Source organism: Leptidea sinapis, chromosome 9, assembly GCF_905404315.1.
Source record: "Leptidea sinapis chromosome 9, ilLepSina1.1, whole genome shotgun sequence".
In the NCBI taxonomy this organism is placed as follows: Eukaryota; Metazoa; Arthropoda; class Insecta; order Lepidoptera; family Pieridae; genus Leptidea; species Leptidea sinapis.
In genome coordinates, this window is record NC_066273.1 from 625,884 (window position 1) to 741,802 (window position 115,919).

Sequence of the window (115,919 nt, forward strand, 5' to 3'; positions counted from 1 at the left end):
CCGACCTTGCTATTTCTTAATGGAGACGCAATTATCTCGGCCGAGCGACACAGCATATTTAACATACCCTGGATACAAAGTTGTTCGTTAGGGACGATATATTCTCGTCACCGTCTCAGCAATTTTTTCTATTCAAGTTTGTCTTCAAGTCCCATACTGGTTAAACAGAAACGGATTATCCCATGAGCTGCGTTCAAACGGCAATTGACGATGTGCTTGCACAGATTCCCTTCGCTGATAGCATAGTATTGGGTGACTTCAATGATTATTATGCCGAATGGCTTGGGTCAGGTACCACAGAATATAAATATTTCCCATTGACTGCAACATAATTATTTTGCAGATGATATCTATCTTAAATAACAATTTACTCAACATAAAATCCAATTATAAAATTGATATCAATTTAATTAATTAGATTAATCTCTATACTTGTTATCAGCTGGAAATGAAGTTTTCATTTATGCAATCATTCATGGTACAGTGAGTTTTTTATCTGCACTTCTTATACATGATTTAAATTTGTTAGCACTAATCTTTTATAACGATCCATAGACCTGAGAAACGTTAGACGGATACCATGGTTCAAATACTAGACATTTAATTGATCAATTTAAAACAGCGCATTTTATTTTTTTAGATAGTTACACCAACATCATTATACAATTAAAATTTTGGCAAGTACTTATGGGATGGTAAAATAAGCTATGTCTTTACAGGTGTAAACAACATTGGCATAGTGCGATAAACATAACAAAGTTGAACAATTTATACATTATTATTTTATTGTAGTTGTAAATGTATACTTATTGGATTTTCCTTAAAATAACATTATCTATCAAAATGAGAGTTGCATTTCATTATTAGGTTGGAGTGGGGGTTAGTCATTAACAATAACCCTTAATGATTTATAAATTAATACTATATACCTTTAACGAGACTGTTATTTCCTCATATAATTTTTTAGCCAATCTTTAGCTTTTTACTTTCAAGCCATATAAAATGGTACATACCCTGCTACAGCCGAACGAAGCCGAATCTTTATTGGCAGTTGTAGAGAGTTTGATTCTAGATTAGGGTGTCATTGTTTACATAAAACTATTTCATTAAAAATATTTGACTTTGATTCTGATTTTGATGGTATGCAATGCTCTATAAAGTTTTGATTTGATTCACAAATTAGATCAGATTAAATTACAAAAACATCCCTACAACTCAGAATATTGGGTAGCAAGGTATTCAATCAACGATCAACTAGTCAATTGAGGTTTTTGTTATGTTATGTTTATCAAGGCGTAATCTTCATTCAACTTATCTAAGAACAAGTACTTCTTCTAATCGTACAAAGAAATAATACCGAAAGCTAGTGTAGGTTCTCCTTCACTATCATCTCTTTCACCCGCCGAAACACTGTTTCTCTTACGCTCATAAGATTTCTTTTGCCTTTGTTCGTTATAAGTGAACCTTACACACAATGAACTGGCCACTATTTTTATCCAACAAGCATATATTTGTATGATTCTCCGTTTTTAGGGCATAAGCAATATAGAAAACTGTGTTCGAACTTCGTTTTATATAACATAAAAATAGGAGAAAAAACTGAAACAAGCTTAGAATATTATCGCATTATGGTAGCATCAACCATCATGGTAGAATTCACTGTTTATATAAATATATTGCTTTTTGTCATCATTACTTACTGCAAAAAATTAAAAATGCTTCAAAAACATAACTTTCAAAAAAGTCTCGCAATTCAGTTCTTCTACCGTAAAAATTTGTGAGATTCATGTAATACCAAGTCTGTCAATTTATTTGGTTCCTACTTAAGGGTCCTTCTGTCTTAACTTATTACATAATTAGCTGACCTAGCAACATTTTATAGTGACGATATCATAAGTACTACATATTTTAAATAAATTTATAATTAAATTGCTTAGTGCAATAGCTAAGTCCATCTTTTTATTTAAAACATAAAATATTTTAAATGAATCTCACAACGAAACTTAGACTAGTTATAATTCTCAAACTACTGGTTCAAATTGACTGAAATTTGAATTATATCGAGTTTATATTCAGTAAGTAATTTTCAGTAAGCAAGCGCTCGTACGCTCCGTCTGCGTTATTCCCAACTCCATTAGAAGCTCTGGCATTAAGTTGGAGGCTATATAAGCGCGTTTTCCACGGCCGTGTGCCGAGTATAGAATAAGGCCGGCGGTCGTTTCGCATCCTCTCGATACCCACAACCCGCACCTCGCAAGGTCAAGTGCGATCAAAGTCATTGCTCTTCTTGCGCATAGTTGTAACCTGCGCCTGCGCACCGTCTTCAACCTGAACGAGCTTTGGTAAGTACTTTGTGTTAATTACTTTTTTTTTTGAGTTTTACTGCGGTGAGTGATTAGTAGTTACAGATATATATTACAGCTTTATAGGTACTAAGGCGAGATATTGTGCAAAAAAAATCTGTTGAGGTTTGATTCAAGTATCAACAATAGTTTTTTTCCTATATTTATAACATATAGATTATATATTGTTTGAATTTCATTTCATCTTCTTAATTATTATATGCTACTCGCAATTTATTGTTTTGAGTAGGATTTTAATAGAATTTGCTTGATAACTGTGAACTGTTGTCAAATAAAAAATTGATTAGGTACATATTGGTAAAAAAATTATAATTGTACTCTAGTAAAGATTGCCTCTAGAAATATTTATGGCCATAATATGACTCTATTCACCTAAGAATAAAAAGTACAAACACAAAGTAATACCAATTATTGGTTTCAAACAAAGCTTTGACTATGGCAGCATGTCACTGCCATTGTATTTTCCATTAAAAAGGTAGAAGACTATAAAAAAGAAACTCAAACTTTCCTTGAGAATAAAAGTAAATTAAGTGATTTATTTAGGAGATAATATGCGCATTGTTTGCTAATAAAATGTACACAATATACATAAATATATATATATATATATAACTAGCTGACCCGACAGACGTTGTTCTGTTCATAATAAAAAAAAACTCTTGCGGATGGAATTCTGGAAAATCCGATCATCCGAAAATCTTAGCTGACCTCTACTCGGTGAAAAGAATATTCCTATCAAATTTCAAGCCTTTAGCTCTAATGGTTCCAGAGATATCGTGATGAGTGACTATATTCGTGGATATCTCTTATATATATAGATATACTCTCAGTTCCTACAAATTTAAAATCATACATAGATATTTATTGCCTATTTAAGCTAGAATAGCGTTATGTAAAGCAATATTACCAATTAATAAATATATCTATTTCCTTGTTTAAATAATATAAAATTGGTAGTTAAGTAAATATACATGAGTGATACTTATATTTATTTTTGTAACTGTTCATATGTAACTACTTGAATAGTATTTTATAGACACTCAAATAACACTGTATCTTAAGAGTCAAAGTAAACAATAAATTGTACATATAATTATAGTCTTTTGTTATGTAACGGGAAAATTTTACTGTTCAATACACAAATAAGACATTTAAGCTTTGTTTGGTGATGTTGACTCGTTGGTATAGTACATAGTACATTAACAGACGTTGCACTTCCTCCCGAGTGCTATGTGCTTTGTTCTTTGATACATCTACGAGGTAATAAAACGTTATTGCCAATATTAATTTTACAAAATTTTCCTAGAGATCTACTTTAATGAATTCATTTTGACATTAGATCATTAACATGTCTAGATAGACTATGTCAGCGGTGAAAACGTCTCTTCTACTTTTTCAGAGCGCCATCTGTCTCCGAAGTGGTAGTAGTAGCATATTAGAAATGACACCAAAAAGAATTCTAAAGGAGTTTTAAATTTTGAGAAAAAAAGTGCCTTTTATGCCTTTTAACGTTGAAAAAATATGAGTATACAGTTAACTTATATTTTGAGCAATGCACGCATACTCACACAAAGTGTCATTCAATTCGCTAGTGTAAGACTTAGCTTGTCATGACACCAGTTTTAAACCTGTCTGTCTGTTTTTATTGAGTGTCTTACAGCAAGAGACTCTATCTAAATGTATAAAATATCTAAGATTTTAACATAACAAAATTAAAATTACGAATAATTGTAACTGGCCAGTCATTTTGACGTATGTTAGTATATAATATCCGGACGACCGAGCCTTGCTCGGATTTTTAAGAATGTACAAAACTTGAACAAAAAAAAACTAATAGGACATCTGGATTCGAACCGGGGTCTTCTGCTTTCCGGATCACCCAATGTCCCATCTGAGCTATAATAGTCTTGTATATAGTGGCGAAATTTACCTTTGTATTCTAATGTTATTGTAGCTGTTTCTCATTCAAACATGGATATAACCATTTTTTTTAAATTGAAACCTAGCTAGATCGATTTATCACCCCCGAAATCCCCTGCATACTTAATTTTATGAAAATCGTTGGAGCCGTTTCCGAGATTCAGATTATTTATATATATACAGGGTGTCCCGTAATCAGTGGACCAACGGGATACCCGTGATAGGGGTGGTCATCATCTATCGAAAACACCAAATTTTTCTGTTCTAGGGCCAGTAGTTCAAAAGATATGATTTTTTAAGCATTATTTTGAAAATTCTACCCTTATCAACACAAAAGTTGAAAAAAAATATTTTTTATTTTTATTTTGCCCTGTTTCTTAACTTAAGGTGGCTGAGGAAACATGTGTCTTCACAATTAAATCCATTTTTGTGAATAAATATTGCCAAATTGAAAATTAAAAACCAAAACATGCGCAAATATCAAATAACTAAATTTGGAACGTGATGTTTGAAGCAAGCTAGTGCAAAAAAAATGTATGACAGCCTTGCGGACCATTATTTAAAAAACATCTGCAGTTCATACTGATTCCAAAAAGGTATAACAATATTACATTTTACAAAAAAAATAACTTAATAACCAATTTTAGACTCCAATTGCGAGAAACATTTAAGCGCTATCTATTCTGAGAATTATTTTGTTATCGAGAGAGAGATAACACAATATGCTATCTCTTTCTCGCTCAGGTACCTTTTTCGTTTACGGGGTCCTATTGGCCGACGCCTATGATCCCCACACCCTAATTTTTCAAATTATTCTTAGTTTCATCAGAGACTTGCTCATAGCTCGTAGCTGCACACGTGTTTTTTACTTCGCTACCATTACGACTCTTTTTTTTGGTGACTGACGCTTGAATTGGACCTTGTTTGTCTTTGTGATTTGGATACTGTTTGCCCGGATTTTATAAAATGCCTAATACCTATACTCCTCGTGAATATGCTGAGATGTATTTTATTTACGGTCTGTGTAATGCAAACGCTCGGCAAGCAGCCCGTACGTATCGTGAGCGCTATCCTAATCGCGACCGCTATCCGGATCATCGAATTTTTCTCCGTGTAAATAACGCGTATTTAGAAGGCAGAATTCCCGGAGCTGCAAACAACGTGGGAAGACCTAGAAGAGTCGATGAACTTCAAATACTGGCCGAAGTGACAGAAGAACCTTCTACGAGTGTTCGTCGTATTTCAAGACGTACTGGTATAGCAAAAACAACAGTACATCGCATTTTAAAAAGAAACAGTTTATACCCTTATCATATTCAACGAGTGCAGGCACTATTACCTGCTGATTATCAACGGAGGATAGATTTTTGTGCAGAGATGCTTCGCCGATGCCGACAAGATCCACTATTTTTCAATTCAATATTATGGAGCGATGAATCGTGTTTTAAAAGAGTTGGAGTGTTTAACATTCATAATTTACATGAATGGGCTGTTGTGAATCCACGTATTGTACGAGAAGATAGATTCCAGCACCAGTTTGGAGTCAATTTGTGGGCTGGAATCTTAGATGGTAAACTTATTGGTCCATTTGAGCTCCCACCGAGGCTTAATGGTGCTCGGTACTTGCAATTTTTAAGAAATGACTTAAGTAATTTATTAGCAAATGTACCACAGGAGGTATGTGAGAGGATGTGGTTACAGCATGATGGCGCACCCGCTCATTATTGCAGACAAGTGAGGGAATATTTAAACGAGTCTTACCCAAGTAGGTGGATTGGACGAGGAGGTACAATCCCATGGCCAGCTCGATCACCTGATCTTAATCCATTGGATTATTTTTTATGGGGATATTTTAAAGAATCCGTATATGAAACCGTTAACGATAACGAAAGACAGCTAAGACAAAAACTGAATGTGGTGAGTGAAAAAGTCAAAAATAATGAAAGGGCGTTAAAAAGTTTAAAAAGAAATTTTATAAGAAGATGCCGGCTATGCCTTAGAGTAAGAGGAAGACATTTCGAACATTTATTATAAGAAATAAATAAAAAAATTCTAACTATTTACTTTTGTTTTATTGTAAATTCCGCCAAGAAATTGCTATCTAATGTTGATTTAAAATAATTATTGTCTTTTATTGTTTCACAATAATGATTAATTATACCTTTTTGGAATCAGTATGAACTGCAGATGTTTTTTAAATAATGGTCCGCAAGGCTGTCATACATTTTTTTTGCACTAGCTTGCTTCAAACATCACGTTGCAAATTTAGTTATTTGATATTTGCGCATGTTTTGGTTTTTAATTTTTAATTTGGCAATATTTATTCACAAAAATGGATTTAATTGTGAAGACACATGTTTCCTCAGCCACCTTAAGTTAAGAAACAGGGCAAAATAAAAATAAAAAATATTTTTTTTCAACTTTTGTGTTGATAAGGGTAGAATTTTCAAAATAATGCTTAAAAAATCATATCTTTTGAACTACTGGCCCTAGAACAGTAAAATTTGGTGTTTTCGAGAGATGATGACCACCCCTATCACGGGTATCCCGTTGGTCCACTGATTACGGGACACCCTGTATATATACAAGAATTGCTCGTTTAAAGATATAAGATATATATTACTCTTTTCATACATGCTCGTTTGCGCACCGGTTGCGGGTGCTCCGGACCTTTCCTTTTCTCAAAACGTCCCCAATTTGTTCGACGAGGTCTCCCGAGACCGACTTGCCCACACACACTTGCCTTATATATTTGATGCGTCATTCTTTCTTCACTCATTCGCTTGTATTAAGAATGTAAGTCTTAATATTTTATTCAAGCCAAACAAAAAACAAATGAAGATCAAAAAAAAGTGGATTTGGAAAAGGTTGAGGCTTTAATGAGAAGAAGTGGCAAGAGATTCATTGCTAATCTTTTAAATGAACATTTACTGCTTCATCATTGTACAAATTAATGTTAAGTGATGTAACATAAATACTCAAACAGCGACTGTCTTACGAATTTGTTGTGCATGTGCATATTTTCTATGCGAGAATTTATTGACGCACGGATTGACAGTAGTGCTGTCAGGGAGGATATTTGACGAAATAATTCTTATGTTATGAAATATTGTTGACTCAGCAAACGATGTATTGCCAATTAAAGTAATAAAAAAAATTAATGATTAAATGGTCAACCTTATAATTTAGGGGTATGAAAAATAGATGTTACCCGATATGCCAGTTACCAGTGTTACCCGAGTTACCAGTGGGAGGCTCCTTTGCACCGGATGCCGGCTAGATTATGGGTACCACAACGGCGCCTATTTCTGCCGTGAAGCAGTAATGTGTAAGCATTACTGTGTTTCGGTCTGAAGGGCGCCGTAGCTAGTGAAATTACTGGGCAAATGAGACTTAACATCTTAGTCTCAAGGTGACGAGCGCAATTGTGGTGCCGCTCAGAATTTTTGAGTTTTTCAAGAAGCCTGAGCGGCACTGCATTGTAATGGGCAGGGCGTATCAACTACCATCAGCTGAACGTCCTGCTCGTCTCGTCCCTTATTATCATAAAAAAAAATGCACACAAAATTTCATACAAATCGGTTTAACCGTTTCGGAGGAGTTTGGAAATTTTGTTTGCATCAGGACACGAGAATTTTATATGTAAGATGTACAGAATAACGTCTCTCGAGTCAGCTAGTATAACATTATATAGGTGTTAAAACTGGCAAAGAGTTCCAAGAAAGCCCTTGTTGTTAATTCGCAGTCAGATACTACGTCGTCGTACGTCTTCATAGCCATTAATAACTTGTTTACTATTGTCTTTTTTTACGAAGTAGCATAAATAATAGAGTAGGTTACGTTGATGTTAACTAGTTTTGCGATCCCTTTGTACTTTCACCACCGTATTTATAATAAATAATACATTCTAGATGGAAACCATTAACTTTAAATATATCTATATAGATTACGTACGTATCTTGTGGTGGTACTATTTTTAGTCTTAGTTCCGATTCTGCAGGTTCGAGTACGTGTTTTTATGATGAAATTAATTTTAAATGAACGTTTTGGGAGTATGCAACATATAAGCAATAGGTTGCTTATAGAAAATTGGCCGGAAGTAGCTGTAATTAATAATAAAAATAATAAAATAATAATAATAATACTTAATTTTTATACTGATGACAAATGTCACAGGTAAGTTCATTCAGGATTCTTGAAAAACCCCAAAAACTCTGAGCGGCACTACAATTGCGCTCTTCACCTTGAGACATAAGATGTTAAGTCTCATTTTCCTAGTAATTTCACTAGCTACGGCGCCCTTCAGACCGAAACACAATAATCTTTACACATTATTGCTTCACGGCAGAATTAGACGCCGTTGTGGTACCCATAACGTAGCCGGCATCCTGTGCTATAAAGCCTCCCACTGGTGAGTAAAAGTACCCATAAAGCTATCACTGAACATTATTATTAAATATTTGTTTGCTTAAAAATTATAAGTTTTTTTTTCAACACAGTGCTTTCGTGTCTAGAAAATTAAATCCCACATCTTAGATTTAGGATTGGTCTCCGCTGCGATCCAACTAAATACCGCACTACCTAAGAAAAATATCTTTTTTATTACAGCAACTATTAGATTCTTGTGTGCGTGGTATCTTTACACTCAATAGCATCTTTAAAATTTTGTAACACACCTACGCTTCATGTTATTTTACATTGAAATTTATTTAAAGTTTGACAGAACATGACAGATTGACACGTCAACGTCACACATTGTTCGCCACGGGACCACTGGACCACGGGAGACTGGCTCGAGGACGCCTACGGGTGCAGTATAAGTTGCCTAACTTAACGACTATGCCTGTGGTATCTAGTTGGAGCGCAGCGGAGACCAATAATTAATCTAAGATCCACATACAGTGACGTAAATTTAATTCCATAATAATTATCCAGTAAAGAACAAGCTCGACATAAGAATTCAAAATACAATTACATTCAGAAATTTTTTTTTCACCATAATTTTCAATGTTTAGTTCAGAATTATTATGACGTAGTTTTGAAAAAAAAATATTCACATACTTCATAGAATAATTATCTAAATTATTTATAAAAATCACAAGAATACTTAGTTAGTCACAGTTAGCCAGACCATTAAGACTATCAGCGTGGGCAGATATTGATCAGTTATTCAAGAAAGATCTATAAATACCAAGAACCAGATAACAGATTAACATTTCGATCAAGACCTAGATTTAATAAAGCTGGTCGTCGTAAGTTATTAATATAAATATATCATGTCGGCTCTATTTGTTACCAATATGCAATTTATAGAACAACTTTCGTTAACGACCCGTCGAAGTGATCTTGGTCTCAATCGCAATTAATTTTAAGATATCCGCTCTATAAGTCATTAAATTAATTAATTTTCGTTTTTATTATGTTCCTAACATAAGGGTCAACAAGGATGTAGGCTTAGATAATTTATACTGCTAGATAGAGCCTATAGCTGCTAGACAGTTAATGAAAACAGGCCAGGTTTATTACTTTTGTGTGTGTGACGAGCTACGTCTGACATTCGCGATTTGTATGTCACTTTGTGTTAGTATGCGTGCATTACTCAGAATAAAGATTAACTGTCTGCCTTAATAATTTTCAACGTTTTCTTATGGACCAAAGAATAAAATTCACTCAGTAAGTATAAGCACAGTCGAATTTATCATTCAATGCTTTTATAATTAAATAGATCGTGTGTAGGTGCTTACAACAAGTACGTACAACCGTAAGAAGTTATACCTACTTCTTTGGCATCACAAAAGATTTGTAACATTGATATGGTCACTTTAAGATGTTATTACGATAGTTTATTACGTAGGGAAATAATAAATTGATCGACTTGTGAGACACATTATTTTAAAAAGAAGATAGATTTTGTTTCACCGCGATGGCCAGGACAATCTATTTATTTAAAACACTAGCTGACCCGGCAAACGTTATTTTGCCATATAATTTATTTTAAGGTTCGACGGTTTTTTCTCCGACGTATTTTACAAATATAACTACAATGAAAAAGTATTTTCATTTTTTGGATAATATATAATAGTATATACAATATAGGATACTCACAAAATTATTAATTTCTATTCGTAACAGAATATTCAAAATCGGCTTAGTAGATCCAGAGATAAAGGCCGGCAATGCTCTTGTCATTCCTCTGGTGTTGCAAGAGAACATTCTCTGGGCTGCGGTGATCACTTCACACCAGCTGGCCCGTACGCCCTTTAGTCCTCCTTGTCCATAAAAAAAAAATATCCTGTAAAAAATTGTGATAATGATTTTAAATGCAAGAAAGTATTATCTTTTTTCATCAATTTTTCGATGATTTTATATTATTCTGCGATTCGGGACGGAGGCAAATCCAACAAATTAATAATCATGAAAATAAGTTAGCCAATCTCCAGATATAAGTGTAATGTATATTAATTTGTAATTAGAATTTTTTTATGATGATTTCACCAATAGGTATTATAAATATATATACGCTATAGTTTGTAAGGATAAATAGGTCGGATGTATGTATGTATATGATGATTGATAGTAATGCAAAGTTAATGGTAGTTACTGCAATATATTCCTATGTTCTCCTAAATTATGTTAAATGTTTTATTTCAGTCAGAATAAACATGCAGATTTTGCGATTTAAAAACGCCTGCGCAAGTCATTGTATTGTAGTCATTGAAAATGCTAATTAATAGGAACTGGAGGCGTTTAAAATAAATAACCCCTCAACTCGCAGCCGTCCGGTCACCCGCAAGCACGTCCCACAATTGAATTAATTGTTAAGATTCAATAAAATACATTTAGAAATTTCGTGTGAAAGAGTAACAAACATTAATATGTATTTTATGTATGGAATAAAAAAATAAGTGTGTTGTTATCTTAATTAAGTAAAACTCTGTGCATGCTGTGATTTCATGTAAGTGATAAGACACTTAGCATTAATTTAATTGTATTGTTTTTTTTGTTGTATTAGTGTACTTGTTGTTGGAAATCCTAATAAATAAATAAAAAAAAACATACATCCAGACGTCCATACATTCTTACAAACTTTTGTATTTATAATATTAGTTGAAACTTCATTCGAAAGCCAGAAGGTAGGGCTGAGATTTTTACAGGTCCATACATCCAGACATGCATACATTCTTACATATTTTTTTATTTATAATATTAGTAGATACTTCTTTAGAAAGCCAGAAGGTAGGGCTGAGATTTTCACATGGTTGTAGGATTAAGTTAAGTATGTATCAATGTACCTATATATTATGTCTGACCTAAATGACCTGTCGTTCTCACTTTTTGCCTCTGGTGGAAATGATGTCCGTCACACACAATTGATTTAATATGAATGACGCTATGCTGGCCTATATTTGTGTAATCTTTTACTTTTTCGCGGAAACCCGTCACTTTTATGGGATTTTTAAATTTTATAATACTTACACATTGCTTTCCCGTCAATATAAGGTATCAACTTGAAATAAGTTGTTGTGTACTAAGTTATATAAGAAACTAAAGTATTTTATTTTTCCCACACGATAGTTTTCCAGGATGGTGCTTGGCAAAATAAGGTATCAAAATGCCCAATTTTATTAAATTATGTGCATAATTTATTGTTTACTAAGTAATATAAGTTACTTTACTAATTTTGTTATCCCACGGGAACTCTTTAATTTTCTGGGATGAAAGGTATCCTAGATGTTGACCGGCAATATAAGGTATGACCATGCCAAATTTTATTAAACTATGTGCATACGTTGTTGTGTACTACGCTACTTAAGTAAGTAGAGGTTTTTAACTGTCCCACGAGAACTCCTTAATTTTCCGGGATGAAAAGTATCTAAGATGTTGACCGGGGATGTAAAGTATTATCATGAAAAATTTCAATTAAATCGGTCCAATAGTTTCGGAGATTAGCCCTTATAAACAGCAAACAGACACACAGACAAATAGACAGACAGAGAAATTCCAAAAAAATCGGGACTTGTTCTATTTCTCTTCTTACATTTCCCCTTGACTCGCTTTTGATATTTTTTTTTCTTTGCACAGAAATTTGATCTCTACAGATTTATTATAAGTATAATAGACTTGTAATAATGATATGGTCAATTAAGATGTTGTTAGATTAGTTAATTACGTAGACAGAAGGACGCTTAAGTTGGAATTGAATAAATTTACAAACTTGGATCTCACAACTTTGTACGGTAGAAGAACTGAGTTACGAGACTTTGTTTTTTTTTCAACGCATGTCACGCATTAAGAAGTTTTACTTCAAAAAATAATAATATTTATTAAAATATAAATTTTCGTTATTAATTTATTACTTATAGATATTATTTAAAACTATTAAATTCTCTCTCATTTCATTTTCCATTTATTGTGAAAACAAAAATATACAATAAAAGTTATATAACTAAATACTACGAAAACCCCAAGTGGGTAAGTTGTCGCTCGCGATTTCAGTGATTAGGTACTCTCATACAATGATATTATAGTATTAAACTTACATAATGTTCATATTTATATCTACACTAAACTACAGATAAATAGGGTTCTTGTTCTAAAAATATTTTTTTTGGTAGGTGTTGTAGGTTACCTGTGTAGCAATTCGTACATTATAATATTATTAGGTATTAAGATTACTTAGCATTCTTGTACCTACTAGATGTTCTTGGTCAATTGATTTATCTAATAATAATGGACAACTCAATAAAATCTTTAAGGTACATAAATATTTGGGCGTGATTCTTCACAAATAAAAGAAGCCGTTTATTTGTCGTAAAAATTCAATGAAGAGCCGATGAGGTGTTCGTTGTTCCCGTTACAATAATAGTTGACAAACGGAACTGTTTACACAATCTTTTATCAAGTTTTTTGTGCTTAACTAAACCAACAATTTGTGTCGTTTGCTTTTTGTTGTTTTGTCATGATTGCGAGCAAAAATATTTTTTTTCTACTGGTTACTGGTCATAGTAGCTTAATCATATTATGTTGCGTACAGGCCTCGCTTCTTCGCTGGTCTTCTACCACGTCTGTCAGGAAGGCCAAAATAATATCATCCTCATCATTTAGATGCTCAGTGGGAGGCTCCTATGCACAGGATGCCGGCTAGATTATGAGAGAATCTGTAAACATAACAGTGTTTCGATCTGAAGGGCGCCGTAGCAAGTGAAATTACACGGCAAATGAGATTTTAGGTGACGAGCGCAATTGTAGTGACGCTCAGAATTTTAGGACTTTTCAAGAATCCTTAGCGGCACAGTATTGTAATAGGCAGGGCTTATCCATTTCCATCCGCTGAACGTACTGCTCGTCCAGTCCCGTATTTTCAAAAAAAAAGAAATTAGATTTGTGGGTCTTCCATGGAGCTATTTCCAAGGAACTGTATTCCAAGTACAGTAAAACTTTGACATTAACTTCTTTGGCCAGTGAACCTGCCTAAAAGAAGAGTATCTGTGAACATGATTCTTAACAGGATACAATAGGCAGCAGTGACCACTTACCCACAGCAGTGATGGATTAACGCATAGGCCCGCGAGGCCCGGGCCTAGGGCGGCACAATTTGAGGGGCGGCAAAATTTTCAGAACGTTAAAAATTTATTTTTCAATTGGCTCTGTTTTTTGCATGGACTATATAGTATATTAATTTTTTTATTGACTTTTCAATTTGAGGCTGCATTATTAATATTTTGATGGCTTCAATTATAGTCTAATTATCGAATAAGGTTATTAAAAAGAAACAATCAAAATTATAAGCTTCTTTTCGAATTACTAAACACTTCTTTAATGAGATTACTCTGCATTTGAAATTACTTATTGGTTTTTAATTTCCCGCTTTTTCTAACAAAAAATAGGGAAGTTATAGTTTTCCCTCAATTTTCAAAAATACAATTAATTCAAGCGAATAAAGACGCATTCAAAAGATATCGCAATTTAAAATTTTATAAAATAACGTTTTCTTCGAATAATCGCAAGTTTTTGAGCCCGAAGAGCTCAAAATTAACAATTATATTCCGAGCTCAAAGAGTTCGGAAAATAAATATTTTGTGCTCGAATTATGAAAAACGGAGAAATTCAACGTTGTGAATGGTTAATTTATTCCGAAACCAAAAAAATCTGTATTTTGTGTTCCATGTTTACTATTTGGTAAAAGTGGTGTAACGCTTTCACTGGTTTGAAGGGTTTCGCGATTGGAACAACTCAAAAGTTCGAAAAATTCTGATTTTCATAAAACTAAAGTTAGCAATTTAATAGCAGCAGCAGTCGTTCAAGGGTGTGTTCATGAACGTCTAATAATACAGCTCGATGAAGAAATTTTGTACTGGAAAAACATTTTATATCAAGTTAATGCGATTGTTACATCCCCTGCGAGAAGAGGGGTGCCATTTAAAGGATATTCTGAACAAATTGAAGATCCTCATAATGGATTTTATTTAGGTGCAATTGATCTTCTTGCTGAGTTTGACCCGTTCTTAGAGGGACATTTAAAATTGTATGCACACCCTGGCCGTGGAAATACCTCATACTTATCTAAAACAATATATGAGGAAATTATATTATTAATTCAAAATAAAGTATTGCAACAAATTTCTGTGGATTCTACGCCTGACATTGCATATTTTGATCAGCTCGATAATTATTAGATATGTACGTGATCCAATATCGGTGAAATTGGTGAGAGATTTTTAGAATTTTTACCAAATACTGGCCATAAGGCTAAAGATATTGAAGATGCTGTATTAAAATCTCTTGAAAACAATAGTTTGGACATAATGAACTGTTGTGGTCAATCTTATGATAACGCAAGAAATATTCAGGAGTGCAGTCAAGTGTAAAAGCGATTAGTCCACTAGCAGAATATGTTCCTTGTTCTACCCATTCGTTAAATTTAGTAGGAACTTGTGCTGAGTCTGTAACCGAATCAGTTGACTTTTTAATTTTTTCACTATATCGTGATATAAAACCGACTACACGATCTGATGCTACAGGATTACAGCGAAATTTACAGCATCTAGAAACGGCAATTATGGTAATAGTTTGGAATGTTATTTTAGATCGTTTTAATGCTGCAAGTAAGAAGCTTCAAGAATCTCATGCGGATTTATCATCTTTTTTTACAAATTTGTGGTTCTTGGCATTATTTCTTCAAGAAATGGGGGCCAAACAATACTCTGAATACGAATAAAAAGCAAAAGCACTGTCTGGAGTTCAAGTTAATTATCGTTATTATACAGGTCGCAAGAAAACCAGAAAAATTAAGGCAGATGAGTCACGGGTGAATGAAACAATACCTTCATCTGGTCACAAATTTTTTTTAGCACCAATGTGTATTACCAAATTTTAAATAATTTAAGCGTACAATTGGCCGGACGTAAAAGTGCTTATCAGAAACATTACGAAAATTTAATTTTTTTTTTGATAATTTATCTATTGCATTGAAAAATCTTGTGAATAAATTAGTCAAAGTATCCTAATGATTTAGAAGAGACATATTTAGGGAATGAATGTTATCAGCTCAAAGATTCCCACAAAGCAAGCAAATAGCAAATAGGGAAGATGTACGCTCCGCACAAGAAATATACAATGTATTGCATTCTCGGAATCTTCGAGATGTTTATCCGAATGTAGACATTGCCGCTACCAATTGTTGTGGAGAACGATCTTTTTCCACCTTGAAAAGGGTTAAATCTTTTTTACGCGCAAGTATGAGCCAAGATAGACTTTATGCTTTGGCATTACTGTCTATTAAAACTCATAGTTCAAGAAATTGATTACGGTGACATAAGACATAAGAAAAAGCCATGAAGAAGAGATTAAAGTTTAATAAAAAAAATTGTATTAGTTATTTAATAATTATATTTGAATAAAAAATAGAGTGCTCTCTAATGCTCCGCATGAGTCGTGTAAAAAATAAAAGCTATATTTTATTAACAATTGTGAACCAAAAATATACAGAATTTTTTTGATCAAAAGGGGCGGCATATCCTAGTCTGTTCCTAGGGCGGCAATAAGCATAATCCGCCACTGACCCACAGGTGCAATTAGAAAAGTGACAGTTCTGTTGGCAGTGATATCTTCCTTTCAGGAACAAAGGTTTGTTTCGAATGAATTACAAGTTGACTGTAAAATATTGTATATTTTTATTAAAAAGTGCGCAGAAATAATGCAGGGAGAGTTTCAGGCGCCGATTCTTCTCTCTCAGAGCGCCATTTGTTTCCGAAGCGGTAGAAGTATCTAGTAAGTCTATTAGAAATGATTTTTTTTTATGATAATAAGGGACGAGACGAGCAGGACGTTCAACTGATGGTAATTGATACGCAGTGCCGCTCAGGATTCTCAAAAAACCCAAAAATTCTGAGCGGCACTACAATTGCGCTCGTCACCTTGAGACATAAGATGTTAAGCCTCATTTGCCCAGTAATTTCACTAGCTACGGCGCCTTTCAGACCGAAATACAGTAATGCTTACACATTACTGCAACACGGCAGAAATTGGCGCAGTTGTGGTACCCATAATCTAGCCGGCTTCCTGTGCAAGGAGCCTCCCAAATACAAAAAACCCATCAAAAAGAATTCTAAAGGAATCAATTTTGAGAAAATAAATGCCTTTATGCCTGCCTTTAATGTCCGTACATACTATTAGGTACTTACCTCATTACTTATAATAAGGAGCAAAGGTTTTTTTCGTTCCTCGTCATAAATCGTAAACATAATAAATATTATGTTAAAGCTTGTGTCAATGAAGCCCTTTCATAACTAACCCACAGACCTGTATAAATACCACTGGACAGGCTGTTCCATATGTATGACAGCAAACATTTTGTGCCTATTTGAAGCGCCACTCGCGAGCGTCCAGAGAACTAATTTTGACGTTAATAAAAATGGCTGCTTAGGAACGTACAATACTCTGAAGTATTTTTGCATTTTGAATTTCGTTCGTTTTCCGTGTTATTTATACTTCAAGAATCAACGTAATAAAATTGTACATAGTTTCCCACCATCTATCGATGTTTGCTGAGATTGTCATCACTAGTTTTAATACCGCAGACTCTCGCTACATGGCCAACACCGCAAATACGGCGAATATCAAACAGGCACGTACTACAAAGCTGTCGAATTAGCTTCCTTGTGCGGTGTTTCCGAGACGATACGTCATGGGTACCTTCAAAAAAAGCGCGTACACCTTCCTTAAAGGCCGGCAACGCTCTTGTGATTCCTCTAGTGTTGCAAGAGTATGTGGGCGGCGGTGATCACTTAGCACCAGGTGAGCCGTACGCTCGTTTTTCCTCCTGTTCCATAAAAAAAGGCACAAAAGCACTTTGACAGCCGCTGGTCCAGTGGTATATAGTAGAAGGTCAGTGTAACTAACCCCACATGACACGGGTAACTCAATTCAAAATGACCGATTTCAAGACCGCTGTTCCTTGATTATAGTCCTTATGACCCTGTTTTTCATAATTTGAGTACAAATTTATAGTTTTTAGACTTTTCCCTACACTTGTTGTACAAGACGATGTTACTTGTTTACCAAGTTTCATAGTTCTAGCTCATCAGAAAAAACCGGCAGTTGCAGTATAACCGGCCGTATCTTTGTTTTACATCAACTTAGAAGTTTGACTATACCTTTGTTTATTTACGGTCTTTTGGTAACTGAAAACTATTGGTTAATAGGTTTTAAGATCATTTATTCTCATTTAAAACATATAAACTGTCACTTACATGAGAGCAATACCTATTTGAAAATAATAATCTATGAATCGTCCGTTTGAACTAGGCATACACTTATAGTTAGTTTTTTTATGGGAAGTGTCATCTGCAATACATTGTGCTAAACCGAGCTTAAATAAATTAAAAGTGCCTGCATTTTTGATATCTTAAGATAGTCCATTGTACAGTTTAGCACCTTCATAGGTAATTGTTTCTAACTTATAATTGGTCCTTGGCTTAAGTAGTATGAAGTGGTCATTATTGGGTCTATTTTGTGCTTGTTTTTTTCTGTTAATGTTAATTCTAAATGTATCTGTTTGTCTATATTTTTCCTAATTAGTATGCAAGTTGTGTATTTGTACAACTGTAGTATATGCAAGAATTACGATTCTTTATAAACTTTCTCTGTTGGTGTTGGAAACGGATAATGGAAAAGTGTTATAATTAATTTATTTTGTATTTTACCCGCGCTTGTCGGGGTCCGTCCGTACTCTTACTAACTGAGCCAGCTGTCCGAGTGACAAATCAACTGATATTTTCGTACATCTTGTACATCAACTCTCAGGTTGTGGCTTCATCTACAGGATCTACTTTAAAGTTAATAACCTGCTCAACCCCAATATTTGCATATTAGGAAATTTACTTAAGATGTTTGTTTGTCATTTTTAAGTGATATCCCTCACTACTGGGATTAAATAAACAACTTGATTAGACAACAGTTTGTTTTGTATTACTTGTAATTCTAAACATTTATCACATTGATATTTCGATCCAATTGCCTGAATGGTGGTCGGAGCGGAATTGCGGAGACGGCGAGATGTGTCAAGAAATCCACAAATCAAATATCGACATCAAATTAATAAAATAATGCCACAAGTTAAGATATCATCCCCACCATCTGGATGTGTGGCGGCCCTCCACAGTGCGGTTTTCAAAGAGCTTTCTTCCACGTGTTTCTTCTACAAAGCTTGATGAGCTTCCTTGTGCGGTGTTTCCGGGAAGATACGACATGGGTGTCTTAAAACATAGCGCGTACACCCTCCTTAACAGCCGGCAACGCTCCTGTGATTCCTCTGGTATTGCAAGAGAATGTGGGTGGCGGTCATCACTTAACACCAGGTGATCCGTATGCTCGTTTGTCCTCCTATTCCATAAAAAAATACACATCGTGAATATCCATCATAATAATTACATAAATACTTGTAATTCTTTTATCTTAAATTTAGCGGCGCTGCCCCATACTTCTATTAAATAAAATAAATGTGTTGACTAATGATGAGTTGATAATAATGATTAATACCAATAAGCCCGCAGGCAAGATGTCTGATAGGCTTTTCTCCATTACATATAGATATAATACTTTGATACCAGATAGTAGAATTTCTAACGGTTGTTAATTACTTTCATTTAAAGCTTAGACTAGGATCAATGTCCGAATGGAGATTATTCTTAAGCCCCCAGCTTGTCAGTAAATCAATAATTCAAAATCATTGACGTACAATAAACAACTGGACTCCCAATATCTAATCTTTTTATATATATATATTTCTTGTGTGCGTGTGTATGTCACTGAACTCCTCCTAGACGGCTGGACCGACTTTGGTGAAACTTTCTGCGTGTCTTCAGGTGGATTCGAGGATGGTTTAGATTCACAATTGAACCACCTACTAAACGGCTGAACCGATTTTGATGATTTTTTTGTATGTTCCAGTGAATTTGAGATTGGTTTAGTTTCTCAATTCCGTGCATATAATATAATTCTCCTGCTCATGTGTATGTTAGTGAACTCCTCCAAACGGCTGGACCGATTTTTCAAATTTAAGACGTGTGTACAGGACAACGTCTGTCGAGTCCACTAGTATATTATAATATATAAAATTCTCTGGTCTCGGTGTTTGTTACCAAATTCCTCCGAAAATGCTAAACCAATTTGTCTGCAAATTTTTGTGTATATCGGGTAGGTCCGAGAATCGGCCATCTCCCATCCACAGATCCGAAATAGGGTTGCAAGATGGCAATCGAATAAAAAAATTGTAGTACGATACATTTTCATGTATAGTTTATACAATTTAATTAATATGTCAGTATTTTAATGTGCATTAATTTATATGTATACTTTATATTAGGTCTCAGAATCAGCAATATTCTATTTTTTATACCCCAAAAATGTTAATTATTGATTTTTGTTAACTAATTTATATGGCAGTACAACATTTGCTGGGTCAGCTAGTATAATATAAAAGGTCGTGAAAAAATGTCCGAGCGGCGTTATATATACGTACACATTAACTTAAATAGATAACATCAAAACAAACTGTTTAGATTAAAACATTCATTCAAATCAACACCTTATTTCGTGGCAGTAATGTTCAAAGTCTATTGTATAAAACTCTGCCTATAAGAAGCGGAGGCAGAATTTTTTGAGCGTTATTATAAGTATAGTTGTTTATTTCACGTCAATACTCAAAACACATCAATTTCGTTCGTGCATTTCGATGACATTTCTTCGAGCATTCGGATATCTCCTTGAAGCCAAAGAGTGCAGAGTTCTGTCACTAGACATAGTTTTTTTAGGGTACTTACATATGTAATTAAATCATTGAAAAAACAACGAACCGTGGCGAGTCCAACTCGCACTAATCCAGTTTTTTTTAAATGATATATGCGACGTTTATTTTCCACTATGAGACTTTGTTGAGGTATGAGAATTGATTCGTATTACCGTCATTCGCATTGCACGCTATTGCTTTACAAGTAGGCACCTCAATATCCGGAGCGTTGCAAGCGTCATAATATATGTGTAGGTGGCAGTATGACACAAGAAACTAGAGCATTTCTATTACCTTCCTGTTTAGACTTCTATACCTGTAATCTACATAAATAAAAGCGGCCAAGTGCGAGTCGGACTCGTCTATGAAGGGTTCCGTAGCAGCAAGTAACAGAATATAAAAGTTCTTGTAGTTCGTTGTAACCTTGATCGATGTTTTAATAAAAGTGTATTTTTTTTTAAATTAAGTTATGTATGACGTATAAAAAAACTACTTACTAGATCTCGTTCAAACCAATTTTTGATGGGAGTTTGTATGGTAATGTACACCATATATATTTTTTAGTTTTATCATTCTCTTATTTTAGAAGTTACAGGGGACACACATTTTACCACTTTCGAAGTGTCTGTCGCGCAAACTATTCAGTTTAGAAAAAAATAATATTGAAACCTCAATAACATTTTTGAAGACCTATGCTTAGATACGTATGCGTTAAGTATGGGGAAACCCCAAATGTTATTGTTTTTCTTCCTATTTTTGTGTAAAAATCTTAATGCGGTTCACAGAATACATCTACTTTTTTTTTATTTTTTTTATAGAAAAGCAAGACACGAACGTACGGGTCACCTGGTGTTAAGTGATCACCGCCGCCCACATTCTCTTGCAACACCAGAGGATTCACTGGAGCGTTGCCTACTTACCAAGTTTCAACAGCATAGTTCTTATAGTTTCGGAAAAAGTGACTATGATATACGGACGAACGTGAACGAGAGATAGACATGACGAATCTATAAGGGTTTCATTTTAGCCATTTGGCTACGGACCCCTGATAACGATAGTGTTTATTTGTTCGCGCATCATGGAAAAACTACTGGATACATTTAAATTAAGTCTTCTAAGTTTTATTCCTCAGACACTTGGCCCTTATCAAAAAAATATTGCGATATCTTCATTAAATATAAAATTGTGAAAGTTTTAAGAAACAACGTTCTTTATCACACTAAGTGCTCAGTCATGTGTACACGGACGAAGTCGCGAGTATAAGCTAATATATAGCTAAAAATGCATACAAAGGTATAAAAGGCATTGATTTTCTCAAAATTGATTACTTTAAAATTTTCTTTAATGTATCTCTCAATGATAGAGAGATTCATTAAAAAGAATTCTAAAGGTTCAAAATGGCGCAAAAAGCTCTCCTAGGATTTTTTTACACTCTCTCTAATAAAGTGTACAAAAATATGGGGTTCTTAGGCTGAATGATTATGTTTGTTTGTATCAAGTTTATTGCCAATTTTTGTATATTGTGAACATGTTGAATTGTAACAATATTAAAATGTATTATTTATCAAATCTAAACCATAATTATGTACTAATCAAACATAATCAATAAGAAGTGTTTCTTTGATTTTTTATCAGAGGTAACATCCGGTGTTAGTAAGCTCAACGTCCAGTGGCCCCTCGGATATTAATATTCATATTTTACATCGGTAAAGTATGATAATTATTAATTACTATACTATAACTACATGTTCGTCTTGTGTGAGATAAATTATAATATAAGAGGTAAATTGTACTTTTTCAGCGCGCCGTGCACTTGAGAGCATATACTTACATTGAGATCTATAGAGCGTAGGTACTTAAACTTTGCTAAGACTTTACTTACGTACAACTTAGCTGAGTGTAAGGTTAGCACAATCTTTTATTTCTTTTTTATAGTCATTTGACAGCTGAAATTATGCTGAGCTTAAACCAAGAAAGTCTGAGTGCGATCTATAGATCTTAGCCTTAGACAAGACTTGCGTATAAACGATCCGACAAGCCATTTTTTTTGTAGAGGAGAAAAATACATTTACGTATTGAACCCTAACGACTAAAACCTTCTCTACGAAGGCTTTTACAGCGAAGCCGGGCAGGGCCTTGGAGGCCGAAAATGTAGCTCACAGGCACGGGGCGTCTCGGAAGGAGGCAATCTTGGAGGAGACTTGAACCTCGGACAACCCGATAAAGCGTGACCTATTTTGATTTGTACATAACAATAAAAATTATTGGAAATTGGACAGCAACACCTCGGCAGTTGCAGATCATGCCCTAAACTCCGACACGTCACATTATATTAGGTTAATTAAGCGGCTGGAAACCATAGAAATCGACCGTCGACACACCACACTCACCCTACTCCGAATTAAGTCCGTAACTAGTCGGTACTCACACCGATAAATTGTGAGTTATTACTATTAAATTATTATATTTTATTATTATATTATTAAGTATATCACTAAAAAAGTTAATCATGTCTCACGAAAGTTTTAATAATAATAAAACAATAGTTTTGTTTCGTATTATAATAATCGCCTTCATGCAGTTTTCACTTCCGTCGACAGTTGTCAATAAATTAGGTAGGAATGAAATCTCGGGAAATGACGTGTCTAGCTCAATGTAACCTAGTTATGCCTCGTTCACACATATATTATCACTTAGTAGATAAATAATATGTAAGTATTAAATCGCAGGTAAGTACAGACACTTCAATTACTGTTGTCAGTGAGTTCCACGATATTGTAACGGTGAGCTTCATTTCGAACTGCAGGTAATTGCTTAAAGGAAATAGAGAGATGACATGTTACTTAATGGATATTACTGACTAGTTCCCAGGGGGTATTATACTTAATGCTCAACAGAATTGTGATAAGATGGAACAAATGTCGCTCGTAAAGAGGAGAATGGTTGACATTACTACCTGGTTACATTATCTCTGGACCTGATGTCGATGACGTCACAACGTCGCTTTGTAACAATGTACTGATGCTGAATATTATTATAATGATGAAAAATCAATGAAAGAATCGTGTTTATGTACATGGTAAGTCGCGCTGGCCGAGTACAGGTTGGCTGATGGCTTCACACCTTTGAGGACATTCTTTTTTATATCCCACTGCTGGGCACAGATCTCCTCTCTAATTTGGGGGAGCTTTGCCATAGCCCTAGCTACCAAGCCACGCAAGCCAAGTGCGATTTGGCTGGCTTCACACACCTTTGTAAACATTTCGTGAACTCTAGGAATGCAGGTTGCCACACTGTGTTTTCCTGCACCGTTAAGCAAGTGAGATTTTGGTTCCTAAAACATTACACATAACTTCGAAATCCTTTTTCATATCATCGGATAATTCTAATTAATTAATAAGAGGCGAAAGTTTGTATGTGTGAATGTGTGTGTGTGTCTTTGTTATGCAATAAATACTTGATGGATACGGCTGAAATTTAGAATGGCGATGGGTTAAGCCCTGGATTAAAATACCTATATTTTAATCCAGGGCTTAACCTTAACATTACTTTTTTATTCTAGGAAATACAAAGATTTTCCACAAGTTTTTAAAAACCTTTTTCCACGCGAACTACCTACTATAATATTTTAGGTGGCCCGCGCAGAACCAGTCAAGAACCATGCATCATTATCCTCTTTATAATCTACTAAACTATATGAGCCTTCTTAGGGAGACAAGCTTTAATATACATATTTTTTAAATTTATAGAATGTAAACAAAAGCCCGGAGCGGCCATTTTCCTAGGGATCCGTTACACTAAGGGCTCCCTAAAAGTATCCATTACATTAGATTATTTTCACCATGCTACATATGACAGATTTGTAGAGTAGCTATATTTTAATCTGTGTAAGTCCTTGATAAAACCGGTTGGCCGTTAAAATTTATTTACTCGTTTTACTCACAAATATAACTGTTCTATTTTATTGTGGTATTATTGTTCTCGTTATGGGGATTTTAGCTGCCATAATTTAATGCAATTAAAAGAACTAATATCTTTATGCAATTTAATGTCCCCTTTCTAATGAACGCACACACACACAACGACGCATACACCCTTTAAAACATATAAATACAACACAAAACCTTTATAAATATTATATTCTAATAAGAGCTAATGTTGAGGAGAATTCAGAAATGAGGAGATCCGTAGGAGAACCAAAGTTACCGACATAGTCCAAATGATTGCAAAACTGAAGTGGCAGTGGGCAGGGCACATAGTTCGACGGACAGATGGCCGTTGGGGCAGTAAAGTCCTCGAATGGCAACCACGTAGCGGAAGACGCAGTATTGGTAGGCCCCCCACAAGATGGCGACGATCAGGTCACCGGAATACGTTGGATGAGGGCAGCGCAGGACCGAACGTCGAGGAAATCTCAGGGGGAGGCCTTTGTCCAGCAGTGGACGTCTTCCGGCTGATGATGAAGAGCTTATGTTGTACCATAAATAGTGTTTACCAGGAACTTCTAATAATTGGCAGTCAGCCAACGCATAATAGTTTTGTAATAAGTTTACTTTTTTTTGAATATACCTATTTTTTTTTTTGTATGTAAACATTATATTAATATATATTATTATGTACTATCTACCCGTAGACTTCGTTCTGTCAAAATTTAATAGTAAAAATTAAAAAATTTACAATTTAATTTCCGAGTGATTCCGTTTTTTATATCTTAACAATAAACGACGATAACATACAAAAATAAATTTAGTAGACTGCAATACTTTATAAACTTGATCATACACATTCTAATGCTTTCCCAGTCGGTACCGCCGCAACCGCTATGACCCTGCATTTTAAACCTGAAATATCTTAGAAAATATTCATAAAAATTACATGCTGCAAAAGGCCATAATGATCTATATATTAAATAAACACACACACTTAAGATTCTGAATTGTATAACGATTAATGCTGTATTGTTTAAAATCGCTTCGTAAAATATAAGCCATTATTTCTAGAAAAAAGTTGTGGGTTATCCCTATGGGATAGATAAAATATATCATAACAAACGTTTTTGTGGACATTTTTAAGGTATACAATATTGTAGAATTATTTTGATCTATCTCGAAGAGTTCAGCCAGCGAATGCAAAGTAAGCTCAAAAAATGTGTTTATTAACGACACTATATCAGACAACTCAATAATTATGAGTGTTTCTCTACTATATTATGCATGTATTATACCTACATATAAACCTTCCTCGTGAATCACTCTATCTATTAATAAATAGCCGCATCAAAAGTCATTGTGTAGTTTAAAAGCTATAGGGACAGTCAGCGGGAAGCAACTTTGTTTTATACTATGTAGTGATTGTGAAGGAAGGTTGTCATTTTGATGGAGTGAATCTCATTAAAGCTAGACAGAACTTATATCTTGCGTTCTATAAATAGGCAATTACTGTTTATTTGCAACTTCCTGCCTTCCTTGTCACCTCGTAGTTTTCCATTTACCATTACTGTAAAATATTATAAGCGGATTAAATCTACGGATGACGTTTGATGACAGGATACCGCAATGTAACAGGAGACATCTGTCAACTGTCACGGCATCAGAACCGCGAATGACTAGTTTTACCGGTTATTGAAGTAGAACTTAAACTAGTTTTATAAAGCGGTTGAATTCGAATTTAATCCTACAGCTTTAGCTGTCTTATTAATAAACGCAATGAAAAAGTTACTCCAAGTTTAAAATTACTTCTCCCTGTCATGTAATTCTGTATTGAAAAAAAGTTTTAAATTTGGTATTACTTTACTTCGCGTTTATTTATACGATAATTAATCCGACTCGGATGGATAGCGTTCGGGAAGCTCCGTAAAATCTTCCCGTGCCAAATACCACAGTTTCTGAAGACGAAGGTTTTTAACCAGTATGTGTTGCCAGTAGAAACGGAGAGGGCTATGCTCGGAGTTTCCCTGCGAGATCAAATCAGTTTTTAATAGCTGTCACGAGTGTGAAGTTGTTCAGTATACCTTTGTGTTATTTTTAATTTTAATAAATAGTTAAACGCAAATATCAGAGTTAAAATTGAAATAGGTATATAAATTAACAACTGGATTAAATGTGCTTAATAAGTTTTTTAAGAAATTGTTAATATTTACATTATATTTAAGAAAACAAAATTACTAAGTGTGTGTGTTCGCAGTAAAAACATTGACTTTTGTTTAATTCAGCAGTTATTTGGTGTTCTTATAAATTTAAAATAGTGAAAATTAAATACTCATCCCTGTGAAAGTTAATAAATATAAAGATAAGTAGAAAAAAGTGTTAATAAAATAGTAAATTTTAAAAATCTAAAGTACAAATTGAGGGTAGGAGTTAAAAAACTTTGCCATTAATTCGACCTAGCATATGTGTTGATTATTTTGCTCAATTACCAAACGCTATTTACAGTTAAAACGTCACGAGCTTCGTGGCAACGTGCGTAAGTAGTGTGTTAAGCATTAACGCTGATCATCGAACTGAGTTCGAATCCCATCCAAACCTCAGTTTTTTTTATTATTATTTTTCTGTTTTTTTTTTTTTTTTTTTTTAATTAAATAAACTTTGTTCTTAATATTATAGAAAATAGTGTAAAATCATTAACACTTTTGATAAAAAAAATTGTCTATCGATATAACTCTCTGCGAGACACCCGTTGAAGTTCATATCTAACTTGTGTTATAATATTTCATATTTTAATCTCTCTCACTCTCCAAAATGACTGGAAAACAACTATCCTGGGGGTGCTGTAAGATTGGTAAAGACACTGACGATTTTATTAAATGTTTAAAATGTACAAAAGTATATCACTATGGTTGCTTGGGTATTGACTCAAATATAAAAAATAGCAACTGGAATTGTCCAAAGTGCGGTAAATTTAAATCTAAAGGGGGCAATAATGACGAAACACCTATACGTTCAAATGCCTGCTGGTCCAGTTCAAATACACAAGAATCTAATGTTACGAAAAGATCACACAAAAGACAAGCTCTCGGTTCTCCAACTTCACCAAGTGTACCTTCCACCGCCATGTTGGAAGAAGTACGAAACATCGTTAATGAAGTTTTTGAAAAAGAAATGTCAAACTTAATGGCTAATATAAACAAAACTATAACCTTGACTGTCAGCACTTGCTTAAAAAGTATTGATAGCAAAATTGAAGAGCTCCAACGTTCCGTATCATTTATTAGCAGCCAATATGATGATATAAAAAAGGAAATTGATAAATACTCTGATATATTTGAAAAACAAAGACGTGAAAATGAATCACTTCAAAGCACTGTTACAGATCTAACGAACAAAATTAACTTAATGGAACAGCAAGCCCGTTCTAACAATATTGAAATTCAATGTGTTCCTGAGTCAAAAAACGAAAATTTAATTTCTATCACAAAACAGCTATCAAAGACAGTGGGATACGATATAACTGAAAGTAATATTTCTCATTGTACTCGTATAGCTAAAATGAATCCGAAATCAACACGCCCACGGTCTATCATAGTCCAACTCAATAGTCCTTTGGTACGTGATCATCTCCTAGCTGCTGTGATAAAGTTCAATAAGGGACATACAACTGAAAAATTAAATGCTTCTCATCTGGGTATACAAGGGGCTAAATGTCCTGTATATGTTTGTGAACATTTATCAACTTCAAACAAGTTACTACACGGGGCTGCTCGACGCAAGGCTAAAGAATTGAACTACAAGTATGTTTGGGTGCGCAGCGGCAAAATATTTATGAGAAAAACCGATAACTCTGACTATAAAGTGATCACAAATAAGAATTACCTTAACCAATTAACTTAATTAATATTGTACAAGTGCATGTAAATATGAGAAAAGTTCTTCTAAATTCGATACTTTAAATATTTACTACCAAAATGTGAGAGGTCTGCGTACCAAAACTCACAACTTATATAGTAACATTTGTTGTAATAACTATGATATTATAATTCTTACCGAAACTTGGCTATGTACAGGCATTTATAATTCAGAAATATTTAATAATAATTATAATGTTTATAGGAGAGACAGGGATCAGTTTAATTCAATAAAAAAAGGAGGTGGGGGAGTAATAGTTGCCGTTTCCAATAAATTAAATTCTAAGCGAATGAAAAACTGGGAAAGTAGGTGTGAAGACTTGTGGGTTATATTAGAATTAAACAAAAGTGAAAAAATAGCTATTTGTGCTGCTTATATTCCTCCACCAGTAAGTAAAATAGTTCTAGACAATTTCCTAGATAATTATAATCATCTCTCCGAAAGTAATACGGTTTGTTCTCTTATTGTAGGAGACTTTAATTTAAGCTGTGTAGATTGGGACTTGGCTGACGACGTTTCTACTCAATATCACACATCTGGTATATCTAAAACCTTAATAGACTTTAGTCATGTCAACAATTTTCACCAATATAATCGAATCAAAAATAGTCAAAATAAAATATTAGATCTTGTTTTGTTTAACAGTGAGACACCGAAGATTTCAGTGGATAGTGCAATTACAGAACTAAGCAAAATTGATCCACTTCATCCACCTCTGCTTATAAACGTTAGCTATACTAAACAAGTAGAAAAAAAGTTAGGCACGAATAAATCTATGGTTAAATATAATTATGCAAGAGCTAATTTCAAGGCAATCAACGAATACCTTAGTAATTTAAATTGGAACGGTAAGCTTTCAGCTTGTGACAGCACTGATGAGATGGTGGATGTCTTATATGACCACATCCTAACATCAATGGATCTTTACATACCTAAGATCACAATTCATAAATAATAATAAGAGTAAAAGAAAAAGAAATAGTAAGAAAAAGGTATAAAAAGTACAAAAATCCGATGGACGCGATAATATTATCAGTATTGGAGAAAAGATGTGAAAGACTATCAACACAATGCTATAACGCTTATATTGAATTTACTGAAGAAGCAATCGCTTCAAACTCAAAATTTTTTTGGACCTTCACAAAACGTAAAAAACAAAATGCTTCTAATTCATATCCTGCTGAAATGACAAAAGATAATACTTGTGTATTTGATGGTCAAGGTATTTGTAATCTATTTGCATCACACTTTTCATCCATATACGTTCAGCGGAATTACAATCCATATGAACAAAATGAAATTCTAAATAACCTAAACAATATTAAATTCAATTGTCAGTGTCTATCGTCTATACAGTTTGATCGAGATGAGATAATTCAGAAACTTAAACATCTCGATCGTAATAAGGGTGCTGGACCTGATCAAATATCACCTGTGTACCTAATCAACTGTGCTGAGACAATTGCTCTACCACTACAAGTATTATTTAATAATTCATTAAAAACGGGAGTATTTCCTAAAAAGTGGAAAATTGCCAAGCTGGTACCAGTATACAAAAGTGGCGATAAAAAAAGTGTTACGAATTACAGACCAATTTCCATACTTTCTTTGCTTGGTAAGGTATTTGAGGCCTTAATTTATTTACGACTTTATGGCTACTTGAAAAATACGTTTAGTGTTTACCAGCATGGCTTTATAAATGGAAGGTCGACTTGCACAAACTTGGTAAATTTTTCAGAATTATTAATAGACGCGGTTGATAAGAGGAAAAGAGTAGATGTTATCTACACTGATCTAAGTAAAGCATTCGATCTAGTGCCAATTTCCATCTTACTCTTGAAGTTATCTGTATATGGCATTGCTGGATCAATTTTAAATTTGTTAAATTCATACCTTACTGACAGATGTTTTTACGTAGTGGCTAATGGATTTGAATCTGTAAAATACGAAATAACATCAGGAGTACCACAAGGGTCGCATTTAGGTCCTCTCCTATTTAACATATTTATCAACGACCTTCCAAACTGCTTTAAACACTGCACACCATTTATGTTTGCTGATGACCTAAAAATTCTTAGGATAATCAATGGTCCCGATGACGTTAGCGCATTGCAGTCAGACCTAAATAGTTTATTTAGATGGTCCGAGCTTAATGGTATGATACTGAATAAAAATAAATGCTTTCATATAACGTTTACAAAATGCAAAAATAATATTACAACTAAATACTATTTAGATAATATGCCTCTCAGTACAGTAGATACTATTAAGGATTTGGGTGTTATATTTGATAGCAAACTTACGTTTATACCGCACATAGACTCTATTGTAAGCAGAGCCTCTAAAATGCTGGGATTTGTAATTCGCAATAGCAAAGTTTTTAGGAACTGGCGCACGAAGATGATCCTATATAAAAGTCTCGTTGTGAGTATTTTGGAATACGGTAGTACCGTCTGGAGACCACACTACGCTTGCCATTGTCTCAGAATCGAAAGAATTCAGAAGCGTTTTCTTTATCACTTGGCTTTCTCAATTGGGAAATCTAGATCACTCGCAACATACTCTGAAAGGTTTACATATTTTAATATACTAACTCTGAAACAACGTAGGGACATATTGGATTTACTTTTCTTATACAAAAGTATTAACAATATTTATGACAACTCCTTTCTGGTGTCTATGTTTAATTTTAGAGTGCCTAGATGCCCACGTAAACCTGTGAACTTATTTGAAAAACCATCTCGCAGAACTATTTTGGGGATCAATTCACCTGTGTCGCGATTATGCAAAATTATAAACGATTATAAATGCTTGGACCCATTCAGTGATTCATTGCCAAGATTTCGCAAAAATGTAAAAAAATGTATTGTAAATAAATAATTTATAAGTATTCTTGATTTGTTTAATACGTTTATCTTGACTTATTTAGTAGATTTTGTTAATTTCTTAATTTCATTACATTATAGAATGGTTGTTTTATAACTTATATTTATTTTATGTAACTATTTCACACAATATAATTTAGCATGCGGTATTCACCTTAAAAGGTAATGCATTTAGTAATAAGACCCTTGTAAATTAGCATAATAATAATAATTATAAATGTATTATTGTAATTACCACTGGTGAATCTAAATAAATAAATAAAAATAAATAAATAAATAAATGAGGGGATCCGTAGGAGAACCAAAGTTACCGACATAGTCCAAATGATTGCGAAACTGAAGTGGCAATGGGCAGGGCACATATCTCGACGGACAGATGGGTGTTGGAGCAATAAATTCCTAGAATGGCGACCACGTACCGGAAGATGTAGTGTTGGTAGATAAGGTGGACCGATGATCTGGTCAAGATCGTCGGAATAGGTTTGATGAGGGCAGCGCAGGACTAATGAACTTTTATATCTTTGGGGGAGGCCATTGTCCAGCAGTGGCTGTCTTCCGGCTGATGATGATAGCGGTTATTAATAACACAGTAGGTGTCTAGTATAGATTTATTTCTGCTGCGAATAATACTTTTATTGCCGTGTTGTGTTTGAAAGCCGAGTACAAATTATATTAGCTTCTCAACCTTCATCTTCTTCTTCGTTGCTTCTTAGCCGCCTCAGTATTTCACTTTGTAATAGCATTTTATTTAACAATTTCCCAATAAGCAATATTTGTAGCTGAAGTTGTGTTTCACAATACAAACAACCGTTTCATCAGTTATCTAGTAGCAAGACCCTCCATCTAGACGTATAAATGATCTAAGATATTTATCTTAAATAAGAAGGTTTATCTAATAATTTTATTAGTCTGTTCCTAACACATTTTGTTGAATAAAGCTGCAATAACAATAAATACTAAAATATCTTGAACAAAAAAAAACTAATAGGACATCTGGATTCCAACCGGCGTCTTCTGCTTTCCGGATCACCCAATGTCCCATCTGAGCTATTACTGTCTTGTATAATAATATAGTGGCGAATTTTACCTTTGTATTATCATGTTATTGTAGCTGTTTCTCATTAAAACACGGATAAAACTACATTTTAAATTGAAACGTAGCTAGATCGATTTTTCGCCCGCAAAATCCCCTGTATACTAAATTTCATAAAATCGTTGGAGCCGTTTCCGAGATTCAGATTTATATATATATACAAGAATTGCTCGTTTAAAGATATAAGATAAAGCACACACCTTATCTTGGAATATGAACCTTCTATTAAATCGGTCAAGGATAATTCGAACTAAGACACGAAGGGTCCCGTACCGTTGCACAGGATGTATCACTATGTAATTATAAAATTAAAAAAAATATTAATGTACATTCTATCAAAGTTTTAGCTATCTAACTGTGGTTTATGAGGATTGACCGATTAAGTAACAGGGCTCCAATTAGTGACACTTTGTTTACGAAAGCCAAAAATCGCAGAACGTCCCTTCATATAATATAAGTCAAATTCAAATAAACTTTATTCAATAAAGCTTAAGCTAAGCGCTTTCGAATCGTCACTATAAATATTTCTTATAAATAACTGCATTCACCATAATATGTTCGTAAAAAGTTGAGCTCGTGAGAAGAACATATAAGAAACTCAACGGCCACCCATTTCTGTCAGATACAGTATTTTACAATGGCTGTAATATTCATAACAAATTAGTTTGAAAGGTGATGCATCCAATATATGAGTCGTGTTTAAATAATATACTTAAACTATTTCATAAAAAGTAGTAAAGAATAAACTGTATAAATATAAATTATCGTATATTGGATGCATCAAACTTTAGAGCTTGAATTCATTGTTTGTGTAAGGATACTTCGTGAACATGATGGTCGTAATTACTGTGACAATTAGTAATTGCATCCAACAAATACAATGTTTTAATAATTATAACAGGTCGACCTGGCACCACAAGCAGCGCCCGTTCACGAGTTGACGCATGAACCAGCCATCGTTCCTACTCACATCATATACCACACCATAGCTGCAAACAATCATAAATATAATCACGAGTCCTTACTCATCGGCAATAACAATAACAATCAGAATATCAATCAAAAATCCAACACACACTTCAATTAAACCACATACAGTTCGACGTAAAGAAAATTGTTTCATAATAGGCCTCAGCGGGACTCGAACCATTGAGTGAGTACTTAAAGGCCGACATTCCGACAGTTTTTATATAAATGTACGTAATAAAGGTGATTGACCTGCAACCTGCTTTGCACGCGGTGAGCGCATCTACTTGTGTAGGTAATGTAATGACTCTTGCCTTTTTTGACTTGTTGAGGAGATTCGTTCTACCAGGCGGTTAGCACGACGTACTGGCGGAATACTAGTGAGACACGATAATCGTTCAACAGAAATGTGTGAAATGTTTCGCTAATTATTGAAATTCTCACTGAGTAACGGTTCGCTGATTGGGCTGGTAGTAGGGTTACCATGAGTACGGAATAATTCGAAAATTTCCGGACTTTTACGGCCCTACGAACAAAACTGGCATAAAGTTATACTTGAGAACAAACCATGAATATGCAAAATTTGTTTCATGACTATTTTTATAGAAACACGGGCTCTTACAGAACAATTAAACATTGTTGATCCAATCGTATTTACTAAGGAGCTAATTCCAAGCGTGGCTACAAAATCGGTTACAGTTACAATAGATTCGCTTTCCTTTTTCTATCATCCTGTATCTTTCTTAGAGATGTCCTTTTCTCTCGCACGTTTTGTTTGTTTAAATGCTAGCAGGTCTATGTTTTGTTCAGATAAAATAAATAATATAATGACAGTTCAAGGAATAGAGATTATATGAATTTAATTTAAGAAATCCAAAACAAGTACTTATCAAGTAAAATTACCTATGGCTGAATATTTTATATTTGCGCAAGCTATCTGTTGCACCATGACCAACATAATTTCGTCCGATAACTGTTCTTAATTAAATAAATACGTTTACGTAGAGACCATTCAGTTGAACGACGGAAATATAATTTAATAACGGTTCCCACTAATGTGAGATGTTAATGAACTTACTGCAGATGCTAATCTTACGTTCACGCCTCTTGTAAAGTTCATCAAGAAAATGTACTATTATTTTTGATCGTATTAACTTCAAGTATGAAAATAGCTTAAGTTATTTAGATAAACACTTAGGTATCTATTATTACCTTTAGTACCTTTGTTTATTTAAGGTCAGGTCCCAAATCTTGTATAACTTTTGTTTCTATTTACTGATTATTAAATGTTGATAAAATTATCCAAATCATTATCTTATGTTGAGGCTGAAACCCAATTTCGCATTTTGATATTTATAATGATAACCTAAACACGAAATCATTTACTACGTTGAGTAAACTACAAAAATAATAACTAACTAAAATCATAAATTATTCTTCTTTCTTTCTTTATCATCGGTGTCCAAAGGCATTTATTTTCTCAAAATTGATTTGTTTAGAATTCTTTGGGAAACCACTTGAAACACTACCACCCCTTCGGAAACAAATGGCGCTCTGAGAGAGAAGAAACGGCACAAGAAACTATCCCAGCATTCTTTTTTGCGATCTTTTTACTAAACAAACAATATTGTACTGTCATTATTAGTTGTTTGTTATTTATTGTTATTACTATAAAATAATCATATTCTAGTCCCAGGCTGTCGGATCACTTCTAAGTGAACTGAATATCTATATTCAGCTGTGGAGTAGTAAGATTTACGACAGAGCCATTTTTTATTAAAACATTAAAATTTATTTATAGATAATGCCTGATCAGTGACTGGGATATAATAGTGTATACATTTACCCTTAAAGCTATTATGTATCTTATGAAGCCTACTAGAATTAGTTACAAGCAATCCCTTATTTCTAGTGTTATAATAATGAAAATCACTATTTAGAGCAAAAAGGTGACGATGGTTGTGATGAAGATGACGATGTTTCTGCTATCGTTTTAACACCAGAGAATGCTAGCCAAAGATAAGAAAACAATTATTTTAAGGTCCATTTGTACCCACGTCGTATCTTAAGTCGCAAGTTCTTGGAAACCGCACCGTCTTCTTTACATAGCCCCAATGATGCAGTGGTTGTATCATCGTCTTTTCTTTTTCCTTGAGGCTGATGAAACCCCTCTTCATCTCCTCTGCGATTGCGGTCCACAAATGCATAAGCGTAACACCGTCCTTGGTGAGTAGTGCTACCAGATGTTGTTTGTAATACTCGCGTCAAGAAGATACTGCGGTTATAAGTATGAGTGACGAACACAATAGTTCAATTCTGGACTCATTAGGACTAGACAAATAGCCACCCTCTCCAAATAAAAATAATAATCATTGTCTTCACAATAACTGGATAGTAAGTATAACTTTTGCCAATGTGTCTAAGATTCCCCTCTTTTACAGGCTGCATCATTATGAGGAGCGTACTGGCGTGCATCTTTTTTTGCGTCATCACCAACGTGATTGCCAGCGGTGATGATCGATTTATCAAGAAGTATGCGATGATGAAGGTATGTATAATGTATATCACCTTATTTTGTAATATCATTTATTTTACATTATAATAATTTTATTAAAATATAAGTAACAAATAGGTACTGTGTCATTAGTAAACGCGAAGTAAAGTTATTCCAAATGAAAATATTTTTGTCTTTATCTTACCTACAACAGGATTACATGACAGGGAGAAGTAGTTTTAAGCTTGGAGTAACTTTACACTGCGTTTATTAATAAGACAGTTACCGTTTAATCTGCAATAACGTCGAATTAAGGGACTGCTCAGTAGGTACGTAATATTTTAGGTATATATCAAGCAATAATAATTCCATTAAATATTTTAGAAGAGAATTAAAAATTGCATAAAAAATAATTAAATTTACAAATATATTCTATATAAACACGTAAAAAAACTCCGCAGTCGGTAGGATTCGAACCTACGCTCCCAGAGGGAATCTGATTTCTAGTCAGACGCCTTAACCGCTCGGCCACGACTGCTGATATCTGAACTTGTGAAATATTCGTATGTAACGTGTTCTTAAATAATTTTTATTAACGGTTTTATTAATGAATTTCCCCATAATACCAGTAGAAATATAATAATATATTTACGTATAAAATAATAATTAACTATTTAATATGTCGATTAGAATGTACGGTGTTAACGAGGCTCGGATTACGTTGAAACTGCCACAGAACGTTTTAAATACTACTTGATACTACTTACAATGATAGGTATAAATGTTTTCTTTGACAAGAACAATATTGTCAAAATAGTCAACCTAAAACCAACATTTTTATTTCAACAGGAGAAATTTATACTTACATTAAACTTATAATAGGTTTAAACAACAGCGCCGGCCCTAGTCAAGGTACGGCGATATAATCGAGTATGCTCACAACATTGCCATCACGACGTTTAATACCATAATTATAATCACTGACGCTACGCGCTATATGTCTACTCTTACTCAACGAAAAAAAGTTTCAATCGATGTTTCGCGTGTTTACAACTACATTTGCGCAAGCAGCGATCACTACGTTCTTAACGTAGAGTAGCCCCGATTATTAAAGCATTCTAGAAACCATTTCAAGCAACTTTGCAACAAAATCCACACTTACGAAAATCAAAAGGTAAATCTTAGATTTCGTAAATATGAGGTTAAAACAAACAGCTGTCACATTCAAACTTTCGTTCGCAACGTAAGTGAATTAGAGTAGGCTTAGAAATGTCAAACAATGACGTTCGGGACGAAGCTTCGGAACGAATGGAACCGTACCTAGCATTTTTTCGTTGAATAAGAGTAGACTACTTACTGGCAGGCAACGATGTTGATCGGTGACGTATCGTCCAGTGGTATATGGTATGACTAGTGTGCAATGAGCTTTATCTTATTTTAAATTCAAAGAATCTCCTTTTGGATGACACGTCTATTGTGATGGAATGACATGGAGTATTGGGCTCCTTAAAGTATATCGGTGTAGTGAACGTAAAGCGCGTCATGCCGCTATCGCTTGATACGGAGACACCGGTTTTAAATCGATTTGTAACTTTTGTACCCTTATGACCCTTGAAACACGCGAGAACCATGGCATGGTTCGTGGGAATGTTGTTCGTTCCATGGGGGAATCGTTATACGGTAAATATGTAGCACTTATACTGAAACTTTGTTCTGTCAAATGACTCGGCAATGGAAAAAACGTTTCAAAGACGGTTTTTCACAGACCCTATAAAGAAACCTTAAATAGCCAAAGCCTGTAAAATTTTTCTTTAACATAGAACAAAAATGAATAAAATCTTCTGTATGTATTTAAACGAAAACCGGTAAGATATATTTTTAGGTTTCCAAGCTTGTTTGCTATATTGCTACCTGGCGCCTATATAAACCGTAGATATCGCTCTCTCCTACAGCAAATTGATAATATATTAAATTTAAACATTTCATTCGTTTATATCAAGTAATTATTCCAAAGTACCAAGGTCATTGCGATTATATCGTAATACGTACCCTTAGAATAATTACACAATGTAATTATTCTAAGTACGTACCGCTTAGATAAATAAATGATCCTGTTGTTAAAATCTGTGATGTAGATACCTAACGCGTGACAATACTCCTATAAGAGATACGTAAAACGTTAGAGAATAATGTACATTTTACTTTTGATAAAATGCATAATTGTATCATTAAAATAATTAATCCTTTTAGATTTACGAGAGTTGCTTTGGACCTGAGGTTGTAAAACAAATTCGGCGTGAAATGAAAGAAGCCTATGCGAAGTGTGCATCACCGCCACCTGTCGAAGAATCTTCAAACCAACACAACATACCGGCCATACTGCTCGGAAAACTACCGCCAGGATTTACTATGGATCCGAGCACGCAAACCATAACAAAACCCACAGATGGCGCTGTACACAACCAAGATAATGAAGATATTCCTGAAAAAGTTCACATCCAGAAAGTTCCTTTTCAAAACATGCTACCTCTTCGCACCCCGCCCGTGAGTAAAAAATACATAATATTAAATAGTAGCAATAAATTAAATTCAATGCCTCCTGTGAGGATTGAACTCACGACCCCTGGTTTACGAGACCAGTGCTCTACCACTGAGCTAAAGAGGCGATGTGTATGATGCTGAAAATTTTGATCAGTTCATTTTCCTTCTTAGACTAGTATATAAGCAATAATTAACTTCTACCTTTTTTGAGTTAACCCCTCACATATGCATTTTATAATATTATCGGAGGTGTATAAACTTCATAAAGGGACTCTTTGCCAAGATGATTGTAAATTCTGTGTAGTATTTGTATTATAATAATCCTTTATAAAATGATGTCACAGAGGGTTTAGAATTTAGATGAATTCTCAGAAGAAACTTAATTATGGTTGTTTAATTTTAATGTCTTAATATTGTATTGGTAATTATATTATTAGTTTATAAAAATAATATTGCTTATTACTAGTACTACATAATCGTAATATAAATAAATTACGTGACACGTTGTTTGTCCGCGATGGTCTCCTAAACTAACAACGGATTTTAATGGGGATTACTTCATGTAGTGCAGTTAGGTCCAACTTGAGAGATAGTTTCCTTTTTATTTAGATTTATTATTTGATTTATTTGATTATGTTTATTTTCAATATTTCTTTTGTATGGACATATTTTATGAATATGAGAGAATTTAGTGAAGCACGGTTCGACAGTTCCGCTGTGAAACAATTTCATTTTAACAACAGGGAGAATTTTTTACGAAATGATTCTTCATGTTTTGAGATATTTTTGGAAAATTCCTACAAAACAGTATTTTTTTACTATCTATAGAACAACGTCTGTCGAGGCAGCTTGTATATTATATAATTCATGAAAAAAAGTCATGTCCCACACAATGTAAGACACTGCTTTACTACGAATTCAATAATTGCATATACCACCCCTTATCAACTGAATAAGATTGCAATAGTTAAGAACTCAGAAGTTTGTCGTTATTTAAAAAAATAAGGCACTTGCACTTGATTATTAATGACTAATTGCGTGACCTGACGATGCTCCGGCTCAAATTCATAAAACAAGAATTACTAAATATAGTAATATTTTTAACGCCTAGCTACTTTTTAACAGTAATGTTTTACTTACTATATTATTAATCATATTTTTCGTAGGGAGCGCTGATATTTTGAATAAAATATCAACATGTCCAGTGATTGTTAGTTAGTTTATTGAATTTGTTTTTTTATTAGAAAAGTCAAGCGTTGAGTACCTATGTGATACGCCCTGCCCATTCAAATGCAGTGCCGCTAAGGATTCTTTGCTATTATAAAAGTTAACTCTCATTAGTCCAGGAACATCAAAACAAAACACAAATACTTACCTTAGTGCTTGTACAATACTGCTTGATGGCAAAATATAACGCCTCTGTGGTCCATCTAATCAGCATTCTGTGCAGTGAAACTTCCCACTGGTAAAGTTTTAGTAGTTTTTAATTTTATATTAAAACCAAAAATATATACATACTCCTTAATCGATTTAAATTTTAAACAGCTGTTCCTTTGCTTTTTATTTTCCCCTTTTTAAAAAAAACAAACAAAGCTTAGAGTTTTTAGCGAGACTAACGATCAGGAATTGATATTTATTGATATCGTACCTTATTAGAATCGAATCATCTCTCAAATGAGATTTTGTATTTCGAATACTATTACGGTCTAACAAATAAACTTGGTATAAAGTGTCAATACAATGATAATTTTAAAGATTTCCGAATGTCAAGCACCCTTGTAAATAAACGCGGGAAACGTTATACAAACGTCCGAATAAGGACCGATTAAACCAATCATAAGCAAAATTTTTATTGTACGATTTTACATTGTATTCCATATTTTTATCTAAAAATTTCCCGCAGAGTTTCTTGCCGGGTGCAAGTTCTTCTCAGGTCTGAGGCACACTATGTAAAATTGGTGGTAGTTTTTGACGTTTTCTAAGTGATATTAAATCCTATTTTGGATAAAAGTATGAAAAACAATTTGAATAACTTTATACCAAGTTTATTTGTAAGGCCGTTATATTTTTAACTTTAGACAGTAAAGTTTCAAGTTTGTGTCTTAAGTATTTTATAAAAACTGTTTATATATTCCAGGGGTTCCAACAGCAAGCCATCCCCCCCTACATGATGGCAAACCAGTACCGACCGTACAGTCCTGCATCACCCTTCTATCCCTTCCCCTACAGCCCCGCTATGTTCTACCCCCAGTACAACCCCTATGGGTACCAGCAGCCTCAGCAACAACAGTTCTACCAGCAACCGTACTTTGGATCCAACAGAATTTCGGTAAGAACATTTTATTACACTTTAGACGCTGAGTTCTGAGTGCCGCGGTCATACTTACGCAATCTGCGAGCGGTCCGGTCTGATTTGGAGTTTAGTTGGTTAGGTGCCACTTTGTCATTGTTTGGTGTTTTTTCTTTGCCACTGGTTAGATGACGCGACACATACTTTTTAAAAATTAAAATGTCACTCTATCTCGATACTAGTAGTTCTAGAAGTTGAAATTATATAACCGTGGAGCCTTGCCCCTTTCAAATATAAAGAAGAAATACGTACTGGGTGCATCTTATTTGCCATTTTTGACGATTTTTATAATCCTCTTCGCTCGAATCATAAAGGAAAGTTTGTTTTAATGGTATTCAACATTTTATCGAGTTATTGGTACATTTTATCGATACATTGCTTGAATGTGATTTCGACAAAAATAGAACGTGCGTTCACTTTGACCGTTGCGGTCGCTGTCTGTAGGATTCTATAGGACCATGTAGGTTACAGTAACGCGGTACTCTGAGGCCCGGTTTCCATCAGAGGAGACGAGAGGACATAAGCCACGAAGCTGTCAGGTTATTTCCACCAGAGCGGAGAGGAGATGTGAGCTGTGTTTATAGCAACGCTTTCGGGTGTGCGAGTGCGGGCGGCCCGGCTGCACACATCTCCGCTGCTTGTTCGCTCGACGTGGCTCAAAATAATAAAGACAAATGAGACATCTCCTCTCCTCTCCGCTTGATCCATGTCCATTAAATGGATAGGAAGGACGGAGAGGAGATGTGTAAATAATGAAATCTGATTGGTTATCAAAACGCATCTCCTCTCCTCTCCGCTTTGGTGGAAACCGGGCCTGACCGCCAGCGGGGCCGGCACTTTGCAGACAATTTGAGAACAAAATGTTGAACTGCCTTTAACTGCCTATAAAGGTAAATAATTCTTCTGTAATCTATATGTATACATACGTGTCACTGGACTCTTCAAAATCAGCGAAATTAGTTAAGACGGAGTCGAGTATGTGTGTGTGTGGGGAACCGGTAGGTGGCGCTGCAATCAAGATTTAGGGATAGTTAATATTAACATTTATTTATAAATTAAGTGTACGCAACGCTGCGTCACAATGGCGACCTACATTAAATGAACACACGGTCATAATTATTTAACCGATATCATAAAAAATATTGATTAAAAATATATAATTCACCTTACATATTCACGTAATTAAGGTTTTCTTTTTAAATATATAATATGTTTTAAATATAAATATTTGTTTTAAAATTTCAATTAATTACTATGCTTCAATTTTTTACTTTTTTATATTATTTCGGTTAAGTTGTTCTGCCCGTGTATTCATATAATGTCGTCGTTCTAGCACCACCTGTATACTTATTATTAAAAATCAATGTAATGCGAAGATATTTGCGAAAAATGCGTATGCTCTTTCCTAATGTGGTTTTTATACGCTTTTTATAAGTACCTTCACCTGTATGTGTGTTTGTTTGCAACCGACCAGATTCTGTTTAAACTTCGTAGATTTATCGAGGATCGATAACAATACATTAATTTGATAAAATTATTCCATTTTTTAAATTGGAAAATAAGATTTTTGTTAATTTATATCATTTTCATCAGTCTGCCTTAAAGGCAGGAAATGACGTTAATTTTAAATTGCAAAAAATTTTTCAAATATTTTAGTTAGTTTTTCTATAAAAAGCGTATTTTTTAAGTTTTTTTTAAACTACTATTTTTACATTAATAATTCTGTTTTTGGTAACAACAGCGGGACTTGGATCTTCGTGATCGCCTGGACATAATCTCGCGGGGCGGTGCCGCGGCCGGCAAGGTGAAGAACATAACGTGCGTGATGCAGGAGCTGGGCTACATCGACCACGACCTGGAGCCCAACTACGAGCAGATCACGCAGCGCATCGCCAACCTGCCGGTCTCCGCCGACCTGAAGGGAGACATCCAAGACGGCCTGCAGTTTTGCCAGAAATTCTCGGTAACTGCTTTTTTAAAAAGGAAGGAAAAACGAACATCGTGCAGCATCACCGATAAGAAATTTCTATGTTACTACCTATTATTACCGGCTGCTGCTATCACGAACTTAGGGACCTACAAGAAAAGAGCATACTCCCACCTTAAAGGTCGGCAACGCATCTCTTGACACCTGTTGTTGCGGATGTTCATGGGCGGTTGCCTGACCACTCCCAATCCTGTGAGCCTTTTGCCCGTTTGCCCCCTCTCATATACAAAAATATGTTATGATTATGTAAATAACTCATGCTTCTTGCCGTACAAGTCCCATGATGTATTTATGTTCAGTATCAGCCTTAGTCACTTGCCACACCAACCACATTTAAGTCAGTCTTTTAGGACTTTTAGACACAAGATGGACCGATGATCTGGTCAATATCACCGGAATAGGTTGGATGAGGGCAGCGCAGGACCGATCGTCATGGAGATCTTAGGGTGGGGGGGTCTTTGTCCAGCAGTAGGCGTCTTCTGGAAGATATGATGACCATGTCATATCGACTTTGAAACATATATCGAAGCTCATTAAGTCCACATTTTGGGAAGGAATTGTATAGCTCTGGTAGAGTTGATGCTCTCTTGGCGGGTCAACTTTATTAACTCACTCTAGACCCCTGTTATATTTCAACAACATTTGGAAGGATGGGCGCTGGTTTTGGATACTTATCAAGTCAAAGAATAGTAGCGATAAAGTCTCCTTATCTTGGTTACTGTATGATCTTATAAAATCTGCTACGGCAAACTTTTAGTTGCAGTATTTCGCTTAGCTAAATTACGAACTAAATTAATTGAAGAATTTCTCCTATTCCCTGGCTGGGTATGCAGATAAAACAGAAATCCTAATAGTTTGTCTCAATATGGCCAAACTGGCGAAGTGTCACTCGCCTTTTTTTAACATTTCAACCCAAGTAGCCATAACATCGAATGGATCATTTTATTGTAAATAGAAGACGTGCAAATCCTACGAACAGACCACATATCTGTTGCTACTTTTCAATACGCCATGGAAACTTTAATGCAGTAATACCTAGTTAGTGTGCAAGCGCTATTGCGCTCGTCACCATCAAACTTAATACACTATGTCTCCAAGGGACGAGTGCAGCATTGCCAAGACTTCCTTTTATTTGTTCCCTCATTGTTGAGGATCGTGACTCATATTCAATTGGTCAACGAGCTGTCTCTATTCGTTTCCTCGCAAGGTGGACTTATATCTTCAGATTTTCGGAAATTTGATTCAACCACCGTTGAAGACTACGGCCTCAAGATCTTTTACCCTTTATTTTCCCCACTATCAAACGCTCAAGGTTGTCGACTCCTTGCGTGCAACATGGCCAAAGTATCGCACTATGCGCGCTGTAAGCAGACCGTACACAGACGCTGAACATATATATTGAGCTGCTTTTAGATGTAGATGTTTTTGCGACCAGCCGTCCATGGTATTTGGAGCATACGAAGCCAACATCAAGCCATTGTCAAGACAATGCACTTAAATAATCCATTTTGCTACAGCAATGTGTGCCGGACATCAAACGTGACATGGCTCCGCTATCTCAGGAACTCATCAAGCCTATGTTCTTCTTCAGATGCTATAAGGTAAGTCTTATAATAATAACTATTTAAAAATTACACAAAGAACATTACAGACATTGACAACGAAGTTCATTCACAAGGTGCCGGCTTTATACATCATCATATCATATAACATAGGTATTGCTACCAAGCAGTAATTGTAAACTGTTTTAAAAGTCAAAGAAAGGTCAATTAAGATTTATTCAATTAGGCTTTAACTAAGCTCTTTTGAATCGTCACTATAAATATTTATTTTAAATTTCTGAATCAACCATATGTTCGGAAAAGAGCTCGTGAGAAGAACATACAAGAAACTCAACGGCCAAATTTAAATCAAATTGAGTATTTTACATCGTAATATACATAACAAATTAGTTTATAAGGTGCTGCATCCAATATATGTATCGTGTTCCAGATTAAAAGTCTTTTAAATTTCAAATATTTTATTGAAAGTAATAAAGAAAAAATTGTATAAATATAAATTATCTTAAATTGAATGTATTAATCTTTAGAGCTTGAATTAATTGTTTGTGTAAGGATGCTTCGTGAACGGAATATTAGTAAGATTTACCGTGACATTATATGCAGCGTGGAGCAACAATGGCGACATTAAATGAATACACGGATAGAGCTACATAGCCGTAATCATAAAAATAATCTCCAAAATAAATCAATTCTCCATAATATCATTGCGGAACATCCTGTAAGTAATCTAGTAGCCGCGAGCTAGCGTAGGTACTGACACGTACTTCTTAATAGCGCCCAAGTAATGGTGATTAAATTTTTGTTTCCTAATTAATAATTTATTATATATATAATTTGTATAGAATTTGTTTGTTTGAAAATTTCATAATTTAGATTTTTTTTTATTATTACGGTTAAACAGATCTACCCGTGCGTTTATTTAATGTTGCCGTTATAGCGCCACGCTTTATATTAAGACACCAGCCTAGCGAAACTCTCTAAGAAAAAAGCGATTCACTCGATTGTATGAAACGTGATTGATACATTGACATGATGACGGCTATAGTCTTGTTAAAAAAGGAGATAGCCGAAATCTATTACGTTTGAAACAACAGTTTGCTTTTAAACTTAGCCGGATTATACTTCGTGGCCAATCGCGATACTGTAATTATTACTATCTCAAACTTATGTCAAATCACATAAAATATTAACTCAACTATGTTTTGAACAGCACAAAAAGTTGGAGGCGTGCATCATGAAGGACATTCGTGAACGTTTCACCACTGAAGATGAGCTGGATACTGATGGTGACTTCGGGTATGTCGATAGTTATTATAATAACAACAACAATATTTGAATACAGATATACCCCGGTTTTACGCGAAAGATAGATCAAGCGATAGCCATGTAAGTCGAATTCGCGTAAGTATGGGGCCAACTTTGCATAAAAATACGTATAAAATTTGTGTAATCGAGACCAGAGTCTAAAAAAATTTTAACGTAAAACAACCTTCATGACTTTATAAAAATAATATACACATAATATAATTTTTTAGTTAATAAATAAGTAAATAAATAATATAAGATGCACTAAAATAAAAAAAAATGCGTTTTCTTCTACTATTTAAAAATTAACATATTTTTTGAGTTCTCCTAAGTAAAATAAAATGAAAAATATTAGGCCACATAAAAGGCAATCAAATGATTACGACAAAATAATGTAGTAACAATTATTGTTGTTTTTGAATCAGTCGCGCGTGCGACTCAAGCACATCTCACATTTAATTATGTATGTAGTTGCAAACCTACCTTCGCTGGCACCGATTCCAAAAATAATTAATAAATATATAATATAATAGAATAATAAAATAAATGTCATTAATTTCAGCCGCTCCCTTCCTCGTACTGGGCGTGCAGCTCGTGACGACTCCACCAACGACCCGAGAGTCGACGCTCTCGATGAGATGTCAGTGTACTTGTATGACTACTTGAGCGGCGGCAGCGGACTCGACTACGATCTGTATCTGTAACAACTGCACCTGACATACTAGAGACAGAGGAACTGCTGTAACATTAGAAATCTGTAACCATTTGTGCTAGAGTAATACCAACTTATCTGTGAAGTGGCAAAAATAGGAACTACGGTCGCCATGTTGAAATGTCATTCGACTGTCAGTGTCTATTACTTTCGAGTGTTTCCTGTGTTTTATTGCGATACTTCTGAATTTGAAGCGTTAAATATGCCCCGACTTCTGTGCACATTGGAATTAATTGGCAACACTGAAACGACGATGGCGACACCCATCAGTCCACAGATAAGTTGGTGACACTGTAATATCGTTTGATTGTTCAACATTGATGTTTTCATTATACTCGTATAGTGGAGCGCTCGAATGGTCACATTAAATGAGCACATGGGTAGAACTAATAGTAGTAATCATAAAAAATTACTAAAAATTAAATTAATTAGTAAATAATTAGTTGAATTTTTAAAGGAAACAAATTGTAATTTAAAGAACCTTGTAATACCTTTACGTGGACGCTACTCTTCTACGATTCCTGAGCAGCTACGCCTCCACGTGCGACAAGTAGGTATCAGTTGCTTGCGGTTACATAGAGGATGTTTTGAATAATATTGTGAAAATTTATTTATTTAGGAAAATATTTTTATTTTCTTTTTTTTTATGATTACGGTTAAGAACCTTTATTTGTGCATTTATTAATTAAACTTATTAGTAAGAATATATTACAATGCTTTATTTCTAGAGCATATTGCAGAAAATATTTCAATTTTTTAACAGCAGTGTTTTGGTATGTTCTAATTCTAATTAAGAAGTGAAAACAAAGCCATTTAGGTCGAACACCAAGCCTACTGTTTCAAATATTTTTCTGCACTTGGTATCTTGTATCTACCTGGTATCTTCACAATTTTTTCTTCAATACCGATTGAATTCGTAGTCACTGAAGAATGCCAAATACCTTTTCGTAATACTATTTCTAATAAAATTAATTTGCTGTATCGAAATCCTGAGCCATTTTTGTGCGCGATATCTGGTCGTCATGATAATGTCAAGGTCTGCAGTTGGCCTTGTCCTCCGTTTTATGTCACTTGAATTATATATCTAATGTTCCAAACGTAATTATTCCATAAAATGTAATTCAAGGAGAATGTAGTTCATACAATCTGTAATTCCATTTGCTGCTTCAGAAAAGTGGCTGCAAGAAGATGCTCAACTATCAGTTAATTTTTTTTTTTCACAATTTTCATATTTGAAATAATTATCTGTTTATAATTAGGTTAGGAATCAATTGCGGTATATTTTTTAATTATTACGTAACATTATAATAATTTATTTATAATTGTGCTAAGACTCAGTAGGAACTATAATGTAGAGGTAGAGATAGATTAGAACTTAATGAATAAGATTAAATAACAGAGAGACTCACATATCATATCTTCATTCATTCATAAATGCAGAATTCATGCATTTGCTTGTGTAACACTAAGGGCTGTATTACACTGTGACACCACGGTTGCAACCAGTCGGCGCTACCAACAAAATGTATAAAGCTCTATAGAGAGTTACTCACCTGTTGTCTGTTTGGTTGCGCAACCAATTTGGTGGCGTGACCAGCTCGGACCCTCCATGACTCTGGTGTCTGGTATGGTAGCTTACAAACCCCACGGTGGCGTGACTGGTTGAGCCACCAAAGTGTCTCGGTGAAATCCAGCACTAATACTCAATCTTTTACAATTATAAGATTATATTAATAATTCGTAGTAAACTTCAAAAGTCTATATTAAATGCTAAATATATTTCTTGGTGCGTTCTTCTTAAGTTGTTAAGTAAAATTTTGCTTCAATTAATTTACATAAAATTGTTGTTCACAGTATAATGATTTTGCGATTAAAATCTAAAGACATCATATATTAAGATTTTTTCGCGATCAAACTTAGATAATTTATACGTTTAGATAAAGCCTGTTATCAACGAATAATAACAGGCCAGGTTTATTACTTTAGTGTGCATGACGAGCGCACTGCTGTAATAATCTATGTAGACGTATAAATTATCTATGAATGTCACATACTTATTAGACTTTTGGTAAGCGCTATAAATTCTTAAATATTCATAAGTTTAAATTTTATATTCTTGTAAATATTTTAATTACTTCACTCTATGATAAGGATTATAATATTAAGATAAGATAATTATAATTGTATCCTAAATTTTGTTTGCTCAGTGATGTGTAGTGTATTTTAGACCGATAATATTACTGTTTAAAAATCAAACGAGATGTATCCAAAATTGTTATATTAATGTCTCCCATACGTTAAGTACCTGTCATTTTACTGATTACGTAACGTACTTTCAACGTCAGTTAAAAGTATTTTGATATATAATATAATCGTCATCATCAACATCATCATCGTCAGTCGGAAGACGTTATAATCACCTGGTCATACTTAACGAATACACCCTGTATATGATTAATTCATGAATCATTATTATATTAATAACCTACGTAAAATTAAAAAATCATACTTGTATACACATACAATTATGATGTATGTACACACACGTGTATCACCCAAAATAAACAATTTAGCAATGAATTAATTTCAAAAGCCAATTTAATTTAATTCTTTTTTTGTAGCACACACACAGCAAACATGGTTCTTGTCAGTAAAGCTCATATCACAGCTTACATGACAACAACAACATAATTATTTTAAGTTTTATTTGGAGATTTCTGCAGTGCATTTATTAAGTATAAGGTTCATTATGGGTTTTGTATGATTAAAAATGTACGTAAAACGTAAATGTTGTTTCATTTCTGTACTAAGCTTCTTCTTTTTGTAAATCATCACTTGATGAATTGCTCATTTTGATGATAAAGATATGATAAGACCTGGTCGATGTGTAAGTGGTACGTCTTCCCCGTCACAATTGCATTGGTCACTTCGAAACATAAAAGAAGAATAAAAAAAGAACCATTGGCTCCTTTGCATTGGATGCCGGCTACATTTTGGGTAACACAACAGTGCCAGTGACTATTTGACGTTTGAGTGTGTATGTTGCATCATTTTACATAATATTATATTGTAATTTGAAATGATTTGTAAATCGATGTACTTAAATGTAAATCTTGATATAAAAGAGTGGCAATGAGTTTATTGCTACTTCTCATTAGCTCAACCCTTTACGAAGTAGCGGTAGATTCAATAAGAAATATATTTAATTTTTTTGACATTCATAAGTGTCATTTCCGCGACCTACGTGAATAAATTGATTTTGAATGCTTACACATTACTGTGTTTCGGTCTGAAGGGCGCCGTAGCTAGTGAAATTACTGGGCAAATGAGACTTGATATCTTATGTCTCAAGGTGACGGGCGTGGTTGTAGTGCCGCTCAGAGTTTTTGGGATTTTCAATAATCAAGCGGCAGCAGCAGGGCGTATTAATTACGATCAGCTAAACGTCCTGCTCGCCTCGTCTCTTATCTTAAGGCTGATCTATAGAGCGTACTTAGACTATCAATCAATCTTCACTTACATAAAACTTAGCTTTTTTTTTTATGGAATAGGAGGACAAACGAGCGTACGGGTCACCTGTTGTTAAGTGATCACCGCCGCCTACAATCTCTTGCAACACCGGAGGAATCACAGGAGCGTTGCCGGCCTTTAAGGAAGGTGTACGCGCTTTTTTTGAAGGTACCCATGTCGTATCGTCCCTGAAACACCGCACAAGGAAGCTCATTCCACAGCTTACGTGGAAGAAAGCTCCTTGAAAACCGCACTGTGGAGGACCGCCACACATCCAGATGGTGAGGATGATATCCTAACTTGTGGCGTGTCGTGCGAAGGTGGAATTCGGCGGCAGGAATCAGGTTAAACAGCTCTTCAGAACACTCATTCACCGTGATAAATGCGGTAGAAGACACACAATGAAGCGACGTCTCTACGCAACGCCAAGTGATCCAGCCGTTCACAGAGCACTGGGTCCCCGACAATTCGAGCTGCTCTGCGCTGCACGCGGTCAAATGGGTCGAGCTGATACTGATATAGCTTAGCTACAGATTAGCACCATCGTTGATTTGGTCACGGGATTTGGTATTTATCATTGGTATATTTGACAGCTGAGATTATGCTGAGATAAAGCTCAGACAAAAGCTAAGTGAGTGTTTCATTACACTCAGAACAAATCAAATCAAAATCACTTTTTCATGTACGTCACGGAAATGACACACATGTCAAAAAAATTTTTTTTCTTATTGAATCTACCACTACTTCATAAAGGGTTGAGCTAATGAGAAGAAGTAGCAAGAAACTCATTGCCTCTCTTTTAAATCAAGATTGACATTTCCATCGTTTTACAAATCATGTCGATTACAATATCTTATGTAAAGTGATGCAACAAACATTTGAACGTCAAATAGTCAAAGCCTTACTCAAGTAAGTCAAAAAATTAAATGTAAATTAATTCCAAACCAAAAGTTATTGTGTACAGTAGCTTCATCATCCACATACACTGTAAATAAATAAAGAAATTTTGGGAGCACTTTATGAGCGATTATATAATAACTTTTAAGAACATGAGGCAGAGCTTTCTGTAACAGATCATCCTGCCACCACAAGTATCGCTCGTTCACGAGCATGACGCATGCGCCGGCCATCGCCTCACTCAATCATATTTTAGGAAAGGGGACGACCCGTCCCATGTCGCCGCCACAAGCAGTGACATTAAGGCAATCATGACGAAGCCTGATACAAGAACTCAACCAAACAACAAAAAGAAGAATCCTAATCTACATAGCCATACAGTACTCACCAAATACCTCTACTTACAATTTGACAATTCTGCTTAGGATTGTAATTAATCTAATATATAAAATTCTCGTGTCATGGTGTTAAACTTTGAACTCCTCCGAAACGGCTTGACTGATTCTCATGAAATTTTGAGTGCAAATTGGGTAGGTCTGAGAATCGAACAACATTTATTTTTCATCCCCATAAATGTTAAGAGTGGTCCACACGATTTTTTTTTAATTTTTATTACATTTTTTTTAAATTTGTTTGATTATGAGTCAGCAATAAAAAATACATACAACTTCAAATTTTCACCCATCTACGATCAACAGCTACTTTTGTATCGCGATTTTAATATCGGCAATAGAACGTTTGCTGGGTCAGCTGGTATTATATATAATTTATAACTATTGATAGTATATTTTTAGTAACAGTAATTTAAAGTTCAAATCTTTTAGGGTAATCAAATCACATGAACATCATTTTATTCATGCAGGCAGGATATGACATAAGTATGAATGTTACAAGTTTGCATATCTATTTTATATCCACCGCCTTTGAGGGTTGAGCTTTAATAAGAAGAAGAAGTTACAAAATAATTACATATTATTATTATCATAATAATCTGAATGCTATCTTTACTACTATAAAATAAATATATAAAATAATTAAAAAAATCTTTTTAAGCTAAAAAATCTGGCGCCTCACACCGCTTAGCCAAACAACCTTTTACACAGGAGTTGAAATTAATGAATTGACCAATTCACAGTGGCTGTCTGTCATACGACATGCGATAGATGGACGAAAAAATTCGAAGCGATGTAATAAAAGTTTCGCATGAAAAGAAGAATATCAACAACATAAACAGTAGCTACCTAATTGGTAGCGTGCAATGCCTTGAGTATTTATAAAGGTGAGCGTCCATCAAAATCCTCATGTCAAGCAAAGTGATTTCCCCGTCACATTACCTCTTTTAGTGCTTCATAATTCAAACACATAAGTAAAAAAAAAGAAAAGCTTAATTCATTAAATATTTTTATCAAAATTATTGTGAACATATTGCAGTTCTAAACTTTTTTTGTCTTATCAACAATCTGTATTTTATGTAATCTTAACTCATAAATCTTTCAAAGTTTACTGGTGGGAGGCACAGGATCCCGGCTAGATTACCAGTACCAAAACGGCACCTATTTTTGCCGTGAAGCAGTAATGTGTAAGCATTACTGTGTTTCGATTTGAAGGGAGCCGTAGCTAGTCAAATTAAAGTTGTAGAGACGTTCAGAATTTTTGTGTTTTTGAAGAATTTTGAGCGGCACTGCATTGTGCAATGGGCAGGACTTATCAATTACTTCAGCTGACCGTCCCGCTCGTCTCGTCCCTTATTGTCATAAAAAAATGCATCATCAAATAAATTTTATCCAATTAGGCTTCACCTAAGCGCTTTTGAATTAAATATTTCTTTTAAATTACCGAATCTACTAGATATGTTCGGACTAAGCAGAGCTCGTGAGAAGAACATACAAGAAACTTAACGGCCACTCTTTTCTATCAAATAGAGTATTTTATAATGGCTGTAATATACTTAACAAATTAGTTTGTAAGGAGCTGCATGTAATATATGAATCATATTTAAATAATATCAAATATTTCCTCATAAGTAATAAAGAAAAAACTTTATAAATATATATTATCGTATATTGGATGCATCAATCAACCTTCAGAGCTTAAATTCATTGTTTGTGTAAGGATGCATCGTGAACATGATGGTCGTGATTACTGTCACAATTAGTAATCGAATCCAACTAATACAACTTTCACTGCAACCGTAACGTTATTGTAGTTTTCATATAAAAATATTTTTATTCAAAATAGAGTGTGACATCACTTATTGTAAGTCATAAACTACCACCCATTCTAAAAAGAATGCCTGAGAAGAACGGGCGCAACAAGCCCAGCGGGCTTTTTTTCATAAAAATATGGTTATAAAGTAATATCGTACAATTAAACTTATTATTTAATAGTCTGAGGAAGGTCGCTCCATTCCCAATCTATTATCCTCGAAAAATAAAGTAAAATGGCGGGAAATTATCGTAGTTTCTAACATAATAATAAATAAAAATAGAAGATTTTGCGTTGCAAGAATATTTATAGCTTTACTAGTAGTTGGCTCATTATTTCAGCCGTAAGACTTCTACTGCTTGACAAAGGCCTCCGCTTAAGGTGTCCATGACGACCGGTCCTGCGCTGCCCTCATCGAACCTACTTCGAAGGTCTTGACCAGATCATCGGTCCATCTCCTGGGGGCTACTAATACTGCGTCTTCCGGTACGTGGTCGCCATTCATGGACTTTACTGTTCGACGGCCATCGAAACTATGTGCCCTGCCCACTGCCACTTCAGTTTCGCAATCATTTGAACTATGTCGGTAACGTTGGTTCTGCTACGGTTCTCCTCCTTTTGATTCGATCTCGCAGAGTTACTCCGAGCATAGCCCTCTCCATTGCCCGCTGAGCAACAGTGAGCTTCCTCATAAGGCCCGTAGTTACCGAGCACGTTAACGACTACATGACTAGTTAGGCATTATTTTGAAATGGGTGATAGGTTTTGACGTTCGATAATTGATTTCATATCCTATTTTCTATAAACATATATTTGAATTTGACAACCAAAGCGACGCTCGGACCAGTACCAGGCCTGTCTCACTCCCCGTGTAGGTATCGAAATCGTTAGTACCGACTCATATTTAAATAATGTAGAAACATAAATACAGCAATGCATATTAAAGGTCATTACAATCGAAATGTAACTATTTTAAGCTTCCTAAAGACACACTTTTAGATTAAAAAATCAACCCTAATTTCGTCAGAAGAGGTAAGAGTCACGCAATAGAAAGAGAGGAAACTTCTAGGTGAATAAAAATGTATGTTAGTAGCGCTGTGTGATCAGAATTACACCTGATTGTATGATCGCAAGAGTCCCTATTTCTTTAATTGATTTTGCGAAGTAAGACTTCTGTACTTGTACTATTATAATATATAGTACCTACCTTTATTCGTTCGCGAGTAAGAATAACTGATTTTCAATGACGTAGAAAAAATGTATATGAGATATTAGATGTACATACATCTTAATATTTATAAATTACATGACACGTTATTTGTCCGCGATGGACTCCTAAACCAATGAACGGATTTTAATGGGGATTACTTCATGGAGTGCAGTTAGGTCCAACTTGAGAGATAGGATCCTTTTTATTTTAATTTGGGACCCATAATTATTTTTATTTCCAATATTTGTTTTGTATGAACATATTTTTATTATATTTTATTTATTATGTACAGAACAACGTCTGTAGGGTCAACTAGTATATTTAATATTTATATAGATTATAAATGTATAAGATATAATATAAGTGATATATAATATATAACATACCACTCTTCAAAAAAATGCGAAGTAATAAATTGCTTAAGTGTTAATTGCATGTTTGACGTCGTGGTCTTCTCTCGCCGCACCCACATGGGCGCGGTGGGGGAATAAAATAAAAGCCCTGATCAGCATCAGGGCTTTTCGTCCCCTGCAGCAAGGATCACTCGCCGCCCGTTGAAACGGGCGGGTCGTTGGGGGTGAGAGTCGTTGCTCTCTGCGGTCGTCTTCTTTAATTTATGGTTTATATGTTGGGGGAGCGGATGCCCCCCTTTGTGGTCATCTTTTTGGAGCTCAGCTCAGCTCAGATCTGGTGATTGTTGCCGATTTGCGCGGGCCTTGACGATCAGCCCCGAAGAAGAGGGAGGGCGATCAGCCGAGCCTCGCGCAAACACGTCACTCTTCATCTTCGTCCCGCACGAGATCACGCGGGTAGCGGCGGCTGTCAGGTGGCCGCGCGTGCCAGGGGGCCAGATCTCGCAGATGATGGAGATCGGACGAGTCGGCATGCGCGTACATGTTGACGGCGAGACAACGAGTGAAGTCCTCCAAGCCCTCGACTCTTAGGTCCCTCTGGATTGTTTGGTTCCTCACGTATCATGGTGCGCCCGTGATGCGGCGGAGGATGTTGTTCTACACGGTTTGCAACCTTTTCCGGTTAGTTAGATTCACGAGCGCGTACCATGCAGGCGCGGCGTACGTGAGTCGGCTGCGTAGGTGGGTCTTGTACACCAAGACTTTCACCCTCAGAGGGGGGCTTGAGGAGAGCACTGGACGAAGTAAGGCCATCGCGACGTTTGTCGACGCGATGGTCTTCGTGACGTGCTCGTTCATGTTGAGCCGGCGGTCGATGGTGACCCCGAGGTACTTTACCGTTGGGGACCACGAAATGTCCTGTCCGTTTAGCTACAATATATGCTGGCCAGTGTGCACACTCCCAGTCGCGAGCACCTGGGTTTTGCCCACGTTCACCGATAGCCGCCACTTCTTGAGCCATTCTGGCAGGGTGTCCAGCTGGCGCTGCATCTTCACGGTGGCGTGCGTTAGGTTGAGTGACGATGTAATATACGCCGCGTCATCTGCATACAGCGCCAGAGTCGCTGACGGTTCGAGCGGAATGTCATTTGTGTATTTTGCGTACAGCAGGGAAGACAGACAGCTCCCCTGCGGTACGCCAGCAGAGATAATCTTGGAAGTTGAAATGGCATCGTCTACCCTTACTCGAAACCGACGGTTTTCAAGGAAGTTGGCGACTATCCTCACCAGGCGGGGAGGTGTCAAGGTTGCAGCTAACTTGTGCACGAGTCCAGTATGCCAATCACGGTCGAACGCCTTCTCCATGTCCAGGAATACTGCCACAGCTTTCTCTCTTTTGTTGAGAGAAGCGGTGAGGGTGTGGAGTACCCTGGACAGCTGGAGCGTGGTGCTGTGTTCAGCGCGGAATCCAATCTGTTCTTCCCTAAGCTCTATGTAGGGTCTTAGGAATGACAGCAGGAGAGATTCGAATATTTTAAGCTGGGTCACCAGAATTATTTGTACCTTGATTATACAAATTAAATAAATGTATGTACCCTGCGGGCCTCAAACCCCCGACCTCTCACGTTCCGTGTGAGCGCTCTTCCACTGAGCTAACTGAAACATTTATTTTACTTAATTTAATCTTAATATATATAAATTACGTGACACGTTGTTTGTTTGCGATGGACTCCTAAACTAATTAACGGATTTTAAAGGGGATTACTTCATGGAGTGCAGTTTGGTCCAACTTGAGAGATAGGATAGTTTTTATTTTGATTTGGGACCTATAGTTATTTTTATTTTAAATATTTGTTTTGTATGGACATGTTTTCTTTGAGCGAATTTGGTGACGCACGGTTTTACAGTTCCGCTGTGAATCAATTACATTATAACAACAGGGAGCATTTTTACGAAATAATTCTTGATGTTTTGAAATATTATTGACAATTTCCTATAAAACAGTATTTTTTTTATTATCTACAGAACAACGTCTGTCGGGGCAGCTAGTCTTAATATATATAAATTACGAGACTTGACGTGTACTTCATGGAGTGCAGTTAGGTCCAACTTGAGAGATAGGATCCTTTTATTTTGATTTGGGAACCATAATTATTATTATTTCCAATATTTGTTTTGAATTAACATATTTTCTGTGAGAGAATTTAATGACGCACGGTTTGACAGTTTTGCTGTGAAACAATTTCGCTATAACTACAAGGAGCATACATTACAAAATAATTCTTGATGTTATGAAAAATGATTGACAAATACATAAAAAACAGTATTTCATTTATTATATGCAGTACAACGTCTGTCGGGTCAGCTAGTATATCTATATAGATACAATAATAGATTTCATGTTCAATCATAGTCCAGATGCTTTGTTGAAATTAATACATATTTATACACACATCACATATAAATCTAAATATAGTAACGTTTATTTAGACTTCTATGTGTACGAGCCATCGTTTACCAAATGTATATTACGACTTACTAATCAAGCTTCTTTGAGGCACATATAACATACATAATAGCTTTAAGGGTAAATGTATTATCTATAAATAAATTTAAATGTTTCATTAAAAAATGGCTGTGTCGTAAAACCCACTACTCCACAGCTGAATATCTTAGTGATCGGAAAGCCTGGGACTAGATTGTGATTATTTTATAGCAATAACAATCACAGTTTATACAATTTTGTATATTTTCTTAAGAAGAGCGCAAAAAAAGATAGCTGGGAGAGTGTCTTGCGCCGCTTCTTCTCTCTCAGAGCGCCATTTGTTTCCGAAGCGGTGGTAGTGTTAGAAATGACATAAAAAATTAATACTAATGGAATAAATTTTGAGAAAATAAATGCCTTTTATGCCTATTATGCTACATTTGCAACACAAAACCCACGCCATGTTTAACTTAATAATATTTCAATCCGATCGAAAGGATAACAATAGTTTTATATTACTCAATAATCCTATAATTCTTGAGTTTAAAAAAAATGTGGTTAAAATTTATGGTGAATTAAATGATCCTTGGTGCTTTTAAGTTTTTACTTCAGGACCTCAAAGAATTCAGCTGAGCGTTACCGGCCTTCCAAATAAAAATAAACAGGAAATACGTCAGTGTCCAATTAAATTTAAAAACTTTTAATATCATTTACTTTATTATAAAATTAAAATTTTTATTACATTACAAATATGTAAATAATTATAAATTTTTGAAGCTAGCAAGAATTTTTTTCATTAAATATAATAATTCTTACCTGCTAAGCCAAAAGCTAAATTTTAATTACTCAAGTTACTCAAAATGATTTTTTGTAATATCAACTAACAAAGTTAACTATTTTGTAAAGCACTTACTTAAACTGGTAATGAGTGTCGCTTATCTTTGCATAATTTGATGTTAATAACTTCAAAATTAATATTTGTAACTTTTTGTCGCAAATGAAGATTTTTGGGCTGACTTAAGTTTTTTTTTAATTTTTGGACTGAGTTACTAACTCGAAGTTTTTTGTGGGCGATGAATATGCTTTTGAAACATCCCAAATAATATTCAAAACAAATTTATTACGAAATTCAATAGAATTGTTAAACGTTTATGTGGTAAAGGTAGTAACATAAACGACTTTCTTAATGATACCACAGATAAGGAATGGAGCGACCACCGTCAGGCTATTTAAATTAAAAATTATAATAAGAAATTTTATAAAAAAGAAAGAAGCCCACTCAATTTATCGTGAGCACGTTCTTATTTGGTCTGAGACATAAATTTCTAAAAGGGTGGTAGTTTTTTGGCTTTGAATAAGTGATTTCATATCCTATTTTCAATAAAAATATTTTAATTCGAAACAGCCCTGATAGTGCTGTTTCTAATTGGGAACATTTAATTAAAATGAGGTACAAACTTAAACAGTACATTTTGTCAAATAAAAAGGTTCGTTTGTAACCTTAACAACTATTCACATACAATGCAAATAAAATAACTACCTCACAGCGGGGTTCGTAGTTTGTGCATTTTGCGAAAAAAAAATTCTATGCGAACCCTTCTGTGGTTGTCTTGGTATTTCGGAGAAAAGGGCACTAAGTAAAAAATATGGAGCATATTTGCTTGCCGTTGGACAAAACTTTCACCGACTTAAATATTGAATTTGCAAAGCTCCTACCTGATGTATCAAAGGTTTATAAATTGTATTTGCGATTTTGGAGCACAAATACAATTTACGATTTATTCTATGTTTTAAAAGAAAGCTTGTTTTAAAATCAGACTCAACTTGTCAATGACATAATAAAATAAATTTATAGCTATTTTAAAACTGATAAGCTATAGGGATCTTAGCCTCATTTTGAAATGATTTTTATTTTAAAAGTGGCTTTTCAGTATGATGCTGATCAGGATTCTTAAAATATTTAATGGTTAATAAATAAGTGCTTCTTTTAAATGAAATTTTCAATACAAATTTAATTATTATTACCAACTAGTCTATTTGATAATACATATAATATATGTTAATTTTTTTACTTTTGTGTCATTCAATTTGTTGACATTATTGATTTGTTGACATACATAGCTACTAAATGAATTATTAAATTATTTACACCTTATATTATAATATATTTAAATTTTATTTTTATTAATATTAATGATAGCATTATGAAATCCGACATGTTTTAGTATGACAGTAGTGTGTTGGTATTTTGAGCATAATTCAATGTACCTAACTAAGGTACCTAATTCGCGAAATTTTACAAAAAAAGTAAGTAGGTATTCTGGGTCAATGACGATCATGTAGACAACTCTATAACATATTTTGCATGTCAATTGACGAACCATATTGGATTATTTATAATATTATGTTAACATCTTAAGTACAATGTTTCTTGCAAATAAAAAATAATCTCAATTTATAATCATGGGAAGACAGGATTTTAGTCAGTAGTCCTGTCATTTCATTTGAAACGGAATCACAACTAGAGCTTACACTCCTAGCTTAGATCATTTATACGTGTAGATAGACTGTGACAGCTGTGAACACGTCGAATAAAGTTGAGGTTGACGGTTGACCTCTCTTTTGAGCAAAACACGTATACTAAAATAATAAGGCTGGCCTGTTTTCATCGGTTGTCTAGCAGCAAGAGGCTTTATATAGGTACACGTATAAATTATCTAATACTCCTCGGTAGATTAAGTAGATTACAATTATAAAAATACACTTTAATAAGTAGACAAGATTTTTTTATAATGTTATATTTAATTAAAATTATTTTTTTTTTTTCATTTTAATTAAAAATAATCTCTGTTGACTACTTTCTACTATGCTTTTTATGGCGTGGATTTTTACACATAAATGTTTTAGTAACAAAGCACCATCTAAAGTACTTATAATTAAAAAGTTTGTACATAGACACACTGGGGAAACTATTAAATAAAGGTTTAATAATTCCACATTAAAAATGTTTAGTCATTAAGTAGTTATAACACTGTAAGTTTTCTAAATAACATAAAATATAAATAAAATGTATACAGGTGAAGCTGAAATGTATAAAGCGCATAAAGACTTTGTGGTAATCCTTATAGAGGGGAGTTACGATAGTATAACTATATATCTAGTAGCCTATTATATGTAATGTATATTTAGTTGTTTTTTTGTTTCTGCATGGTTATTACATGGTGCCGATCACTTACCTGCCAGCAGTGCCATTAACTATCGGAGCTTATAGATACTAAATAAATAAATACGTCGTAACAATTTTCTGTGTAATAATTGGAGTAAAACTTTTTAAAAAGTTAATAGATTAAGGGTCATACTCGTTCAGCAATGGCTTATCTAAAAATAATTTTTTGCGAGGTCATGCGCAGCTCGAAAATGTGGGTACCCTTTTGATATTAATTTATATTTCGAATGCATCATTTATCAATACGCACATGTAGAGCAGATGTATTCACAAATAAACACTTATTGTTGAAACTATTTACATTGGACTTTCACAGGAGTGTCCTCAACCCGTCCCACACCTTTCGTTTTAGGGTAAACGTTGCAATATTAGGATATACTTTATTTGCTTTTAGTTGCAATTGAATTGTTAAAAAAGAAATGTTTTAATTACAATAACATATAGTTTCAATTTAAAATATGCATAAATATTTTTTTATCTGTGCTTTGTATTCATATTAACAATTTTGAGTAGGTACATATAAATCTTTATATAGCATATAATAATACCCCTTTTTAACTTGTATATCACGGACGTCGACGCGCGGCAATGATTACAGGCAACTAGCTCTCACTTTCAATTAGTTTATCCACTTTGCATGTTTACATCCTGACGTAAAGATTGAGCAATTGTCGATTCGGTGAAACAGCGGGTAATTCTTATATATTTCTATCTCAATACTAAGTATGGTGTAACTGTATACTTTCTTTTCCTGCACATCCATAAAAATAAAAATACAAGTATCATAACTTGTTGTAACATATCTTTGCTAACAGCAGATTTAACTTTTTCTGCAGTGTTTATCCGAACCAGCATTGCCACCTATTTTTGTCGCTAAAAAGCAATATGCTTATATTGTTGCGTTCCGGTTTAAAGTATTTAGTGCTGGTGTTATAATAGGAAGATGACATATTCTGCATAGTAACACTGTTCTGAGCAGATGAGGATCCTTCACTGAATCCCATAAAAAAATCACAACTCTTTACTTTATCACAGACAATAATTTTGTCGAACACAAATTCGAATAAGCATACCAAAATAGCGTAGTTTTACCCTGTAGGTAAAAAAAAAGTAAATTCGTTAATAAAAGCCCAAACCGAGCCAGGTTTGTACTTTGTAACACGACCCTCAAAACGATCACACACAAAAAATGATTTTGCAAAGGATTGTCGCAACTTAAAGGTTTATTAAAATTGCAACAATTTCTATTGTCACAAATGTAGAGCATCCGGTGGAGAGTCGATTTATATCAAAGAATAATAGTACTTACTCTTATGTATATAGTATCTACTTTATTATATACATGGAATTGGCAATATGTAGCATTAAAAAAACCGTATCAAAGCTTTAAATTTTCGAATTATGTATATGTTAAAAAAAGCTCTGTTTCGAAGTATAATGCTGAATCAGTATTATTAAGTCAATTAATTGAATTTTTGCATGATAATGGAGGTTTGTAATTGTACTAAGGATGGCAACTCTGGTATTACGGAGACCTATATCTATGTACCTATAGCGAGTTTTTGCAGTGAAGATTTCTTCTGCCACACAAAGGACTCTATTTTGAGGGTATTAAATGATAGAGATAGATAATATGTCATACTTCGTTATTTTTTTTTAATTATTTTAAATACTAGCTAACCTGACAGATGTTGTTCTGTGCATAATAAAAAAACTCTAAAAAAATTCATGGATTCGGACCTGTAGGTACTTCACGAAAGGATTATTTATACCAAATTTCAAGTCTCTGGGCTTTATGGTTTTTTTTTATGAAAATAAGGGACAAGAAGAGCAGCACGTTCAGCTGATGGTAATTGAAACGCCTTACCCATTGCAATTCAGTGCCGCTCAGGATTATTGAAAAATCCAAAATTTTTGAGCGGCACTTCAACTGCGCTCGTCACCTTGAAACATAAGTTCTCAAGTCTCATTTGCCCAGTAATTTCACTAACTACGGCGCCGTTGAAACCAAAACACAGTAATGCTTACACATTACTGCTTCATGGCAGAAATAGGCGCAGTTGTGGTACCCATAATCTAGCCGGCATCCGGTGCAAGGGAGCCTCCCAGTGGGTCCGGAGATATCTTCATGAGTTCGAAATCTCTTAATTATATATAGATAATAAGGTAGTATACTCGTATGTCTTTAAAACAATAACTTTTACTTTACTTTAGATTTTTTTTTATGTATTTATTAGCCGTTTAAAATTGAATTACATAAATTCTTAAGAAAAATTATAATTTGTAATTAGAGTTTTTCATAATTATATGTGTATATTAGTCGTTTAAAGTTTAATTAAAAAAATACTTAAAAAGAAATGAATGTAATAGTAAAAAATTGTCATTCGGGTAAAGTCAGCTGGAATAGACAGGCCGAAAGTGAACCTCACGCTCAAATTTTCACCTGTTGTTAAGTGATCACCGCCGCCCACAATCTCTTTCAACACCAAAAGAATCACAGGAGCGTTGCCGGCCTTAAATTATTATATATAATATTATCACATTATTTTATCTATTTATTACGTACGAACGTGAATAAAAGCTGTAATTTAATAGCTTTTACTGTAACTATTATTACATAACTTATGTAATAAATATTATGTTCGTAAAGTATATATTTTATGATGATGTATGTTTAGGACTAAATTTACACTGGATTTTGTATATATTAAATTCAAATATTTTTATTCAAAATAGGATATGATAACACATGTATTGAAAATCAAAAACTGCCACCCATTCCAAAAAGTATGCCTTAGACTATTAAGTGTAATAATATTTATTATTAAAAGCCTGAGGGTGGTCGCTCCATTCCCAATCTGTGGTATCGTTAAGAAAGTAATTTATTATTTCGTAATACGTTTGTTTTGAACATTTTCTGGGATCTTGTAAAAGCATATCCATCGCCCCACAATAAACATAATAAATTATTTAATTTAGATTTTCAATAATAAATATGCTTTAAGATTAAAACTGTGTTATCTAAATGTTATGAGTATAAGTGCTAATTTTGCTAAGATATTTTTTTAGTCAACATTCGAAATGCACCTGAAGTCCAACCGTATGGCAACCTTCTTTTAAATTTCCTTTATCTACTATATTATGTTCGGAAAAAGTAGAGTTCGTAAGAAGAACATACAAGAAACTCAACGCCCACTCTTTTCAATCAAATAGAGTATTCTACAATAGCTGTAATATACATATCAAATGAGTTTGCAAGGTGCGGGATACCATATATGACTGGCGTTTAAATGATATCAAATATTTCATAAAAATTAATAATGAATAAAAATATAAATAATACTATATTGTATGCATCAACTTTAGAGCTTGATTTCGGCAAAATAACTCGTAATTATATAAAATTCTATATTACATTGTAAATAAATCTCATCCTTCGAAGAACCAGTAAATGTCTCTTTTCCATTAAATTTCCAACAACCAATGGCCACGTGGAAGTCAGCAGTTACTAGTCAGACAGCTGAGGAAATAAAGTCAAGTATCTTGTTCGAGTAGCAGCAATAGCAAGGGTGTGAACTTAAATGTCGATGTAGCTCTCAAAAGTGTGAAATCCTGTCGAAAAAACTTTCAAGTGCTGCGTTGCGGATCGGTTGGAAAAACGGCAATGCAAATCTCGTCTAAGAATTGAGTATTTTTCGAATGGTCAATAAAATTTTAGAGTGAGCTAGAGATTCGAACAAATATAAGTTTAAATTCAAACCGAGATGTCAGAACGGAAATGAATCGGGTGATAGATGTAAAGTCGAGTAATGTGGCGAATATAATATAAGAAAAAGTTACTATGTAAGTGAGGCAACGACTATAAGATTGAAAAATAATTATGAGCAGGTAACTCTTAACTATCCCTGAACGTTTAGCTTATATTTATTATTTTTATTCAGGGAATGTGATAGTTAGGCAAGAACTAGTCCACAAAATTGTTAGCTTAAAATATTATTAAAAATATATATTAGACTAAACGAAGAGAAGGAATTGCTGGGAGAATAGATCAAATTAATTCGATTATTTAACCTTATATTTACAATCGATTAATAAATTTATTAAAAAATATATTAATTATTAAATATATAGATAACTAAAATTATAATTAAAGTATGATTATGAAACAAAAGTTATTTGTTCTATGAAGAAGCTCTATTTTACAAATTAAAATTATAAGCTTAGCTCTCTAATAGCTTGTATATAATATAGCCTCTTTTGTAGTAAATTGTGGTGAACACATAATAATATTTTATGATAAAATTAAATACTTAGTGCAAATCTTATTGTAACATTGTTTATTAACCCATAAAAATAGAAATAATATCAACAGTTAATTACCAGTTTATTTTATGTTTATTTCGAGCACTCTGGAGATAAAAAAAAATTGGGTTTTCTATAATATAATTATATTTTAGTTTAGTATTTTCCTTTAGAGATGAGTGAGTGAATTATACCTATATAGGTTTTCCATTTGATTTAAATGGGACTAATGGGAAAAATATGCGTACACACGGGTGTGTACGGATATATGATACACACATGAAGATAAGTGATCACCGCCTATGCTCTCTTTCAACCCGAAAGGAATCACAGGACCGTTGCCATTTTTTTCATAATCAGTCAGTACGCAATTAATTTAATAAGTATAAAAATTTCTTATCACCAAAACTTTTTGTATAAACCGGATCTACTTAAACTGGATAGTCTGTGAATCGACTAATTTGAAGAGATTGACTACAACGTCCACGTGCTACCTACCACACAGGTGGTTCACTAACGAGCCTGCTCCCACGGGACACGAACCCTGAACCGCGAGGCATTTCCTGAAGACCACAAGACTTCCAATTAGGAGTATCCTTCTCTCATTTATTACGCAAAAATAACTGACATGACAAACGGCAGTATACATCATGTTACAAGAGTAAGCAGGCGTGTTATAAAAAAAAAGAATTATATGATTATTAAAAATAAAGTAATCAAACTAAAGCTATTTTGCGAAATTCCTATAAAATATATTTTACACCCTTTACTTTAATAACATACTAACACTAACTATTTAATCGCAAACTAAAACGTATTTCTGAATAATCCATATAATGTCTATTCATTTGAATAATAAATTGAAATTTGGTCTGTTATGACTTATGATTAGTAGAGTGGTGTTTTCTTTTTGTAATGACGATTTTGTAAATCTCTATCTCTCGTAAAATATTTACTTATTTTAAACCGAGTCAAAATGTCAATAAAGTGAAACAAAATTTTGAAAAATGATAACGAAAAATTTATTTACTCTGGCAAAGTGTCAAGGTTAAAAATATGTTTCAAATGGATATTTCTTGACTTGTTAATTTAATGCTTTAATCTATTTCTGTCAATATAATATTCTCTACCGCTATATATATGATATTTAGATATATTTTTCATCTTTATGTCGAATATTATATTCTGTTTAAAATACCATATAGCGCAAATCTAGTTTATTATGTAAAAATAACGAAACTATAGGTTTTTAACTTAGATAATTTATACTTCTAGATAAAGCGTCCTGCTGCTATACAACCGATGAAAACAGGCCAGATTTATTGCTTCACGTTTTACACTCGCGGTTTATGTCACTTTGCGTGTACGTGCATTGCTCAAAACAGAGGTTAACTGTCAACCTCAATATTTTCGACGTCTCAATAGTTTCATCTATCACAATTCAGATGATCTAAGGTCAACCTAACACCGAAAGTGATTGAGAAAGTAATTGTGCTAGAATGGTTGCACAATCGGCAGAAATAATCAAATCGTACAGCTTTTCTGGATACACCCTGGTTACCTAAGAAGAAACATGGCGACTCCTATAGCCCAGTGGTTAGGGACCCAACTTACTGAGCTAGAGGTCCCGCATTCGAATACCGGTAGTTGCAGTCATTTATATTATATGATGAATATGAATGTTTGTTTCCGAGGCATGGATATTTATATGTTTGACTAAGTAAGTATATTGTAAATTAATATATAGTTGTCTTGTACACATAGGACAGGTTATGCCTAGTTTGGGGCAAGATAATTTGTGTAAAAGTGTGTCAATATTATTATTATTGCATAATCATGTAAATTCTATAGTCTCTAGGGCCCACAGAGAACGCAATTGCTAATAATTCAAAAAGCAATTCGTTCGTTCCTAAGAGGCATTGGCTCTCCCGTCATTTACTAATATGTTTTCGGTTTACGAATTCATATGTAAGGTTATACGGCCGGATCTTTAGTGATTCCTCTGATATTACATGTCAACTCATTTATTACCTTATGTTTTGAGTATTATCATTTCAACATATATATAATATTTAATAATCGAAGCACTTGTGACTGTAGTCTCGACGACCGCCTTCTTGAAGGTAGGTACTAAAAATCAGTGTTGGGTGATACCCAACTAATATGCTGTCGAATAGAAAACCTTTTTTGGGACAAAACACTGCAAACTACCAAACTACAAAACCACTTGATATAGAATAAGTCTTACTTTAGTTTTTTCTTTGGTTCTTGATGTATATTAGTTTTAATTAGAATAAGCATGTAGGTATATTAAATTCGTAATTATTTATATAATTTTTTCATATTATTTGTTACTATATTTTGTAAATATTTACCTGTATTTGTAGTATTTGTTCCAAATAAAGATATACTTACTTACTTACTATAAGCCATCAGGTGACCCTTATCTATACTCGATTGTTCTCATCTTACAATACAAAAAAAATTAACAAAAATTCAACCGTCATCAAAGAAACTATTCCAAAACAATATGACATAGAATAAAAATAATAGCGTATTCTTCTACAAGTTAGTAATTATTGTTATTAGATTTATTTATTATTTGAGTCGTTTCACCCAGTCGAATGTTCTGAGGTGACAAACATATAAAAACAAGTGGAATTGAGTACCTGCTCCTTTTTTAAAGTCGGTTAAAAAATCACAAAAACTTTCATCTACATGCCAAATAAAAAACTTAAGAAACAGATACGGTTATTTGTAAGATCATAAATCTTATAATAATTAAGATGGGAACTTGGTTCCGGCCAATGTCCCTGGAGTCGAACGAATCCTGTTTCGTCAATCGGGAACCACTTGGCGTATTCCCAAATCTGCCATAAGACGTATCATTTGCACAAATATACAACGCTGTCTTGATATTCTGTTACATTATTTGTCAGACAAATGGAAACGGAAAATTATTTGTATTAAAATCTATCTTACGGTCACTTAATACTAGTTTATCTGACTATAGACCTTTGATTACGGATTGGTCTCCGCTGCGCTCCAATTAGATACCGCACTACCTAAGAAAAATAGCTTTTTTATTACGGCAACTATTAGTTGCTTGTGTGCGTGGTATCTTGACATTCAATGGCATCTTTCAAATTTTGTAACATACTCTTCGTGTTATTTTAGATTGAAATTAATAAAATACAAAATACTTACTGTGATCCCAGTGTCTTTCTTATTTCTTGTAGTATTATTTTTACAAAGTTTTACTACAAGCAAGTAGTAGCAACCCGGCATTTACGTTTCAATTATAAGTAACTGTGAATTATGTTAACTGAACGTGTGGCACGTCAACGTCACACATTGTTCGAGACTGACTCGAGTACACCCATTTGGGCGTAGTATTAGGTGCCGCACTTTGCGACTACGCCTGCGGCATATAGTTTGAGACCAACCCTTAATCTAATCGTTTAAGTAAACCATTCATTTGTGTGATTTGGAACAGATTGAATAAAATGAAATGTAATCGAGTATTATTGAAAAAATGATTTTAATATTGAATATTTTTCTTTCTTTGTATTTTGGCTTGAGCATGACAAAAGCTGATTGAATAAATTATTTTTATTTCTTTTTTTCGCGGCGATAGTAATACGTAAAGTAGAAAGTAGGTAAGTAATTAGAAATAATAAAATGATCCGTAAATTAACTAGCTAGCGTAAAATAGTTAACTATATAAATTGTACCGACCTCTCGTTAATAAATAAAATAAAATAAAAAAGCCTTTATTTCCAGTAAATTTACATTTCTTAAACTCTACTATGTATCTGTTAGTTTTGTTTAGTTTATTCTATGTTATTTATTTTATCTCTTACTTAATATAATTTTATGTATATCCTTTGTATTATCATAGTATTTAATTGTTAATATTCAGGAAAAGTTTGAATTAAATCTATTCAGTAGTTTTTGCGTTTTGCATACAGACAATAAACAAACGGATAAATAGACAGAAATTCTTTCAAAGAAATTATATCTACAAATGAGGATAGGATGGTGGACTCTAAATCTTCATATGTACGTAATTCAAAATTTATAATACAAAAATATTGCTAGTTTAATAATGAACCGACTGCATTTTATTTAAAAAAAAAAAGGTTTTTTATTTATTTATTTTAAAATCATTAATTTATAATCCTCAGCGCCAAACATAAGTTTTTCAAATTAAAAAAGTGTGATTGTAGAAGGTATGGTTTTCCTACAAAAAACCCCTTTAAGACATATTTAAAACAAGATTTATTGCGATTAAATATCATATTACGAGTATGTTGTTTCAAAGCCATTTAAAACAATTTACCAGTGGGAGGCTCCTTCTCACAGGATGCCGGCTAGATTATGGCCTACTACAACGGCGTCTATTTCTGACGTGAAACAGTAATGTATAAACATTACTGTGTTTTGGTCTGAAGGACGCAGTAGCTAGTGAAATTACTGGAAAAATGAGACTTAACATCTTATGTCTCAAGGTGACGAGCGTTTTTTGGTCTTTCAAGAATCCTGATCGGCACTGCATTGTATAGGGCAGGGCATATCAATTACCATCAAACGCCCTGCTCGTCTCATCCCTTATTTTCATAAAACAAAAAACAAGTAGGTAAATAAATATGACGAAAACATTCACGTATCTCCTATACTTTAAAAAAGCAGTCAACCGCGAGTCCGACGGACATACGAAGTGTTTTAAACACTACGACATACACGTTATACACTACGTAAGTAGGAAACATTGAAACATTTTCACAATCAACAGTAGGGAGCGCTATAATAATACTATGTTAAAATTTGCTAATCTGTAATTTATCATCTTGGTATCATGCATCATCATCACGAAGTATCCTTACACAAACATTGAATTCGAGCTCTAAAGGTTGATGCATCCAATATACGATAATTTATATTTATATAGTTAATTCTTTATTACTTTCTATGAAATAATTTATATTGGATGCAGCAGCTTACAAACTAATTTGTATATATTACAGCCATTGTAAAATACTCTATTTGATTGAAAAGAGTGGCCGTTGAGTTTATTATATTTTATCCTCACGAGCTCAACTTTCTTCAATCTAAAAACATACTCAGTAATTTAAAATAAATATTAGAAGTGACGATTCAAAAGCGCTTAGTTTAAGCCTATTTGAATAAATTTATTTGACTTTGACTTTGGTTTCAGGACTCCTTCTCCAATCTCAATTACTAGCGGCCGTTCCCAATATACTATCTACAGATAGAGATAAATTACTACCTTCTACTGTCAGTTATTAGCTGTCAATAATCTGAAGCTGTCCCAATATACCCGATAAGTCATTCTTATCACCTTATATTGGGACGCGTGAATTACAATTTTCATACAAACTTCTATCGCTGGTAAGCTATACGTCCTCCGATTGACAGACAGCGTGTACGGATAAGGTGAGTTACCGTCGATAAGTTTATTGGGACAACGTCAACAATAGTTACGATTTTTATCTCAAGTAGGCCACAACCGGAGATAGACTGAATATTGGGAACGGCCGTTCAGTGTGGCTGTCAAGTGACTGTATGTAATAGAAAGTAATAGATCACAGCTGAAATATTATACGTAATTAGCTTACGTCATTTATACGTATAGATAGACTAGGACAGCTGTGAAAATATCGAAAAAACATTGAGATTAACTAACATAAAGTGACATAAAAATCGCGACTGTAAGACGTAGGTTATCACGCACACTAAAGTAATAAGCCTGGCCTGATTTCATCGGATGTCTATCAGCAAGAGGCTCTATCTAGAAGTATAAATTATCTAAGGTTTAATTAGTATTGCCGCTAAAACCAAAAATATAGTAAACCAATATGGCGAATATCAAAATGGCCGTCCTGCAAAATTAAAAAATGTTTATTCTACAAAGGAATGGAACGGAAATAAACTCTTCGACTCTGATTCCGAATCACATTAGATCAGTTTATTTTTTTCCTAAAAGACCTTCTACGCTCCTGTAATTCCTCGGAGAATGTTAGGCGACGGTGATCACTTAACAAACAAACAATATACGAAACAATTAATAACTCTGCATTATCCTGGAGTTTGCTTGAGTTATTTGGAACCCTCAGTACGAGGCTCATATCGTTCGTATTGAAGATATACAAAATAGGTTTCTAAAATCGTTGGAATACGGGACTGGGCATATCTTTATCGATTATGCCACTACGTCACAAAGGCACAGAATATTAGAGATTAAATTTTTCTATTTAAAATTAATAACAGTAAGTATGCACGTCCGTTTCTGTACAACATTTTTATGTAAGTAATGTAATGTAGATTAACATTATAATATAAACTAACTGATTAGTTAAAGTAAGATTTAAAGTAAGATTTTACTTACCATGTCGCTAGATTACATTTTCTAACCTTAGATTTTTTTTGTCCTCCTCCTCGCGTCGGTTTCCTCAGTGCTGAGGGTCGTGATCATCTCGACAGAGTACTTTGTTGCGTATTATTTGGCGTCATCTGTCCCTGTCGGAAGCAGAGTGTAAAGCGTCGTGGACAGTGGTTTCAAGGGCAGTGCGAATCTGATCGGTCCATCGCATGGGGCTCCTTCCTCTTGGTCTTCTTCCCTCCACCTTCCCTGTTACCAAAAGTCTCTCCAGGTTGTCTTCATCCCTTCTGGCGATGTGGCCGAAGTATTATAGGACCCTACGCAAGCAGATGGTAGAGAGCCTAGTCACAATGCCCAGCCTTTTCAGGATCGACACATTAGTTCGGTGTGCTGTCCAAGGTAGGCCCAACATCCTTCTCCAGCACTTTTTTTTGTAATTAGCCACTAAATATCTGCGAAAACATATAAAAAGCCTTTAATATAAATATTTTCCTAATTATTATTGTATTTAACTGTAAGTTTTCCAATTACAATAAAATAAAATAAATAAAAATAAACTTGACTCAGCATCCTTGTTAAATCTAATTAAATTTATAACACCGCGAATCTCCGCTCGTTTTAAGATTCCTTTTTATGTATCACCTTATAAAACCAATTATGCAGGAAATACATTAGTGAGACGCTCTTGAAGTTTTTACAATTTCCATCTTACTGAAATTGTATTTTAATCAAATATACAAAAATAGTATGCGATATTATACTCAATATAAAAAATTGTTAACTGTTGATAATGAATTGACGACCTGTATAGCCGAGTGGTTAGCGATCCTACCTACTAAGCTAGAGGTCCCGGGTTTGAATCCCGGTAGGTGCAAGCATTTATATGATGAATATGGATGTTTGTTTCCGAGTCGTGGATGTTTAAATGAATTTATCTATGTATAAGTAAGTATATTGCATTAAATATATCATTATCTTGTAACCCATTACACAGGCTATATATGCTTAACGAGGCAAGATAATTTGTGTGAAAAGTGTGTCAAAAAAAAATAATAATAAAAAAATCAATGTTTTTGTGTCCTGTTTTTAACTATACTCTTATTACTGTTTAAATTTTCGTTTTGTATGTTGTAATTTTCACTTTTGGCTTAAAATATCTTTGTTGTTTTTTTTTTCATTATTGTCCATTGTAAACATATTAGTATTTAATTTAAGGAACTGTTTTGTCTTCTACTTTATGTATATTTGTAACCCTACAATTGTAAAATACTGTTTTGTTCCTGAATAAATAAATAATCATCAGGTGACCCAGTACCTCCTCTTCCTTAAAAGAACAAAGAACGAACTACAACAATTTTCGAATAAATTGATTACTTTCGTAAGCTAAATCCTACAAGTGATAATTAGACCACAACGAATTGGTATACACATAAAACACAATAAATATCTTTGGTTTGTAAAAAACTTGGAATTCCGAACGGTTAAAATTTTCGCCAGTTTTTTCGTCCTCTAGCCTCGTCGCAAGTGAGCTCTAGCAGGAAATGATGTTCAGGAATGAGGATATGTTCTCGTTAATTTGCTTCATAAATCATCGAAAATGTTGTTTTTGGCGTGTCCCGGGCTCGAGGAGGCGTAGAATGGACCTTTTTGTCGCTACATCGCAAGAGCGTCCCATTTCAAAAACGTTTCGGCAGATTTTTATGGTTTTCTTTTTCATGTTATTTCTACATGAATACTTTAATCTTTAAAGACTTTATTTCCACTTTCTGCTTTGATGCTCAATAACTTATTATTTTCATGCAAATATAATTGTAGTAAGTACAAAATTGAGCCTTATCAATTAATATTATAAGCTTCTAAGTCATAAATAACTCATATACAACTCTAATAAAACACTAATATTAATGTCAAAGTTGTATGTCAATTATCCTTAAAATAGCCATTTATTGAAAAAAAAAAAACAATTATAGTTAATTTAGTTTTAAGTTGATTACATTTTAAATAGTCGGGTAGCTTATTGTATATTTTTATCGCCATGGAAAAAACATTTTCTTGACAGTGTCAATAATTGACAGTTGGGTACTTAATTTGACTCAGGAATCATTCCAGTTAAGTTTCGATTGAATTAATTCTAACAGCACTCCAGCGCTCCTATATTTTAGGTTATACAATTGATCTGGAAATGGACATAAAATAAGAGGGAAGGACTAATTGAGTAAAGCAATAATGCAATAATGTATTGGTATCCATTATATAATAAACGTAAAAGAGGGAGCCAGTTCAAAATATGGGAAGACGAGATAAATTCAACAGCGGGATCCACATGGACTATATATTAGATGCCAGGACACGGCAAACAGACAAAGATGTTGGTATCAGCTTGCTATAGTTATTATAGTCAATGCTAATTTATTTCAGGTGTCACATACCATGTATTTGGTCTGAATAAAGGCTTAAAACTTTGCACACCAAATTTAAAAAAAAATGCAGTAGTCAACTAAGATAAGGTTATCATAATTCTTCACCATTTTTATCTTAAGTAATGAAGTACGATAATGTATCTTTTATAATAACTGTCAAAGTTAATTGATAATAAAGAAAACAGCGAGGGCACACAAAGATGGCAACATCCGCATGCCACATTCAGCCCGGCTCGTGTTACAATATTTTTTATCTGTGAAAACAAAAAATTTAAAGTTATGCCGCCCTTCGAACTTCAAACAAGTGCATCAAAAAGTAGTTCCTATTATTTTCGGCAAAGATTATTAAATAAGAACACGCAGATACGACATGATAACTTACATAATATAAAATCTTGTAATAACGGCTCATCATAATATGTTTTCGTGATTTTAGTTAGCTTGTGAGATTAATGTTGTTGCCCAAATAATTGCGAAACTGAAGTTTAGCCCGGGCAGGGCACACAGCCCTGCCCGCTACCACTTCAGTTTCAACGGTCAGATGGCCGGTTACGGTAAAGTCCTCGAATGGCGACCACGTACCGGAAGACGCAGTGTTAGTAGGCACCCCTAAAGATGAACCGACGCGGGCGATTTGTTCAATATCACCGTAATACGTTGGGTAAGGGCAGCGCAGGACTGATCGTCTTGGAGATCTTTGGGGGAGGCCTTTGTCCTGCAGTGGACGTCTTTCGACTGATGATGATTTGCCGTGATGCAGTAATGTGCAAGCATTATTGTGCCTCGGTTTAAATGGTGATGAAGCTAGTGGAATTATCGAGCTAGAAGGACATCTTGTGTCTCAAATTGACGAGCGCAATGGCGATACTCCTTCTATTGGCACTGCATTGGCGTATAAATTAACAACAAGTGACATTTTTCCTTTTTTCTAATGAAAGAAAACCTAATAGAACATAAATTGGTTGATCACACCACACAAGGTTGATTGATTTTGTTTTAAAATATCCCGCCTTATGATATTAAAATATTTTTTAAGTAATAATAATTATTTTCACATAAAAGTATATTAGCACCAGCAATAAGCAGAATGATAATACTGATTAATCTGGCTTATAATAAATCACTACATCCTACATAATAATAATACTATGGTAAGTAATTGAGCCACTTTCAGACAAATTTTTTAGACAGCGTGTGCTACAGATTTTGACACGGGACCCCTAGCTTAGCAGTCCGGATCTATACATATTTATATAGTCAGCGGGCAGAGACATAGTCGATTATTTATGATATGATACTTACATTATTATCATATTATAACCACGCCTGTCTCTGAAGGGGGTTGTTGAATATTATGGACTTTCATTTATTCTTCATTACACCCACGCGCCATACACCGGTTTCCTCTATTTCCTAGCGTTCTCCATTCGCATCAATCATCATGTATTTCATATAATAATTTGTCCGTTAAAGAATGTGTTGAATATAGTTTCACTCTTATGATCGAAAATAAAGCTATTAAATATTATTTAAGGTATAAAAAAAAATAGTCAGAATTCACTCGCGGTGTATCTGTATTTTAATCTATGTAAAATACATTGGTGTTCATTAGACGGGTCGTTCATCTTCATTGCTTGTGACTGAAATAGTTTAGGGTTTAAATTGATGCGCCAAATGAAGTTCAACTTTTAACTGAGTCTATCTGTTGTTATTTTGGGACACAAACAATTTTATTTCTTAGTTAAAGCTTAAGTAAAGTTATATAGGTGTGTTGCATTAATTTATCATCAATTTACTTCAAAACTTCTTCATAAGAATATAATTTAAATAAAACAATTTTCAAATGATTAAAACGCGTGTAAATGTCACTTTGTTTTTACATTAGATTTTTGTGTAAAAGTTACATTTTTATTATTTTAGTTAACCCGACGTTTCAAGACCTTTCCAGATCTCGTTTTCAGGGTGACTGCAGATCTAATATAATCAAAGTAAGTTTTTTTATGACAACAAAGAACAAGATGAGGAGGACGTTTAGCTTATAGTAATTGATACGCCTTGCCCATTACAATACAGTGCCGCTCCAGATTCTTGAAAAATCCAAAAACTCTGTACGGTACTACAATTGTGCTCGTCACGTTCAGACATAACACGTATTTTCATTTGCCCAGTAATTTCACTAGCTACGGCGCCCTTCAGATCGAAACACAGCAATGCTGACACATTACTGCTTCACGGCACAAATAGGCGCCGTTGTGGTACCCATAATCCAGCCGGCACTTTGTGTAGGTAAACAAATTATGTATCTTATGTAATGTAAATGTAAAAATGTATCTATATGATTTGATTTGATTTAATTCTTAAAAATAAATATGGGGATTTATAACGATAATTTATAAAGTTGGATCACTTTAAGGTTTTAAGTGACAGGTTTGTGGTTAATGCATATTAATTCATTTATAGATTAACCAATGCTATAAAGCATTTCTTTCTTATAAGTGTTTTATTTATACAAACCGTTTGAGCTTTAAGAATTATTCTTCGCGGAGTATTCCGAAGAGCTGTTCAACTTGATTCCTGCCGCCGAATTCCACCTTCGCACGACACGCCACAAGTTATGATATCATCCCCACCATCTGGATGTGTGGCGGTCCTCCACAGTGCGGTTTTCAAGGAGCTTTCTTCCACGTACTACAAAGCTGTGGAATGAACTTACTTGTGTGGTGTTTCCGGGACGATACGACATGGGTACCTTCAAAAAAAGCGCGTACACCTTCCTTAAAGGCCGGCAACGCTCCTGTGATTCCTTTGGTGTTGCAAGAGATTGTGGGCGGCGGTGATCACTTAACAACAGGTGACCCGTACGCTCGTTTGTCCTCCTATTCCATTAAAAAAAATATATATATAAAAAAACAATCGAAATATAGGAGCTTAGATAATTTATACATATAGATAGAGTCTCTTGCTGCTAGACAACCGATGAAAACAAGACAGGTTTATGAGTTTATTGTGCGTGACAAGCTACGTCTTACACTTTGGGGTCTCCCTAGTTTATTTAAACTATCTTGACTTGAGTTGTTCCAAAGCTCAGGTAGTGTCTCCAATATATTTATAAATTGTTTTAAACATAATTGACCGTTCGTAAATGCTCCATGCGGAGATCGCAGTCTCGTTCAGCACGTCGTCCTCCATCGCTAACAGGATTCGTACTCACACGATATATATCGACCCGACACTAGACGCTAAAAGCATAAAAGGCATTTATTTTCTCAAAATTGATTCCTTTACAATTATTTTTGATGTCATTTCTAATATACTAGATACTACTACCAATTTGGAAACAAATGGCGCTCTGAGAGAGAAGAAGCGACGCAAGAAACTCACGCAGCATACTTTTGTTGCGCTCTTTTTAATACAAATTGTTTAAATATATTTTATGCAGGTGATATGAAACAGTAAGTTAGAACTTATTTACTTGATTGTATTAAAAAATAAATGAATAAGTAAATACTTAAGAATGTCAAATGTGACATAGTTCCTAGCGGCGCAAGAAACTCTTCTAGCATTCTTTTTTTGTGCTCCTTTTAATAAAAATATACAATATTTTACTGTCATTGCTATTGCTATAAAACAATCATAATCTAGTCCCAGGCTGTCCGATCCCTTACATATTCAGCAGTGGAGTAATAGGATTTACGACAGACCCATTTTTTTTATAAAACATTTAAATTTATTTACAGATAATGCCTGAACAGTGGCTGTGACTTTATTATAGAAGTGTATACATTTACCCTTAAAGCTATTAATTATCTTATGAAGCCTACCAGAATTAGTTACAAGCAATCCCTTATTTCTAGTGTTATAATAACGAAAATCACTATTAAGAGCAAAAAAAGGTGACGATTTTTGTGAACTACACGTTCATTAATTTAGTTAAATTTTCATAAATGTACTGACAATGAACAGTCATCATATTTATTCCTTTAAATTTCTGCCTGACTGCCTATAACCAAGCTGATATATTGCACGAACAGCTCTCTTTACGCAGATATTTACCGACAATTCTTAATACAGATTGAAGCTTCCTGGATTTTTAGAAATCCAGCGATACGTATCACGTTCGGTGATACTACACACTCGATTAATATCGTGATCCTGGATCGAGATACAAATATCCAGCAAAATATCGAACGTGTAGCATTCGCCTACGGTATACATAGTTGGCTGTCACCAGACACATGACCCTCGTCAGAACATGTTGACTACATTCTTCATATTGTAATTAGCAACGAAAACAAGGGAAAAAACTTATGGATAAAAATGTGTTAAAAACGCCGAAACGGAGTGAATACAATTTAAGGTTTTCTCGAAACGGACAAAATAATAATAATTACAAGAATTGTAATTAAATGCTCTAATCAATGACGTTCTATACAATATATTATCAAAGAGGATGTAAATACTACGTTTAAAGAGACGGGATTGTCTGAGTAAAAATTGAATTTTAGTTTAGTATCAAACGTGCAATGATTTGACATAAGTTTGAAATAGAAGTAATTACAGTATCGTGATTGGCCACGATGTATAATCCGGCAAAGTTTGAAAGGGAACAGTTGCTTAAAACGTATTGTACTTCAATTTCGGCGTGAATCTCTTTTTTTATAAGATTATAGACGTCATCTGTCAATCTGTCAATGACTGCACGTTTCATACAATCGAGTCAATCGCTATTTTCTTAGAGAGTTTCGCTAGCCTGCAATATTCTATATAAAAATATTCTATATGAAACAAAGCTGAAATATGGAACATGCCAAAAAATATATTATAATTATATTCGACTGCTATACATTGCCGCATTTATTCCAGTTGTTTAAAAGATTCCTCATCTCCTTCATCTTCATCAGGGTGAGTGTAGTGTAGTAAAGTTTAACATTTTCATACACTTTGCAAATTAGAGCTTAATAAAATAAAATAAGCATTTATTGCAGAATGAGAATTAAATAATATACTCATTTAAAATTCTCATGTCGCGGTGTTTATAGTTAAACTCCTTCGAAACGGCTTAACCGATTCTCATGAAATTTTGAGTGCATATTGGGTAGGTCTGAGAATCGGACAACATCTATTTTTCATTTCCCTAAATGTTAAGGGTGGTCCACGCCAATTTTTTTTAACGTTTTTGAATTTTTTTGATTATGAGTCAGCATTAAAAAATACATACAACTTCAAATTTTCACCCATCTACAATTAACAGTTACTTTTGTATCGCGATTTTAATATCGGCAATAGAACGTTTGCTGGGTCAACTTGTTAACTATAAAATTATAGTTATTTATGCATCTGTTGTGTAATAAGGGGTATTAAAACACGAATGTGTGATAATAGTATCACATGAGTGTTTTAATACCTAAATATCAATAGTTACATACAAAACTTTATCTGCACCCATAATATGAATCCCTAATAAAAATTTCTGAAACAGTTAGCTTACTGCTAACATTAAAAAAGTCAGTCCTATTATGAAAACTAATATAATGTTGTACTGAATTTCATTACACCACTCGTTTGGATGATGTAATGGTTATTAGGACATTGGGTGTATTAATGTTGGCAATAAGCTTACTGTTTTAGAGTATTTAATAGAGGATTTAAATTAAAGCATGGGTGTAGATAAAGTCTAAATTATCAATGTTCAGTTTGTTTTATACAGCTAGTCTTTCGGCAAAGGCCTTATCTAAAGATTTCATCGTCTTTTCGTCTTTCGCTATTTGGATCCATTTAGGTCCAACGACACTTTTAACTTTATCTTTGGCATTCACAATTCTTCCGGTTTACGAATATACGATACGTGCCGTTCCCAAACCATCTCACTATCAGCCTTCTGTGTCTGACCCTTCATCCATTTATTTAGCGAGAGCCTCTTGAGATATTGGTCGAGGCTCTTTGCTAAAAGACCGTTTACGGAAACGACTATCGGGACAATTATTGTTGAATCAACATCCCACATGTCAGGAACCTCATGTGCTAGGTCTAGATACTTCAACAATTTGTCTACTTCAGCTATCACGAAGTTTCTATCAAATAGAGTGGTGTTTTCAACAATAAATGCCCGACGCTCTAACCGATCTAAGATCAGTAATATCAAGCTACTAAAACCACTTAACAAACATAAAAAAAGCTACTAAAATAGTTTCATCCGTGATAATAAATCGATCCCAGAAGAGCTTGTTATTAGTAACATAATAAGTCAGTAATATTTTTACATTGATGGGTTAATATGTCTTAACACGCGCTACCAACGTCACAGAGTTAAAAGATATCCCAATTAATACTTATTACATTTATATAAATACTGTTATTTGTTACTCTGTTATTAATGTCATTTTATAAAATTATCACTTCAGTTTAAGGATTATTATAACGACTATTTACTGCTTTTTATAAATTAATTTATATTATTTAAACACGACTCATATATTGTATGCAGCACCTTACAAACTTATTCGTTATATATATTACAGCCATTGTAAAATACTCTATTTGATTGAAAAGAGTAGCCGTTGAGTTTCATGTATGTTCTTCTCATAAGCTCAGGTTTTTACGAAAATATGGAAAATTCAGTAATTGAATAGAAATATTTATAGTGACGATTCAAAAGCGCTTAGTTTAAGCCTAAGTGTATAAAAATTATTTGACTTTGACTTTATAGCACATAATATTGAGATCTTTTGTTAAATTAACTTTCGTTAGGCACTGCAGCAGTGCCAACTAAGATTTGCTCGCAGTAAAACGGTTGACTGTCGTGCCTTATAAAAGCTAGAGTGCTTATTTCGAGTATTCATCATTATGTAAAACAAAATTCTTAAATTGGTTTAGTACAATAAATAAGTAAATTATTTAGTCCAAAACGCTCCTATTTATTCCCTCTCCCTTTGCCCACATCCCACAACCTCACTGACTTCTCATAATAATTATGTATTAAAATATGTCTACATATATGTATATTTTTATATTAACTAGTTATTAATTCTAAGGTAGCTGTAAGTTCATATTAAATAACGAATGGCCAGGTTTTCCCCAGTTTTCCTGGACTCCTCCTCCTAAGACCATAATATTGCTTTAGTTTATAAGTTTCATAAAGTCTGACCCCCAACTAGTAGATAGAAAACAGTTTTATCGGAAAACTTATTCATAAGGCCTAAATTGTTAAATGCTTCTATAATTCGATGGAAAGCTTAAAAGCGTAAAGATTTAATAGCAAATAAAGAAAATTTTATTATAAATTTTTTTCGAGTATTCATTACATATTGCGAATTCTAAGTAGAAACTCTGCGCAAACAGAGTCATTTTAAGAATGATATGTGTTTAAATTACCACCTCCTTCTACACATATGATAAAGGATAGACTGAATATAAAACTATTTTAGTATAACACCACAGGTTAAGTTAAGCAAAGTTAAACAATACACACTTATCCATAAAAAGGTGCGCTTAACTTTCTTCGGCACAAAATTGGCACAAATAGCCGAACAATGGACCTTTTTAGCGTCCATCTGCAACCGGACACCGTATCTACCACAATGACTCCCGAATATAAATCTTGCAGACAATCTACAATTATTTTACCAAGTAATTTTTTAGTGACCGATTATTGATCGTCCACCCTCGCATCATGACGCCATTGTGTTAAAGAGTGAATTTTTTCTGGTCATTTGAAGATCCATTGTAAAAAGGCAACCGAAATGGGGGACATTTTTGCTTAATGGCCTACAGCTGAAGGACTTTTGTTATTTTGTACGTTGGCGTGTGTTTTTAAGTCGACGGTCAGATGTTCCTCGATCCTTGAATTTGAGACGGTTAATCCGATCATGTTGTTTTACACACGATTGTGGATAGTATGAATGATTCTTGTATCGTTTTGTAATATGAGAAATTACTGGTTTTTATTTTTTCAAAGTCAACGTCAAATAAACTTTATTCAATTAAGTTTAAACTAAGCACTTTTGAATCGTCATTAAAAATGTGTATATGTAATTTTAATTACTGAATCTAATAGATATGTTCGAAAAAAGTAGAGCTCGTGAGAAGAACATACGAGAAATTAAATGGCCACTATTTTCAATTAAATAGAGTATTTTACAATGGCTGTAATATACACAACAAATTAGTTTGTAAGGTGATGCATCCAATATATGAATCGTATTTAAATAATATCAAATACTTCATAAAAAGTAATAAAGAATAAACTGTATAACCTTTAGAGCATGAATTCATTCGTCTAAGGATGCTTCGTGAACATGATGGTCGTGATTACTGTGATAATTAGTAATCGTATCCAAAAAATACATTGATTTGTATATTTGTGTAATTTTAAAAGTTTTTAAATCACTTACACACTCACACAAATAAAATTGGCATAAAGTTTTACCTGAGAATATGTAAAATGTTTACAAAGAATATGTAAAATGTTTACAAATTAATAGACATTTCACTTACGATTGGTTTATTCGGACGCATACCTTGACATTAGGAAAACTTCAGAATTATCTGTATTGACATTGTTGTCAACGATATAAACCACATTTTGCATATTCTTGGTTTATTCTCAGGTATAACTTTAATAAGTTTATTTGTAAGGCTGTAAATCTAAAAACGGTAACTTTTAACAGCGGAACTAAAAATCATAGACAATCAATCTCCATCTGCCAAAGCACAGTGTAATTTGCGAAGTCCGAGTCAGAGGCGGCAAATAGATGTTATCTGTCCAGCAAACTTCCCGGGATTGTCACTTAATTAAGACCACCTGTACAGGAATTATTTATGTGTTAAGTAGACAATAGAGTTTACTGTTTTTGTACCTCCACTTTTTTTTAATGTTTAAGTGATTGTGGTTATGGCTAAGATATGACTCGCAGGCAAGAATATTTTTTAATAAAGTTACATTGCATAAAGGCATAAACGGCTAAAATTTACTTTCTTTAAATTGATTCCTTTACAATTCTTTTTGATATCACTTCTAACACTACCACCGCTTTGGAAACAAATGGCCCTCTTAATAATAAAAATTGCAATGTTATTTCTAATTCTGCTCCTAACTTACTTATACCGCAATATATTAATGCAAATGAGTATTAATATTTGCATTAATAGTAATTTTATTCAAAACAAAACAATACTTAATAACTATAACAATACAGTGATATAGTAAGAAGACTAAAACGAACAAAACCATTTGAGATGGTATAGTGTTAGTGAATTAGTGTAACATAATATATAAATAATAAATAAAATAAAATAAAATAAAATATAAATAATTTTATAGAAAACCGAAATAAAAATAGAAAAAATAGAAAATATTTCCAACTTTTGAGTTTAGTTTATAAATAAAAGCGTGTTTATTTAGTTTTTTTTAACTATTATTTGCATTGTTGAATTAAAAGTTCTCTTATTATTATAATATCTGGTAAGGTATTCGAAAATTTCCTAATATTAGATAAATCGGTTAAGATAATGGTTGAAATTTAAAAGAATCATCAAAATCAAAATAATGGAATAATTTTATTAAATTAATATATTGTCATCGGTCCTCGATAAATCTACGAAGTTTGAACGAAATTGGTTATAGTGGGTCAAAATCGCGCCCAAATGAGTCGGTTACAAATAAACATACAGGTGAAGCTAATAAAATGCGTGTAAAAATGCCCAACGCGTCAAAAAAAATTTTCACTTCAATAATAATAATGCCAAACTTCTATTGACACGCAAAAGATTTCGCTGATAGAGTCCGTAGAACTATTTTTAAATTTCACAAAAATAATTATTTCTGTATCTAGTTATCGATACATAAACCCACAACAGCAGTGAACACTTCTCTTATCTCACATCTCCCCTATTTAGACAAATTGTTATCGTAAACACAAATCACAACTTCGTGCAAAAACGGACGATGTTCACCCGAATAGATGATTAAATTAAAACACCCGCATTAGTCGTTTAGAAAATTTATTATTATATTTCACAAGCTAATTTAATTAAGCTAATTACCACTCTTTATGTATTGAAATTTTTTGCTTTATCTATGTGTTATATTTAGTGGTTATTTCCCTAAGATTTCATCATTCCATCATTTCAGCGGAAAGACATGCACTGCTGCACAAAAGCCTACTCCCAAATATCGCCAAGACGATCGGTTCTTCGCTGTCTTCATGCAACCTATTCTGGCGATCTTGACAAGATCGTCTGTCCATCTTGTGGGGGGCCAACCAACACTACGTCTTCCAATACGTGGTTGCCATTCGAGGCTTTTACCGCCCAAACGGCCATCTGTCCGTCGAACTATGTGCCAGTGCCACTTCAGTTTCGCAACCATCTGGGCTATGTTTGTGATTTTGTACTCCTACAGATCTCTTCATTTCTGATTCGATCTCGCAGGGAAACTCCGAGCATAGCCCTCTCAGCAACCATGAGCTTTTATCTCTAAGATTTGTTAGTCTACAATGTAGATTGCAATGTAGATGCAGAATGCACCTAAAACCCAACTGCATACCGAAGAATCGGCCCACGTTGAACCGTTAAAGAAAGACCAGGTTAAACACCAACCTAAAAGTCTGCTTTAACCAAATCGGCATATCTTTTGCCTCTACACGAAGCATCCTCATGAGCTGCTGTCTCACCGAACTCTGGAACGCAAGAGACACGTGTTCAGCGTGGGCCAATTCTTCGTTGGAGCGTCACCTAATGAAAAGTGATCTCCGCTGCCAATACACTCTTGCATCACCAGAGGAATCCCGAGAGCCTTGTCGACCTTGTATATTACTTGGGTTGCACGTAGAAGTTACTTGAAAACTGTAGGTACATGTTACTACTATAATACATATAGTACATATGGCAATATATTTCATATAATAATGATGACATAAGATACATACATAGCTTTAAGGGTAAATGTATACACTTTTATAATAAAGTCCCAGCCACTGTTCAGGCATTATCTATAAATAAATTTAAATGTTTCTAAAAAATGGCTCTGTCGTAAATCCTACTACTATCTAAGTTATCCGACAGCCTGGGAGTAGAGTGGGGACTAGACTATGATTATTTTATAGCAATTGCAATTACATTACAATATTGTATATTTTATTAAAAAAGAGCGCAAAATAATGAATGCTGGGAGAGTTTCTAGCGCCGCTTCTTCTCTCTCAGAGCGTCATTTGTTTCCGAAGCGGTACTAGTGTCTAGTATATTAGAAATGACACAAAAAAGAATTCTAAAGAATCAATTATAAGGAAATAAACGCCTTATAACATTTCACGAATTCCGCTATTTTAAATCAAATTGTACATAAGCACTATGTATCACATAACATTCAGAGCTCCTGCATCCACAGTACAGGTGCAAGTTGTTCCAAAACATTTTTTAAAACGCCATATGTCGAGGGGCGTCTATATCTATAAACAGCAGCTGTACCGACTTGAAATAAATAAGAAGTAGCTTGACACGCGCCGACCACCTCCCCTTTATAATTATTTCATTTTATTTTTAAATTGTTTTTTCCAGTCCACGACTATTCCCCTCTTTACTGAAAACAAAAGCTCCCCTACTCAGCTCGTTGTTTTAAATTGGATACGGGTATATAATAATAAATTGACGGTTTTAACTCGGCTTACGACAGCGTGACTAATGATTATTAGATTGATCCTCGCTTTGTTTATTGTGAAACTAAAATGCAGTATAAAAGATAATTTAAATGCAAGATGAATATTATGATAAAAATACTTGACATTATTAAAACGTTTCGATATTCAAATAAGATTTTAAATCACTTATTGCACGTCCAAGGCCCATTCGAAAATTTTTGCCTCAGAACTGAAAATAATGGAAAGAAACTCAGGGGGCTTATCCTTTTTTTGTATACATATAATGAAAATGGACTTTGTTTGAGGCTCAATCACGCCTAAACCACTGATCGTATCGACATCAAACTACCACCAATCGATGCGAAATTTATTCTAGATGGTTTATGGTTACTTATTTTTTTATTGTATTTGTAATAAGATGAATAAAATTTAATTTACTAACCTTTTAAAATTCTTTTAAGTTTTTTATAAAATATCGTTACAATTTATTGAAGTAATTACTTCTTATGGGAGGATAAATCGCTTCGTTACGTAATGCGATGCTTAGAGCTGAATTAACTCTTGAACAAAGTCATAATATTTGGATAAATAAGAATTCTCTTAAAACTGTATACATAAACTATATACTTATCATATGGATACATAAAATGGTTGGTAGTAGTTACACTTCGTCACAAGAATTCCATGAGCATTTCTTGTACTGTGATTTTTTCTATTTTCGGTGGAGAGACACTGGTTTGGAAATGATACCAATAAATATCTCTTAGTAATAGTAAGTAGTTATATTTAAATATCGGAACAGTCTGTGATACACTTACACATTTCCTACCGAGAATCCTTTAAAAAAGAATACATTTTTGAGTATAATTTCTGCAATAGAAACTTAGATTATTTAAAGAAATTATGGGTACAATTGATATACTAATTTATTAGAAAGAGTTAATGGTACCTATATACTATATATACACCTAAAGTGTCTGAAGAAGAAGGTTTTTGGCCAGTGTGTGTTGCCAGTGATGATTTACGGTACACAGACGTGGTCGCTAACTATGGGGGATTATGGGGAAGCTCTTGGTCACTCAGAGGGCAATGGAGAGGGCTACGCTCGGAGTTTCCCTGCAAGATTGAATCAGAAATTAGGAGAACTGTAGGAGAACGGAAGTCCCCAGATGGATGCGAAACTGAAGTGGTAGGTAGTGTGGCAGAGAACATAGCTCGGCGGACAGATGGCCGTTAGGATCCTCGAATGGCAATCACGTATGGAAAGACGTTACTTAGTTAGTTACTGGTAGGCCCCCCACAAAAGAGAGAGACGGTGTAGGGGGGGGGGGGGCGTAAAATAAACAGTCGGGGTTAGCACTTCTGAATTTATTGTATTAAATCATAGTTATTTAAGAATAAAATAATTTTATTATAATCAGCCTATTAATTATTTTATAGTATGTAAATCTCATTTTTTTTAATGTTTCTGTTGTGTATGTTTGGAAGAGTTCATGTTAAAAATAGTACCTAAGAGACGTTTTTTTATAAAAATATATTAAAAAGCCACAGAAGTTTAGAAGGTTAGCGAAGATACAATTAGAGCACTGCGTGAATCAACGCTAGTAGAGAAGATGTTCTACATACTAGGAGTGGCACGATCCAAGTACGTTTCCTAAGCCGAATGTTCTTTAAATTTCGTTAAATTTTGACTGTTTCTTGTGTAAATGTTAATTTTGAGTTTATCTCATAAGATTATATTTATTTTTTATGACTCTTAATAGAAGTTCGTAATGGAAGATAAAGAGAATTTCAAGGTCTTTTCGAAGGAATGGTTCAATTATAAATTATAATTGTATTGTAGAAAATATTTTCATTCAAAGATGTCAACATAATACTGGCCGTTTGAGTAAGGCGTAACCTCTGTGGAGGTTAGTTTATTGTTCAAACAATGCTTCTCTCCGGAAGCCGTAACCTGATACTGCAGGTAATCAAGGAAACCCTCGCACGCGTGCCGCCGTGTCACCAAAATAGCGCCCACAGAATGCACTATTGACAAATCTTGCTCCTGCACTAAACCAACACACGTTGTGTATTATCAAAATCCCAAGTAACACCGTCAATATATCAAGCAACCCATATGAAGGGGAGACACGCTATTTTTAAATACCCCATATGATTTTTTCGTCGCGATATTTTTGTAACCAGCCCGTAAGAGCTCCATTGTGTTAACGTTTTGTTGAGCATTCGAACACGAGGGGAGTTTATATAAAATTGGTTCGTTTTTAACGTCTTTGTTGGTAAGTGCGCGAGGCCCGTGCGACGACCGGTAGCGCTCGCGCCAAGCGCGTGCCTTTTTAATGTTTTTTATTGGGGGAAGCTCAACCAATCAGCGATGTTTTATTTGCAGCGAAAAGTAGGGGAGTTTTTTTATTACGCCGCAAGCCCGATTTTTAAGAAGAGGCGTGTATTTTAATGATATATACATCGTTTATGTAATACCTACGAATATAAAGTACAGTGTTACGTAGATATGTTATAAGGATGATCTTATCAAATTTTTTTCGCTTCCGTTGCAAAACAAAATGGCGAATCATTTTAATTTATTTATCACGTTGGCCGTATACGATGTCTCGATAACTTTTCGAAACCATTTATTCAACACGGAAGTTTGTAAGACTTCGTTTTAATTAAACAGAATAGTAAGATGTTATTTTGATCATTCTCTCTCAGAAATAATAGGAATATAGGATATATTCACTTTATACTTTAATAAGTATTGAAAAATTATTGATACACTTACCATGGCTACTTTAAGCTAACTAATAAGCTTGTACCTACTCTAACAGCCGTTCCCAATATTCAGTCTATCTCTTACTTGAGATAAAAATCGTAACTATCGTGGACTTTTTTGTCCCAATAAACTCATTGACGGTAACTCACCTTATCCGTACACGCTGTCTGTCAATGGGACGACGTATAGCTTACCAGCGATAGAAGTTTGTATGGAAATTGCAATTCGCGCGTCCCAATATAAGGCGATACGAAAGACTTATCGGGAATATTGGGACAGCTTCAGATTATTGACGGCTAATTACTGACAGTAGAAGGTAGTAATTTATCTCTATCTGTAAATAGTATAGTGGGAACGGCCGTAATGGAAAAGGTCGATATGTACGATGAAATAAGTTTTCTATTTCTTACCGCTAGAAATCTGGGCATCTGCAGTAGGTACTTACTACCATTGGCATAACAATGTATGTTGGAGGCGTACAACATATCATTGATATGCAGAAGATACAGTGTGGGTCCTTGGGGGTACTTGGGGTCGACAACGACCTTTATGCTGCGCCCCGTGAGAAAGCTGGTGGTACATTTGCACTCTCGGGAAGCCCAAATGATGGAAAAATTTGATAGATCATATTAACCGATTAAAGCCATTTCGTATCACCCTGTATACACCGCGCAAGGCTATTCATTCCAAGGTTTGTTGGTACGTAGTAGGGAAATATTTAAGTAAGAATGATATTTTAAGCTTGTCTTGCAGTACCTACGAACTTAGTGCGCTGTTTTGAATAAAACGCACATCGGTCTGGTATATATACCTAAGTAGGCGTTAATATGAATGTGACGCACTTTGGTAAATGTTAGAATCAGTAAGTCAAGTTTTGTCAGGATTATTATAGAAGATACTTAAAATAATAATTAACACATAGAATGAATGTACGAGCGAATAGACAAAAACATACTTGCGTTTTTAAAGTGAAAACCCTCAATTCTGGGATTAAATTACACAAATTTAATTTGAAAACAAAATTTATGAACGATGCGAGACTCGAATCCGCTCGAATCCTCTCGTGTTCCGACCTGAGAACCTGAGAGTTGAACAAGACATATCAAGATTTATGAAGTTACTCGAACGATTGGCTCAGTGGAAGAGCTCTCGCGCGAACGCGAGTGGTCGCGGGTTCGAGTCCCACAAATTAATAAATTTTATTTTCAAATGTATTTTGTGTATATTAAAACAAGATTGAAAAGGGAAGCGAATCTATTGTTTCTATTGTTGACGACCCCTACAGCCCAGTGGTTAGTGAAGCTGCCTACTGAGCTAGAGGTCCCGGATTCGAATCCCGGTAGGTGCAAACATTTATATGATGAATATGGATGTTTGTTTCCGAATGTTTATATGTATGTTTAAGTAAGAATATTGTATTAAATATATCGTTGTCTTGTACCCAAAGTACACGCTATGCCTAGTTTGGGGCAAGATGATTTGTGTAAAAGTGTGTCAATATCATATTATATTATTACTGTTGTAACCAATTTGAAATAACAAGTCATAAATAGTCTGCCATTAGCTCCTCACTATTATGAGTATTAAGCCACTATCTAACACACACATTATTAAATATAATATTGATTACGCATTTAATGTTAGTATATTCTAAGTATAATTTACATCAGTTTAACTCCGTTTTTAAAATCCGTGCAAACGTATTTGAGTGCATTAGCTAGTAGAGGGAAACTATTCAATGTCAAAATCAAATAAACTTTAGTCAATTAGGCTTAAACTAAGCGCTTTTGAATCGTCACTAAATATTTATTTTAAATTACTGAGTTTATCATATGTTCGTAAAAAGTTGAGCTCGTGAGAAGAACATAAAAGGAACTCAACGGCCACATTTTTCAATCAATAGAGTATTTTACAATGGCTGTAATATACATAACAAATTAGTTTGTAAGGACGAGACGAACAGGACGTTCACATGATGGTTATTGATACGCCCTGCCCCTTACAATGTAGTACCGCTCAGGATTTTTGAACAACCCAAAAATTCTGAGCGGCACTAGAATGCGCTCGTCTCCTTGAGGCATAAGATGTTAAGTCTCATTTGCCCTGTAACTACACAAGCTACGGCGCCCTTCAGACCGAAACACAGTATTGTTTACACATTACCTACTGTTTCACGGCAGAAATAGGCGCCGTTGTGGTACCCATAATCTAGCCGGCATCCTGTGCAAAGGAGCCTCCCACTGGTAGTCATGTCAATTTAATAGTGTTTTAAATTAACTAATGCTAACCATAATGCAAGGAGTTATTTGAGAAATATAACTAAAGTTAGCTTAGGTTCGCTTTACGAGAAAAGCGCTCTAATCTTTTAAAACAGTAAAAACCCGCTTTCATTGGTCGTAAAAATATCGCAAGCTTTTAGCACGAGCCGGGGAGGAGGTGGGGTCGGTTGCCTGGCAACGGGCGACCCTTGAGGGGAAAAAACGTAAAAATTCGGGAGCGAATGGACGGTGATTTTTTATGGCATCATACATTTTTTCCTCAAGCGTCGAGACGCGTAGGGGACGTACGTACGTGTGGGAATCTACAGGACGTTCGCTTTTATATTATTTACAATACATAAACAATTAAAATTACGTAGAGGTATAGCTTTTTTTTCTTAACTCCGCCTCCATATCCTTCCCTATATCAAAGGGTTGGTATGGTGCCGGTCCCAAGCCCGGATAAAGGAGGAGGGAATCCAAGCCAAGTTGTGAGACGTACCGTGACGAGGGCTGCGTGTCTGGGGGAGAGCTCAGACTTTAACGGTGTACCTCCGATACCTGGGCACCTCGGAGTGTTATTTTATGCCCTTCGGCCAGTAAGCGGGGCTCTGCTGGTTCGTGACCTTTATTTCCCTAGCTTCTCGTGGGAACAAAGTGGAGGAAAATAATATATTAAATTCTATTTTGTCTACCATAGGTGCAAACCTATCTATCTCGGAACCCAAGGGTGAGCGGCTAGACGCCCCCAAGGGAACCGAAAACTTACCTCAGGCCGAGAGGCTAATCCCAGGCGAGCTGGCAACCGTTAAGGAAACCACAACGCCTACGGAAACAGACTCGAAACTGAGAAATATAAAGACGAAGCCAAAGAAGCTGTCCGGTGCAGCCCGGAAAAGATTCAGAAAGCTTCTCCAAACGGATATGCCTGTAGAGGAAGCCAAGGCGTTAGCCAAAATGCCTTGGAATGACCTACAGAAAGCAGGTCACAACCCTCCACCACCTGAAGCGAAAGCTGAAAAACGTGGCAGGTCAGAGGAGATTTCTCCGAAAACCCAGCCGAAGAAGGTACCCAGGCTAGATGACACTCAGTCAACCTCGGGAAGACCTAGCTTCAAGGAGGTAACCGGGTCCTCACGTGTGGGCATTCGACATACCCATACTATGAGCGAGGACGAAATGTGGAAAGTGCGCCGCGCACTTCTTGCTTTGATCACCGGGGCTGAACAAGGTACCGGGCCGACATTTTTGGGCTTTGCCCACAAGCCTGGCTGGATTCTGGTGACTTGCGAAAATGATTTCAGCCGAGAGTGGCTTGTGGACAAAGTCAAGGATCTGAAGCCGTGGCCGGAGGCAGAGCTCTCATGCATGTCGGAGGAACAACTGCCCAAACCCTCCATAGCCACGACTTTTCTGCCGAATACTGAGGCTGACACAGTCGAAGAGGCACTGAAGCTGATCCGAGCGCAAAATGCGGGACTGAACACCGAACACTGGAAGGTGCTCCACGCGAGGGAGGACAAGGGAGGCCAAGTGGTCACTTTTTCCTTGGACGATCCCTCCGCGGAGACTCTGAAAGAGTCCGAGTGCAGAGCTGCCCTTGGTTTTAGAAAGATCAATTTTAAGATCAAGGGCGTCTCTGAGGGTTCCGCAGCAGCGAGTGGACAGCAACCCACCCAGACCAGCGGGCCTGTGCGACCGGGAACATCCGGGATCTCAAGGACCCCGCAACGGCCGGCTGCCCCTACAACTACGTTCCGGGGCAAAGGGCCGATGTCGAGGAACGTCTCAGGTCCCCTCAGGGGAGGGAAGGATCAGAGTCGGGCTAATTCTGGCCGCGGGCGGAAACACCCATACCAGAAGACAGACCGACCTAAGCCTTCCACCTCCGGTGGGATCCAATGACGCACCGCAGAAATAGGGCGAGGATACTCCAGGCAAACCTCCACCACGCCAAAGCTGCTACTACAGTAATGGAGAAATGCCTTGCGAGTAGGGAAATCCTCTTTGCCCTACTACAAGAGCCGTGGGTCAACACCGGCAAAATACTGGGACTGAACACCGCTGGTAAGTTAATCTACAATCAGCCACCAGCGGATCAAAACCCAGAGCTTGCATAGTCTTCAACAAGAACACTAATTTCTTACCTGTTACAGAGGTCTGCACCGACGACCTTGTTGCGGCGTATATCTGTTTCGAAGGTTGGGAAGGCACCAAGGTGATCGTTTGCTCGGCGTACCTTCCATATGAAGAAAGAGACCCGACAACAGAATTGGCGAGAGTGGTCGAGTATGCACGACGCAACAACGCCGAACTGATTGTCGGGGCCGACGTCAATGCGCACCACACAGCTTGGGGAAGCAGCGACGTCAACCACAGAGGTGAGCAACTTCTTAATTTCTTAGACACTAACGGCCTACAGGTACTAAACAGAGGTAATAAGCCAACCTTCGTTACCTCAAACAGGCAGGAAGTTCTAGATATTACTTTCGCTACCGACAACATTGCCAGGCGAATATCAAACTGGCGAGTCAGTGATGAAATTTCGCTATGGGATCTCCGACACATAGCATACGACATCTTGACTTGCCTCGAAAAACAACTATATACGTTTAGGGATCCAAAGAAAACAAACTGGACTGTCTATAAAGAGAAACTCAGGAGTAATTTGGAGAATATCCCTAAGCGCATCAGAACCCTGGATGAGCTAGAGTTGGCAGTGAAAGTAACCAGGATAGCATCACTGACGCCTACGAGGCTAGCTGCCCTATCTCCTTACAACACTCAAACAGGAAAGTGCCTTGGTGGAATTCAAACTTGAACAAACTAAGGAAGAAATCCAGAAGGCTGTTTAACAGGGCTAAAAAGACCCAAGAATGGGAACCCTACAAAGAAGCCCTAACAGATTACAACAGAGAAGTTAGGAAGGCCAAACGAGCATCTTGGAAGAGGTTCTGCGAGGATTTATCTAAAACTCCCCAAGGATCCCGAGTACACAAACTGCTCGCCAAGGACAAACCTAGCCAAATTGGCCTGCTTAAGAGACCAGATGGATCTTTTACAGCCGACGACGTAGAAAACGTAAGAGTACTGATGGCCCACCACTTTCCGGGGGCTACCCATCAACCAACTGTAGCAACGCCTACACAACGGCCTCTTGACGAGGACTGGCGTAGAGCGGCAAAGATAATCAGACCCCGGGATATAAGGTGCGCCATCAAGACTCTGAAACCCAACAAGTCAAGCGGTCTAGACAACATTTTTCCAGCGCTTCTTCAAAAAGGCCTGGATATCCTAGTACCGCTACTAGTCAAGATATACCGGGTAAGCTTTGCCTGGGGCTATCTTCCAGAGCAATGGACTAGGGCTAAAGTACTATTTATACCTAAGGCAGGCAGAAAGGACTACTCCCTGCCAAGCTCCTTCAGACCCATAAGCCTCACCTCCTTTCTCCTGAAGGTTATTGAGAAAGTCTTGGACAGACACATAAGAGAGCATGCTCTAAGCCTAAAGCCCATTCATAGTTCTCAACAAGCCTACTGTAGAGGCAGGTCTACAGAAACGGCCCTTCTACAACTTGTGGATAGAGTCGAGAAGACGTTACAAGACAAACAGATTGCACTCTGTGCGTTTCTAGACATTGAGGGCGCCTTTGACAATACCCCGACAGACACGCTAGTGAAGGGACTAATTAACAAAAATGTAGACTCCACCACTGTCAAATGGGTAAGGTCAATGCTCTCAAATCGCAAAGCTCTAATCTCCCTCCATGGGACATCACTGGAGCTATACACTACGCGAGGTTGCCCACAAGGTGGCGTTCTTTCGCCACTTCTATGGACACTAGCAGTAGACGAACTACTTAGTAAGCTGGCAGAACTCAGAATTGATGCACTAGGGTACGCAGACGACCTAGTTATTATCGTCAGAGGTTTCTGCCAAAGCTTACTAAGCTCTATATTGCAAAAGGCGCTAAACACCATCTCACAGTGGTGCACAGCCAACAAACTGTCAGTCAACGCAGGAAAGACTGTTATTGTGCCATTCACGAGGAAACTGACACTTAACAAACTGAAGTCTCCCACCTTGAACGGCTCTACTTTGAAATTCTCAGCTGAGGTTAAGTATCTGGGAGTCACATTCGACCAGAAACTCACATGGAATTCTCACATCGACAAAGCCGTGAAAAAGGCTAAAACAACCTTGGGTGTATGTCGACGTCGGGTAGGGAGACATTGGGGAATGCGCCCCAAGATCCTCCTATGGCTATTCAAAGCAATTGTGAGACCAACAATCACATACGCCTCCATTGTGTGGTGGAACAAAGCCAACCAGAAAACAACTGCAGACAGACTAAATAGCCTGCAGAGACTTGCCTGTATGTTGGTAACCGGAGCCATGACGTCTTCTCCTGGTGCGGCCATTGAAGCAATGCTAAACCTACCGCCTCTTCCACTGTTCATACAGCAAGAGGCGAAGGCAAGCATGCTGAGGGCAATCGCCCAGGGGGGTTCATGTAACTGGATGTCGCAAACGCTTAGGACCTTAGAGGACTCAGTTCTGCGAGACCACATATTAGGCATGTTACCTGATCAGATGGTTCCACAATTAATCTCTGTTAAACACTATATCGTGGAACTACCTTCCAGGGACGACTGGATGAACAACAAAGTCACGTGGAAGGACGGGAGCCTCATGTGGTTCACCGATGGGTCCAAAATGGAAAATGAAGTCGGCTGTGGGGTCTATGGAGAACGCCCCAGGTTTAAATCCAGCACAAACCTGGGAAGCTTTACCTCCATATTTCAAGCAGAGGTGTACGCCATCCTGGAATGCGCGGAAACCAATATCCAAAAAGGCTACTTCAATCATAACATATACATTCACTCTGATAGTCAGGCAGCATTGTTGGCTTTAGACGCTGACTTGACGTCGTCTAAGTTAGTCAATAATTGCGTTGAATGCCTGAATTCATTAGGCATGAAAAACAGAGTGATTCTCAGATGGGTCCCAGGGCATGCCGGAATCATAGGCAATGAAATGGCCGATGAGCTCGCAAGAGCTGGGGCTAAAGCAGTCCGATATGGTCCGGAACCCATTTGTGGACTGCCCAAGAGCGCCATCCGACACACCCTGAGTAACCAATGTAAACAAGAAGCACTTAAACGCTGGAACAACTCTTCAGGTTTAAACCACTCTAAAGCACTGATAAGGGCATTCAACAGTAGCTATGCGAATGAAGCCCTATCATTGAACAGGAAAAATCTATGCATACTCACTAGGATGCTAACCGGGTACTGTCGCCTAAACAAGCACCTCAGTGTGGTCGGCATCAGAAGCGACAAGGCTTGCAGGTTCTGCCTTGAGGATGATGAAACACCTATTCATCTACTCTGCGACTGCGGCCCACTAATGCATAAGCGTAACACAATCTTTGGTAACTACTTCGTACCACCAGATAGTGTTTGCAACACTCGCGTCAAGGAACTACTGCGGTTCGTAAAGGCGGTAGGGCTTGACGATGAGCTTTAGTATGAGTGGCGAACACAATAGTCCAATTCTGGACGCGGTGTTACAAAGAACCTTTCAGGACCAGGAAATAGCCACCCTCTTCAAATAATAATAATAATAATAATAATAATAATAATAATAATAGTTTTTTCTTTGATTTACGTGAGTGTAACACATTGAAATAATTCACTTTTTAATGGGTTATCAATGGTGTAATTCTAACAGTGTAAAAGTTAAATTTTTATTATTATTTTATTTAACCCAACCTCTTCAGAGCACGTTTTCAGTGGTACTGCGGTTGATAGACTATAAAAAACTAATGTAGAAACACAGTTACACTTACACGCGGTTTAATCCTTTAAAAAAGGTTTTATTTCAATACATATAGGTAGGTACTAATTCAAAATATTTGATACATTGATATGCCCGTAAATTTACCAAACAATGATAATGAAATGATTTAGTATGTAGGTCATAACACTGCTTTACAAAATAATTTTAATGTGTGTATTATTAATATAAAATGACTTAAGTAATTGATGTAATTTGCATGCCCTTTTTGGCTAATGTGTTGATTCGAATTGTAATTTTTTGTTAATTTTTATACACACATTATGCAAACAAAGAATTAATAATAATATAATAATAATTGCTATTAGCAGTGATTTTCATTATTATAACACTAGATTTTTTTTTATGGAATAGGAGGACAAACGAGCGTACGGGTCACCTGATGTTAAGTGATCACCGCCGCCCACATTCTCTTGCAAAACCAGAGGAATCACAAGAGCGTTGCCGGCCTTTAAGGAAGGTGTACGCGCTTTTTTTGAAGGTACCCATGTCGTACTGTCCCGGAAACACCGCACAAGGAAGCTCATTCCATAGCTTTGTAGTACGAGGGAGAAAGCTCCTTGAAAACCGCACTGTGGAGGACCGCCACACATCCAGATGGTGGGGATGAAATCCTAACTTGTGGCGTGTCGTGCGAAGGTGGAATTCGGCGGCAGGAATAAATGCGATAGAAGACACACAATGAAGCGACGTCTCTACGCAACGCCAAGAGATCCAGCCGTTCACAGAGCACTGAGTCCCCGACAATTCGAGCTGCTCTACGTTGCACGCGGTCAAATGGATCGACCAGAGATGACAGCAATACTCCATGTGTGGCCGGACCTGCGCTTTGTAGAGCGCTAGAATGTGGGCCGGCTTGAAGTATTGCCGTGCTCTATTGATGACGCCCAGCTTCTTCGAAACCAATTTGGCTTTGCCCTCCAGATGGCCACGGAATTGGCAATCGCTCGAGATTTCGAAACCCAGTATTCCGATACTAGGCGCGGCTTTAAGAGAAGTGTTCTCGAAGAGCGGTGATACGACAAATGGGGTTTTTTAGTGGTAAACGCGCAAACTAGAGTCTTCAGGGGGTTAAATTGGACAAGGTTCAATTTACCCCATTCCGCGACCTTCACGAGAGAGGACTCGATAGAAGACACAAGTTTCACCCGGCACTGGTCGACGATTTCCCGAGAGAGACCTGCATGGCCCGTGTATACGGCATCACCAGTGCTGTCGTCCGCATAGCAATGTATGTTGGAGGTGTCCAACATATCATTGATATGCAGAAGAAACAGCGTAGGAGATAGCACACAGCCTTGGGGCACTCCAGCATTCACGGGCTTCGGGTTCAAGCAATATCCGTCGACATAGACCGGTATGCTACGCCCAGTGAGAAAGCTGGAGGAGGAGGGAGGGAAGCCCAAATGATGGAAGTTTTGAGAGGAGCGCCTTGTGCCATACACGATCAAAGGCCTTTGCTATATCTAGGCTAACTGCCAGGCCTTCCCCTTGCTTTCAATAGCCGCCGCCCATCTATGTTTTACGTATACCAGAAGATCACCTGCCGACCGTCCATGGCGAAAGCCGTACTGTCGGTCGTTGATCAACTGGTGACCCTCTAGGTATACTAAAAGCTGGCGGCTAATTATGCTTTCCATGATTTTAGAGAGCAGGTAGGTGATAGCAATAGGCCTGTAGTTCACCGGATCCGAACTGTCTCCTTTTTTTTGGATCGGATGGACAACGGCTGACTTCCATGAGTCAGGGACTACGCCTTTGGAATAAGAGTGCCGGAATAAACGCGTTAGCACCGGCGTCAACTCAGGGGCACACGTTCTAAGCACGATTGGAGAAATGCCATCCGGCCCGCTCGACTTCCTGACGTCCAACGAAAACAGAGCTCGCCTAACAGTTTTCTGTCTGAACTGTACTTCAGGCATAGAGCTCGGACACCGCGGGATGGTCGGCGGTTTATTTCCGTTGTCGTCAAGAGTCGAGTTGGAGGCGAAAAGAGCGCACAGGAGCTCGGCTTTCTTTTTTGCCGTATGGGCCAGGGTGTCATTCCTCATGTGCAACGGCGGCATGGACGGCTGGTTGAAGTTACCAAGAGCAGCTTTCAATTTTGACGACGTGCTTAGACTTCGCACGGGCGATTTGCCGCTTAAAAAATCTGGAGGCTCGGTTATATTTCCTCTTAAGAACTTTGCAGTTCGAGTTCGATATGCCTGTTTTTTGCAGTCAGATGCTGCTTTAACTGACGCATCGAACCAGGGCTGTGATCTGCCACCGATAGGTACTACAGAGCTTGGTATAAAAATATCCATGCCCTGCAGTATCACATCGGCTACTGCAACGGCGCAGGCACTAGGATCATCCGAAGGGAAACAAACTTTGCCCCAAGGGTAGGATGCAAAAAAGGAACGCATCCTATCCCAATCTGCTGACTTGTAGTGCCAAACGCGGCGGGTCGCTGGTGGTCTGCGACGTTGGCGTCGGATAGGCACTACACTCCTGACCAGGCAATGGTCGGACGTTCCGAGAGGGGCGTCGACAAAGACCTGGTAACCATCCGGATGTGTAGTCAGCAGAAGATCTAATAAGGACGGCATGTGGCTATCCACATCCGGGAGCCGCGTTGGCGACTCAACTAATTGGGACAGACCATACGCCAATGCAAAATTATGCACAGATCGCCCTGCGTAGTCTGTGTACGTGATCCAAGCCATTCGGCATTGTGCCCGTTGAAATCAACCAAGACTACGATTTCAGCGGAGGGGATCTGTGCAAGCACGTCGTCCATTGCCCCTTGAACGCAGCCCATGAGATGATCGGTTTCTGCGTAACCACTATGGGACCTGTAGACACACGCATAAATACGGACGCGGTCCTCTAAATCTACGCGGAGCCAGAGATTAGACAGGTCCCTACCCTCAAAATTGCCGAGACGGCGACAGCAGATATCCTCCCTAACGTACACACATACCCCAGCATGAGGAAAAAAACTGTGCTCAATTTTGTACCCGGGGTACGTTAAATATGACGTATCGCTAGGTTGAGATATCTGCGTCTCCGCAAGGAAACACAAGGCCGGCTGCGCCGTCTCAAGGTGGTGGTTGACGGCGTTTAAATTGGAGTGAATTCCGCTGATATTGCAAAAGTCCACGTTGAGCGTGGAGCGGGGTGCCGTGGTGTTTCTGCCTCGTTTGTCCTCGGTCATGCGCGGTTCTGTGCCCACCCCAGAATACGAAAAATAAGGGATTTCTTGTACCTTATTCTAGTAGGCTCATAGCATACATATTAGCTTTAAGGGTAAATGTATACAATTCTATAATAAGTGATCCGACAGCCTGGGACGAGATCATAATTATTGTATAGCAATAGTTATGACAATACAATATTGTAGATTTGATTAAAAGCCTGGGAGAGTTCAGTTCCTCTCAGAGCGCCATTTGTGTCCGAAGCGGTAGTAGTATATTAGAAATGACGTCAAAAAGAATTCTAAAGGAATCAAATTTGAGAAAATAAATGCCTTTTATGCCTTTAATTTTATTGTTTATTGTATATATTTAGCATAGCTTGAGTTACTACCAGAAAATAAATAGCGATTACCATTTTCAGAGAAAGGTGGAAACGATAAAGAATCAATTCGTTGTTTGTCTCACCTTTTATGTGTATGTGTATGTGTAGACCATTGATATAGACTAAGATAAGATAAGATAATAAGCTTCAACTGTCATATCTATACATTAAAAGGCATAAAAGGCATTTATTTTCTCAAATTTGATTCCTTTAGAATTCTTTTTGATGTCATTTCTTATAACTACTAGATACTACTATCGCTTCGGAAACAAATGGCACTCTGAGAGAGAAGATGCGGCGCAAGAAACTCTCCCAGCATTCTTTTTTTGCGCTCTTTTTAATAAAAATATACAATATTGTACAATCATTTCTATCGCTATAAAATAATCACAATCTAGTCCCAGGCTGTCCGATCATTTAGATATTCAGCAGTGGATTAATAGGATTTACGACAGAGCCATTTTTTTATAAAACAGTTAAATTTATTTTTAGATAATGCCTGAACAGTGGCTAGGACTTTATTATAGAAGTGTACAGATTTACCCTTAAAGCTATGTATCTTATGAAGCCTACTAGAATTAGTTACAAGCAATCCCTTATTTTTAGTGTTATAATAATGAAAATCACTATTAAGAGCAAAAAGGTGACGATTTTTGTGAACTTATATTAAATTTTCATAAATGTACTGAGAATGAACAGTCATAATATTTATTTCTTTGAATTTTTCTTTGAGAGACTGTCTATAACCAAGCTGACATATAGCACGAACAGCTCCCTTTTGCAGAGCAGAGAGAGATTATTCGTCTCAAACCAACAGACTATCTTTGAGAGTGCATTGTTTACTTCGTCATCAATATCTGCACGTCACTACACTTTAAAAATAAATGAAGTATCATCAGCAAACAATACAATCTCATGGCTATCATCTATCACAAACGGTAGATCGTTAATATATATAAGAAACAAGAAAGGACCGAGAAACACCTATTCCCACAGGTTTACCCGAAGACCGTTTGCCATTTACATCGACTATCTGAACTCTTTCGCTTAAATTTGATTTTAACAGATTTAGGGCTCTATTTTTCACTCCATAATGTTTTAGTTTTAGGAGCAAAGTTTCATGGTGGACGCAGTTAAATGCTTTGGACAAATCACAAAAAATGCCCAATGCACAGGATCTCTTCCCAGGCGTCAAAGATGTGCTCAATGAGTCTAGTACCCGCATTAATTGTTGATAAGCCCCTAGTGAAACCAAATTGATTTTTGTTCATTAATTTACAAAAATGCATTTGTAGCTGTTGAAGCAAAAGTTTTTCAAAAACAGGCAGCACAGAAATAGGTCTGAAATTAGCATCTTCAAATGAACTGCCCAATTTAAACAAAGGTATAACTTTGCTGTATTTCATGAGGTCAGGGAACACACCCTCATCTATGCATTCATTAAATATTATTGCTAATTCAGGTGCTATAGTGTCAAGTTGTATTTTACAATATTAGTCGAATGGCCCCATAGGTCTTTTGTATTTTGTAGGTTAATTAATTTAAAGATTTTTATTATATCGCTACCTGTAACATACTTAAATTTCAAATCAGTGGAAGATACTGGTACGTGTAATTTAAGCATATCATATGCTGCTTTTGGTGAAGAGTTAAGGTCGTTGGTCGTGACAATTGGGATTTCGGAGAAGTATTTATCAAATTCATTTGCAATTTCTATTTCCGAATTTATAACGCGATTATTAATATTTAAACAGATAGAGGTGTTACGGCAATTCGATCTACCAGTTTCATTGTTAATTACACTCCAAGTCGCTTTTACTTTATTATTACTGTTTTTAATTTTATCTGCAATGAAACGTGTTTTTGCTTCATGACAAACTAATTTAAAAGAGCTTGGAGTATTTTTTTACATATATATTAAATTCTTCACTATTATTGTAATGTTTCTCATAATAAAGGTCATATAAGCATTTACGACTTTTGTAGATACCCATTGTTCCGTATCCTCCGTTTTACTGGAGTAAAAATCCTGTCAAATTCCTCACAGAAGGAATTGAAGACTAAGTTATAGTAAAAATTATCAGTTTCACCACAGTGTAAAAATGGCATCGTATTTACCAAATTATTTCTAAACCTCTCAAGACGGCTACCTGTAACTGGTATAATCGTCACCTTTTTTTGTCTGACATTGTCCAATCTTGTATTTACTTTTATAAGTTGCCCACTATAGTCGGACTGAAGATTATTAATTATGAGTTTACTAGTAATAGTAACATTTGTAAAAATATTATCTAAACAGGTTGCTGTAGTAGAAGTGATTCTAGTAGGTTCCCAAAATACATTGAACAAATTAAAACTTTGAAATAATTTTTTAAAGCTAGTTCAATTCGCCGAAGGTTCACGCAAGTTTATATTAAAATCTCCAAACACTATAATTGACTTGCTGGTTGCTTTGCTAAATTTTGATAGTACCTCCTCCATTCTATGTTGGAATTGTTCATATGATGCAGTGGGGGGGCGGTATACACTTTCAATAATAAATTGCTGTAGTGCTATACAAGCTATCTCAATTAGTTGTTCTATAGAGAGATTAACAATAACATTGCCGCATTTACTTCAGTTGTTTCATATATTCTTGGTCAATATGCAGCAATGTAAAACATTCAGTTCAGGTTACGTATGTTGAATTTAGAACCCTTCTCGGACAGTGACAGTTGACACATGACTAAGGAGAAAAGTGTGCTTACATTGTCTTTAAGCACACTTCTGCCGTTCTGCTATCAGCAAGCGAATGATATGTCCTTATATGTGTTATTGTATAGAAAGTTATTATTGTAGACCCCATTTTTACAGTGAGAGTAGCTAATGAAATTACTGGGCAAATGAGACTTAACATCTTCCAAGGTGACGAACGCAATTGTAGAGTCGCTTAGAATTTTTGTGTTTTTCAATAATCCTGATCAGCACTGCAATGTCATGGTCAGGGCGTATCAATTACCATCAGCTGAATTTTCTCCCCGCCTAGTCCGTTAGTGTCAAAAAGAAAGTAACTATATCAATAATATAAGGAGCAGCCTGTATATTTCCAAAAGTCTCAGAAGAGTGCTAAATCGCGCTGTGTATGTGTGAGTGCAGAGTGCGGAGGCTGCAAATATTATAAGTATGGATTTTATCGGCGTCTCTCTCTCTAGCTCCACCCTCCCATTTCTCAGCCAGAAAAAATATAGTCGAGGGTGACCAAAGTTATGAGTTCAACTTGTTCGACATATTACAAGTTTTGACATTTTTCTGATAATTCTAACTAAATAATAAATAGCGTGTCTGTTGAATTATTATCAGCGTTTTTTTTTTTCGTGTGAATACACATTCAATAACATTGTTCAATAATGAAATAGTTCTCAGAGTTTTGAGAATAGGAATGTGTACTCTTTGTTAAGAATATTATTCTGATAAAACAATAGATATAATACCGGGAATACCACATTATATGCCATATAACCATAGTGAAAAAATTAAAAATTTGTTTTATTTTTAAATTATTTGTTGAGAATATCTGCTTGGTGTGATATAATAAATGACATCAAAAAGAATTCTAAAGGAATCAATTTTGAGAAAATAAATGCCTTTTATGCCTTTATAGATAGACAAGTGGCGACCTTTCACTCCTTAAAATATGGTCGAGGGAAGCGATGGCTGGTCTTAGGTGATGCCCGTGACTTGGTTTTGGTATTAAATTATCATCTTTTGATGCATCTACTATAGGAACTATGTAACATTTGACATTCTTTAGTATTTATTTATTCATTTATTTTTTAATACAATCAAGTAAATAAGTTCTAACTTACTGTTTCATATCACCTGCATAAATTATATTTAAACAATTTGTATTAAAAAGAGCGCAACAAAAAAATGCTGAGTGAGTTTCTTGGGCAGCTTCTTTTCTCTCAGAGCGCCATTTGTTTCCGAAGCGGTAGTAGTATCTAGTGTTTAGAAATGACATAAAAGAATTCTAAAGGAATCAATTTTGAGAAAATTAATGCCTTTTATGCATTTTTAACCCTTTCTTCAAAGACTATTTGACAATGATTTACTTCCACTTCTCATTTCAGCTCAATTTTCCGAAGAGCTGGAAAATACTAAAATATTTAAACTTCGATATACATAAATGTTATTATTAATACACATAAATTTATAGAATTTGATTTGTTTTTTGATTGCGAAACTGAAGTGGCAGTGGGCAGGGCATATAGCTCGACGGACAGATGGCCGGTGGGGATGGGGTAGTAAAGTCTTTGAATGGCGACCACGTACTGGAAGACGCAGTGTTGGTAGCCCCCCCCCACAAGTTGGACCGACGATCTGGTCAATATTGCCGGAATACGTTGGATGAGCGCAGAGCAGGACCATACGTCGTGGAGTTCTTTGAGGGAAGCCTTTGTCCAGCAGTGGAGGTCTTCCGGATGAAATGGAATGGAAATTACAGGTCGGAGATTCCAACATTTTCATTTTATAGAAATGCTTATTAAATGCGATAACATTATTAGAAACAGAACATCGACTGTTTGTTTAAGACATAACTTACTGTTCTCTGAAAGTGCGTCTTTATAAAAAAGAGATTACTTGACCATAATGTTATAGTAGGTGACTCAAATATCCGGATAGCATATAAATCGTATCGGCCGAGTATCGCTTATTTGCTCCTAAGAATTGAAGAGTTCCTTTACTTTGTCATGACTGCCATAATCAGATCCTAATTACCTTTGAGGTATATCCTGTCTAAAAAAAAAGAATTATCAAAATCAGTTCACCTAGTCGAATGTTCTGAGGTAAAAAAACTTCCGTCGAATTGAGAACCTTCAGCACAAAGATGGCGTTGGAATTTTATTGCTCAGCAACCACAATAGGCCCATAATATATCGTTGGAAAGGTCTGGAGGAGGAAAGCTGAAAATAGTTTGAGTTTTCAGGTGGTCGGGACAGAAACTGTTGAGGTTCGAACATTTCTCATAGAGATACATTGAAAATGAGGTTTATTTACTAGAGATATATAAAATCGTGAAACTGAACATCCTTTTTAAGCATTTGGAGCAATTTTTCTAGTTTTAACTACCAGGCATACATACACAGGCAGGAGACATATAAGGGACGAGCTGGTCGTCACTAGTTCCCTTATGAAATTTCCCGTTCCCATTTTGAGTAGGTAATGAAACTGGAAAGGGGATGCAACATTGTTCTTTTTCTAGTGCTAGATTTTTTCTCATGGTCGGATTTGGTGCGGCCTAAACATCCAACGCGCTCCGGTGCCGTACCATATTCGATGGTTTGTCACATTGTTCATCGCACAAAATTATTATTATTACTGTCCGGACCAATTGGTGCGAGGGGCGCACCAGACCGTCCGATGGTCCGGCCGTACCTAATCCGACCGTCTGTTTTGGCTATAAAGATCTTCTACTGTACCTATTAATGCACTATTAGTAACCCTAGCTAGCACTATTATCGGATTTCTGCGCATTCGTTGCTAGCGAGCTAGGAGCGATATTATTTGATCAGAACAAATGTCTAAATGGTTGTTTTTTTTTAGATGATTTTGAAGAGGCAGTTCGCCTCAAAAAAAATTTGATTCGAAATTTGTATCAAAAATTTTTGATGCTGTCTGTACCTCCCTATATACATTTACAATTTTCGAACAGATCTGAGATATCATTAAACCTCGCCTCACCCTTTCGGTTTCGTCACAAAATTTAATCAATAAATTGTTATTTTGTTCACGAAATAAATCAACAAAGCGGTGTAGGTATATATATATATATATATGCACCCCATGAGATCACGTTACAAAAAATGTGCTGGGAGAGAACTTATTAAGCCGAGGGAAAGGGTTGAACCCTCGCTCACACTCGCGTCAACCCTAATACGGTCGCCATGTTTTATTCATGCTCTACGAATCACGATTTTCATCTAACTGATTTACAATAATGTTTTCTTAGCTCTGTGGCCATTCTTTATACAAGGATAGATGCTACATACAATGAATCATTGAGAGCAAAATTTAAAGAAATTAATATCTTGACTGTTGCTTCTCAATCTGTCATAACCAAAATGTTAACAACAGGAACAGACATAAACTTATAATGCCTACTACTCGACTAAGTCGAGTTAGTAAGGTTTTTGTGGGGCGATGTAAACGTTTTTACAACAAAATCCCAGAAAATGTAAAAAACAGAATTTCTAAAAAACGTTTATGTGGTTTACCACACCTATCGTATAGAAACCTTTAGGTTACTATAACTTTCATAATGATACGATAGATTGGGAATGGAGCGACCGCTCTCAGGCTATTAAATAATAAGTTTAGTTCTACAATATTAGGTACTTTGTAACCATATTTTTGAATTTTTATGAAAAAAAAGCCCGCAGAGTTTGTTGCGCCCATTCTTCTCAGGTCTAAAGCATTATTTTTGGAATAGGTGGTAGTTTTTGACTTGCAATAAGTGATAATATAATTGAATTTGAATGTGATATAAGCAATGGCGTTGTATACCTATAAACAAATCACGACATATACAAACAAAGCCGAAATATGAAACATACCACAAATTGCACTACAATAAGCTTCGACTGTTATGTCTATACATTGCCGCATTTACTCCAGTTGTTTAAAATGTTATTGGTCAATGTGCAGCAATATAAAACATTAATTCAGTTCACGTTTGATTGGGACAGTGACAGTTGACATACGACTCAGGAGAAAATGATATATCCTTAAATGTGTATAAAACGTCATTCGATATAAGATTGTTTGTAAGAGGGTTTATATGGAAAAATAAAAATACAATTTCATGTCATATAGACGAGCGCGCTTATAGGGCGGATTTTGTGTGTTTAATAATTATTAAAAATTGTTTTTTTTTTTTTCTTTCAAATAATTCTGGTTTAGTTGGTAATAACCGTATATTTTATTGCAAAATAATTATCCAGTATCGAACTTGTTCGACATAAAAAATTAAAAGAGTCATATTCAGAAGTTTGCACACCATTAAAAAGATCCCAAATCTGCATTTCAGCATGTGATGTTAATTTCCAAATCCATATAATTTTAGAAAACCCTAATATCATATTCATTCAAATACCAATCTTAAAAATACCAATAAGTATCCACTATGGAAACCGATATGTGTTATAAATATGATCTTTTCCAAACCATGTAGTGTTTGAAAAAAATAACCGAAACGTTACATAGATTATAAACGGCTATTGAAATGTCAAAAGCAGCAAATGCATCAGCTGTTAATCTGATTAATTACACCACATACATAAATGACACACTTTTCATCTGTCCGTACATTAGGTACCAATTACAAGTACCAAGCAATTAAATTTAATTTATAATTAGAAGGCACTATGATAAAATGCCATTAACTTAGACTGCATAAAGAAATCGTACTTATCATTACAAAATGCAGGTGCAAACCTGTCGATCGATCAACTTTGTCATTTATTACCAACTGCACTGCACAAAAAGACATTCCAAAAATACAAAGGATTATAAAAAATGTCTTCCTTGAAATCGCACTGAGCCAGCCGCTTCATTCATATAACGAACATAATGGTTACATCGTAAAAAATACATACCGCTTAAAAATTGGCCGAACAAACTCATCGATATCTTTAGCAGAAAGCAATGTCTCTACGTGATATTGTATGAATTGATTGGATTTTGTTCAGAGAAACTGCTTTATGAACATTTTTTTAGATAATTTGAAGAGTTTTTATAGATTTTAGATATTTATATTTAAACTAGACTTAGCGGAGAACCACTTTATTGTCGTCATGCTGACCCTGCTTCATGTTGTTAAAATCAAAGTTATTTAATTATTTATAATCGCTAATAAAATGTGGACATTGAATGCATCTACTGTACACAATGACTCTCAATGTTTTTCCGTATAAATTTACATTTACTTTTTTGACTTGAGTACTCGTGGGCATTGAATATATTATATTTTTTAGAAAATAAGGGATGAGATGAGCAGGATGTTCAGCTGATGGTAATTGATACGCCCTGCCCTTTATACTACAGTGGCCAAAAATTCAGAATGGAACTACAATTGCGCTCGTCACCTTGAGACATAAGATGTTAAGTCTCATATGCCCAGTAATTTCACTAGCTACGGCGCCCTTTTTTTTTGTGGAATAGGAGGACAAACGAGCGTACGGATCACCTGGTGTTAAGTGATCACCGCCGCCCACATTCTCTCGCAACACCAGAGGAATCACAAGAGCGTTGCCGGCCTTTAAGGAAGGTGTACGCGCTTTTTTTGAAGGTACCCATGTCGTATCGTCCCGGAAACACCGAACAAGGAAGCTCATTCCACAGCTTTGTAGTACGAGGGAGAAAGCTTCTTGAAAACCGCACTGTGGAGGACCGCCACACATCCAGATGGTGGGGATGATATCCTAACTTGTGGCGTGTCGTGCGAAGGTGAAATTAGGCGGCAGGAATCAGGTTAAACAGCTCTTCGGAACACTCCCCGTGATAAATGCGGTAGAAGACACACAATGAAGCGACGTCTCTACGCAACGCCAAGTGATCCAGCCGTTCACAGAGCACTAAGTCCCCGACAATTCGAGCTGCTCTACGTTGCACGCGGTCAAATGGATCGAGCAGATACTGGGGTGCACCAGACCAGAGATGACAGCAATACTCCATGTGTGGCCGGACCTGCGCTTTGTAGAGCGCTAGAATGTGGGCCGGCTTGAAGTATTGCCGTGCTCTATAGACGCCCAGCTTCTTCGAAGCCAATTTGGCTTTGCCCTCCAGATGGCCACGGAATTGGCAATCGCTCGAGATTTCGAGACCCAGTATTCCGATACTAGGCGTGACTTTAAGAGAAGTGTTCTCGAAGAGCGGTGATACGACAAATGGGGTTTTTTTAGTGGTAAACGCGCAAACTTGAGTCTTCAGGGGGTTAAATTGGACAAGGTTCAATTTACCCCATTCTGCGACCTTCTCGAGAGAGGACTCGATAGAAGACACAAGTTTCTCCCGGCACTGGTCGACGATTTCCCGAGAGAGACCTGCATGGCTGGTGTATACGGCATCACCAGTGCTGTCATCTGCATAGCAATGTATGTTGGAGGTGTCCAACATATCATTGATATGCAGAAGAAACAGCGTAGGAGATAGCACACAGCCTTGGGGCACTCCAGCATTCACGGGCTTCGGGTTCGAGCAATATCCGTCGACAACGATCTGTATGCTACGCCCAGTGAGGAAGCTGGAGGTCCACTTGCACAAGCTCTCGGGAAGCCCAAATGATGGAAGTTTTGAGAGGAGCGCCTTGTGCCATACACGATCAAAGGCCTTCGCTATATCCCGGCTAACTGCCAGGCCTTCCCCCTTGCTTTCAATAGCCGCCGCCCATCTATGTGTTAGGTATACCAGAAGATCACCTGCCGACTGTCCATGGCGAAAGCCGTACTGTCGGTCGTTGATCAACTGGTGACCCTCTAGTTATACTAAAAGCTGGTGGCTAATTATGCTCTCCATGATTTTAGAGAGCAGGGAGGTGATAGCAATAGGCCTGTAGTTCGCCGGATCCGAACTGTCTCCTTTTTTTTGGACCGGATGGACAAGGGCTGACTTCCATGAGACAGGGACTACGCCTTTGGAATAAGTGTGCCGGAATAAACGCGTTAGCACCGGCGTCAACTCAGGGGCACACGTTCTAAGCACGATTGGAGAAATGCCATCCGGCCCGCTCGACTGCCTGACGTCCAACGAAAACAGAGCTCGCCTAACAGTTTTCTGTCTGAACTGTACTTCAGGCATAGAGCTCTGACACCGCGGGATGGTCGGCGGTGTTTTTCCGTTGTCGTCAAGAGTCGAGTTGGAGGCGAAAAGAGCGCACTACACTCCTGACCAGGCAATGGTCGGACGTTCCGAGAGGGGCGTCGACAAAGATCTGGTAACCATCGGGATGTGTAGTAAGGTCTAATAAGGACGGCACGTGGCTATCCACATCCGGGAGCCGCGTTGGTGACTCAACCAATTAGGATAGACCATACGCCAATGCAAAATTATGCACAGATCGCCCTGCGTAGTCTGTGGTACGTGATCCAAGCCATTCGGCATTGTGCCCGTTGAAATCACCCAAGACTACGATTTCAGCGGAGGGGATCTGTGCAAGCACGTCGTCAATTGCCGCCTGAACGCAGCTCATGAGATGATCGGTTTCTGCGTTACCACTATGGGACCTGTAAACACACGCATAGATACGGACGCGGTCCTCGACACTAACCTATGCGAAACATAGCGGCACTAGGCCGCTTCTTCACGCCGGTATTCTGTGAGAGTGTGGTAATTAACCCGGACGAGTCTGGCCCGATTGTGCTGTCGTCATAAGACGGCAGCGTGACTCTCCCACTTCTAAAAAGCCCTTAGTCGCCTCTTACGACACCCATGGGCCTGGGACTCCCCTATTCTTTTTACGCCCCGGAGAAAGTACAGGGCAGGGCCCTTCAGACCAAGACACAGTAATGTTTACACATTACTACTTCACGACAGAAAGAGGCGCAGTTGTGGTACCCATTATCTAATTGGCATCCTGTGCACAGGAGCCTCCGACTGGTAAACAACATTGTAATTGAAATTATTTGTTAAAAGATGATGCTATAGATGTTGATTTAAAAGGGTGGCAATGATTTTCTTGCCACTTCTTCTCATTAAACCTCACCTTTTCCGAAGAGCCAGTAACTACTTATATATAGAAATACTTTTGACATTCATAAGTGTTCCATGACCTTCATGAATAAAGTGATTTTGATGTGATACCTTTATCAACTAGTGAGCTAGTCTCAGAAAGTACAACGAAGAAAATATTTGATGGCTGGGTAATAATTTAAAATTACGTACCCACATTTATTATAATAAGGGGCAGAATGACATGCAGACAAGAAACAGTAAAATGGTTTCAAAGGACTTCTTAAAATGGTTTACTAATCATGAACTTTCGTAATTTAGTTTGGTATCGTCTTCCTGGTAATTTTATATATTTATTCAGACACGTTGTTTGTCCGCGATGAGCTCCTAAACTACTGAACCCATTTTAATCAAATTTTCTCACTGTGTGCCGTATGATCAAACTTGAGAGATTTTATTTCGATTCATTACCGTTTACATTTTATTAATTTCAAATTTTATTTCTGTTTTGGATCTTACTACAGCAACTACTTGTATTAGATGCTTGTGTGCGTGGCATCTTGACACTCAATGGAAAATTTTGTAACATACACTTCGTGTTGTTTTACATTGAAATTAATAAAATACAAATCACTTACTGATGATGTGTGATCCCACTTCCCAGTGTCTTTCTTATTTCTTGTAGTGTTATTTTTACAAAGTTTTACTACGCAATCCAGCATTTTAGTTACAATTATTTGCAAAGTTCAACAGAACATGTGGCACGTCAACGTCACACATTGTTCGAGACTGGCTCGAGTACGCCCACTTGGGCATAGTTTCGTTTTCGCACTTTGCACTATTCCTGCGGTATCTAGTTAGAGCGTAGCGGAGAAATTTTGAACAATTCTATGTGATAAATTTTTGGCGCACAGTTTGACAGTCTGTTCTGTTATTTCATAACAAGAACAGGGAAAAACGAAATAATCATTTTAAAGAGTAAATTAGAAGTTTTTATGTTGTAACAATATTTTTGGCCGGACTATCAAGGCAACAATTTCTATTCACTTAGGTTTATTTAGGTTTCTACCTAAATAAGAATTATTAACGTATGATTTCCCTTAAAAGAGGCAACAACAATAGTGCTAATGGACACTTTCTTAGTTTTACTCTACTTAGTAAATTAAGTAAAAATTAAATTGCTTATTAGCCTAAGAAAAGATTGTTATTAAAATTATAAAACGTAGCTTTTTATCGTAAAAGGGAAAAGGTATACTTCAATTATAAGGTTCCATTCACACAATAATAAAATCCATCTATTGAAGACTATAATCAGCGAAAAATAACATCGTAAATGAAATATTGAACGTAACAATCTATTCTCTATGACTCCGCCTTCTATAAATTAGTTCACGTCAAGTTTTGAGCCATTTTTAATTTATCTGCCCCCAGCCATTATTTTATTCGAGGGGTCAAGTACACAATGCATTTGGTCACTTTATGTGAGTTCTCTGAGTGCATTTTATTGCCGATCTAAATTTTCAAACGGTTCATATGTCCGTATTTCCTGTTGACATTTGTCACGTCACAGACTTATGTTGTTCTGTAGAGCGTATGGTACGCCATTGAACTAATGCTTTCAAATGCAGCTTTAAGGCTGGGGACCAAACCAACGGCCTTGAGGAATCGAGCGGATCTAGGTTACCTCTATAAGATCGTTATTGTTTTAATTCAGAATTAGAAGAATTTTTAATTTATAACAAACATAATACTTTATTTACACTACTTACAAAACTATGTCATGTTAAAAAGTTTTGGTGTACAATCAATAAATTTTGATACAGTTTTATATATATTGAATGATAAGTTATAATTAATATATGGTAATTATAATTATAATATTATTATTAGTTAATTATATTATAGTTATTAATATCTATAGTTCGGTGATATTTTTTCGCGCTGTCTATCTAAAAAATAGAAATGTAAAGGAAAAATGAATTTTCTTCACACATTCTGTAGATATTATATAATTATTTTTTGTAAAGATATAAAGTTTATTTAAACCGTCAAGAGATGGTTTTAATTATGCGCTAATTTGGCGATTTCTTGGGATAGCGGCCTTAAATATTTTATCTAGAGTTATTGAAGTTATACATATTTTGGCGTGTTATGACAAAATTATCACATAGTTCTCTATTCTATTTCAATGCTTGTGACACTTAAAATAATATAAATTGTTTGTTATGTTTTAAAGTGATAATCCTCACTTCTGGGATTAATTACACAAATACAATTTGAAAAAAAATATATATGAACGATGAGGGACTCGAACCCGCGACGTATCGCGTTCCGCGCGAACTATCTTACCAACTGAGCGAGCCGTTTGAGCAACGTGATCGTATCTCTGTGAAGCCCCCTCCCGTTTCCCCTTCACCCCCTCGCACTCGTCTTGTTATAATGTAACCGGCTAGTTCACCTTAATTTATACCGTAATCGAAATATCCTGATATACTTATCAACTTAACTAAATATTTTTAAAATTATAAAAAAACAGGTTCAATGCGAATCAGACCGTCACACGATGACCATCATATAAGATTTTAAGATATTAATGTGAAACAGAGATTTTTTATTTGCATGGAGGTTTTTATTACTTGTTGTTTTAGTGTCAATAGTCAACATTGTCAACAGACGGACATACAGACATTGTTGTCATAGTAATTGAGTTTCCCTTTGGGTCCTGTACCTTTAAAAGTTAAATAATAATTGCACCTCATTGTATTTTTTTCATTCGAAGTGACCGTTAACCTTAGCTAACCTTAAAGCGTGCGATCTGACCGTTAAGCAATTTAAATCCGCACAACTTAAACCATTGACCCAGAACCTAAACATCTTTCCCAAATTCTTAAGCCGCGCAAAATAAATCAAATATCGAACACAGGCGTTCGACATTTGAAAATGTGTCAAAAATCGAAATAACGGTCCGTGGACAATGGCGTCTATATACGGTTACATTTCATTTGATTTTACACCAAATACGTAACAATGTACAATTGTTATCAATGGAAAAGGGTAGATTTAGTAATCTCCTTAATGGCGTGTGTGAAAAGATTATAAATTAAGTTTCTGCAACAAATAAAAGTGACCCCTGGCTATTGTAGTAGTGCCAATATGTGTGACCGTTGTATTGTGTTTGACCCCAGCTTAGAAGCAATTTGCGAATGCTCCAGTGCCCAGCCGTGTTCGTCTGCTGAAAATGAGGATTACTCACCTATTTCGAATTTACAATCGCACAACAATATATGATAGTTATATTAAAGGAATTGGCTGACCCGACGGACTTGTACAAAAAAACGATTTTGTAATGATTATGTTTTGCCAAAAGTCATTGAAAATGTAAAATCCCAGTTATGAATTCGGTATTTGTGTCAGACGCTAGAAAAAAATTAACAATTTTGTTTTAATTCTTTTGGGCTTTTGTAATAAATAAGTATAATATATAATGTGTGGGATGCATTTAAAACCGTATAATTTTCGCGTTCATACAGACACGGCGGGCTATTTGTTTTTTGATGTTTGAGAATAGAATAAAATTCAATGGAATAAAAATTTCACTGACCTGTATAAATACTACTGGACAGGCTGTTCCTTATGTTAAACAGAAAATTTCTCGCGAGCGTCCAGAGAACTAATTTTGACGTATAATTCATATTGTAATGGCTGCGAGAGAAGCGTACAGTATTTTTGCATTATAAATTAATTTCGTTCGTTTTCCGTGTTATTCTTGATTCAGGAAACAAAGTAATAAAGTTAAAAAATATTTATTTTTTGTAAATACTTTCCCACAATCTATCGATGTTTGTTTAGCTGAGGTCGTGATCACTAGTTTTAGTACCGTATAGTCTCGCTATGGCCAACAGCGCCAAAATGGCGAATATCAAATAGGCACAAAAGCACTTTAACAGCTGCCAGTCCAGTGGTAAATAGTAGAGGTAAGTGAAAATTTATTAATAACATCTCAACCAGACTAGCGAAACTCTCTAAGAAAAAAGCGATTCAATCGAATGTATGAAACGTGCAGTCATTGACAGATTGACAGATGACGGCAATAATATTGTGAAAAAAAAGCAAGTGTTCGCTTTCAAACTTAAACATTTATAATTAAATAGACTGAGGGTGTTCGCTCCATCCAGTTTGTGATATATATAAGAAAATAATTAATGTCATAGTAACCTTTACCACAAAAACGTTTTTTAACAATTATTTTAAATTTCGTAACACATTTGTTTTAACATTTTGTGGAACCATGTTGTAAATGTATATACATCGCCCAATAAAAGACTTAACCGAGTAGTCGGCATAACAAGTTTATGTTTATTCGTTCGCTTTGATAAAGTTCTCATGACATGTGGTTACGCATCATACGCTTTTTTTTTTCAATACTCACCCCGCCTGGCTTACGTTCAGTGGCGTTCAATTAAGTAAAATACCAAAGACCACATAATCGGTTCATAAATTTAAATTAAGAAATAAAAACAAAAAAAATCGACACTAATATTCATTTGACGACGGATTGTATAAAATAAAGTGCTTAAATATAATGTCCATTTTAAAATTTAAAATATTATTTAAATTGTAGTTTTTCAGCGTGGATAATAAAATGAGAAATAAAATAAAATTTAATCACTTTAATTTTTAAAGATGTTATAATGGTTGCCGTGATAAAGATAAATACATTGAATTATATACTAATTTTACTGAATGCAACGGAAATATAAATACAAAACAAAAGAATATATTTTTTGTTGTTAATTTTAAACAGCGTTATCAATTAACGTTTGTTTTGTAAGTGCCAGCTATGTCCGGAGCTTTTCTAGAACAATGGCATAATTGTAAGATAATTAACTTATAAAATATAAATAAGTTTTAAATCAAATCTTATAACTATATTTACAATACTACGAGTAAATAAAATTAAAACTATCATTATGTGGAAGCGTACCAAGAATACTGGCAGCATAAAGTTTTAAATTAAGCCTTTATTATTTATTAGATATTAATTCGCGGAATATTATCTCTTTAATCGAAGCTTAAATTTTTATAGTTGACTAGCTGATCCAGCAAACGTTCTATTGCCGATATTAAAATCGCGATACAAAAGTAACTGTTAATCGTAGATGGGTGAAAATTTGAAGTTGTATGTATTTTTTAATGCTGACTCATAATCAAACAAATTAAAAAAAAAATCAAAAAAATAATAAAAAAAATTGGCATGGACCCTTAACATTTAGGGGGATGAAAAATAGATGTTGTCCGATTCTCAGACCTACCCAATATGCACTCAAAATTTCATGAGAATCGGTCTAGCCGTTTCGAAGGGGTTTAACTACAAACACCGCGACACGAGAATTTTATATATTAGATTTATTTTTAACTTACTCGTGTAAGTTATGACATTTTTGTATATTATATTATGTTGCATCACTTTAAATAAATTGTAATTAATATAATTTGTAAAACGATAAGGTTGTAAATGTCGATTTCAAAGATTGCACGGCAAAGAGTTTCGTGCCACTTTTTCGAAGTGCTGCCAAATATAGATAGTAAGAGATATAATAGACATAAGATACATAATAGCTTTAAGGGTGTTTAAATGTATACACTTCTACAATAAAGTCCCAGCCACTGTTCAGGCATTATCTATAAATAAATTTAAATGTTTCATAAAAAAATGGCTCTGTCGTAAATCCTATTACTCCACTGCTGAATATCTAAATGATCGGACAGCCTGGGACTAGATTGTGATTATTTTATAGCGACTGTACAAT

At 35.5% G+C, this 115,919-nt stretch overlaps 1 protein-coding gene and 2 non-coding genes across 3 annotated transcripts; 1 reads left to right on the forward strand and 2 right to left on the reverse strand.

Moving 5' to 3' along the window:
• Positions 1 to 2,205: 2,205 nt before the first annotated feature.
• On the forward strand, positions 2,206 to 49,095 carry LOC126965863 (uncharacterized). The gene is made up of 8 exons (XM_050809632.1): positions 2,206 to 2,341; positions 35,798 to 35,904; positions 38,101 to 38,394; positions 40,529 to 40,720; positions 42,483 to 42,704; positions 44,246 to 44,329; positions 45,501 to 45,586; positions 46,158 to 49,095. Exons 2-8 carry the CDS (start codon positions 35,809 to 35,811, stop codon positions 46,297 to 46,299), a joined length of 1,116 nt encoding a protein of 371 aa, XP_050665589.1. The 5' UTR covers positions 2,206 to 2,341; positions 35,798 to 35,808; the 3' UTR covers positions 46,300 to 49,095.
• Trnas-aga (transfer RNA serine (anticodon AGA)) lies at positions 36,307 to 36,388 on the reverse strand. The gene has a single exon. It is a non-coding gene; the product is annotated as a tRNA-Ser (tRNA).
• Positions 38,444 to 38,515, reverse strand: Trnat-cgu (transfer RNA threonine (anticodon CGU)). The gene has a single exon. It is a non-coding gene; the product is annotated as a tRNA-Thr (tRNA).
• Positions 49,096 to 115,919: the final 66,824 nt, after the last annotated feature.

Excerpts from the sequence above, each read along its gene's own strand:
- LOC126965863 (XM_050809632.1), top strand. The coding sequence starts at position 35,809 with ATGAGGAGCGTACTGGCGTGCATCTTTTTTTGCGTCATCACCAACGTG. Across the intron at positions 40,721-42,482 it reads TTGGATCCAACAGAATTTCG|CGGGACTTGGATCTTCGTGA; the intron begins GTAAGAACATTT and ends TGGTAACAACAG. Across the intron at positions 44,330-45,500 it reads TCTTCTTCAGATGCTATAAG|CACAAAAAGTTGGAGGCGTG; the intron begins GTAAGTCTTATA and ends TGTTTTGAACAG.